This window comes from Euprymna scolopes, chromosome 45 (assembly GCF_053919585.1).
Source record: "Euprymna scolopes isolate OS-2025 chromosome 45, ASM5391958v1, whole genome shotgun sequence".
Classification (NCBI taxonomy): domain Eukaryota; kingdom Metazoa; phylum Mollusca; class Cephalopoda; order Sepiida; family Sepiolidae; genus Euprymna; species Euprymna scolopes.
Window position 1 is genome coordinate 32,411,754 of NC_136526.1, and position 144,179 is coordinate 32,555,932.

Here is a 144,179-nt window from a genome sequence, read left to right on the forward strand (position 1 = left end):
CCACTACTACTACTACTACTACTACTAATAATAATAATGATAATAATAATAATAATAATAATAATAATAATAATAATAATAATAGCAACAATAGTAAAAACAAAGGAGTGGACTTTTTTCTTCTTCCTCCCCTTCTTTTTTTCTTTTTCTTTTGTTCCCCCTTTTTTCTCTCCCTTTTTTCTTTCTTTTTCTCTTCTTCTTTTTCTCCTTCCTTCTCTTTTTTAGCCCTTTTCCCCCTTCTTTTTTCCCCTTCCTTCTCTTTTTTAACCCTTCTTTTCTTGTTTCCTTCTTCTTTTCCTGTTCTCGCCTTTTTTCCTCTTTCCTTTTCCTTTCCTTCGTATTAATGCAAACAGTGAAATCCCAACAAAAGTCCTTCATTTTTCCACGGCGCTGCCGACTGTAACAAGGCACAAATTTACACACTTCTACCAGTAAATAACATGAACAAATCCTTTGCATAAAAAAATAACTTTCCGGAAAAACACATTTCTTGTCTTTCGTATTAGTTCAAACAGTCCCAACAACAACAACAACAACAACAACAATAATAATAATAAAACACATAAAATACTTACAATTTATGGGGGCCTTTGCTAAGTGTTGAAGATGTAAATATAGAAGAAGAAAATCTAAGTAAATATATTTCGGAATATCATAAAATTCTTCCACATGAAGTGAGAAGAGAAAAGATAATAAAACCTGGGGTGAAGAAGAGTCAGAGATTACAAGAGAGAGGGGGAAAATTATTTGGAAAAAAATTAGACATTGTATTCTGTAAGAATACTAAACTTAGAGATACTAACAGATGGAATTGGTTGGTCAAGGGAGATCATAGAAGATGTACTAAGAGCACATTAATGGCAACCCAGGAATAAGCTACTGGCACGAGGTCCATCAAACATTACATCAACAAAACTGCAGAATCACCAATGTGCAGAATGTGCAATGAAATAGAAGATATATTAACGCATATTGTATCAGAATGACCTATGCTAGTTCAACACCAATATAAAAAATGAAGACACAACAGAGTCGCTCAAGTCCTACCCTGGAATATATGCAAACTGTATGCATTAGACCACAATGAGAAGTGGTATGAGCATAAACCAGAAGTGGTTCAGGAAAGCGACGATGTCAAACCTAGGACGAGAAGGATGTTGCAGAAGGGCAAGCGAATGCTTGCATTGGTCAAATATGACCAATGAGATCAAAGACTATGTTTCAAAATAACCCATATACAGAAAATACGAAGTGTTACATGATAAGGGCTGTCCCCTTTTGATGTAAGTATAAAAATAGAGAGATTAGTTAAAATGAAAATGAGAGAAAGCGGGAATCGAACCCTGAATATAAGTTTTAAAGAACAATAGGTTTAAATGGAATGTCCAGTAAATTGTTAATACTGATAAAATAAATAATAAATAAACTATTCAATTGTTAGAAAGAATGTTGATAATAAAATATGGGTTAAATGAATTAGATATGTAGGTTGAATTCCTTTGTGAAAATAACAAAGAAAAAATAGGTTATTGGAAATCAGAATGTTCGGAAACGTGCAGGTCGCGCATGTTGATGGCACGTGAATTGTGGTCACGTTTGCCGGACATGCATGGATTTCTCAATATAGGAAGTGAGAGTTAGTGAGAAACTCAGAGGGAGTTTGAGAACGACTGACGATAGTCTGGAGTTTGGAATTCGAACGTCTAGAAGCGAGACGATCACTTTGAAACTTAATATGTGAAGCTTTGAATTCTTGAACGCAAAGCCCCCAACCGGTCAGGGAAGAATAAATACTCATCATGTGTTTTTATAACTGCCGTCTCCTATGTCCATCATTACATGAAAAAGGTATTGTCTATTTATGTGTACAAACTATTTGAAATTCATCATCTAAACAATATATGTGTTAGAAAGTATATGTGTCTATTTATGTTATACAAACACTCTCATTTATACGAACTGTCAAAGCATAAATGCCAACCTGTCAATCCATCGGCATAAATGCTAACATATCGGTCTGTCTATCTAGATAGCGAATCACCTCTCAAAGTTTATTTATATGTACACTCTCTCTTTATATAATCTCTTGTTAATGTCTCCATATCGCACAACATGATCACACACATGAACCTCAAAGATCTCTTACTTCCGGGAACAGTCTTAAGACGCTTATATTTACAAACAAGAACACTAAATAAGAACTCACGTAACATACGCACACAAGTGATACTTTCGTCTAATAATAACACTCTTATATAACACGAAGTAGCCAATCCAGCCGAACCATTATTGGTACATGAAGTTCCTGACAGACCCTGGGAGAAAGTAGGAGTGGACCTTTTTAAGTTTGCAGATAGAGACTATCTCTGTACTGTTGATTATATGAACAACTTCTGGGAAATTGATCATCTTCAAAATACAGAAGCAAAGACAGTAATAACCAAACTTAAGCACTATTTTGCCCGACATGAAATACCAGATCAGGGTAAAACTGATAATGTTCCTCAGTTTAGAAGCCAGGAATTTTTTATGTTTGCAAAAAAGTAGTGTTTTACACATACACCTGTCAGTCCAAGGTGAATGGAAAGGGAAATCTGCGGTAAAGATGACAAAGAACCTTTCTTGAAAGCGATGGAAGATAAGGCTGATCCATACCTAGCAATGTTCAGTCATGTTGAATACACCAACTAAAAGTCTCTTATCCCCAGCTCAAAAGCTGATGTCGAAAGGACAAAAACACTTCTCCCAAGTAGGGAGGAGTTACTCCAACCAGAAGTGCCCAAAACTGTAAAAACTTTTGTTAAGTGAGACAGCAGGAAACAAGAACACTCCTTTAACCACAAAATAAAACCACTTCAACCGTTACACCCTGGAGATGTCGTACGGATGAAACTGCATATAAAGGGTCAGAGAGAGTGGAAGGAGGCAATTTGTATGGTGGAGACTGGATGAGCAGTCATACTATGGAAAATTGCATGAGGAACTATATCGACCGAATAGGGTGGAGTAGAAAAAAAACTGCTTAAACACCCTCACACACATCATTGATCCACCAGCCATATGAAGTGCAGAGCGAGGTATCCAGAAATGACGGTCAGGGTACAGAAGAGACTTATAACACAGATCGACCTCAATAAACAAAAAACAATAACTTCACTAAACTTATGGTTTCAGTAGTAAAAAACAAAGTGATTTAATTTATCTGTGCTTTTTCTTATGAAAATAAAGCTTCGGAAGTTATAACAATTTAAAAAAAAAAAATTATAGGAACATTACAATAAAGACCCCTATAGTATTTATTAATGAATTTGATATAACTCGAAGAAAAATTAATTTCTCGAACTATCGATATTATCATTGAATTAAGCATTGTTTATTTAATATTTTCACAAAAATTAGGACCAAGTAAAGATAAGATTAGATACCCTGTAGCAGAAGACGAAGGTTGGTGAATATTTTAAGTGACACCGGTTGTTCGACCTTGACATTGTCGTTGGTTGTGTGCAAACATGTCAAATAGCAGACATGGTCGAATGTTTGCGAGCAAGATTTTTAAAAAAATATATTTACAAAACTTTTAAAGATTTAAAAGAAAAAATATATATTTACAAAACATTCTTTAATATTAAATATTTACAAAACTTTTAAGAATTAAAAAAAACTTTTTTTTTCTATTTACACAAAATTTTTAAATATAAGTAACAAAACGAACGAATTTAAACAAAATATATTTAAATAAATGGGTGTCTTTCTGAGTGCTATTTTTTGTAATATATTTACAGAACTTTAATAATAACAATTATAATTATGATAAAAATAAAGAAATAACTAACTAAATAAAAAGAATGAGCTATATCAATCACAGAATATTAAAAGCCGATATTATAACTTAGAATTTCGGACGCTGATCCATTTTCTCTATTAAAAAAATACATATTTTTAAAAACTTTTTAATGAAATTATTTAAAACAAACTTTTTAATGACAGAAAAAAAATATAAAATAATTGATGGTTCAGATTTTTGCGAATGTTTTGCGGGTTTTGGCGACCAAGATTGATTTTTATGTACAGTGTACACACTGTCAGTGTGTGTGTGTGTGTGTGTGTGTGTGTGTGTGTGTGTGTGTGTGTGTGTGTGTGTGTGTGTGTGTGTGTGTAATACAATTAATTTATTGAAAGTGCGATGTATGTCGTTGGTCAGTGAAAGAGAAATCCCTCTAGACCGAGGCAATTTTTATGCATAATAAAATCACAAGTGTAAGCAACAAGTATAAACAATTGAGGTTAAAATAAAAATTATTTTATTCACATATCTTTTATAAGTTTTATTTTTATAAAGATGAAATGTAGTATCACAAGATACATATCTTTTATAACTTTTATTTTTATAAAGATGAAATGTAGTATCACAAGATACAAATCTTTATAACTTTTATTTTTATAAAGATGAAATGTAGTATCACAAGATACAAATCTATATAACTTTTATTTTTATAAAGATGAAATGTAGTATCACAAGATACAAATCTTTATAACTTTTATTTTTATAAAGATGAAATGTAGTATCACAAGATACAAATCTATATAACTTTTATTTTTATAAAGATGAAATGTAGTATCACAAGATACAAATCTTTATAACTTTTATTTTTATAAAGATGAAATGTAGTATCACAAGATACAAATCTTTATAACTTTTATTTTTATAAAGATGAAATGTAGTATCACAAGATACAAATCTTTATAACTTTTATTTTTATAAAGATGAAATGTAGTATCACAAGATACAAATCTTTATAACTTTTATTTTTATAAAGATGAAATGTAGTATCACAAGATACAAATCTTTATAAGTTTTATTTTTATTTAAAAAAAGAAAAACTTGCTATTTGCTTACTTCTCCACAAGGGCAAATTAAATACAATTAAGTTTTAGCATCCGAAATTCTCAGTCAATGTTTTGAATTAATAAAACTCATTCTTTTTATTTATTTATTTATTTTTTATTATAATTATTGTTATTAGTTTAATTTAAAAAGTTCTGTGAATATATTAAGAATTAAAAAAAACTCATGCAGAAAGACACCCATTTAAATATATTTTGTTTAAATACGTTTGTTTTGTTACTTACATTAAAAAGTTTTGTGTAAATAAAAAATATGTTTTTAAAGTTTTGTAAATATATTTTTAAAAATCTTGCTCGCGAACATTCGGCCATGTTTGCTATTTAACATGTTTACAAACAACCACCGGCAATGTAAAGGACGAACAACCGGTGCCACTTGAAATATTCCCCAATCTTCGTCTTATGCTACAGGGTATCTAATCTTTACTTGGTCCTATTTTTTTTTTTATTAAACAACGTAGCATTACATAAAGTGCTACAGTACACCCCATCGTACTTTGACCTTTAAAAGCAAATTCTCACTTTCAGAACATTTACATGCAAAACACGGCGATTAAAAAAACGATGCACCTTCGATATTATAATCTTAGAATGAGTGTTTTCTTGTTTTCCTTCTGGAAAACTGGTCAATGACATTGTCAAAATCTATTTGTCTTGTAAGTTCATTTTCAATGGACAGCACGGCCAGGTCCGACAGTCTCGACTGGCTCATGGTTGACCGAAGGTAATTTTTTCTTTCATTTTGGAGAAACTTCTTTCGCACGATGACACAGAAACACATAGTCAGAAAATAATTTTTTAGAGTCCATGTAAGATATGACAATGACCTCAAAAAGTCACACTTGATGATAAACTGTACGAATTGCAATACAGTCCAGTAGTGCTTGGTAACGGAATTTTGGGTTCGTCACCAAAATCCGTTTTTCTTGGTAACAAAAAGAAAAGAAAAAAAAGGAAAAAAAGCATTTAGAGCAAATTTCTCGGAAAAGAGTAACTAATGGAAATGAGCAAAAGAAATACAGACCCGAATAAGTTTAAAATGATCCAAGTTTATTAAAACAAAAGATTATCGATTGCCTTTAATTCCCAATGCTGGAGTTAAAAAAAAAACCTTTAGAAACATTTAAAAATACATATAAAAAATACAAAAAAGAGGTCAATCATTACTTGCAAGAAAGGCTGAAAGAAAACATACAAAAAACGGAAAACAGTTCTTGTTTTGAATTCAGTCCTTTTAACAAAATATTCAGTCTTTCTTTGACAAAATGTTCTTTTTTTTCTTTTCCGAAAGGACAAACAAAAAGTTTCTTTGACCTAAATTGGGAGAAAGAAGTATTTTTCCTTTGTGAAGTCTCACGTGCCTTTTAATTCAAAGTGGAGAGAGAAACAGAAGACCATAAAGCCGCTTTGGTAGGCTTTATGTATACAAATAAGGGGTAAATTCCTGAATTATGCAAGATTTCCTTTCTGAAGGGAACTTCGGTTGAAAAATCTTTCAAAGAGGGGATTTTCTTTCTAGGGGCGATATTCTGCTCGTCTCGTCGGCGGAATTAAATTTTGTTCTTCTTAGAATAGAAATCCTCAACACACGGTAGTTTCCTTCGTTAGTCCTTTGAGAATAATAATTTACCAGTTGTAAGACTCGTTTGTCTTTTAATAACCGGTATTAATCTTCCAGTCGTAAGACCTAGTTGCCTTATAATGACTGAGAATAAACTAACGTTAACAGTTTAGTACCACCCTATGCAGTTCTAAACAAATGTCTTTTTCCAAAGGAGGAGAGAGAAAAAACGTAGAATTTAACGTCAAGAATCCTTTTTTGACGGAGCCGAATAGCGTCCTTCTTCTTCGCCGGCTAGGTTCAAACTGACGAAAACGGGCAAAAAGCCCATCCTCCTCCTACTCCTCCAGAGGGTAAAAGTGGAGCCGAGTGCTAAAAAGGGAACTATACCTATGCTGCTGATAATGATAATAGAAGTGACCTGTAAGTCAAGGAATGCGTTCCTTGACCCAAATGCGGAGATGTTGAATGGGTATAAATAAAAAAATAAATAAAAATTATTTCTCTATTAAAAATGTCAACATTAGCTCTCTTCAAGTTTATTTCGGCTGCTTGTAGGTGTCGCCGGAATTTCTATACAAAGGTCTTCTTCAGATAGCTCATCATACACACTTGTGAGCTTTGCAACAGACAGCTGTATTTCTTCATAGCCGTCACATGATCTGGCTGAACGGTAGAAAAAATCAACAAAATGTCATTCATTGCCAGTACTCTGGTATCCAACTCGATATGGAAACGGTCCAGACACTCTAACATTGCTTTCTTAGTCTCCTGCTGCAATGACAATCCAGTATCTCTTGCCTCCTCCCCTGCCACCGAAAAATTACGGCAAAATAAAAATACTGAGGTCAGATAATGGTTCTGAGTTCAAATCAAACGATTTCGAAAATACTCTGCTGTAACAACATAAAACACGAAACCTCAGCGCCATACTCGCCTCATCAAACTGGCGAACTCTATTCAAAATGGCAAGATGCCTTATCATAGAAAGCGGCTTACCGAAGACACTGTGGAGCCATGCAGTTATGACATCTGCAGTTATACGGAATAGATGGCCTACTACAAAATGACTAAAACAGATGCCCTACTACAAAATGACTGGGAGAAAACCGGACTTATCAAGGACGCACATTTTCGGTCCGCCTTGCTATGCCTACTCCAACATAAAAAGAAAGCTAGACCCAAGGTGCCAGAGGGGAATCTTCGTCGGATACGATAGAAACAGCTCGGCACATCTTACCTACCACCCAGAAAACGGGAAAATGTGTGAACACAGACTGGTAAAATTCACCAACAACACCAATAACCAGACCAACACACTCAAACACAAACCCACTCATCAAGCGATGATGACACAAAATTCCCCCCAAGAAACTTAATACAAAATTTAAAGTCAAGGGAAAACCCTGAACGGTCCAATACCGACAAACAAACCGAGACTGCAGTAGAAACTAGATGTACGCAAAGATACCCGACGCTCGAGCACGAAATGCCCTAGAAGACCTAGAAGACTATATGACAGTAGTCCAGGATGGGAGCGGCCACGTATTAATCAATACTGGCTACTGCTACAAAGCCACACACGGCATACCCTGCACTTACAGGGAAGCTGTGACTTTCCCAGCGACACACCACTGGATCCAAGCAATGCGGGAAGAAATTGACTCCCTAAAGGAAAACAATGTATACCATCTAAAAATCTTACCCAAGGGCAGAACGGCAGTAAGCGGTAGATGGGTGTATAAAATCAAAGAAAACGCCGACAGGTCCCCTAAATACAAGGCCAGGTTCGTCGCAAAAGGGTATAATCAAACAAAGGAAATGGATCCACACCGAGAACACGCCCACATCAAAATATTCAGAGACAGTCAAAGAGCTGTAGCACTCTCTAATGGCCCCATTCATGGGCAGAGCTGTAAACACATCAACATTAAATACCATTTTATCAGAGAAGCCTTGAATAATAACAAAATACAATTAATTTACTGTCCCACAGCTGACATGATTGCCGACATCATGACAAAACCTCCAACCTGGACAAGTTTAAAAAGGTTTTATTCGGACCCTAAACTGTAGGGACTGTCAAAATTCACCACAGAATTACCTCACCCTACATATAACACGATGTAACTTTATTACAAATTAATATTATCAGTATAACTGTTGTGCCACTTAAAAGAAGAAGGGCAAAATAAACCAGTAATAATTAAAAAAAAAATTTTTTCATCGAACGAAAATAATGAAATTGCGAGACGAAAATCGTGTTTACATAATATGCGCTTTAAAATAACGTTCTCATGTAGTAGACATTCCGAACGTGAAAACATATCCGTGTTTAATAAATCTAGTAAAAATCAACTAATGGTCAGATTTTCGTGAAATTTTCGATACTTATCCATTTTAGAATTAAATTACATATAACATGTAGTTTCCGTAAAATATATGAGGGGAAATATTTTTTTAGTGCGTGTCACCCCCTCCCCCCATATTTATTTTTTCGAAATTCGAACAAAATATATTTAAATCTATCGAAATTTCTATTTATTATGAAACAAGAGTTCAAATAAGTAAAAAACATTTTTTTTTTTAAATTTAAAGACACATATTGAACAAAAATTTACCTTGAAGTTGCAATTAAAAAATTGATATAAACTTAATATTATTATGTTTTTTTTTTAAATAGCGTTTTTTCGAATTAATATATACTATAATCAATTGAATTGCCAAGAAAAAGAAATTTTGTAAACATTCATTAATTTTTAAAAGATTAAAACGATTAAAATTCCATTATTTCAAAATGCTCCGTTACAACATAGATTTTTAATTGTGTTTAATTTTTTTTTAATATTAAATTTTTACATAAACATGGCTTTTGTCAGCTATTTTATCGCAAAATTAAAACAGATTTGAAAATATTATTGCACAAATATTAAGCATTTTGTAGCCCCCCCTCATATTGTGCTCGTCTTTTTTACTGAACAAAATATGGAAGCCCGTAGGTAACCAAAAGAACATTCAGTAAAACCGTGGCTACCGAGAAAGAAGGCCAATGCAATATGCATAACGTCACTTCCTAATTAAGTTGTAGGTATAGACAGCTTCCGGTATTCAACCACGTGGTCATGCTAACAGTCATAATAAAAGATGGCTACCAATATGTGTTACCGATTGTCCATGTATGTTCTAAAAAAAAAAAAGAACAATTCTCCATGCGGAAAAAAATTATTATAATTGCACATTTGGGATAATTTTAATCGAAATATCGTAAGTGAATTTGTGTTTGAACTTTTATTTTTATTGGAGAAAGTCGAATATTTCATTTTATTTATTTTTTTTTTTTTACTGCAAAACAAACATTTTTTGGGTTTGTATTCCTGTACACATGGATTCGAAAAAGTTGTCAAAAAATATAACAAATAAATGTTATCAAAAGCAAGATAAGTTACTTTTCTACCAAACTGGATATATTTTTCGTGTTTTTATTTAATGTAACATGTTTATTCAGCTCGAAAAACATACATTGTTTACTGATGTATTGGAAGATTCAAAATAGCGCCCGACTCTCTCTTTAACACGGTAAGTTCGGGAAAAGGTGTTGTAAATAATAAACTAGACACAATGCTATTAAAACACCGAATATATGTCAACCTATGTTACGGGAATATATATTGAGCGAGTTTCTAACAGTATTTTGTCTAGTTTTATATTTATAGAACCTTTTCCCAAACTTACCGTGTTAAAGAGAGAGTCGGGAGCCATTTTGATTTTTCCAATACATCGGTAAATGCAGTATGTTTTTCGAGCTGAATAAACATGTTACATTAAATAAAAACACTGAAAACATATCCAGTTAGGTAGAAAAGTAACTTATCTTGCCTTTGATAACATGTATTTGTTATATATTTGTTTTTTGACAACTTTTTCGAATCTATGTGTACAGTAATACAAACCCAATTTTTATATAATATTTTTCAGTCCGTTATTTTTATAATAAATAAAACTTTTCGCTGAGTATTTTCAAATATTTTAAAGTAAGCATCTTTCACGGCAGTGTTTTTTTTTTTTTTTTTTTTACGATTGGTGAATTATCAATATTTTAGCACGGGGCGCAATTCATTTCTTTGAAATATATTTTAAACTTTAAGTTTTTGTTTTTTATAACATTTTAACTGTAAATAATTTACATGACGAGTTTGTTTTACTGTACACATAGATTCGAAAAAGTTGTCAAAAAACAAATATATAACAAATAAATGTTCTCAAAGGAAAGATAAGTTTCTTTTTAAAATATATTGATAAACATTGTATGAATTTTGAAGCGATTACACGTTTTAAAGTGAGTAAAAACCACTAAAAACCTTCCCAGATAGGTAGAAGAGTAATTTATCTTGCCTTTGATAACATTTATTTGTGATATATTTGTTTTTTGACAACTTTTTCGAATCTATATGTACAGTAATACAAACCTAAAATTTAATTCAACTTGAAAATAATATTTACAATACACGTTCGTACACTGCACAAGCACCCTTATTATTATCATATTAATAATAGTAATAATAATAAAAAAAAAAACTGGTGTAGATGACATCGACTGGCGCCAAACCACACCAACTAGTTGTGAATGGTCAGGGAGGATGGAAAGACCGAGGTGAGAGAGTACTGACCAAATATCCACTGGAAGTGTGCAGTTCAAATCTGGTACCTTGGGGAAACACCAATGGCTGATGCCAACGAAAAATCAGTGACAACGGCTGTTGCGATAACATGCAATCATCTGCACAAGTGGTCAAAAGGTGGAGAACACTGGAAATCTGGGGAGACTTGTCACTTGGTCTCCAGGGAACACCACAGGTTACTGCCAGTGAGCAATCACTGATGATGGCTTGTGAGACAACTAATACGCTACACATTTTGATGAAAAACATGGGGGGGAAAATGGACATAGAAGAACAGAAAACCAAAACTTTAAATATAATTTCTGCATTTAAAGTAATAGTTATTTAAATATTTCAACATATAATCTTGTGGAGAAAATCCAACTTCCCAATAAGGGGCACTCTGGATAAGAACAAAAATAATCTCAGTCATGAAAGATTTCCCCTCCACCGACCAAGGACAGAAAAGGTAAAGTGTAGCATCAAAACAGATACTACACTGATCTTGCTCCGAAGGTAAAAAAATATTTGTTTAATGTTTCTTTAATTGTTTGTTCCCTAAATTCATAATTCAGTTTTATCTGTATTAAATTGTATATTGCTTTAAAATTACTTAATTTTATATAGATAATGTTTATATTTTATATTGAATAAGTTCAGTTTAAGTATTAATCGAACTGTGTTCTTTTTTTCTTTTTTTAAATTTTTTTTTATTGCTCTTTTTCAAATGGCGCTCATATAGTACTGACAGTCTGACAAATCTTACCTACATTGCCTGCAGACATTTTTCAGTTAACATGCCTTCTTCTTACTCTCGGTGGCCATGGTAAAACCGTATTTCATATTTAATATACAAATGTTTCTAATATTATTAATCATTAAACTGTGTAAATCTTAGTTAAAATCTAACAAAATTATAACAAAGATTAATTATTAATTGCAGTTTGAAGAAGATAAATAAAGGTTTTTAAAAAATCATTAAGTCGCTTCTGCTTTTCCATAGTTCGTATAGTTAACACAAATCTGACGTCACGGGAACATGCGCTCCGTTTTAGCATTATTTTGGGGATACCTACTAAACTGACACTAATCTGCTCTCACATATCTTTGTTTTTGTAAAGAAAATAAATAAATAAATAATATGCTGAGAGCAAAGACGGGTGTTAAAAGTAAGTACGATAACTCTTATCATGGACCCTTTTATGATTACCCCCCTTTTACGTTGTAATCCCATAATCCTTTTTTCACTTCCTCTTCCTGTCTGTAAATAAAATATACTTCTCTTTTCGTGGTCGTATCCTCTATCAAATCTTCGTCCAAGTTCCTTGTCTTTTTCCACTGAAATGCAACTCGCAACAATGAGAAATGCCCTCTACCTCAAATATAAACAAGCGTCGCCGAGAACACAAAAATATATAATAACGAAATAAATAACACAAAACTATAGGAAAAGCGAAACATTTTTCGTATAAAAAATAGGGTTTGTATTACTGAACACATAGATTCAAAAAAGTTGTCAAAAAATAAATATATAACAAATAAATGTTATCAAAGGCAAGATAAGTTACTTTTCTACCAAACTGGATATATTTTTCGTGTTTTTATTCAATGTAACATGTTTATTCAGCTCGAAAACCATACAGTGTTTACCGATGTATTGGAAAATTTAAGATGGCCTGACTCTCTTTAACACGGTAAGTTTGGGAAAAGGTGTTATAAATAATAAAAAATAAAAAAAACTAGACAAAATACTATTAAAAACCCGCCGAATATATGTTAACCTATGTCACAGTAACATATATTGAGCGGGTTTTTAATAGTATTTTGTCTAGTATTTTATTTATAATACCTTTTCCACAACTTACCGTGTTAAAGAGAGAGTCAGACGCCATCTTGAATTTTCCAATAAATCGGTAAACACTATGGTTTTCGAGCTGAATGAACATGTTACATTGAATAAAAACACGAAAAATATATCCAGTTTGGTAGAAAAGTAACTTATCTTGCCTTTGATAAGATTTATTTGTTATATATTTGTTTTTTGACAACTTTTTCGAATCTATGTGTACAGTAATACAAACCCAAAAATATAATTTTAATGTTTTGAATGGTTTCTGCTGCCATATATGTGAGATCCCTCATTTCACCAACTCTCTTTTATATGAGTGAATTATGAGTGAAAATAAAATAAATGTTAAAAACATGAAATATTTATAGATTGTTTTTGTTTTTAGAATTATTTGTTTTTTCCTGTACGATCGTATGAAATGTAGCAACATTTTTTTTTCACAATAAGATTGTATAAAAATATATCAAAATATAATTTTAGCAAAAATGTCGCAAAATATAATTTTAAAAACATGAAATATTTATAGAGGTTTAAGAATGTTTTGTTACACAAAGGTAGCTTTTTTTTTCACAGTAAGAGTGTATAAACATATATCAAAATATAATTTTTGATTTGTCAATAGAGCAAAATATAATTTTAATATAGAGTTTTTTTTTATTTATTTACGAAAATTTAATAAACTTTTATATATATATATATATATATATATATATATATATATATATATATATATATATTTGCTTTTTGTTTTTTCAATGAATGTTAGGATTTATCGGCCGTTCGTGAAACTAAAATACACACATTTGCCTCATGGCACTGTAATGCAGAATTGCTAAGTACGTGCAAAATGAATGCCGATGTTCAAAATGTATAAACATTTTGAGCCCTCCCTTTACTTAAAAATTCACCAATAATCAGGAAATTAACCAATTGTAATTAAATTTTCAGTATTTATTAAATAATGATCGCGGAATATAATGAACTAATTATTTTTATTTACATCTGAGTGGAAATGTGTTATTTTGTTAAAACAAAAAATACCTTCACTAAAGTTATGGTTTTCAGTAGTAAATAAAAAACGCAAGAATTTATTTTTGCTTTTTTTTTTTTTTAAATATATATAAAGCATCGTAATTTGTAACAATAAAAATAAAATAATTTTTATAGGAACATTACGAAAAAAGCCCTAAAGTCCGTATTAATGAATTCGATGTAACCCGATGAAAAATGAATTTCTCGAACTACCAATATTACCATTGAATTAAGCATTGTTTATTTAATATTTTCACACAAACAATTATAATTGCAAAAATATTTCTACTTTTTTTTTTAATTACAGATATCGCATAATTTTTATATGCAAGATTTTAATAATTTCCTTGCTCGCAAAATGTGAAACTTTCGGCGTAACATAATTTTTATATAATCTCGAACAATAATTTAAAAAAAATTAATTTAAAAACAGGAACATAAAAAATAATTAAATTAAAAAAAAATGATAAAAATTGATACAAATGTTCAGAATAGGAGTGTATGGATGCACGCCTGGGTGGGGGGGGGGAGAAATCTGACATCCCTATCTCCTTTTACTATCATGACTTCATTTTGAAACAACGTTTTGATTCGCTGAAATTTTGGCCTTCCGTATATGCGTGTATATTCGGGTTTACAACCTGTTATCGGTTGCATTTTGCCGAACGACATAATTACTTGGTTTTTGAGGGATAATTAAGCTGTATTTTGCACAAACAAGGTGTTTTTTATTTTGTTATTTAATTCAATATCTTAGGACTTTACTTTACTAATTATCTTTGAAATAGACCCAGAAAACTAATATTTATCTTGTAAAGGATTTTTACAATGACTTTTTTAACTTCAAAATTTAGCTGAATTGGTTAGCTCACTGTGAAAACATTTTCATAACTTTTTTTTTTTCATATGTACAAATATGTTTTCCTTTAGGAAACTAACTTCAGTCTCTACTCTTTAAAATAAAATTACAAAGTAGTCGGAAACCTACAAAAAAGTATGATAAATCGGCTTTCAAAACTAGTGTTGGTACGGGTTCTTCCAAGTCCCAAAACTACTGACCAGCTTTAATAATTACTAAACGTACAACAAGTATAAACGACAAGAATTTATTAACAAACATGAAAACATGACAACATTGCAATTCAGAACATTAAGGTAAAAAGATTACTCACTTCAATAGTGGGGTTTACGGGAGGAGTGAGGACTGTATTCTAGAGTTGTACTCTGCCTGTCCAACATTGTCTTTTAGGAGAAGAACTTTTTGCGTCCGTGCCTCATGTGTACGGACTCTCCTCCTTTTTTTTACTCAAGGGACCTCACTCCTTACCCTACACCGGTAATCCGGTGCTCTTATTTATTCCCCTACAGTACTCCCCCCCCCCAAATACGGAGTACCTTTAATAAATGGGCAACATTTTTAATTTTATTTAAACCGTCACAAAATTGTTTAAATGTGCTGGCCATCTGACATGTCTACCTGACCGTGTCTTTTTCTTTTCTACTTTCTGAAGCGTCATATCTACCGGCATAGCGTTTGGGGGTGATACTTTCAGATATGTCTCTTCCAGTACTGTGGGTTTTAACCTGTCTACCGAAATGTTTTGTTCCTCATTCTTGATAAGCACCTTGAAAAACTTATTTTGTCTCTCCACAACCTTAAAGGGGCCACGATACGGCGGTTGCAGGGAATGCCTCCTTTCCGTATCACGGATAAAGACGTGCGTGCAAGTCTCTAAACCCTTAGGTACATATGGGATCATGTTCCTATTCGAGCCTGAGGGAGAATATGCCATCTTGGCCATTTTTGTTGTTAGCCGGTCGACAAACGCTGTCATGTCCATAACTTTTTTTGGTGCTTCAAAAAAATATTGTGCTGGCAACCGCAATGTGGTTCCATATAGAGCCTCCGCTGCTGAGCACTCCATATCTCTTTTCACCATTGTCCGCAGTCCCAACAATATTAATGGCACATGTTCTAACCACCTTGTATTGTCCGTAAGCTGTGCCCGTAAGGAGGCTTTCAGACTGCGATGTAGTCGCTCGACCATGCCGTTTGCCTGGGGGTGATAAGCCGTGGTGTGTATACTCTTGGTGCCCAAAAGTTTTGCAAGTTTATGAAAAAGGTCTGACTCAAACTGTCGACCTCTGTCTGATGTAATATTTTGTGGTACACCGAATCTGGCCACCCAGCCAGCAAGGAATGTCCTGGCAGTTGTGTATGCCATCATGTCTGGCATCGGTAGAGCTTCAAACCATCGTGAGAATTTGTCGATACATGTCAGCAGATAGCACTGACCTTCACATGTCGGAAATGGTCCAGTGATGTCGATATGAATGTGCTGAAATCTCTCATCTGGAACTGGAAACGTTCCTAGAGGAGCCCGCGTGTGACGACCGACCTTGGCTTTTTGACACTCCACACACGTTTTCGCCCACGCTCTTGTATCAGCTTTTATTCGCGGCCAGACATATCGGTCTGTTAGTAGCCTTACAGAGGCATTGGCCCCTGGATGCGATAGACCGTGTACTGCCTTAAATATGTCTTTGCATAGCGATGCTGGAACGTATGGTCGCAGTTTGTTTGTGCTTGTGTCACACACAACTTTTGTGCGGCTGGTAGGGTTGGTAATTGTCACTAGGTTCAATGAAGTTGGATTATTCTGCAGGAGATTTTGTAAATGTTCATCCTTCTGTTGTTCTTTAGACAAGGTGTCGACGTCAATTGCCGGCTGCAACAGGAAGGAATTAATTCCCCGCGATAAGGTGTCTGCTGGGATGTTGTCTGCTCCCTTGATGTGCCGGATATCCGATATCAATTGAAGGATATAATCCATCTGGCGTATCTCTCTGGGAGAATATTTGTCCGAGGAAGACTGTAAAGCGCCTAACAGGGGTTTGTGGTCCGTGAGGATATGGAACTGCTGACCTTCCAAGAGCTGCCGGAAATGGCGTATCGTGGAGAATGCAGCTAACAGCTCTCTGGAAAATGTACTATAGCGTTTCTCAGTCTCTGTTAATTTTTTTGAGAAAAAGGAAATGGGTTTCCAGTCCGCATCACATTTTTGTTGTAGGACCGCTCCAATTCCAATTGCGGATGCATCCACTGCTAGGCACAGCTCCTGGTTGGGTTGGATGTGAGACAATTTTGCAGTCTCCTGCAACATAGCCTTGATCTTGTTGAATGCTTCTACCGCGTGCTCTGAAAATACAATGTCACACTTCCTCACATTTGTCAACAAACTTGTCAATGGTAAAAGTACTTGTGCACAGTGAGGTAAGAACCTACGATAAAAGTTTATCAGCCGCAAGAATTGACGATGCTGCCTCATTGTGGCAGGGATAGGGAAATTTTGAATGGACTTGACCATCTCTGGTGATGGGGATATTCCCCCCTCTGAAATATGGTGTCCTAAAAAAATTACTTCGGATTGACCAAAAGCACATTTTAATGGGTTTAGGACTATCCCATATTGCTTCAAACGTTTGAAGACCTGTTGCACATGACCGATGTGTTCCTTTCTAGTTTGGCTAGCAATGAGTACATCGTCAATATATGCACAGACGAATGGCAAATCTGACAACACCTGGTCTATGAACCGTTGGAATGTTTGTGCTGCATTCCGCAATCCAAAAGAAACTCGCATGAACTCGAACATCCCGAATGGGGTGATGATAGCCGTTTAGGAATGTGTTCGGGCTCCACCGGTATTTGGTGATATGCTCGAATTAAATCCAATTTTGTAAAAAAACGGTTATTTTGAGCCACCGCTGTCACGTCCTGGATATGTGGTACTGGGTATCTATCTGGTTTAGTGACTGCATTCAGTGCTCTGTAGTCCCCACATGCCCGCCATGTGTTAACACCTTTGTTGACAAGATGAAGAGGTAAAGCCCATTCGCTCTTTGAAGGGCGAACTATGCCTAACTTCATCATTTGCTGAAATTCAGTCTTGGCCGCTGTTACCTTTTCTAGTGCTAAGCCCCTAGGTTTGCTATGAACGGGTGGACCCTTTGTTTCGATATAGTGTGTGGTGGAGTGTGGCAAAACGTCCCTTTGGAAAGAAGGCACTGAAATTGAAGGGTATTCCTTCAAGAGACTCAGAAAATCGTTATCCTGGTTTGCATGTGCCACTGCTGGACACAATGGAGTACCAGTCCTAACTACCCCACACGCTGTGAGATGCGTTTCTGGATCTTTCAGACACTGGCCTTTTATATCCACCACCAAACCGAACGCCTGTAAAAAATCGGTACCTAAAATAGCACTGTCTACATCCGCCACTATAAAAATGTGGGTAAATGTTCTATGCAGGCCTAAATTAAGGTCCATACACTTCTCCCCATATGTGTGTATTAACGAGCCATTCACAGCTCGTAGTGTGAATTTACAGGGAGGGGATTTCTTGTCGGCTGCAGTCGCAGGAATGAGAGACACCTGTGCCCCGCTGTCCACCAAAAAGGACGTACCTGAGTTTTTGTCCACCACATACAATAAGCGGCCTGAACGAGATGCACCGACAGTTGATGCCGCATTCTTCTGTCGGTTTAAGCTTTTCCCGAACTCTTGTAACTACACGGTGGGATACAGGAGTTTTCCTTCTCCCCAAATCTCTTGTGCTTCCAGCAAATGGTCCTATCCTGCCTCCGTTCTCTGGAGTGGCTGCGCGCACCCCCCCCCCCCCGCCTTTGCTTATTCTCGAGGGTAAGTCTTGCGATGTCCTCCGCCATTTTGTTCATGCGAGCTTCCAATCTGGTCTGTCCCTCCATTAGTTTGGAGAGTAGCTCGTCTTTCTCCGATGTCTGAACGCCAGCCACCATTGACGACCGTGTCGACATTATATCGGCAATATGGTCGGCTATCTCAGCCACTCGTTCCACTGGCATAGATTCATCTTGTGCAGCTATTACCACCTTATACTCGGTTGGTATGCGCTGTAGGAAGATGTGTTTGACAATATTATTGTCCATTGTCCCTTCAGCCAACTTCTGCAGGCGCTTTAGAAACTGTGACGGCGTGCTATCCCCCATCGTTTCCTGTTCTAATAATTGTGAGATTCGCCTGTGTGCTGAAACTGACACAGCAGTTGTCACTCTTTCTCATAGGGTGTCATATGGTTTCTCCGTGGGAGGAGATATAATTAGGTCTCTCACCTCGACGATAACATCCTGAGGTAATATAGTCGCCACATGGCAAAACTTTTCAGTTTTTCCGGATATCGTTTTCTGCCGAAAATATAAATCTAGCTGTGCGAAAAACAAAGCAGGGTCATTCCGTTCATCCGTTGGAATCAGACTGAATGTGGGCGACGCCATTTCACATTTATGTATGATCTTTATTATTATTATTATTATTTATTTTTATCTTATTTATTTATTTATAGCGTCAGTTAGCTAGATGACACCGTATAATAGTAATAGTAGGGGCAGAGCAAGAGGAAGGCGAAGTGTGACGTAGTGTTCACATCAGCCAATCACGAGACTGGCGCCGCATGCAAATTGAAGAAGACGCGGTCAGCCATATTTGTTGTGCGAGAAAAATGTGAATATCCCGATGAAAGGGTAACGATACTTGTATAAAATAAATCTCGGCACAAAAACGTAACTAGTCATTATTTTTTTATTTTTACTTACGTACGTAAATGTTTTGTTTATTTATTTTTAACTACTCTGACGCCGGGATTCATGTTATGGATTATTTTTATTTAAAAATAAACTTTAATTTTACGCATTTTCCTTTTGTTATTAAAAAAATAAAAAAAAACGTTGCTTTGCGTATTCTATGTTGCTAGTTGGGGTCAGCACTGTTGGTACGGGTTTAGGTTCTTCCAAGTCCCAAAACTACCGACCAGCTTTAATAATTACTAAACGTACAACAAGTATAAACGACAAGAATTTATTAACAAACATGAAAACATGACAACATTGCAATTCAGAACATTAAGGTAAAAAGATTACTCACTTCAATAGTGGGGTTTACGGGAGGAGTGAGAACTGTATTCTAGAGTTGTACTCTGTCTGTCCAACATTGTCTTTTAGGAGAAGAACTTTTTGCGTCCGTGCCTCATGTGTACAGACTCTCCTCTTCTTTTTCTAAGGGACCTCACTCCTTACCCTACACCGGTAATCCGGTGCTCTTATTTATTCCCCTACACTAGGTCTTCCTATTTTTGCCCACCCATTTTTGCCCGTACCTAAGAATTGCCCATGTTTTTCTTTTAAATAAAATAATATGCGATAATATTATGAAATGAATAACGACGTAACAAAAAGTTCCTTTTTCTGGGGGGGGGCAAATACTACGACAAATATGTAATAAACAAGTTTACTAAAAAAAAATGTTAATTCATTTTTTTTATTTTTTCCATGCTTACCTGCTAATCATGTTTTGGGGCAAATAACACTATAAATATGTAATAAACAAGTTGGGGTTTGTATTACTGTACACATAGATTCGAAAAAGTTGCCAAAAAACAAATATATAACAAATAAATCTTATCAAAGGCAAGATAAGTTACTTTTCTACCAAACTGGATATATTTTTCGTGTTTTTATTCAATGTAACATGTTTATTCTGCTCGAAAAACATGTAGTGTTTACCGATGTATTCGAAAATTCAAGATGGCGTCTGATTCTCTCTTTAACACGGTAAGTTTGGGAAAAGGTGTTATAAATAAAAAAAACTATACAAAATACTATAAAAACCCGCCGAATATATGTCAACCTATGTCACGGTAACATATATTGAGCGAGTTTTTAACAGTATTGTTAATAATGTAATAGCAATAACAATAACAAAAACTTATAAATGAGGAAAGGAAATGATGAGGAGAGACGAAGAGAGAAAAAGAAAGAGAGAGAGAGAGAGAGAGAGGGGGGGTACAGTGACGTCGAAGAAATGCTCGTTTGGGTTGATGACGCATGCGCCGACTTCAATCTGACAAACCCTTTGTCCTACTCAGCATCTAAACTCATGAGGTCACAAGGCTAGATTTATAGATTTAAATTTAACAACAATAACAATATCAATAACAATCAACAGAATAAGTAAAAATAAAATGTAACAATTGTGTTTAATAACAAACTTGTTAGGGAGAAGAGACCCCCAGTAGAAAACCTCAGTTTTGACATGCGTTATTGACCTTGACGAGATTCACTTAATTCTGCCCTTTAAAGCGAATAAAAAACATACACAACCCTTAAAACATCAACGAATGTTTTCCATCAAACAAGTCAAGAAAAAGAGGATACAACAAATGTAAGTAAAATATTACTTGAATTATTTCGACTTTTTTGTGAATATGTTTTTTTTTTTTTTTTAAATATCACATTGAGATGGAAAGCACTTTTTGGAAGGGAAATATCGGTAATGAATTGAATCTCTTTAAAAATATTATTAAAAGTGAGATACTTCTACACTTTATTGCCGAAATTGGAGACGCCATTTTATTTCACGAACCTGCTGTCCAAATTTAGAGGAGAAATCATTATATTAAACTATGGCTGAAGAGCGTGAAATAAAAAACAAAAAAATAAATAATGGGTTTGTATTACTGTACACATAGATTCGAAAAAGTTGTCAAAAAACAAATATATAACAAATAAATCTTATCAAAGGCAAGATAAGTTACTTTTCTACCAAACTGAATACAATTTTCGTGTTTTTATTCAATTTAGCATGTTTATTCAGCTCGAAAAACATGCAGTGTTTATCGATGTATTGGAAAATTCAAAATGGCGCCCGACTCTCTCTTTAACAAGGTAAGTTTGGGAAAAGGTGTTATAAATAATAAACTAGACAAAATACTGTTAGAAATTCGCTCAATATATGTTATCGTGACATAAGTTGACATATATTCTGTGTTTTTTTTTAATAGTATTTTGTCTAGTTTATTATTTATAACACCTTTTCCCAAACTTACCTTGTTAAAGAGAGAGTCGGGCGCCATTTTGAATTTTCCAATACATCGGTAAACACTACATGTTTTTCGAGCAGAATAAACATGTTACATGGAATAAAAACACAACTAATATATCTAGTTTGGTAGAAAAGTACCTTATTTTGCCTTTGATAACATTTATTTGTTATATATTTGTTTTTTGACAACTTTTTCGAATCTATGTGTACAGTAATACAAACCCAAAAAATTAAACTTCCTGAAAGAACAATGAAAAAAAGTAAATAAAGAAAGTGAAAGAGAACAAAAATCCGTAATTGTTTAATTGGAAATGTTTCGATTTAATTAATGAGAACGAGAAAGTTTTTCATGGAACATTTTTTTTAATTAAAACTAGAAAATGAAATGACATATTCATAATGGTTTAAACTGGGCGAGCGCCATTTGAAAACCAAATCAAAACCAAAACATTTATTGTATAAAAATTTATCAAAATATGATTTATTGAAACGTTTGCATAAATAATATAATTTTAATAAAACAATTTTGTAATGAAAGCAACATTGGATTTTTATAAAATATTTTTGTTTGTTTATTTATTTATTTATTTTTTTCAAACAAATAAATAATTTTATACATTTTTTTAATTAAAGCAACTTTGAAGGGTCAATGAAATAAATGTTAATTTTAGGTAAATTTATTCTTTCTCTTTCCGGAAGCAATCGTTCATCAGTTTAATTTTTTTTTTTTTTTTTTTATTTATTTCATGCGTTGGGCTTAGTTTATAATATAATGATTTCTCCCCTAGATTTGGACAGCAGGTACGTGAAATAAAATGGCGTCTCCAATTTCGGCAATAAAGTGTAGAAGCACCAAAAGTGAATTTAATCTCTTTGAAGATTTTAGGCGAATTCGGTAAATTATATCGACACTAAATAAACGAAATACGAAAATAATGAAATTGTAAGACGAAAACCTTGTTTACATAATTGACGCTTTAAAATAACGTTCCCATGTAGTAAGGATTCCGAACGTGAAAACATACCCATGTTTAATAAATCTAGCAAAAATCAACTCATGGTCAAATTTTCCCAAAATTTTCGATACTTATTTATTTTAGAATTAAATTATATATAAAATGCAGGGTTATGGAGAATAAAAAGAGATAGGAAGTTTTAAACACACCGAAAGTTGGCACATGCGTCTCTCAATATAACTATGGAAGCACAGAATCGATACGATTTTCAATTCTATTTTATTGTGAGAAAATAAAAAATAAAAAAGAGGATTGCTTATAAGGTGGAACTGGCCTCGGGAGCAGAATTCAAATCTGAGTGTTTAAGATGACGAGTCTTATATAGACTTGGAGAAGTAGTGGGAGCCATGAATCTTTTCTTATAAAAGGAACGTGTCTCTGACTCATGGTCAGTTGTGTTTATGAAGTACTGGCGAACGGGTGGCACAACCTTTGTTACTCGTTGCTCTCTGTGTTACCTTACTTTGTTACTCGATCCCAGTAGGGGGAGGTCACATAGGGCATACTTTGCAACCCCTCGAAGCTTACGCAATCACTTGGTAATCACCTTTACCCTCAGAATAGTTTTTCCCACATTATGTTTATTTTTTTAAAACTTAATTAAACATAGTTATTTAAAAAGATATGGGTACTTGTATAGTTTAGTCAAGACATTAAGAAATGAAAATATCGAAAAAAGGTTATCTTGTACGTATCTGTTATGGAACAAAGTTCTCAAGAAAAATATTTCACTTAATTTCATTAAGTATTTTTTTTTAACGCAAAAAACAATTTGTTATGATACTGAGCAAAAGGTTCGATTTTGAAGAAGAAAAGCTAGGATTAAAGATGGGAGGGAGTGTCGGTGCTTTAAGTTGAGTTATCTCTCTGTGGCATGTCCAAAAAATTAAAAAATAGGAGACTTAAACGTGCACTCATAAAAACGTGTTTTTCCACTGAAAAAAAAAATGTTCTCAAATTAAGTTAATTTTTATTTTCAGAGATCTTCTGTCCGAAACAAAATGTACAATATAACCCCCTTTTTTTTTCGCTATTTTCATTTTTAAATTGCTTGATTATATGTACAAGTACCAAGATATGCAAGGAGGTTTTTTATTTGTTTTTTCAAATATAGTTAGTTATTTTTATTTAAACTTATGTAATCTATTGCAATCTTTTTTATCAATTATTTTTTTAATTTTTTAATCGCATATCTGTTCATAAATTTTTTTATTTTTTAATCGCATCTCTATTACGATCGTTTTTATCAGTTATTTTTTTTAATCGCAGGTCTTTTTATCCAGTTCAAATGTTATATATTTTTTCAAACAATTTCAGTATTTTAAAAATATATTTATTCACAGACATGAAAAAACTATGAATGTGTCACATTTCTTTTTACAGTTTTAGCAGTTTCAAAAGGTGAATGTGCAACAGTTTAAAACAGTTTAAAAATGTGAATATTTCACTTATGATAAAAAGTTAAATTAAAACAATGTAATAAGTACGAATCAAGTAGATGATATTGCCAAAACAGTTATTTTTAAATCGGCGACGCCACAGAAATTCCTGTGGGTGACTGTGGAAATTTTCTAAGCTAGTGCCTCTCATAGCTCTTAGTTTGACCTTACATAGATTGCACGATCCTTCAACTGTATTTGTGTGTACTGTCGGATCATTGTGATCGACCACAAAGTGATTAGGAAGGGCATTATATGATCGCCAGCCATCAGTTATAATGCGTGATCCTGGTTGAACATAAACTTTCTCTCATCAATTTCATTTGTTCGCCGATGACCCCCATTTCCACAGGATTGTCAATTAGGTAAATGCTGTAAATTTCACGCAAGAAACTGTACCAGTCAATGACACTTCAACTGCAAACTCCTGTTCGTTTTAATGCATTGACTTCCGGCTCTTCTATTGACCAACAGTTAACTCAATTATAAAATCGATTTTATTTTTTTAAAACAACAGTAAACAAGTAAAAATATTTTTTTTAAATATTATGGAGGGTATAGTCTCTTTTACAAACAATATCTCATTTAAGAACAGTCATAAAATGTGTTTTCAATTGATATTTATTCAATAAGTCACCCGTTTTCCTACATAGCGAAAAGAGATGAGTTTTCCGGGTACCAGTTTTCCAAGTACGGATTTTCTGGGCACCAGCTTTCCGGGGACGAGTTTTCCTAAATTCATCGTCATCTATCATCGCCAATTTCCTGACGTGGCAATGCCTCAAGTAAATTAATATGTGTGATCGGCAATAATTTTTAACAATGAAAGAATGTTTTGTAATTAAACATAAAACAACCAAATTAAAAAATAATGAAATAAAAAAAACAACAAAAAAGTAAAATAATTTTTAACAATGAAAGAATTGTTTGTAATTTTACATAAAACAACCAATTAAATAAAAATATTGAAATAACAAAAACAACCAAAAATGAAAACGAATTTTTAATACTGAAAAAATGTTTTGTAATTTTATTAACACAACAACCAAATAAAAAATATTGAAATCACAAAAACAAAAAATAAAATTAAAATAATTTTTACAATGAAAGAATGTTTTGCAATTTTACATAGAACAACCAAATTAAAAAAAAAATATTGAAATCACAAAAACAACAAAACATAAAAATAATTTTTAACAATTAAAAAATGTGATGTAATTTTACATAAAACCACCAAGTTAAAAAAAATTTAAATAATTTTTTACAATGAAAGAATGTTTTGTAATTTAACATAAAACAACCAAATTACAAAAATATTGAAATCACAAAAACAGCAAAATAATTTAAATAATTTTTAACTATGAAAAAATGGTTTTTAATTTAACATAAAACAACCAAATTAAAAATAATGAAATAAAAAAAACAACAAAAAAAAAAAAAAAATTTTTAACAATGAAAGAATGGTTTGTAATTTTACATAAAACAACCAAATTAAAAAAAATATTGAAATCACGAAAACAACAACAAATATTTTTTTGCAGTTTTCTCTGATATTGCTTTTCTGGTCGCCATCTTAAAATGTTGACTTCCACCATCGACTCATTTAAATTAATTAATCTTATAATGGTTCCTTTGTTAAAAACATATTGCCAAACACAAAGTAAGTATTTATTTAATTGCTTTTGAAGCTCTTTTTTTATCACATGATAATTCCCTTTGCTTTGCTACAGGAGTGCATTCAAACCATTATGATTGCATTTGTTTTAATAGAGAAATGATTCAACATTCCATGATTGCAGATAAACGAGAAATCACTCTAATGCCGTCTTTATTGTTTCATTTTGTTTTGTTGTTCAAACATTTTTTTTCGACTGCCTTTTAAAAATTTTATTTTAAAGATGTTGCAATTACCTAACATATTATTACATACTCTAACAAAAAAGAAAACAGTTTTCGGTATGATTCGGTTTAAATACAACCTTACTAAACACTACTAAAAACATAAAAAGTTATTTCACATGTTTAAGAAAGTTCAATGTTTATAGGAAATATTTATTTTTTGAATGAAAATTTTGTGGAAAAAAGTGGGTGACAATAATGATAATGACGAGAAAAAACTCAACAGGAAGTGCCAAATAAATTGAGTCCAGGGTGCATGCGTTGATGAGTAAATTTTTAGAAAGTCAACATAGCAGCAATTCGGAAGAATGCCACAGCTACCATGTTCCTTTTATTGTTAACTTGTTCTACTGCAAAAATTACGGTTGTTCGTACCAATGGTTATGTGTAGGTACCTACACATAACCCGAACCCACTAAATTTTAATGAAATTTTCTGCATTTATTTATTTACGATCACAGATTAAAAAATATTTTATCTTAATGAAATATTAATGTTTTATGTACCCTCCCCCACTAAAAAAAAATAAAATCAGGGCTTTATCCTGAGCACAACTATTTTTACTTTCTTTTCCAAGCTTCTGGGTCCGACCTTTATTCCTGATCTGAAATGAAACAGATACATCAAATCCATTGCCGATGTTGCTGGAAAAACGATGGCATCATTCTACCACTTATATAGAAATCTGACTCCTGATGCAATTCTGTACCTGTTTAAGAGACAAGTACGTCCAAAGATGGAGTACTGTTGCCACCTCTGGGCAGGAGCTGCTAGAAGCACCTTATATTGTCTTGCCAATTCAAAATAGACTTTATAGTCTAGTAGAGGATGCCCTTTTTTCTTTTCTGCAAGTTCCTTCCCACATGCTGTGAGCCTATCTCTGCTTTATCATTATTTTTATGGCAAGTGCTCATCTGAGCTTCAATCCATGTCCTCCCCCTTGTCACACTTTTCTGAAAAACACTCATCTAGTTGAAAGCCATATCAATAATTTCGGCCACTCTCCATTTGTGCTTGGACCCTAATGTGTGTTCCATGAAAAAGTTTATTTCTTAGAACTGCACACCTGTTGAACTTTCTTCCATTTCCAGCTGACTACAATATTGTTGTCTTCAAGTCCAACATAAACAAGTTCTTAGTTCTTGATAAGCCGTCCCCTTTAGTAATCCAATTTACCAAATTTTCAATACTAATGATTACTACAGTCACATTGACTTCCATACACTCTGTAACGCTTATCCTTTAGAGGCCTGAGGGTCTCGACAAGTGGTGACTCCTATGTAAAAAAAAATTTGAAAGTAAATATAAAAGTTGTCACCACCTTAAAACCGAGCCTTAACAACCAGCTTACCACTGCATTCATTTCAGTGGCCTACAAATACATGTAATGTAGTGCATACATGCATATGTCAGCCATATGTAAATGACTGAGCCATTTTTCTCTCTGTACAAGATGTGACGCTGGCTAGTCCACTTTGATATTACTAATCGCCTTTTGGCAATCAATATTCACTTCCAGCACCCTCGTTGTTATCTTATCACTTGGTGTTCAAATGACAGTTACATTGCTAATCAGATAAATTATATCTTGGTACATGCACGTTGGATGAGCTGTCTTTTACTCCCACACTTTATGAGGCATCATTACTTCCCAAGTGTGTAATACATGTGTGACAGGTGATCTGCAGCGCTGTGTTACTCAGTGTATCTTTTTTTCTAGAAACATGTACTGACAATTGTTTCGAGAAGAAACTTAGCATGCAGCAACCTGTGTTGGCTTCTATCAGTTAAACAATTTGTTTACATGACTGCACTATTATTATAAATGACTGAACATTTTTCTCTTGGTACAAGATGTAATACTGGCTAGTCCACTTTGAAATTACTAGTCGCCTTGTAATCTTATTATCACTTGGTGTTCAAATGACAGTTACATTGCTAATCAGATAAATTTGTTGACTGCACTATTATTATAAAATGGAGTGAATGATTGCAGTGTTCAAAAGAAAACTTTGACAGATTGTTTTATCACCTTGCTGTTGTGGTGAATATGCGTGTGAGTCGAGCTGAGGAATATGACTACATGCAAAACAACAAGGCCTCTTGTGAGGATGGGATTCAGTTAAAGAATTTGTTCCCATGATTGCACTATTATTACTAAATGGGGTGAATGATTGCAGTGTTCAAAAAAGTACTCTGACAAATTGCTTTATCACATTGCTCCTGCGGCGAATGTACATGTGAATCAAGCTGCGGAATATGACTATGGTCACACTGAATGAAGAATACCAGTAGAAATCTACAATGCTATGTCTAGAGTGCTAACCCCTGTGTGTTCTACGAGTCTATGAGGCAATTTTACACACTGAAACATTCTCATCTGACTGGAACGAGGCATTGCTTTTCTTATTCTTCAAAAAGGGGAAAGAAAAATCTATTCAAATTATTGGGGAATAAGGCATATTGATGTTGTGTTGATTCCAAAGTGTCTGTGAGTTCCATACATCCATTTTCAAGGAGTATTTCAATGAGGCAAGGGTTATAGCAATCAAATCTTCAACTTTGTATGTTAGCAAAATCCTTGTTGATTGTTAAAGGGTGTATGTTGCTGTTAATGATTTCCAGAAACTATTTTGAATTAGAGCTCATAACATCCTGCATTCTTCATCTGTGGCTGTCGTCTCAACAATCCTTTTTTATGTAATATCGAATCAGTTTCATATATCAAAATTAAGGTGGATTTGACTGCAGTGTTTATTATTTGATAACGATTTTTCTGATGGGATACTTTCTGGCTATCCAGATATGTTTTTTTCTGGAATCTGTACATCATTAGCCTTTCTTTGGAATTTAACAGGTGCAAATTTTAATATTTTACAACGTCTGGTTTAAAAACATTTTTATTATTATCACTGCCACCAGTCGTATCTGACAGAGAGGGTACTCCTCTGTTGCAGAGTTGAGCCTCTTTGACTGTACGAGTTCAAAGAGTAGCCTGTTTGTTTCCAGCATGCAAGATGTCTTTTCACATAAGATTTAAACTGTTAAATGTTAGTAAAAGTCAAGAAAGCAAAAAGATTCACTCTAAACAAGACATCTTCTGGCAAGTAAGATTCTGCTGCCTATTTGGTTTGCTAGGGTATTTAGGTCGAGGGGCACAAGTGCTATGAGTTCCTCAAAGGATATTTCACTAGAATAATTATAAAACAGGTACATGGATACAACATTATGACGATGGAATAAAGTCTACAGCTAGGTTGATAGTATGCAACTTATTTGATTGGATAATCTTTGTAGGATTCTTTCTATATGGAAAAGACGAGTGGTAAATGCACCAAACCAGATGTAACAAAACTCCATGCATTGGCCAATCGTATCTCTATAGAGATATAGGATTCTGACAAGTGTGAGTAGATTTCTAGCACAGTAGTTGAAGCCCACCTTTGCAGCAATGTACTTTTTCAATTCATGTTGCCTGTTGATATTATTCCATTACAGACTGAAAGTAATTCTCTAAAGGTTTTACATTGTGTGAAAATATGTAAATTAGTAGTCCTCTGTTATCTATAAACATAAGGGTTCCATGAGAAAATATACCCATCTCGCACGCCATTTTATTAAATTCTTTATAAATATCAGGAATAATAAAGGTCAAGCTGTCTGACTCTGAGACACACTTGCATTTATTTCATGCTCTTTTCTTTTGTCTAAGAATAATCATTATATTAATTGTTACGATTTAATTTTCATGAGAAAACCTTCATGCCAGATTCCACGAAGACTTTAGATATATCAAGGCCTACTGCCCTTCCTTCCATTACCTTGTTCTTTGCATGGTATATGCATTCAGAGATGACTATTAGAATAACTGCAGTAGAATGAGTTTGTCTAAATTTACAGTTTTTCAAAAGTATTTAATATTAACCAATGTTAACCTCTTCTTATTTATTCTGATTCTTTTGCTACGTGCCTGATATTCAATAACACAATGTCATCTTCAAGAAGCAGTCCATATTCCACAGCCTTGTCTAGTTGTTAAAATAGATTCACATCCTTTACAGACAATAAAAAACATTATCAGATTCAGTATTGTCAAAGCTGTCAACAGATGTTATAAGGAATCATTGATTCTAGAAAATTATTAGCTTGGCCTTTACTCTGACAAGTATTCATCGAACTCTAACATTAGTGTAAAGAACAAAATTTTCCATATGGAACATTGCAAAACTGATATTAAAAAAAAGTGGTTGTACTTCTTAAGCCCTGGTTTCCCGTCATGCAAAAGATTAAGTTTATTGAGGACAATTTTATCTGTCCTATCAATTTGTGCTAAATGCAGTTCATCAACATCAACTTTCAGTATTTATAGGGAATATTTGTGTTTTATTATTAAAGTCTGTTGTGAAAAAGATATGACAGCAAAACAAGAAAAATTAAGTAATCCTTCAAATCAGCATTGCACTCCAGATGTCAATTCATCGTCATCAATTTTGTCAGTCTCATACATTTGTTCCAAATGCAATTTGTCAATAGCAAATCACTGTCTTGTGACTAGATAAAAAAAATGATGAATATCTTTGTATTCACTGGTTCTTTTTGGTAAATCTGCTGTTTCACTTCCTTACTTATAAATTCTTTGAAATGTGATAACAAATCATCTTGTTGTAAACTGTTCTAAATTTCCACCAGAAAAAGTTCATCTCCTCTTGTTTTGCCAATGATTTTTGACATTGGTCTGAAAATAGTTTGATATTAAAAGTTTTCTTAAACAGAAACTCATAATGATGACTAGAAAGAAATAGTTTAGCTGACAAACATAGGAAGTAACTCCATTTTTCAAATTCAATCTTATTTTTAAAGGTAATTTGTAGCATTTTTTCTAGCTTTTTTAGGTAATTTGCAACACTTTTTTCTTTATTAAATATCCACTTTTTCCTTCTCTTATAAATAAAAAATACATAAAAATGTGAATTTATTTACCATCTAATACATTCCATTAGTTGCTCATTTTTTTTGTTTTGAAAACATTTTATTTTTTTTGTTTTGAAAACATTTTATTTTTTTTGTTTTGAAAACATTCATTTTTTTTGTTTTGAAAACATTCATTTTTTTTGTTTTGAAAACATTCATTTTATTTTGTTTTGAAAACATTCATTTTCTTTGTTTTGAAAACATTCATTTTTTTTGTTTTGAAAAAATTCATTTTATTTGTTTTGAAAACATTCATTTTTTTTTGTTTTGAAAGCATTCATTTTATTTTGTTTTGAAAACATTCATTTTTTTTGTTTTGAAAACATTCATTTTTTTTTAAAACATTTCATTTTTTTGTTTTGAAAACATTCATTTTTTTTTGTTTTGAAAGCATTCATTTTTTTTGTTTTGAAAACATTCATTTTTTTTGTTTTGAAAACATTCATTTTATTTTGTTTTGAAAACATTCATTTTATTTGTTTTGAAAACATTCATTTTATTTGTTTTGAAAACATTCATTTTTTTTGTTTTAAAAACATTCATTTTTTTTGTTTTGAAAACATTCATTTTTTTGTTTTGAAAACATTCATTTTTTTGTTTTGAAAACATTCATTTTATTTGTTTTGAAAACATTCATTTTATTTGTTTTGAAAACATTCATTTTTTTTTGTTTTGAAAACATTAATTTTATTTGTTTTGAAAACATTAATTTTATTTGTTTTGAAAACATTCATTTTATTTGTTTTGAAAACATTCATTTTATTTGTTTTGAAAAGATTTATTTTTTTTGTTTTGAAAACATTCATTTTATTTTTTTGGAAACATTCATTTTATTTGTTTTGAAAACATTCATTTTTTTTTTGTTTTGAAAACATTCATTTTTTTTTGTTTTGAAAACATTCATTTTATTTGTTTTGAAAACATTCATTTTATTTGTTTTGAAAACATTCATTTCATTTTTGGATCTTTTGATTTTTTTACCTTCAGATTTGTATTAAATTCTTAACTTCATGATGTTTCATTGTCTTATTTTTTGGCGTTAAAAATATATTACAAATTTATAATTTTATGAATACATTTTTAAACAACAAATCATAATACTTCACGTCTTCTATTGTGCTGAGCCAAACTAAATTGATTTGATCTGTTTGTCAGACTTTTTCTGGAATAATTTACTGAATTTTTTTCTTCTCTCACAAATCATTAAAAACTTAAATGAGTAAATCTGAACTTGCGATTTTATTTTTGATGTTAAAATATACTATGAAATTATAATTCTATGTATATATTTTTACATAATTCCTCACACCTGTTATAAAATTAAAATGATTTTATTTATTATTCCAAACTTATACAAATAAATCTGAACTGAATATACATTTAGCCAAAATGCTTAAAGGTATTTTCATAACTTTTACAGAAAAACAGTCTGCTCAATATTAAATTAGTTTTTGAATGACTATTAATTATTTTTATTTGTAAAAATGTTTAGTATTCCATATTTTTGAATGATTATTTAAGTTGTGTTTTTATTTCATTTTTTGATTTGTAGATTTTTGTAACGTCAGTTTTGCTGTAACATCAATTTATTTGAACACCACAACTTTCATGAATGTTCTGATTAGTTGCAACATCAGATGTAATATTTATTTTTGCTGTTTAAAATATAAGTAAAAAATGAACATTTTATGTATACATTTTTACCACTGAGAAAGCAGGATACTTCATGTTTTTTTATTGTATTTAAGCATTTTTTTATTTATTGTTACAAACTTATTCCAGAAAATTTTGACTACCCATATCTATTGTTAAAATCCTCAAGCAAAGCTTTGTAACCTTTAAAGAAAACATACTGCTTAACGTTCAAATATTATTTTAATAAGAGTTAATTATTTCTATTTGTAAAAAATGTTATATTTTCATGATTTCTTTAATGATTATTTTAATTTTGTGAGTTTTATTTTTTTAGAATTGTTAATCTTTCTTAGGTCTGTAAATTTTACACTTTATGAATATTCTTCTCAGAAATTAATATTTACGTAATATTTGCAAAAAGAAAAATATGATTATTTAAGTTGTTTTTATTTTATTTGTTTGATTTGTAGATTTTTGTAACGTCAGTTTTGCTGTAACATCAATTTATTTGAACACCACAACTTTCATGAATGTTCTGATCAGTTGCAACATCACAAATGTAAGATTTATTTTTGCTGTTTAAAATATAAGTAAAAAAATGAACATTTTATGAATACATTTTTGCCAATGAGAAAGCAGAATACTTCATGTTTTTTATTGTATTTAAGCATTTTTTTTTATTTATTGTTACAAACTTATTCCAGAAAATTTTGACTACCCATATCTATTGTTAAAATCCTCAAGCAAAGCTTCGTAACCTTTAAAGAAAACATACTGCTTAACGTTCAAATATTATTTTAATAAGAGTTAATTATTTCTATTTGTAAAAAATGTTATATTTTCATGATTTCTTTAATGATTATTTTAATTTTGTGAGTTTTATTTTTTTGGAATTGTTAATCTTTCTTAGGTCTGTAAATTTTACACTTTATGAATATTCTTCTCAGAAATTAATATTTACGTAATATTTGCGAAAAGAAAAATATGAAAGTTTTAAAAAGATAAACTAAGAAAATAATTGTGTTCTAGATTATTGAGATAGTGATTGATACTTTATACTTATTTCTATTTTTAGAAATACTTGTCTCATTTGGAGTATTTTCACAACGTTTATAAGATCTTACTTTTAACCTTCTTTAAGTGTTTCTTGAACTTGAGAATTTTCCTGTTGAATTTGGAAATCTCTACTGAATTTCATGAAATCTCTATAGTTCATTCTATAGAATAAAAAATCAGTAAAAAACAATTGACAATAAGTGGCCCTATTTAGATAGTCTTAATCTCTGCAAAGCACAGTGTTGCATTAACAGGCCATAAAATCTATAAATCTTCAGTGTATTTTTTTATAATATAAAATCATTAAATCGTCAATGTTTATTCCAGAATCATATATATTTATAATATGAAATCATTCAATGTTTATTTTATAATTATGAAATCTGTAGTGTTTTCCACGAAATGAAAATTAGAAAAACAACCATTATTTTACAATTAAACTATGATCATCTTAAATGCATTAGCTAGTGGCTGTGACAATAAACTGGCCATGTGACAATATACAGCATGTCTTACAGTGCCTTCCTTGTTAACGACAATTAGTTATTGATTCATCTGTGAATAATTCAACAATGACTACCCTGACATTTTGTATGCATACCTGAAATGCAATCAGATACAGGGTGTGCAATAAGTAATGCCCCTGACCCTCTTTCAGTTGTTTGATCTAGCTAAAATTTTGCATGTGCAATGATTTTTATCTCTACGAGTTATGTGACAAATTACAGCTCTGAACTTATTGTGGTTTCTGATTTACAGGTGTTTGAACTGAGTCAGGTGTGAAATGGAGCATGTTGAATATCGAGCAGTGATCCGGTTTTTGTATTTGAAAGGACGCTCACCACAGGAGACTTTTGATGAAATGAAAGAAACTTATGGTGATAATGCCCCATCATATGACCTTGTAAAACGCTGACATCATGAATTCAAACATGGCCGGAAGTCTGCGGAAACAGCTCCCACAGATCTGGTCCCCCCCCCTTCTGCCATTGATGAGGCATCTGTCCGTCAAGTTGAGGCTGCCATTTTGGAAGATCGGCACATGACTATTCGATAAATAGCCCAAGATGTCAAGATTAGTACAGGGACTGTGGAAACTATCATTCCTAACCATTTACATATGCATAAGGTGTCTGCCAGATGGATTCCCAGGTTGCTCACATCATTCCAGAAGCGAGAACGCGTCGAGTACTCGAGGATGAATTTGGAGATGTGCCAAGAAGATGAGTCAAAGTTTTTCAAAAGACTGATTACACAGGATGAAACCTGGTCTATCACTATGATCCAGAGACCAAAGCCCAGTCAATGCAGTGGAAGTACTTGGACTCACCACCTCCAAAGAAGGCAATGGTGCAGCCGTCCGCTAGCAAGGTCATGCTCACAGTCTTCTGGAACCAGGACGGAGGAGTGATGACAGATTTCCAGGCAAAGGGTACCACAATTACAGGAGCCTTTTATGCTTCACGTTTGAGGAAATTAAGGGAAGCTATCAAAATCAAGAGGCGAGGCAAGATCAGCAAAGGTACCCTCCTTCTGCAGAACAACGCTCTGGTTCACAACTCGCATGTCGCCAGATCAGAAGCATGGGCGTGTGGTTATGAAATCCTTCCCCATCCACCCTATTCTCCTGACCTTGCACCCTCTGACTTTCACCTTTTCCCAGCTATGAAGTTGTTTTTGAAAGGAAAGCGTTTCCCAGATGATGCAGCCTTGATTTCTGAAGTCACGTCATGGTTGGAGGACCAGCCTGAAGTGTTCTACAAAAACGGTCTCCAGAGCTGCATCAAACGATGGTAGAAATGCATAACTCTGGGTGGTTCCTATGTAGAGAAAGACTAATAACTGTGCCAAGATTCGTTGCTCTACTGCTATGGGAAGTGGGTCAGGGGCATTACTTATTGCATGCCACTCATACACAAGCTTTCAGTAATACTTTGGAAGTTCATGTTGTTTAATGCTAACGCTAATAAGTAATACCTATTGCCAAGATAAACCTTGAAATGGTAAGTCCAAATTTATCTTTGATGGGTTCATTAAGTTAGGCAGATCAAAGATCGGGAGCCACGATATTTGATCAACATCGGCTGCTTTTTGTAATTTTTTACTTTATTTGCTTTATTACCACAAGGTTTTCCCTTTTCATTCCACTGAGTTACATTAATGAGTTTTGTAAATATAACGTTTTTCGAGGTAAAACTCCATTATTCCTCATTTTACTATTTTCAAACCTATTAGTCAATAACACAGCCAACGTTTGCTTTATTAGTACAAGTTTTTCCCTTTTCATTCAACTGAGTTACATTAATGAGTTTTGTAACAATATAAAAACCATGAACATGTATGGAGACAATCAGTCCATTTTCTTCATAAAGCAAAACTAACACATGTGCTCAGCAACCTTTATCCATTTGCTAACAGATTGTTATCTGTACTCATTACTTAACTATATTATAAGTTTTAAATTACAATTGTTTTTATAGAGGCAATACATTCTATATTTCATACTGATAGCCTAGCTATTATACATGATGCAAATGAACCTATGCCAATAGGTTTTTTTCTCTTACAAGTAATTGCACTGTATAAACTATCAGCATTAAATTTATGTTATATTTATGAATAAAACTGTTACATTCATCTTCATTTTTGGATTTAATTGAAAATCATGTTCAAAGGAGAAACCGTATTTAATTGAAAATCATGTTCGAAGGAGAAACCGTATTTAATTGCAAATCATGTTCGAAGGAGAAACCGTATTTAATTGCAAATCATGTTCGAAGGAGAAACCGTATTTAATTGAAAATCATGTTCAAAGGAGAAAACATTTACATTACTGCATTGTCAAGCATAACTAACATGCTTAGCAACCTTTATCCATTTGATAACAGATTGATATCTGTACTATACTATGCTATAAGTTTTAAATTGCAGTTGTTTTTATAGAGGCAATGCATTCTATATTCCATACTGATAGCCTAGCTATTGTACATGACACAAATGAAGCGAGCACTGTATAAACTTGCAGCATTAAATTTATACTTTTATAATTAAAAAACCGAGTCCTCATCAATAATGACGTTTTTTTACATTTTTGACATTCCACTTCACGTTATGTTTATACGGATAAAACTTACATTCATATTATTTTTGGATTTAATTGAAAATCATATTCAAAGTAAAAAAACGGGTAAATATATGAAAAGAATTAATTACATGCATATTTGATATTTCACTTTTTTTCTGTGAATCATTTTTTGGTTATTGTTTTAGGGAAATTATGGTGATTTATATATTCTTCAATTTCTAACAAGTTTCAGACATTTATTTGCATTGTTGTACTAAAAGCATTGGAAAGTGCAAGATTTATTTCGTGCATCAAGAAACATTAGTCCAAATATGTTGCAAAATAAAGATCATAAATGCTATATTTTTGCTTCTCCAAAAGAATCATTTATTTTTATAAACTATAAAACTTTGTAAATTAAAAAACACTAAATACTTAAATTTTGAAAATCAGTAAGGAAGATTTTGTAGATATTCAGTTTTATATCTATAAAAACAGAATTACTTTTCTGAATAGATACGTAGTTCAACAAATATCCTGATTATATTTTTACTTTAATTGACAACTATCCATTTATCCATTTTGAAAGAAAATGTGTATATGCATAAACATCTTAGTATTTTGTAAAAGAACATGTATAAAATTATTTAATGAAATTTGTTTTTTTTTTAATTTGCAGAATATCCAGCAATCAATACCGTGCAAACTGTTCAAAATCTAAAACTGGAAAACAAGAAAAATCATATCATATTTAGAATTATAAAAGTTTTTTATAAAGTCTAATTTTAAGACAAAAATCCTGACAACTGATTATGTATTTCTCCTATTCTTAAACTTTTTTTCATAAATGCAGTGAATAGTAGAATTATAAAAACTTATACAATACTTTAATAATGAAAAATGGTGTGTTCCTAAGAACTATTCAGTAAAATACAATGTATAAATATTATCTTAGACAATGCATAAATATTCACTTGATCTATCATATATGTATTAATCAATCCATATTAAATATTGAGATTAAAACATGCGGGATTCCTAAGCACTTTTCATTAAAACACAGAAAATGATTTATATATAACAGACTTGTGCGAATATATATATATATATATATATATATATATATATATATATATATATATATATATACTTCCGAATAGATTTATCCAACAATCAGCTGGTAGGAAAACCTGTGATTATAAGATTTACAAAATATTACTGGTCGTAATATTCTATGCATGTATATGGTACTAGTTGAAATAATTATCGCAAGTGCATATGAGTAATGAACTCATTGACACTTTTATAAATGCAGTGAATAGTAGAATAATAAAAACTTATATAAGACTTTAATAATGAAAAATGGTGTATTTTTTAGAACTATTCATTAAATTACACAGAAAATGATTTATATTTAATCGAATTTGGAGAATCTATATATATTATATTAATACATAACATGGAATTATCATCTTTGAAACTGCATAATCATTCACTGATTCTATGATACATTTAGTATTCATCAATACACATCGAATATTGATTTGATGTGGATGTATAGTAAGCTTGCTCATAGAGGAGCATATATATCTATAAAAGTGAACCTGTCTGTCTGTCTGTCTGTGTGTCTGTGTACATTTCCCTACGCAATAACTCTGTCAATTTTGAGTCTATAGACTCGAAATTTGAAATACCGGGTACTGAGATTTGGGAAAATCGATGTGACGGGTGTTAGCCAGAAATTTGGCTGTTAAGGGGTCAAATCTCAACGATTTGACCTTTAAGAACTCTACCAAACTCCTCCGACAATTTTGGGTCTAGACACTTGAAAGTTTAGATATAGGTTCCGTGAACCTGGATCTAACTTAATAAAGTGATTTGAGCCCGAAACTATAAATTTTAAGGGGTCATAATAGGGGTCAAAGTTTTAAAAAATTAACCATTTCTTTTTGTGTTTTTGCTTTTTTTGCACAGCATACACCTCCAAACACCCGAGCAACGCCGGGCACCCCAGCTAGTATATATATATATATATATATATATATATATATATATATATATATATATACATGTCTACATTGAAATATAATTAAATATAAAAATATACTGAATATACACTATTCATCAATCTGTATTGATTTGAAATGTAACATTGTAAAACGTTTCGATGGAAATGTATTTTACAAAGATGTAAAAACTGACATTTTACTAACAACTGTTTATGTATTTCTCAAACTCTTAAGCTTATTAATGAAACACTTGTATGAATAATTGTCTCAAATACATACATACTTTTGGCTGCATATGATTAATACATTCATCAGCCTTTTAATAAATGCACTATTAAAGGCATACAAATTATTGAAAAGAAACATACTGCTAATAGGACAAACTTAAGGTACCCTGATTATGGATTGCAGAAATGGTCGTTTTTTATAAATTATAATACAAAGAAAGTTAAATTTAACTGAAGTTTTAGATATCTATATACATTACGTTATTTACATAAGGTGTAAATATCGTCTTAAAAATGTTTGGTCGATCTGTAATGTGAAATAATACACCTCATCATCTGTGCACACAATTAGTAGTAATTATATTTAAATGTTTACATGAAAATATATACATTTCTAACGATCTACGAAATTTTCAATCTATAAAACTGAAGCAGAACACTTTCGTATTCTGTTCATACTAAAATAAGAAAAATAACAAAACTTATTCAACTAAAAAATCGTAAATATATCAACTATGAAAAGAAGCAAAAAAACAGATACTAAAGAAAAACCTTATTCTTGTGGAGTATGTAGCTCTTCTTTTAAAAGTAAACAATATTTGCCCATTCATATGCGAATACATACTGGAGAGAAACCATATTCTTGTGAAATATGTGGCGTTTCTTTTATAAATAAAAATGGTTTAAGAGTTCATATGCGAACACATACGGGCGAGAAACCATATTTTTGTGAAGTATGTGGCTCTTCTTTTACAAATAAACACAATTTAGTTCTTCATATGCGAACACATACTGGAGAGAAACCATATTCTTGTGAAGTATGTGACCTTTCTTTTATAAATAAAAATAGTTTAATAGGTCATATGCAAACACATACCAGAGAGAAGCCATATTCTTGTGAAGTATGTGGCTCTTCTTTTACACAGAAACAAAATATGTTGCAACATATGCGAACACATACTGGAGAGAAACCTTATTCTTGTGAAGTATGTGGCTCTTCTTTTACACAGAAAGAAAGTATGTTGCAACATATGCGAACCCATACTGGAGAAAAACCTTATTCTTGTGAAGTATGTGGGTTTTCTTTTACAAAGAAACAAAGTATGTTGGTACATATGCGAATACATACTGGAGAGAAACCATATTCTTGTGAAGTATGTGGCTCTTCTTTTAGGCAGAAACAGTATATGTTGGTACATATGCGAATACATACTGGAGAGAAACCATATTCTTGTGAAGTATGTGGCTCTTCTTTTAGACATAAACAGTATATGTTGGTACATATGCGAATACATACGGGAGAGAAACCATATCCATGTGAAATATGCGGCTCTTCGTTTACTAATAAAAAAGATTTTACAATTCATATGCGAACACATACTGGAGAGAAACCATTTTCTTGTGAAATATGTAGCTCTTCTTTTACTAATAAAAGAGATTTGACAATTCATATGAGAATACATACTGGAGAGAAACCATATTCTTGTGAAGTATGTGGCTCTTTTTTTAGAATTAAACAGACTATGTTAATACATATGCGAACACATACTGGAGAGAAACCATATTCTTGTGAAGTGTGTGGCTCCTCTTTTACACAGAAGCAACAGGTAGTACAACATATGCGAACACATACTGGAGAGAAACCATATACTTGTGATGTATGTGATTCATCTTTTGCACAGAAACATAATATGTTGAAACATAGGCGAACACATACTATGAATCTTTAAAGATAACTTGAGGGGAACGTATAAAATAGCAATGAATTCTTCGCATTTAGCTTAAAAAAAATGATAAAAAGAGAGAAACCATATTCGTGTGAAATATGTTAATCTTTTGTTACACAAACAAAATATGTTGAAACATAACACAAAAAATCATATTCTTACAAACATATGCAACTCTTCTTTTTCAAGTAAAACGAAATATGCAAATACATACTAAAATGAAACCATATTCTCGATAATTGAGTGTGTTACTGGCTTACATATTATTAGCATAAAAACAATGTTTATACTATTGATATTGCAGGGAAAACTTATAGTTATATTTCGTTTTATTTATATTGAGTTACATAAATAATCAGTTTATTCTCTTTGATAAAAGAAAATACTTTCCCATACAAAATCAATTGGAAAATAATGTCATTATAATAATTTGAAACAATTTGTTGGCGCATATGTTTAAACACATTCTATAAAAATTACATCAATAGGCAGCCTAATAATGTGAAAGAAATAAAAATCGTATGTTTTATAACAGAAAATACAATAATTTGGACATTTTATAATATTTATGGCTGAACATTCCGATTTATCAGAAATCAGTTTTTATTTAATGCGGAAAAATATGTTTTTTAAAATTATATTTCTTATGATACTTTAACAGAACAATAAAATATCACATTAATTGCATGCAAATTTTGTACATTTTTAGTATTTGTATATAAATGTATCTATTTTCTTTCGGATATATTAATGTTTCCAAACTGTGTAGTTTTTATGTATTTGTATGTGAATTTTTCTATTTTATTTAAAATGCTAATAAACTTACAACAATGAATCGATTTTTATAGTATAGCGTTTATTTCATTTTTATATAAGGTTGTGTTTAATATAGAAAATAAATCCGTGTTTCATGTTCTTATCAAAAAATATTAAGAAAAATATAAAACTATTAAATTTTTTTTTTTTTGCTTTTCTATAAAAATTTTATTCTATATTCTCGTTTTATACCATCAAACAAAATTAAACTAAAGTTTAATTGAAATAAAAATGATTTAAAGGTACAACTGGAGTAGGAGAAATAGGAAACGCAAGAAATAAAAGTCATTTTTTTAACCACGGAATTTGATTTCGGTTTTTACATGTCATTGAACAAAATTATATGGAAGTATATTGTCTGAAGCTAAATGTCTTGATTCTATTATGCAGTGAAAAGCAATTGCTGTTCAAATGTGATCGTGTGTTTCATTTGTTTGCCGATCCTCGTATTGTAAATTTGTGGCATCAAACCTTATCTAAGCTAGTTTGTTCCTTCTCTCTTTTTTGTAACATTTACAAATGTTTAAAATCCACAGAGTATCCTAACACCCTTTTCTTGTTACTTATTAAATTGGGCGAAACATGTAATAATAAATTGTTCACTATGAAGTAACATAAAATTAACAATAAGCATGTATCGTTGGTTCATGCAATTTAATGGGTGAAACTGATAGGGACAAGGATACGACAGCTGGCTTAAAATATTTTGTAGGTTTTCAATTACTTTTTGATTGTCTTTGAAAGATTAAAGCCTAAAGCTAATATTTTTACATGTGAAAAAGTAATTATGAGGAATGTTTTCACGATGACAAGTTTAGCTAAATTTTGAAGTTAAATAGATTCTTTGTATAAACTAGCTGGATTACTCCCCTCAATGGAGAGTGTATTAACAGGGCCGATTCACACAAATATAATAAATGAAAAGGTTCTGTTCCTGTGTCATCCAATCTTATCTAAGCTTGTTTGTTCTCTCTTTTTTGTAACATTTACAAATATGTAAAATCCAGGAAGTATCCTAACACCCTCATCTTGTTACTTACTAAATTGGGCGAAACGTAATAATAACTTATTCCTATGAAGTAATATAAATTTAACAATAAGCGTATATAGTTGGTACGTGCAATTTAATGGGGGAAACAGATAGGGAGCAAGGGTCTGACAGCTGTAAATATTTTTGATTATCTTTGAAATATTAAAGCCTAAAGCTAATATTTTCACACGTGAAAAAGTAATTATGAAGAATGTTTAGCTCAATTTTGAAGTCAAATTGATTGTTTGTATAAAATAGCTTGATTACCCCATACTATAGGGAGTTTATTAACAGGGCCGGTTCACAAAAATATAACAAATGAAAAAGCTATGTTCTATGAAATCCCTTTGGTATTTAAAAATGTAGTTTTAAATCTGGGAAATATTTGAACACCCTCTTCTTGCTACCTGTTTAATTGGCCAAAATATGTATATTATAATTGTTCACTATGAAGAAACAGAAAACAATACTTGGTACATGTCATTTATTTGAAAGATTAAAGCCTAGAGATTATTTTTTGATTATCTTTGAAATATTAAAGCCTAAAGCTAATATTTTCACACGTGAAAAAGTAATTATGAAGAATGTTTTCACAACGACATTGGAAACTGACAAGTGTAACTAAATTTTGAAGTTAAATAGATTCTTTGTATAAACTAGCTTGATTACTCTCCTTCCATGGAGAGTGTATTAACAGGGCCGGTTCACACAAATATAACAAATGAAAAGGCTCTGCTCTATAAAAGCCCATTTGTATTTAAAAATGTAGTTTTAAATCTGGGAAATATTTGAACACCCTCTTCTTGCTACTTATAAAATTGGCCAAAATATGTATATTATAACTTGTTTGCTATGAAGAAACATAAAAAATCAACAATAAGCGTATATACTTGGTACATGCAATTTTTTTTTGAAAGATGAAAGCCTAATGATCTAAAAAAATTAATATTTTCATACATAAAAAATTGTTATAATGAAAAATGTTTTCACAGCCACATCGGAAACAGTTATGCTAAATTTTTAAGTCAAATAAATTCATTGTTAAAAAAGCTTGATTCCCCCCTCCCAAGAGTTTATTACCAGGTCTGGTTCACACACATAAAACAAATGTTCTATAAAAGACAAGAATGTCAGATAGTCAATTATATTTTAAACTTTATAGAGGAATTGAAACATTGTTATACACTTATGCTTTATTTTTGAAGATTATAAAAATATTCATTAATTTAGGGAATCCTGTTTCTTATAATAAAATAAAATGGTCATGTAATTTGAATACATATTTTTACTTGACTCGATTTATTTTCAACGTTGTGTTGTAATTATAAATTCAATTAATCCTTTTAAAAATAAAGTAATGGTGTATTTTAAGTATGAAAATGTCAGTTAAAATGCCATGACATGCATAGAAAAAAGCCAAACAATAATTTATTAATAATTCAAGAGAGTATTGCAAATAGGAAGTAAATTCTCGTGTTTGTTTGTTTTTTTTGTTAAAATTTGTTTGAATTAATTGTTATTTAAAATAATACCATTTTTAAAATCATTTTTCTTATTTCCCTGTTAATCTCCCTTTTTTTCGTTGTTTTTAATTTTTATTATGAAGATAAGATTTATGTTTACATTATGAAGATAAGATTCATGTTTACATTATGAAGATAAGATTCATGTTTACATTATGAAGATAAGATTCATGTTTACATTATGAAGATAAGATTCATGTTTACATTATGAAGATAAGATTCATGTTTACATTATGAAGATAAGATTCATGTTTACATTATGAAGATAAGATTCATGTTTACATTATGAAGATAAGATTCATGTTTACATTATGAAGATAAGATTCATGTTTACATTATGAAGATAAGATTCATGTTTACATTATGAAGATAAGATTCATGTTTACATTATGAAGATAAGATTCATGTTTACATTATGAAGATAAGATTCATGTTTACATTATGAAGATAAGATTCATGTTTACATTATGAAGATAAGATTCATGTTTACATTATGAAGATAAGATTCATGTTTACATTATGAAGATAAGATTCATGTTTACATTATGAAGATAAGATTCATGTTTACATTATGAAGATAAGATTCATGTTTACATTATGAAGATAAGATTCATGTTTACATTATGAAGATAAGATTCATGTTTACATTATGAAGATAAGATTCATGTTTACATTATGAAGATAAGATTCATGTTTACATTATGAAGATAAGATTCATGTTTACATTATGAAGATAAGATTCATGTTTACATTATGAAGATAAGATTCATGTTTACATTATGAAGATAAGATTCATGTTTACATTATGAAGATAAGATTCATGTTTACATTATGAAGATAAGATTCATGTTTACATTATGAAGATAAGATTCATGTTTACATTATGAAGATAAGATTCATGTTTACATTATGAAGATAAGATTCATGTTTACATTATGAAGATAAGATTCATGTTTACATTATGAAGATAAGATTCATGTTTACATTATGAAGATAAGATTCATGTTTACATTATGAAGGTAAGATTCATGTTTACATTATGAAGATAAGATTCATGTTTACATTATGAAGATAAGATTCATGTTTACATTATGAAGATAAGATTCATGTTTACATTATGAAGATAAGATTCATGTTTACATTATGAAGATAAGATTCATGTTTACATTATGAAGATAAGATTCATGTTTACAAGAAATATTTTATTACATTTGACCTTTTTGTGAGGATTGTTATCATTAACCTCATTATTTTTTTTTAAATTTTCAGTTAAAGTATTGAAATCCAGTGATAATATCGATAGTTTGAGAAATTATTTTTTTCTTCAGATTATAATGATTTTATTTACATGGACTTTAGTGACTTTTTCATGACAGTCCTGTAAAATTAAACACTTTTTTAAAAAAAATTCCTAACATCTACAATCTTTTTATATATGTGTCATTTCTTAGAACGGCCACGGATTAAAACCAATACAGCGACCGATATGTTTCCACATGTGTGCATTTTTATTCTCCACGGTAAACATAAGTCATCCCAAGGGGCTTAACTTCAAAAGGCGAAAACCCTGGTTAGTTCCTCATGCAACATCCTCCCTCTTTAAGACAAGAGAAAAAACAAAAATATGAAGTATGGTAAAAATTAAAATATATACATATATATATAAAAAGTTACCTGTGCATTCATTGGGCTGACTGACCTCGTGCCTAACAGAGTCTGTACCCTGACCTTTGTTCGTGGATACCTCGCTCTGTACTTCATATGGCTGGTAGATCAATGACATAAGTGGGGGTGCTTCTGCAGTTTTTTCAACTCCACCCTATTCAGTCGATATATGTAATTTTATATGGTATGACTGCTCATCCAGTCTCCGCCATACTTCCACTCTCTCTGACCCTTTATGTGTGGTTTTTCCATACTACATCTCCAAGGTGTAATGGTTGAAGTGGTTTTATTTTGTGGTTAAAGGAGTGTTCTTGTTTCCTGCTGTCTCACTTAACAAAAGTTTTTACAGTTTTGGGCACTTCTGGCTGGAGTAACTCCTCCCTACTTGGGAGAAGTGTTTTTGTCCTTCTTGACATCAGCTTCTGAGCTGGTGATAAGAGACTTTAGCTGGTGTATTCAACATGATACAACATTGCTAGGTATGGACCAGCCTTATCTTCCATCGCTTTCAAGAAAGGTTCTTTGCCATCTTTACTGCAGATTCCACTTTGCCATTCGCCTTGCTATTGTATGGACTGAGAGGTGTATGTGTAAAACACCACTATTTTGCAAACAGAAAATTCCCGGCTACTAAACTGAAGCTCATTATCAGTTTTACCCTGATCTGGTATTTAATGTCATGCAAAATAGTGCTTAAGTTTGGTTATTCTTTGCTTCTGTATTTTGAAGATGATCAATTTCCCAGAAGTAGCTCATATAATACACAGTACAGAGATAGTCTCTATCTGCAAACTTTAAAAGGTCCACTCACACTTTTGCTCAGGAACTTCATGTATCATTAATGGTTCGGCTGGATTAGCTACTTCGTATTTTCTGTATGTGAGGCATTTCGAAACTTAGTCTCTGATCTCACTGTTCATATTTGGTCAATACAAGTACTCTCTTCCTCTTCTGCAACATCCTTCTTGTCCTAGGTGTGTGGAGTGAAGTTTTTCTTTTAGCACGGTCTGCTAGGACATCCGAACCACAACACGGTTACCTCTGAAAATTATCCATCTTGTACCATCATGTCATTTCGTATACTAAAAAAGGATCAAGATGTATTTTGTCTTCTGGCCATCCTTCCAAAATTGCTTGCTGCAACTGCTTCCTGCTTCAGTTTTCCTTTGTGGCTGAGCACAGTTCAAGCAGTCTTCTCTCTGTTACAGGAATATATTCAGCTTCCTTGACATCATCTTCATTGTCCATGTATTTGCTGTTCATTCCCTGGATGTATGCTCTTGACAGTGTGTCTGAAAGGAACATCTTCTTGCCCGGATGGTACAGAACGGTGGCATCATAAGCCTGTAGTCGCACCAACATGTCTTGCAATCGTTTTTCCCAGTTCTTTTTACATGATCGCTTCTAATGGCCTATGATCGGTCAGTACTGTTATCCGTCAACCAAAAATATGCTGATTAAACCTCTTACTAACAGACTACTACTAGCAGTTTTTTTTTAATTTGTGTATCTCGGGTTTCTGTTTCAGTCAGCGCACGGTTGATATAGACTAGGGATTGACCTTCTTACTGTAGTGCAGCCCCCATACCCTTCTCACTTGCATCACATTGAATTATCAAAGATTTGTTGGGGTCATACTGGTACCTGACTTACTAACTTTTAAATTTTCCAAAAAGCCTCTTTCATGAATTTGGGACCACGTCCATGGCACATTTGCCTTCACTAAATTTCAAATTGGGACCATCACATCAGATACATGTGGCAGAAATTTTGCCAGGTAATTTATGAATCACATCAGATACATGTGGCAGAAATTTTGCCAGGTAATTTATGAATAACATCAGATACATGTGGCAGAAATTTTGCCAGGTAATGTATGAATCACATCAGATACATGTGGCAGAAATTTTGCCAGGTAATTTATGAATCACATCAGATACATGTGGCAGAAATTTTGCCAGGTAATTTATGAATCACATCAGATACATGTTGCAGAAATTTTGCCAGGTAATTTATGAATCACATCAGATACATGTGGCAGAAATTTTGCCAGGTAATTTATGAATCATATCAGATGCATGTTGCAGAAATTTTGCCAGGTAATTTATGAATCACATCAGATACATGTGGCAGAAATTTTGCCAGGTAATTTATGAATCATATCAGATACATGTGGCAGAAATTTTGCCAGGTAATTTATGAATCACATCAGATACATGTTGCAGAAATTTTGCCAGGTAATTTATGAATCCAACCAATCGTTGCACTCCTTTAACATCTGTCGGGCATGGCATCTCTTTTATGGCTTTTACGTTCCCAGGATCAGAAAGTAAACCCTCGCGTTATCAAGTAACCTAGGAAAGATATAGATGTTTGTCGTAACTTCAATTTATATAACATTTAATCGCATCCCACGATCACATCTCTGCAACTGTTTCCTTTCCTAAGTTTTATGTCATAATCAACTGTTGCTTCCTCTATTGTTTTACCTTTCCCAATCACCAGAAGATCATCTGCTTTGTTTATCATCCCCTCTAAATCCCATACATTGTTAAAGTGTGCCTTTTGAAATATCTCCGGAGCTGGAGTAATCCCAAATGGTAAAACTTTCCACCCAAACCGACCAAATGGTGTAGTTAATGTTGTTAAGCAACTGTTGGATTCATCCAATTTTACATGCCAAAATCCATCTCGTAAATACAGGGTGGAAAATACCTTGCTCTCAGCCAATTCTGACAGTAAATAATCTAGTGTAGGTAGCTGGAAATGTTCTCTTTTCGGAGGTTAGTTAGTGATCTTGCGTCTATACAAATCCTTAGGTTTCTGTTTTTCTTCATGACCAGTGCTAATGCACTTGCACTTGCCCACGGAGTCGGCTCACTAACTGGCCCAATAACGTTCTTTTTAACCAGTTTTTCTAATTCGACTTTTAATTTCTCTTTAAGTGCTATTGGTACTCTTCGTGCTGCTACTACATTTGGTGTTACTCCTGGACCCATCTCCAAATGTACCTCTCCTGGTAATTGACCCAATTCCTCCTCAAATACCTCTTTGAACTCGTTTATAATGCCGTCCGAGTTCTGGCTGCTTAATTCATTCACTTAAACTTTAGCGACTATTTTAAACTGGTCCTGGTTGATTGTGATGAGTGTCATCTCCTGAATTGCATTTGCCTCAAGTAAGGGATGGAAATCCTCTTTCACAGTGACAAACATGACTGCATATTTTTGATCAGTTTTGAGGGTTATCATTTTGACTCAACACTCTCATAATGGCTTCACTTCTGCTCCATTCCGAATGACAAGCGTCTTATTTAAAGGCTCCAGTATTCTCCCCATCACTCGCTTCTCATTCAGTATGTTTACTGATGCTCCACTATCAAGCTGAAAAATAATTCGCTTTCTTTTAACCATCATTTCCGCTGTTATCACCTCCTGACTCAAGTGTCGTTTGATATTGTACTGATTGTCTCGTCAAATACGTAATAATTGCATAGTTATGCTATTTTATTTTGAATAACTTCCAGTTCGCTGACAAATTTTCCTCCATACAATGGGGGGGGGGGTGGAGTGGTGGTCTTATGCCAGCTACGGGTCTGTTTATTTAATCCATGTCCATGTCCGACATTTTTCTCTTTTTTCCTCCCTACGGCGTACGTACAAATTTAAACAAGAACTTAAACGTTACTTATGTGTTTCTTTCTTTCTTTTTTTCTTATTATTGGGCATCGTTTTACCCCACCGCTATCACCATGTGTCATTTTTTAGGATGCCCACGGATTAAATACAACACAACGACCGATATATTTCTACATGTGTGCGTCTTTATTCTCCACAGTAAACATTAGTTGTCCCAAGGGACTTAACTCTAAACGGTGAAAACGCTGGTTAGTTCCTCATACAACAATATATACAAACAGATATACATGCGTCCCTTTTTAATACTTAAAACTTTAATTTCAGCAAACGTGTTTTTGTTTACCAAAAATATTACATTTTCACTAAATTAAAAAAAAAATGTTCATTATATTTTTGTTGTTGCTGTTAGTTTATAAATACTGAAAATATCATGTAAATAGGTTGATTTCACGAATTTTGGTGAATTTGTAAATGAAAGATGAATCACATTTTTTTTTTTTGGGGGGGGTAGGGATTTGCCATTCACTAGGAGTGTCAGAAAACGCCATTAAAAATGCGTGATAAAAATTGAATAATTCGACTTCCTATCTTTCGAAGCTTATAACTACTTGAAAAATGTAATTCAAACCCTATTTTTTTTCAGTTAAAGGAGCAAATACCAACTTTTAAAGAAATAACGGGGTTAATAGCAAATTATGTAATATTTATTTTTAAAATCGGTTTTAGTTAAAAAGATTTAAAGAAAATCAACGAATTTTACTTACTTCGATAAAATAAATGTATATATAAATTCCAAAAAATTACTTATCTATAAAAATACTATTGAATGTGTACTTCCATTCTTCATTGTTAAGAATTTATCCGTATTTATATTTCATATTCCATGTCCTTTTTAAATAAAATACTTTTTTAATCGAGTATTAAAAAATATCGCAACTTCAGCTCGTAACAATGGAAAACAGAGGAGATAACCGTCTTCCTTTCTCAGGGTTATAGACTATGGTTGCCTGTAAGCGACAGAATTAATGTCTCTTTCTATTGCTGGCTGTAAAAAAAAGTTAGTAAATATTGGCCACTGTAGTAAAAAAAAAATCCCATTTCATTTATCAGATTTTGCGGATAAAATAAACAGTCGACGAAATTTAGATTTTTTTTTTACTCTCTTAAAGAAATACATGAGTTTTTGATTTAATATATTTTATTACTTCTTTATGAAGTGAATTGTTTTTAAATATCTTAAAAAACATTGAATGAAATATAAATAATTGTTGTAATTAAGCGAAACTTTCTGTGCAATATAACTAGATTTTAAGGTTTCACTTAAAAAAATTCAACGTGGTTTAAAAAAGAATGTTTTAAACTTTGGACTTTACAGATAAATTTGCTAACAAGTGTTCTTTTTTGTTGTTTTAAATTTATTTTATTTATTCATCTTTTATCTTCCATTTGTGATATATAAATTTGAGGTGAGAAAATTAATTATTTTCATTTTAATAGACATTTCAAAATGGTGAGATGAGTTTTTTAAAAAACTTTGCTAGAATATTATATTCAGTTTACTGGAAAGAGCATAAAATTTCACATTGAACCTGAAAATATTGTAAAAATTGAACCAATAGAAACATTTTGATAGATTTTTAAGTGAAAAAACTGAAAAAAAATTTAACTCGTAGAATTCAGTTGATTACATAAAAAAATGGCTACATGAACGCGCGCAGCAATTTTGTAAACATTGTTTTTTAAAAAATAAAAAATAATATTTCTATTATTTTTAAACGCGTAATAGTTTATTTTGGAAGAATATTCCATAAAGAAAATAAACAACCCACTTTAAAAAGAGAAATTACGATTTTTTTCTTTATTTTATTCGCAGTTTTCCGTTAGGAGTGTCAAAAATTCCCCACAAATTCTGACACACCAAGCCATTCACCTTTGCCCCAACCTGCTACGTATAACCACTGCCCTATCTAACCCTCTATTATTTCTACATAAATTTTCTATGAAAAGAGGAGGACTTCTTATTGTAAGATGTCTGCTCAATCAAACTGCGATTATACTCAGGTCTTCATTTTGATACTAACTCATGAACATAACATGGTGGCAGTGCGTTTACGGAATTTGTACCATTTAAGAAGAATGACAGGTCGCCAAATAACGTGTCAGTGGTATTCCTTTCGGTTTTACATTCTGTTATGATTTTTTATCGCTCGGTCGCTCCTACATCGATATATTAATGACGGCCCTTACCTTATGGTCCTTGCTGATTTCTACAGTCTCTTATTATTATTATTATTATTATTATTATTATTATTATTATTATTATTATTATTATTATTATTATTATTATTATTGTTGTTGTTGTTATTGTTAGCCAATTAAATTAAAGTTAGCAGATGCTAAAAAAATTAAATGAATTATTTTTATTTAATTATTTTTGTCAAAGTTCACACTTTAATAAAGTTCTTTTTTGGCAAAGTTTCCAGATAATTAGGATAATGAATTTATAAACTTTGTTGACCCTACTACACAAGTGACAACAAACAACGTCAAGAGTACGTAGGGAAGCAATGCAACGAAACAAAATCGAATGTGGGGACCAACCGGGAACTATTAGAAAGCTACCTGACAGATTTCATGTGTAGTCAGAAATTCCAAGATCCTTTTGCCTGCATAATGAACCAGGTAGCTCAATATTACTCTCCTTCCACTTTCTATTCTCTATCTTCACGGTTATCGTCAGCTCTTGCATCAAAGAAAATTTGTTAACCACCCGACCTCTACATTAAAAAATCATAAAAAAAAAGAAAAACAAAACAAACCAAAAAAAACACATAAACATGATGTTAGGTGGAAATAGGTAACCAACCCGGAACATTCTACATAAGGAACCGAGTCACCGGTTTTCACCGGACCTTACGCTGGATTTCTCTCTATGTAAATACGTAAATGAACTTCTCTTTCAGGATTCAAACCACAGTGCATATTTATTTATTCCTTTCACGAAATACTTTATCTTTGATTATCTGAATAATAGGCCACCTCATGACATATTATATGACCACTAATCATCTGCAAAAAATAATTAACAAGAAAAATATTCATAACAATGTCCCCACCAGAGAAAAAACAATTGCCACAAACAACAATAAATCAATTTTTTAGATTAAAACTAAAAAGACGTCTACAATTTTTTTTTACAATTTTTTTTTTCATATCTTGTTGGAATTCTTTTACTTCGTTTTCGTGTTCTTGATAAAAATAAAAGTTTTACATTACAAATGGTGTTTGTCCGATTATGTTTGCTTCATTATATGATACGGGATGAACCTGATTAAAAAAGACAACAGAAGACAAGATACATTTAAGCGTGATAAGCCATGGAGCAAGTCCATGTATTTATTTTTACTCACCACAAGGGACGCAACTCTTGTATTGTTTTGTATTAAAGAGTTGACCGAAGGGGACATAACTCATAATATGACATCCCTCTTTTCCAAAGAAAAATAAAACAAAAACAATAAAAATTACATAAGGAATGAACCTTGACACTAGTACAATAGTGTGAGTGTCCAACTAAGGGCTGTCTGTTCTCATGATAAGAAAATATTTTGGGTGGTCTTATTATACGACCGGATCTGGATACTTTCTGAGTTCCAGGGTGAGTGTTCAGTGTTTTGTGGAGTGTATTTGTACCGGGTCTGTCATTGGTGGTGTTGGAGCTGGTATGGTCCATGGGTATAAAATCCGTTGACGAATCGTACGATTCTTGGGTCATCATGGGTGTGGCTGCATACGTTTTGGAGTTCAGCCTTGTTGCAGACTTATCTGTTCTCAGATGTCTGCGGTTCCTGTGAAGTGACTTTCCCGATGGAGTCTGCACCGCATATGATCTTGGTTCAACACATCTCTGTGTGACGACTGCTGGACACCATTTGCTGGAGTCTGGATCATATACGCGGACGTGTTGTCCTTCTTGTGTCTCTGGTAACTTTCGGGTGTTTTGGTCATAGTGAGACTTTTAGTAGGATTGCCTTTGATAGAGGCGAGTTGCTGTTTTTTCTTTTTGGGTCGAATTGTTGGGGCATTTCACTGGTAAGTTTCCCACCAGCTTTCGGTTCCATAGCAATTCACCCGGTGACGGAATTGCATGGTCGATTGGGGTTGACTCTAAACACAGCAATACAATGTCTACATTACGACTACTTGAGGCAGCCTTTTGCATCGCTGATTTTATGGTTTGTATACAGCGCTCGGCCAGACCGTTTGATTGGGGGTATCTAGGTGATGATGTAACGTGTTCAAATCCCCATTTGCTTGCAAATTGTTTGAAAAGACTGGAGCTATAGTGAGGACCATTGTCGCTGATGACTCTTTCTGGGATCCATTGTTCACCGAATATCTGCTTTATTAGTTTGACTACTTCCTGACTGGAAAATTCCTTTAATTTCCTCACAAATGGAAACTTTGAGTAATAGTCCACCATCAGCATGTAATTGTGACCTTCACTGTGGAACAGGTCAGTGGCCCCTACTTGCCAGGGCCTTACAGGAATCTCATGTGGCATCAGAGGTTCTGCACTCTGGGTTTTTTGGTGCTGTTGACATATGGTAAATTGTTGTGTGATGCTGTCTATATCTTTATTAATGTTGTGCCAAAAGACAACTTTTTCCCCGCAGTTTTCATTTTTTCATACCCTGATGACCATAATGGATTTTTTGTAGGATTTCCTGCTGCATCACTTTGGGTATAATTATCCCAAGTTGTCCATTCTTCTTTCGAACATATACTATGCTGCTGCCCATTCAGTCGGTTCGGTGACCTTTCTGATGATGCCTTCGGCTTCCATGGATTTCAACTCCTCTTCTATTTCTTCTCTAAGATGGATAGGGCATTTCCTCGGTGCATGTATTACTGGAGGATGATCAGACTTTAGGACGATGTGGTAGTCACTTTTAAAATGTCCTATGCGATCGAACTGACTTCCATATGCATTTTTTAATTCACTGACGGGGTTAATCGGATCTTTCTTTTGTTGAATGGTGCAGTACTGCAGTGGTAGGTGTATCAGAATTTTTGTAGGAATTTTTGACACTCCTAACACGAAACTGCAAATAAAATATAAAAAACTAGTAATTTCTCCTTTAAAGGTGGGTTATTTTTTTTTATGGAATATACTTCCAAAATAAACTATTAAAGTTGTATAAAAAGTAATAGAAATATTTTTTAAAAAATAGTAATGAAATTAATTGAATGTTACAAGTTCAGTATTTTTCAATTTTTAAACTTTAAAAATCTATCAAAATATTTCTATTTTTACGATATTTTCAGGGTCAATGTGAAATCTTATGCTTTTTCCAATAAACCGAATATAATATTTTAGACAAACGTTTTTTTTTTAAATTCACGCCCCCCCCCATTTTCAAATGTCTATAAAAAAGTAAGTAATTCATGTACCAAAGTTTTATATACCACAGATTGAAGATAAAAGATCAATAAATAATATATTCAAATTTAAAACAAAAAAGTAGTGTTTTTTTTTTAGAAATTTACCTGTAAAGTCCAAAGTTTAAAACCTTTTTAAAAAAACAAAAAAAAAACACGTTGTTTGTTTTTGTTGTTGTTTTTTTTTAATGAAACCTTGGTCCTTGCTCCTTTAATTGAAAAAAATTAGGGCTTGAATTACATTTTTCGAGGAGTTATAAGCTTCGAGATAGCGGGTGGAATTATTTAATAGTTTCACGAAATTTCTGGCTTATCAGCTCCAAGTCTCTGAGAGAAGGTAATCCTATGATTGTAGGCCCTTCTGTTGTGAAAACAAAGAATTTTAAAGTTTTCCACTTGTCTTTGTGTCCGCATTGTATGTAGATCGATCCATGCTGTATTATGTTTGAGCCGTTGTATGCCGTCAGAATCGTGTGCTCTTTCTTTGTGGAGCCTGGAATGGGTTGTCCTAAGTCATCAACTCTGTTGGGAAACATGTTTCGAAAAGTTCGTAGAGGAAGCGTATTCCCTTCTGCACCTATGTCCACCTTTGCTTTGAGTATATGAGTGCCTGGTCTATTGGGAAGCTTTATTTTAAGTTCCGTTATTATTTCAGTATGCTCGTCTTTTGGCTGATGAATCGCATTAAAGTTTAACTGCTCAAATTCTCTATACATCTCTTTGGGCTCAGATTTTACTGAGCAGATTTTACTGTTCCGCTTTCTGTATCTGTTTTCTTGCGGCTGCTTTTGGTTGTTCGTCGTTTTTGTTTGCCTGTATTTTCTTGTGCCCTCCTTTTTGTTAGTGCAGACTTTCGCCCAGTGGTTCTTTTTGCCACACGCTGAGCATGTGGTGCCCCAGGCTGGACATTTTTCTTTTTCATGTTTATTTCCACAACGTCGACACTGGCTTGTTTTTATTGCACTAATTTCCTGACAATTGCCTCGAATTTCAGCCATTTGCCGCATGTGGTTAAGGGACGCTTCGTGCGTTCTACCACTATTTAAGGCCTCTTGGAGTGTAAGCTCCATGCCTTTCGAAAGTAGAAGTTTTTGTAACTCCGGGTGTCTGATGCCGGTAATCATTTGTTCAATGAGACGTTCTTCAGTCTCTTGGTTATCCCTAAACCTGCATTTTTTTGCCTGTAGTTTACATCTCGCCATGAAGTCGATGCTTTCCGTATTCTTCTGTTTATATTCACGCAGATAGAAACGTGCAATACGAAAATTGGTTTGGGGCTCTAGACGCTCCTCAAATTTACGCCAAATTGCCTCCGGGTTCGTCCGGTCAGCATCATCGTCAAATGTCCAGACGTTATATCGCCGTAAACCTTCCTCACCAGACAGCAGATAAATGTGGTCGACCTGCTTCTCGACGGGAATGTTTTTTACTGAGAAATATAATGTGCACCGTTGCTTGAAGAATCTGAACGATTCAAATAGATTCTCAGACCCACAGTGGCACAGTGCATAACGGGGTCGCTTGCATTAGAACTCATTTTACTTTAACTTAATTATTGTTTTTTTAATATTATTATTTTACTAATACCCTTTTTTTTTAAATAAAAAAACAAAGAAAAAAACAATGACATGACTGAATGAAATTGGCGAACTTACTTTGTACATCGATTTTTTTTTGTTAAGGTGGCGCTTCTTGTCGTCGTCATCACATGTGTTTACGCGGAACACGAAGACTGATGTTTTCTTTTGCGTTCATTCTATTTGCGGATGGATTTCTTCTTCTTTTTTTTTTTTTTTTTTAAGAAAATCCCCGTAGCTGCCACCATGTCCGATTATGTTTGTTTCATTATATGATACGGGATGAACCTTATTAAAAAAGACACCAGAAGACAAGATACATTTAAGCGTGATAAGCCATGGAGCAAGTCCATGTATTTATTTTTACTAACCACAAGGGACGCAACTCTTGTATTGTTTTATATTAAAGAGTTGACCGAAGGGGACATAACTCATAATATGACATCCCTCTTTTCCAAAGAAAAATAAAACAAAAACAATAAAAATTACATAACTCATAATATGACAGTGTTTTAATTATTTTCTCCTTAAGATATAATCGCAACTATTTTGCGTTATTTGGGTCTTCATCATATTTCTGCATCGGCATGTCGCGATTCTTTCCTATATTTTCCAGAAAACGCTCGTGAAATATCGGAAAAATAACAGTAACAAAACTGCATAAGTACTGAAAAGACTTTTATGCTATTTTTACAGTATTTTGTACAGAGAAGTCATCCTTTTTTGACCAAAGAAATCACCACTTTTTATACAAAGGAATCACCACTTTTTTATACAAAGGAATCACCACTTTTTGTACAAAGGAATCACCACTTTTTATACAAAGGAATCACCACTTTTTTATACAAAGGAATCACCACTTTTTATACAAAGGAATCACCACTTTTTATACAAAGGAATCACCACTTTTTATACAAAGGAATCACCACTTTTTATACAAAGAAATCGCCACTTTTTTATACAAAGGAATCACCACTTTTTTATACAAAGGAATCACCACTTTTTATACAAAGGAATCACCACTTTTTATACAAAGGAATCACCACTTTTTATACAAAGGAATCACCACTTTTTATACAAAGGAATCACCACTTTTTTATACAAAGGAATCACCACTTTTTATACAAAGGAATCACCACTTTTTATACAAAGGAATCACCACTTTTTATACAAAGGAATCACCACTTTTTATACAAAGGAATCACCACTTTTTTATACAAAGGAATCACCACTTTTTGTACAAAGAAATCGCCACTTTTTTATACAAAGGAATCACCACTTTTTTATACAAAGAAATCGCCACTGTTTTATACAAAGGAATCACCACTTTTTTATACAAAGGAATCACCACTTTTTTATACAAAGGAATCACCACTTTTTTATACAAAGGAATCACCACTTTTTCACAAAGAAATCACCACTTCTTTGTACAAAGAAATCACTACTTTTTGTAAAAAAGAAATCACATCTTTTCTTACGAAGGAATCACCAAATTATTTTTTACAAAGAAATCACTTTTTTCACAAAGAAATCACCACTTTTTCTGAACAAAAGAATCACTCCTTTTTTCAAAGGAATCACTACTTTGTTCTACAAATGGGTCACCATTTTCTTGTACAAAGGAAAACTACATTTTTGTACAAAGAAATCCCCGCTCTTTTAAATAAGACACTCTATCAAATCTCCAATACTAATGATTACTACAATACTATCTCATTGATTACTGTACACGCAATAACCCTTATCCCTGAGTGGCCTTCGGGTCTTGATAAGTGGTGACCTCCATGTAAAAAAAACAGTTTGAACTAAAGAAATGCTGGTAGCAATCTCAGATCGCTCAGTAATCTCAGAACGGCACTTGATGTAGGAATAGGAATATCATTGCCAATATTATATAGGTTAGACTTGTGAAATCATAAGAAACAAATGTCTTCTGTAAATATTGGTAACTCGTTCGTAATTCTGAACTTAAATATATGTCTATAGGGTGTAGGGTACTAAAAATTAGAGAACACCGAGGATGAGTAATCTGCCCCTTATATATTCCTTGTGTCTTTTACTTTTGGTCACGGGCAGACGTGTTGATTTTCCCTCTCAAGAAGAGGAGAACCTTTTTCCACCACGAGGTGAGCGCTAAGCACTTATTCCACCAGCCGGTGAGTCTTATTGAACTGTCTCCATTGTACTATGTTGTGTTGTTCTTTAAATGTTTGTCTGTACAATAAATGTGTAAATCTAATCGGGCTATTGTGTTTTATTTGTATTTTTCTATTTAGTTTAAACTAACAATGGTAACATATAAGTACTATAATAGAAACAATAACATTGAGAAGATGAAGTTTTTGCATCTTTAGTTTTTGTGCTATTTGTGGTTCTGTATGGACTATTCTCGCCGCAAATGGAATTAGTTTGTCAAAAATGTCTTCTTTATTTATTTTTTTACATAGGCATCACCACAGTATCAAGGCCAAGAGGCCACTCAAATATAAGGGTTAAAGAGTGTACAGTAGAAATTGGACAATATAGTAATCGTTAGTAACCAAAATTTGGTAAATTTGATAACTTATATGGAACGGCTCATCAAGAACTTATTTACGTTAGACTTGAACACAACCATATTGTAGTCAGCCGGAAAGCAGGAAAACGGAAGACATTTCCACAGGCGTGCAGTTCTAAGAAAGAAGCTTTGTTCATGGAATCTACGTTTAGGTTTAGGCACAGATAAAGAGTGGGGGAATTATCGATAGTGTTTACAGCTAGACGAGTGTTTCTTGTGAAAGTTTGGCGAGCGGGGACCATAGATTGAAGCTCAGTCGAACACTTTCCATGAAAATAACGATACATCAGAAACAAACTCACAACATCTCTTCTGTGAGATGTTGCAAGGAAGAGAAAAGGACATCTCCTACGAGGCTACGAAGTCTATTTTGAACTCTATCAAGGCAAGCCAAGTCCTTTCTAGCAGCTCCTGCCCAGATGTGGCAACAGTATTCCATCCTTGGACGTACCTGGCTCTTATATAGATAGAGAATAGCATCAGCAGTGAGATATCTACCGGATCGATAGAAAGATCCCACCATTTTCCGGGCCTTGATAAGTGGTGACCTCCCTGTATAAAAAAAAGAAGATTGTTCAGTTTGAACTAAAGAAATGCTGGTAGCAATCTCAGATTGTTCAGTAATCTCAGAACGGCACCTGATGTAGGAATAGGAATATCATTGCCAATATTATATAGGTTAGACTTGTGAAATCATAAGAAACAAATGTCTTCTGTAAATATTGGTAACTCGTTCGTAATTCTGAACTTAAATATATGTCTACAGGGTGTAGGGGACTAAAAATTAGAAAACACCGAAGAGGAGTAATCTGCCCCTTATATATTCCTTGTGTCTTTTACTTTTGGTCACGGGCAGACGTGTTGATTTTCCCTCTCAAGGAGAGGAGAACCTTTTTCCACCACGAGGTGAGCGCTAAGGACTTATTCCACCATTGTACTATGTTGTGTTGTTCTTTAAATGTCAGTGTACAATAAATGTGTAAATGTAATTGGGCAATTGTGTTTTATTTGTATTCTGTTTAGTTTAAACTAACAAATTGGTAACTTATAAGTATTGTAAAAAGAATAACATTGAGAAGATGAAGTTTTTGCATGTTTAGTTTTTGCATTTTGTCCTTGTGCTATTTGTGGTTCTGTATGGACTATTCTCGCCGCAAATGGAATAAGTTTGTCAAAAATGTCTTTAGCCTTATTTATCTTCACTGTATTTCAATAATACTTTATGGACTCAGGCAGACTTTTTTATCAATATTTAAAAATAACTTAATTTTCTGGTGGTATGACTCGGTATAGTTGGTGGTGTTAACTCCAAATGTAATTAAAGCTTCACTCTTAGAAAATGCCCTTAACTCTGGTTTTGACCACCAATTTTTTTTTTCAAAGTATTGTCTTCCTGAATCAGGCATCAAATTTGAAATTGATGTTTTCAAACTCTCATATTCTTCCTCATTAATTGTTGTTCTTTGTTTCATAGATTGTGCACTGTATATTGGCATACTTTATTTGAGATGTATTTAGTTAAGGCTTTTTTGACAGCTGAGTTTGCATGGAATGCACAGATATGAATCGGCTGGAAATGTTATTCTTAAGGCATTTATTTAAGAAAAATCTTTGTCCACCACAAAAAGAACCGTTTGATCATATCATTCCTTGAATTTTTACATAATTAGAATTATACATTCTGCAGTTTCATTTCTTGTAGAGGAATGTAAAAATGAGATGCCTCGATTGTTCAAATCAATAACATGAATTGTTAATAAAGGCATTAAGTGACGATTTGTCTTTTAAATGATGTTCATGACAATAATTTCAGGATATTTTTGTAGTAATGACAATTGCTCTTTCGCTTGAAATTATAAAGATAACAAAAAAAAACATCTTTTGAATGTTGTACATACGACCATTATTTTTTTATTGGCATCATTATCGATTGTATTTCTTCATTGTTAGAACCAACAACAGGCTTTTTAACTTTTTTAACTTTTTGCTTCAAGTTGTACACGTTACGTGGTGGGACATTTTTATTATATTTTTGCTGTAAATAATCTTTAATTTCAACAGGTCTTACAGTTTGGAACATCAAAATATTTGCATCATTTTCATCCAATTTTATTTGGCGATTTTCTGGATAAAAGGATTGTACGAGCCCTTTCTAGGGTCACAAAAAAACATGCGTTCACATCTCAAGCCATTTTTCTTGTCATACATTTGCGCACACACAAACATATGCATGCACATACACACACATAGATATATTCACATTTACGTACATACACTCACATTCACGTGCATACACACACACGTACGCACACATACACGCACATGGGCAAAGTCACTTCCCCTTTCAAGGAAATCCACACATGCACAAAAAACCACCGGAAACAATTATAAAAATAAGAGACCTGAGCTGTTTCCCCCTTTTTGACTTGGCTTCTGACCTAAGCGGTCGATGGACCAATGGCTCCCTTGTGGGGCGCGCGCGCCCGTGCGCCTCACGCCACCTGCTACTATGTGCGGGGCATGAGTCAACAGACAGTACATACACCTTACACGCTTTCTATCTCCATAAACTGGATTGACTTTTCTCTCTGTCTCTCTCTACAACAATAGACTTTCCTTCTCACCAGTTAACAGCGAGAGACGCACACCAAACTAAACATGTGCTGTACCCTTTTCTTTCATTTGTTTCTTCACGAAATAAATTCTAGTTCGTTTAATTCAAATAAACGCGTTGTTCGTTCCTTCCTCAATTCAATTCATTTTTCCTTTCACAATACAATTCATTTTTCCTATTTTATACGACTGGGGAATATATATAATATATTCACCAGTCCACCACAAATTGGTGACCCGACGTGAGATGAACACGCATTTCCTTCTATACCACCAGTCAACTACAGGATGCAATTTCCTTGCTGACTGGATGGTTGTGTGCATCTCTGAATACAGAAATATTCATACATACGGTACCTTTTCTTTGCAATCGTACACACAAACCTGCTGTACATCCTTGATTGTATGATGACTGATTAGTGCGCAGTCCTCTACTTGTACTGGGCCTAATCTTACCTTGTTTGCATTCTTATCTTATGCTTTCATATGGAAACTTAGTATTTGTAGTTATAGCGTGATTCTTGTCACTCCCTGCAATCACAAAGAGTACGCCTCTTGTTGTTTCATACTCTTTCATAGCTTTAAGAAATGCTTCAAACGCGGGGAATGCATCACCTTTTGCCAATCTTATTTTAAGATATTTCAAAAAAGGAATAAACTATGTGAAAAGACAATTTTCCGGTGATAAGACAAAAATAAATGTATCTCTTCGAAACGGTGAAATTTGTTGAGTGGAATGCCAGATTATTAAAAGAAATTGAAACCAATTGAAATGTTAAATAAAAATTTCACATTGCAATATTTTTCGATAAAAAAAATTAATTATTAACAGAACATTTACATTGACAGATTTCAATATTTTAATTATAAAAAAAAAAAAAACAATTAATTACTAAGAAAAATACATTGTATGTCCCCTCGAAACGGTGAAATTTGTTGAGTGGAATGCCAGTTTATTAAAAGTAACTGAAACCAATTAAAACTAATTGAAATGCTAAGTAAAAATTTTACATTGCAATATTTTTCAATAAAAAAAATATTTTTCGATAATTTCAATATTTTAATAATGAAAAAAAAATTCGATAATATTTTAATTGTAAAAACAAAAAATTAATTATTTAAAAAAATATCACTGATTGAAACATCGCCATTTGAAACTGGGTCGATTCCAACAAAGACAGAATCGTTATCCGCTAGATCAAGTTCAATTAATTAGAAATTCTATTGAAAAAGACTATTTTAATTTCGAAATTTTAAAGGGACATAACCTATTTTTCGGTTGCAGATAAATGTTTCCATGTTGTCAAAATTATCTGAAACCGGTTACAGGTATCCACTTCCTTATATAAAGGGAGGTGTCACAATGCACTGTTTTTTACCCACGCTCATATTTAAAAAGTTTTGGGTTTGTTTTCGAAAAAGTTATCAAAAAAAAAATATATATATATATATATATATATATATATATATATATATATATAACAAATAAATGTTATCAAATGCAAGATAAGTTACTTTTCTACCAAACTGGATATATTTTTCGTGTTTTTATTCAATGTAACATGTTTATTCATCTCGAAAAGCATACAGTGTTTACCGATGTAAAATGAAAATTCAAAATGGCGCCCGATTTTCTCTTAAACACGGTAAGTTTGAGAAAAGGTGTTATAAATAATAAACTAGACAAAATACTGTTAAAAACTCGCTCAATATATGTTACCGTGACATAGGTTGACTAATATTCGTTGGGTTTTTAATAGTATTTTGTCTAATTTTTTTTTTCTTTATAACACCTTTTCCCAAACTTACTGTGTTAAAGAGAGTCGGGCGCCATTTTGAATTTTCCAATACATCGGTAAACACTGTATGTCTTTCGAGCTAAATAAACACGTTATATTGAATAAAAACACAAAAAATATATCCAGTTTAGTAGAAAAGTAACTTATCTTTCCTTTGATAACATTTATTTGTTATATATTTGTTTTTTTGCAACTTTTTCGAATCTATGTGTACAGTAATACAAACCCATTTTTTTTTTTTAACATTAAAACGGTTATATTTCACATTTTAGTCATTTTTTAAATATCAAAACATGCTTTGGCACTTCTGCATACCAGTGCCATGAGGCGACTGAAACAAGTTATCGACCCCTGTTCTTTGAATGAGAAATGCCCTCTACCAGACGTTCTGTGAACCTCAAATATAAACAAGCGTCTCCGAGAACGCAAAAATTTTCGAAATTAAATTCATGGGACACCAACCATCACAGGCTAAAATTAAAAGCCGTGTTAAAAAAGGAAGATGATGAAATATAAACAAGCGTCTCCGAGAACGCAAAAATATATAACGAAATAAATAACACAAAAATATATAACAAAATAAATAACACAAAAATATATAACAAAATAAATAACACAAAAATATATAACGAAATAAATAACGCAAAAATATATAACGAAATAAATAACACAAAAATATATAACGAAATAAATAACACAAAAATATAAGAAAAGCAAAGCATTTTTTGTATAAAAAATATAATTTTAATCTTTTGATATTTATTTTAAATAAAAAACTGTTAAAATGAAGTGAATAGAGAAACAGACAGAAATAACCTTGAAAATGGAAGGCTTTAATACCCGATAAAATATATACAGAACTGTTTTCTTTAGAATATAGTTCTCTACTGAAGAGCGTATAGACAAGGGGGAGATAATACACGCTAAGTCAACATGATTAAAGTTATTGGTGAAGGGGGAATAACTCCGTATCACCATATATTACATTCTCCCATCCTTAAAAGATTTAGAGTTTGTCGTATCGTACTGGTTTGCGATGCTCTCGTGTAGACCGTCTCAACTTTTCAGGTTCCTGGGTTAATGCAGGATCCTCATCCTCTGCTGACGGGCGTATTCTCTCACCATCCGTCATACTCGTCTTGCCGGGTCATCTTCCATGCTTGGTCCTTCAGTTGGTGTCGGTGTCGGTGTGATTTCCTCATTTCTGGTGGTGGTTGTCTCTTTTCTTAAGGATAAGTCACCAACTGGAGCCAAGTTACTCATGGAAACTGTCAATTCCTTCCGTCAGGAAAATGCACATGTGCATATTGTGGGTTCGCTTCTACTAAATGCACCTCTTCTACAAGGGGTTCATACTTACTGGTACGAACATGACGACGTAAAAGTACCGGGCCCGGTGTAGTGAGCCAGGAAGGTAGAGAATGTCCACTTGGTGAGCATCGTTGATAAGAAAATAGTCTCTCATGAGGGGTTACGTTAGTTGCAGTGCAGAGCAAAGATCTGATTGTGTGTAGTACTTCTGGGAGTACGGTTTCCCATTGAGCTTCTGGGAAGTTTCTAGAAGCTAGCGCCAGTTGTACGTGTTTCCAGACAATGCCATTGTAGCGTTCACATTGTCCATTCCCTTGAGGGTTATATGGAGTCGTTCGACTGGTTGCTATGCCTAAACCGGTAAGGTATTCCCGGAGTTTCTTTGACGCAAATGAAGACCTGCGATCAGTGTGGATATATGAGGGCATTCAAAAAATGGCGAATAACTGGTTTATACACTTAATCACCACATCTGTTGTCATATTTGGACAAGCGAAGGCGAATGGGAAGCGCGAATATTCGGCGATCACTACCAACATATATCGATTTTTGGAGTTGGAAGGTAAGGGTCCTTTGAAGTCCATACTGAGTTGTTCCATTGGTTGTATGGCCTTAATTAGTTTTGCTGCGTCTCGTGTGTGGAAACGAGGTTTCCAACGGGCACATACAGGACACTCAGCACATACCTTTTTAACGTCTTCTATCGAGTATGGCAGGTTTCTAATTTTTATGAAGTGAGTTAGTCTGGTGATGCCTGGATGACAGAGTCGAGTATGGAGGTCGAATAGTTTTTCTCTGCTAACGACAACTCCAAAATGTGCTCTTGATAGTGTGTCAGCAGGGATGTTATTCTTGCCTGGGCGGTACATTATGTCATAGTCATAACACCCCAGCTCCATCCTCCATCTTTGGATCTTATTGTTTTTAATTTTACCTAGTCTCACTGAGTGGAACATGTAATGCACTGCTTGTTGGTCGGTGACAATTGTAAAATGTTGAGTAGATAAATAGTGGGACCATTTTTTGACAGCTTCGACTATGGCGCAAGCCTCTTTCTCGACTGAGACGTGTTTACGCTCAGTGGGTGTTAGTGTACGTGAGAAGAAAGCCACAGGATGGACGGCTTGGTTCAAAGTAGCCGCAACAGCTGTATCAGAGGCGTCTGTTTCCACTACCAGTGGGATATTCTCATCGATGGAGTGTAGTAAGGCACCCTTGATCTCTTCTTTGAGGTCCTTGAATGCCTTCACGGCATTTTGCTTCAGGGGGAAGGAGTCGACTATATTCAAGGGTCTGATCTTGTCTGAAAATTTGGGAATCCACTGAGAGTAGTATGAAAACAACCCGACAACTCGCCATAGTGCCGCTTTATCTCTTGGGGTTGGCAGTTCCTTCAGTGGCCGTAGTCTTTCTGCGTCGGGTTTTATTTTACCCTGAGATATAGTGTAGCCCAAAAAATCAATAGATTCTGTTGATATAACAGATTTATTTTCATTGAAGGTCAGGTTGTGTAGCCGAGCTACCTCCCTGAATTTCGTGAGGTTCTTATCATGTTCCTGCTGGGTCATTCCTACCACTACTATGTTGTCTACGTACACACAAGGAGGCCATTTTGTTTTACTAGATTATCTATGGTTCTTTGGAAGCAGGCCACTCCATTCGTGACTCCAAATGGTACTCTACAAAATTTGTATAATTTCCCGTTAGCTTCAAAAGCCGTATATGGTTTTTCTTCCTCCCGAATAGGTATCTGGTGATAGGCGCTTTTTAAGTCTAGTGATTTGTATAGTTTATATCGGGAGATTTCCCACGCCAAGTCATCCATTCTAGGTAAGGGGTAAGCATCTAGTTTTGTAAATCTATTGATTGTTTGGCTGTAATCAACCACCAGTCTTTTTCTTTGTCATTCATTCGAGACAATAAGAACTTGAGCTCTCCACGGAGATGTACTCTCTTCAATTACTCCCTCCTGAAGCATCGTATTTATTTCGGATTCAATAAAGTTTCTTTCATTGCCTCCGAATCTCCTAGATCTCGTAGCAATGGGTTTGCAGTTGCGTGCAAGGTTTAAAAAAAGTGGGAGACTGTCTACTGAAGCTGATGGTACGCTGCATGCAGTAGGGTTAGACATGACAAGATCTTTCCTAGGACCACTGAAAGCAAACAAGACTCCAGAATGTTGTCTCATGAAATCCTGACCAAAAATGACATCACTGCAAAGATTTGGTAGTACAGAGAGAGGAGGATTTGGGTAAGACTCACCTAGCAAGTTGAGGTTGACTGAGCAAAGTCCTTTTCCTGGAGCATTCAGTGGCGAGGAGGCCATGGAGACGGATCCTGAAGTGGGTTTTATTTTTAATTTATTTCTTTTTGCGTAGTCGAGCGAAATGAAAGATCCAGAGCTCCCAGTCTCCATTAATGCCGCAGCTTCATTTTTTTTCATTCATTATGTATACAGTGGCTTGCCTTAGTATCGATGAAGAGGAACAAAGAGAAAAAGCTGCCGTTGAATCTGAAGCTACTGTTACGGGTGCGGACTTATTGTTGTTTGTAATAGTAGCAAGTCTGCGTGTTTCAGTTGACGAATGTATTGAAGCTGAAGTAGTTGTATTTGGCCTGAACAGACAGATCTTAGCTGGGCAGAATTGGCGATCGTGACGTGGTCCGTTGCAGAAATAACACCGTGATTTTGTGTTGAGGAGTGCGGCACAATTTTCCATCGTTGAAATGTTCCCATTCTCGGTTGTAGAAGCACTGACTGGTGGAAAATAGCGCAAATAAGATTCGCAGTTTTTCTGAGCTGTGTCGAGTGCCCTAGCTTGGTCAATGGCGGTATCTAGGTCGAGAGTCCTGTTTTCCAATAACCGTTGCCTGATGGTGTTCGATCGTAAAAGCATCTCTTACACTATCATCCCGGTTTTGTGCCGCGTCAACTGCTTTAAAATTACATTCTTTTGATAGAAGTCGTAATTCTTGTACGTACTCGTCAATGGTTTATCCCTCTTTTTGTGCGCGAGTTGACAGCACATGTCTGGCGAAAATTTCGTTGATGGCTTTAACGTATAATTCCCTGAGTTGATTGATTGCTGCCTCGTAGGTTTGTTGCTCCGCTACGTATTCAAAGACATCCGAGGAAATGTACGTAATCAGCAGGTCTAGTTTATCGATATCATCCCGTATTTCAGTTCTCCTCATCAAAGCCGAAAAAGTCCGATACCATTGGTTGAATATTTTCGTAGAGGAAGCGCTGTTAGGAAGTGTATCCAGTTTATCAGGTTTTAAGAATTTGTCCATCTTCGTGCTTTCGTAGTTATATATATTTAATATTTTATCGTGTATTAAATTGAAGTGAGTAGAGAAAAAGACAGAAATAACCCTAAAAATGGAAGGCTTTAATACACGATAAAATATATACAGGACTGTTTTCTTTAGAATATAGTTCTCTACTGAAGAGCGTATAGACAAGGGGGAGATAATACACGCTAAGTCAATACGATTAAAGTTATTGGTGAAGGGGGAATAACTCCGTATCGTCATATATTACAATCATTAAACATTTATAGATTGTTTTTTGTTTTTTTTTGTCTTTTTTTTTTATAGAATTATTTGGGGTTTTTTCCTGTACGATTGTATACAATACCTCCCCACGGGATAGAGTTAGACACCAGGGTCGTTTTTTAACGTGGAGAAAAGGTACAAAAATAAAATATTAAAAATGTCTCAGTCGTGAAGGACTGCTTCTTCACTGAAAGAGAACAAGAAATGGAAGTACAGACTACAGCATTTGGAGAAAAGATACTACACTTTGATAGCAAAATTTTTTATTTCACATTTTTTATTTTTACTAAAAAAGATGACTTTCTCTGTTATTATTTTAGTAAGAACGAATTACTATTTCGTTATTTTTATTACTAAAATGTTTCGCTATGCTTCTTACTAAAATAAAATTGTTCATTCTTTGTTTTTTTTCCATGCTTACCTGCTAATTACGTTGTTTTTTTTTCATTACTACGAATTACTACTGTGCGTTATCTTTTTTACTAAAATAAAATATAATTATTAATTCGGTAAATGTTTCGTTTAGGTCTACCTCCACAATTTTCTTTAAAATGACGACATTTATAGGTTTTCGACTATGCTGAATACGAAAATCACATTGAAATGTTGCAGAGATAAGTAGTTATCAAGATAGAAAAAAAAATGCATTATGCACGGTAATTTTGGCGGCCATTTTTTTACGCGCATGCGCGCGCGCCCTAAGCAATCAGAATTTTACATGAAGGAAAAAAAAACAAAATGGCCGCCAAAATTATCGTGCATAATGCATTTTTTCTATCTTGATAACTACTTATCTCTGCAACATTTCAATGCGATTTTCGTATTCAGCATAGTCGAAAACCTATAAATGTCGTCATTTTAAAGAAAATTGTGGAGGTGGACCTAAACGAAACATATACCATTAATTCTTTTATTAATTTTTTTTCACTGAAAATGAATTAAATAAATAACGACATTAAAAAAACATCCATTTTTTTTTTCTTTGTCAAATAACAATATAAATATGTAATAAACATTTTCTTTTTCCGAACAGAAAAAAATATTTGAAAACCAAAACATTTGTTGTATAAAAATGTATCAATATATAATTGTAAAAACATTATTTAAAAATACGCATGAGAAAATATAATTTTAATAAAACAATTTTGTAATGAAAACAGCATTGAATTTTTAGTAAGTAATTTTTTTTTCGAACAAATTAATAATTTAAATAAAACATTCTTCGAATTAAAGCAACTTCGAAGGGTCAACAACAAATTAATAATTTTAATGGAACATAAAATTTGTTTCATTTAGTTTTCTAGTTTCTGATTCGATATTTAAAGGTTTTTTTTTTCTTAACAAAGAGAGAGGTAGGGGGGCACAGTGACGTTGAAGAAATGCTCGTTTGGGTTGATGACGCATGCGCCGACTTCAATCTGACGAACCCTTTGTCCTACTCAGCATCTAAGCTCTCGAGATTACAAGGCTAGACTTATAGATTTAAATTTAACAACGATAACAATATCAATAATAATCAACATAAGTAAAAATATAATGTAACAATTGTGTTTAATAACAAACTTATTAGGGAAAGGAGAAGAGAAACCCAGTAGAAAACCTCAGTTTTGACATGAAGTACCTATTTACTATGCCTCCCCACGCCCACGGGACAGAGTTAGACACCGGGGTCGTTTTTTAACGTGGAGAAAAGGTACAAAAATAAAAATTGTCTCAGTCGTGAAGGATTTCTCCTCCACCGAAAGAGAACAAGAAATAGAAGTGCAGCTGCAGCATTAACAGATACTACACTTTGATCTTGTCCCGAGGGCCAACGTTATTCGACCTTGACGAGATTCACTTAATTCTGCCCTTTAAAGCGAATAAAAACAACCGCAACCCTTAAAAGATCAACATATGTTTTCCATCAAACAAGTCAAGAAAAAGAGGATTCAATAAATGTAAGTATAATATTACTTGAATTATTTCAACCTTTTGTAAATATGTTTTTTTTTTAATTTTCAAAAAATATCGCATTGAGGTGTAAAGCAATTTTTGGAAGGGAAATGTTGGTAATTGGGATTAAATAAATTTAATCTCTTTAAAAATATCATTAAAAATGAATTTAATCTCTTTGAAAATTTTAGGCGATTTAAAAGAAGAAAGGCGAAATAAACTATTAATTTTAATTATTTTTTTCATCGTACGAAAATAATGAAACTGCGAGACGAAAACCTTGTTTACATAATTGACGCTTTACAATAACGTTCCCATGTAGTAAGGATTCCGAACGTGAAAACATACCCGTGTTTAATAAATCTAGCAAAAAAAAATAAAATGGTCATATTTTCGATACTTATCTATTTTAGAATGAAATTACATATAAAATGCAGGGTTATGGTGAATAAAAGGAGACAGGAAGTTTTAAACACACCGAAGTTGGCACATGCGTCTCTCAATGTAACTATGGAAGCACAGAATAATCGATACGATTTTCAATTCTATTTTATTGTGAGAAAATAAAAAAGAGGATTGCTTACGTGGTGGCAATATTTTAATTTGTAAATTTCTTGATTAAACTGTACAAGTACCAAGATATGCAATCGCATATCTTGGTACTTGTACAGTTTAATCAAGAAAGGTCTTTTTTTTTTGTTTTGTTTTTCAAATATACTTTTTTTTTTCAAATATAGTTACTTTTTTATTTAAACCTTTGTAATCTATTACGATCTTTTTATCTATTATTTTTTAATAGCAGATCTTTTTATCAATTATTTTTAAAAATTTTTTAATCACATACCTTATCAAATGTTATATATTTGTTCAAACAATTTCAGTATTTTAAAAATATATTTATTTACAGACAGGAAAAAACTATGAATGTGTCACATTTTTTTAGTTTTAGCAGTTTCAAAAGGTGAATATGCAACAGTTTAAAAATGTGAATATTTCACATATGTTAAAAACGGCTAAATTCAAACAATGTAATGAGTACAAATCCAGAAGATGATATTTTTTAATCGGTGCCACAGAAATTCCTGTAGGTGGCTGTGGAAATTTTCTGAGCTAGTGCCTCTTGTAGCTCTTAGTTTCACCTTACATAGACTCCACGACCCTTCAACTGTATTTGTGTGACTGTCGGATCATTCGGGTCCACTAAATTTTACTTGTGATCGACCAAAAAGTGATTAGCTTAAAGCATTATATGATCGCCAGCCATCAGTTATAATGCATGATCCTGGTTGAACATAAATTTACTCTCACCAATTTCAGTTGTTCGCCTAGGAGCCCCCCCCCCATTTTGACAGGATTGTCAATTAGGTACATGCTGTAAATTTCACGCAAGAAACTGTACTTCACCTTTTTACTCCTGTTCGTTTTGCTGCATTGACTTGCGGCTCTTCTATTAACCACCAGAAAATCAACTCAATTAGAAACTAGATTTTATTTTTTAAAAACAACGGTAAAGAAGTAAATTTTTTTTTTTTTAAATATTAATGAGGGCATAGTCTCTTTTAAAAAAAATATCTCCTTCAAGAACGGTCATAAAATGTGTTTTCAATAGTTATTCAATAAGGAAGCAGTTTTCCTACCTAGAAAAAAGAGATGAGTTTTCTGGGTATCAGTTTTCCAGGTATGGGTTTTCTAGGTACAAGCTTCCGGGGACAAGTTTTCCTAAATTCGTAATTGACTATCATTATCAATTTCCTATGACGTGGCAATGCCTCGAGTAAGTTAATATGCGTGATCGCCAATCATTTGTAACAATGAAAGAATGTTTTGTAATTAAACATAAAACAACCAAATTAAAAAGAATACTGAAATCACAAAAACAACAAAATAATTAAAATAATTTTTAACAATGAAAGAATGTTTTCTAATTAAACATAAAACAACCAAATTAAAAAAAATATTGAAATCACAAAAACAACAAAATAATTAAAATCATTTTTAACAATGAAAGAATGTTTTGTAATTAAACATAAAACAACGAAATTTAAAAAAATATTAAAATCATAAAAACAACAAAAAATTAAAATAATTTTTAACAATGAAAGAATGGTTTGTAATTTTACATAAAACAACCAAGTAAATAAAAATATTGAAATCACAAAAACAACAAAAATTAAAAAGAATTTTTAATACTGAAAAAATGTTTTGTAATTTTATTAACACAACAACCAAATAAAAAATATTGAAATCACAAAAACACAAAAAAAAATTAAAATAATTTTTACAATGAAAGAATGTTTGCAATTTTACATAGACCAACCAAATTAAAAAAATATTGAAATCACAAAAACAACAAAACATAAAAATAATTTTTAACAATGAAAAAATGTGTTGTAATTTTACATAAAACCACCAAGTTAAAAAAATAAAATAATTTTTAACAATGAAAAAATGTGTTGTAATTTTACATAAAACCACCAAGTTAAAAAAAATAAAATAATTTTTAACAATGAAAGAATTTTTTGTAATTTTACATAAAACAACCAAATTTAAAAAATAATGAAATAAAAAAACAACAAAAAATTAAAATAATTTTTAACAATGAAAGAATGGTTTTTAATTTAACATAAAACAACCAAATTAAAAAAATGAAATCACAAAAACAACAAAAAATTAAAATAATTTTTAACAATGAAAGAATGGTTTTTAATTTAACATAAAACAACCAAATTAAAAAAATGAAATCACAAAAACAACAAAATAAATTAAAATACATTTTAACAATGAATGAATGTTTTGTAATTTAACATAAAACAACCAAATAAAAAAAATAATTAAATCACAAAAACAGAAAAAAATTAAAATAATCTTTGTAATTTTCTGTGATATTTCTTTTCTGGTCGCCATCTTAAAATGTTGACTTCCACCCGTCAAACTCGACTCATTTTAATTAAGTCATCTAATAATCGTTTCTTTGTTAAAAAAAAATTTCCAAACAAAAATGAAGTATTATTGATTTTGAAGCTCTTTTTTATTACATGATAATTCCCTTTCTTTTACTACAGGGGTGCATTCAAACCATTATGATTGCTTTTGTTTTAATAGAGATATGAGTTAACATTCCATGGTTGCATATAAACGTAGAGTGATAATATAGAAATCACTCCAATAGGGTCTTTATTGTTTCGTTTTGTTTTAGAGTTTTTTATTTATTTATTATTTAAAACAAGAAATCACTTCGTTCATTTCGTTTTGTTGTTCAAAAATTTTTTTTTTCGACTGACTTTAAAAAATTTTATTTTAAAGATGTTGCAATTACCTAACATATTATTACATACTCTAACAAAAGAAGACAGTTTTCGGTATGATTCGGTTTAAATAAAACCTTACTAAACACTACTAAAAACATAACAAAAAGTTATTTCACATGTTTAAGAAAGTTAAATGTTTATAGGAAATATTTATTTTTGGAATGAAAAGTTGGTTTAAAAAAGTGGGTGACAATACTGATAATGATGAGAAAAAACTCAACAGGAAGTGCTGAATAAATTGAGTCCAAGGTGCATATGTTGATGAGTAAATTTTTAGAAAGTCAACGTAGCAGCAACTCGGAAAGAATGCCACAGATACCATGTTCCTTTTATTTTAACTTGTTCTCCTGCAAAAATCAGGTTGTCTGTCCACAATGATTATTTGTAGGTACCTGCAAAATAAAGTATCAAAATAACTTAAATTCACAAAAATTCCACGAAATTTTAATGAAATTTTCTGCATTTATTTACAATCACTGAATAAACATTTTATCTTAATGAGATAGTATTATTTTATGTAAAAAACAAAATTTTAATGAAATTTTCTGCCTTTATTTACAATCACTGAATAAACATTTTATCTTAATGAGATAGTATTATTTTATGTAAAAAAACAAAATTTCATGAAATTTTCTGCATTTATTTACAATCACAGAATTAACATTTTATCTTAATGAGATAATATTATTTTATGTAAAAAAAACAAAATTTTAATAAAATTTTCTGCATTTATTTACAATCACTGAATAAACATTTTATCTTAATGAGATAGTATTATTTTATGTAAAAAAAAACAAAATTTTAATAAAATTTTCTGCATTTATTTACAATCACTGAATAAACATTTTATCTTAATGAGATAGTATTATTTTATGTAAAAAAACAAAATTTTAATAAAATTTTCTGCATTTATTTACAATCACAGAATTAACATTTTATCTTAATGAGATAGTATTATTTTATGTAAAAAAACAAAATTTCATGAAATTTTCTGGATTTATTTATTTATGATCACAGATCAAGAAAAACATTTTATCTTAATGAAATATTAATGGTTTATATAACCCCCTCCCACCAAAAAAACTCAGGGTTTTACCCTGAGCACAATTCTCTTTTTTTTCTTTCTTTACCAAGCTTCTTGACCTGACCTTTATTCCTGATCTGAAATGGAACATTTACATCACATCCATTGCCGATGTTGCTGGAAAAATGGTGGCACCATTCTACCACTTCAGTAGATATCTCAATTCTGTACCTGTATAAGAGCCAAGTACCTAAAGTAAATATAAAAGTTGTCAGCACCTTAAAATAGCCTTAACAACCAGCTTACCACTGCATTCATTTCAGTGGCCTACAAATACATGTAATGGAGTGCATGTGTGCATATATCAGCCATATGTAAATGACTGGGCCATTTTTCTCTCTGTACAAGATGTGACGCTGGCTAGACCACTTTGCAATTACTAGTCGCCTTTTGGCAATCAACATTCACTTCTAGCACCCTCATTGTTATCTTACCACTTGGTGTTCAAATGACAATTACATTGCTAATCAGATAAATTATACCTTGGTACCTGCAGGTTGGATGAGCTGTTTTTTACTCCCACACTTTATGAGGCATCATTACTTCCCAAGTGTGTAATGCATGCGTGACAGGTGATCTGCAGCGCTGTGTTACTCAGTGTAATTTTTTTCTAGAAACATGTACTGACAATTGTTTTGAGAAGAAACTTAGCATGCAGCAACCTGTGTTGGCTCCCATCAGTTAAACAATTTGTTTACATGACTGCACTATTATCAGGTCTGATACTATAGAGGACATATCCTTTTTAAACATGGAATGCGGAGGTAGATCAGATATAAATATATGGAAGCTATCCCAGTCTGCCATATAGTATTGATATACAGTACGATGGAGGGGTACGCCTGAAGACTTATTACATTTCATTTTTATCTTAACTGATACAACCAAGTGGTCAGAGGAGATAGAACAGAACATGAACATAGCTCAGGGGAAGTTGTAAAAAAAAGGTCTAGAAGGCTTGCAAACTGACTGGTAATATCGGGCACACGGGTTGGTACGTGAACAATCTGAGTGAGGTCATAGGCAATGGCAAAATTATGACAGAACCTCCCCTCATCGTCTGTTTTCTTCGAGTGGGTCAGCCATTCCACATTGTGGACGTTGAAGTCACTAAAAATGTAAATGTTAGCTGCAGGATGAGCAGACAGGATGTGGTCAATTTTCTCAGATATACTCTTAAAGATAGTAACTATGCTGTTGTGTGGGTGATAGAGGGCAAATATAACTACTGTGGTGTAAGCAAGTGCAACCTGAAAGCACATATAAGGTAAATTAGAGTCTTCTCTGAAGATATCCTTACCACACAGAAAGCCATCTTTAATCTAGGTACATATTCCATGACCATGGCGATCTTGGGGATCAGATTTAGATGTTAAGTTAGAGTATCCTTATATTATGAACTAATTTAGGGAAGTGGTCGGCTCTATGCAAGTCTTGCTTACGAAGAATATGTTCGTTTTTTTTCTCCTGTAATCGGTTGAAACGTAAACCCCCTGATGTTGGAGAAGGAGATATTGTAGTAGGAGTCTATGTTGAAGGATTGGGTTCTAGGGTTATTCATGTTTTCTTTCTGGAGATATTTCATGTTGTGGTTTTGGGATTTGTGGAACCGGTCAACAGACTTGGTTAGAGCAGGACAGAAAGGGAAAGTAAGAGAGAAAAAGACAGGATTTTTTTTGTAGCACATGATAAGGTAAAGCCGTTACAATTACCCACTAGTATGGCATTGAGAGGTCCCACCGGAAACTACTGCATGATCAAGAATCTACTCACCAAATGGCAATACAGCAGCCTAAGTACTTTGGACCTGCTCATAGGACAGCCTCCTTGGTGGTTAATCCAAGGTTCGGATCCCTGACTATCAGGCGGGAAATGTCAGCCCAGATGAAACGTTTACCTCCAGCCAAAATGTTTAGTGTTCCATATTTTTAAATGATTATTTGTGTTTTTATTTTATTTTTTTTTATTTATAGATTTTTGTAACGTCAGTTTTGCTGTAACATCAATTTATTTGAACACCACAACTTTCATGAATGTTCTGATCAGTTTCAACATCACAAATGTAAGATTTATTTTTGCTGTTTAAAATATAAGTAAAAAATGAAAATTTTATCAATACATTTTTGCCAATGAGAAAGCAGAATACTTCATGTTTTTTTATTGTATTTAAGCATTTTTTAAATTTATTGTTACAAACTTATTCCAGAAAATTTTAACTATCCATATCTATTGTTAAAATCCTCAAGCAAAGCTTCGTAACCTTTAAAGAAAACATACTGCTTAATGTTCAAATATTATTTTAATAAGAGTTAATTATTTCTATTTGTAAAAAATATTATATTTTCATTATTTCTTGAATGATTATTTTAATTATGTGTTTTTTTTTTTTTGGAATTGTTAATCTTTGTTAAGTCTGTAAATTTTAACAACAGAAACTTTATCAATATTCTTTTCAGAAATTGATATTTGCGAAAAGAAAAATATGGAAGTTTTAATAAGATAAAATGAGAAAATAATTGTGTTCTGGATTATTGAGATAGTGATTGATATTTTATATTTATTTGTATTTTTAGAAATACTCGTCTCATTTTGAGTATTTTTCCAACGTTTATAAGATCTTACTTTTAACCTTCTTTAAGTGAAACTTGAACTTGGAAATCTCTACTGAATTTCATACAATCTCTGTAGTTCATTCTATAGAATAAAAAATCAGTAAAAAATAATTGACAATAAGTGGCCATATTGAGATAGGTTTAACCCCTGCAGAGCAAGGTCAATGTGCTATAATGCTGCAATAAAATCTGTAAATCTTCAGTGTATGTTTTATAATATAAAATCATTAAATCGTCAATGTTTATTTTATAATCATGAAATCTCTTGTGTTTTTCACGAAATGAAAATTAGAAAAACAACCATTATTTTACAATTAAGCTGATCAGCTTAAATGCATTACTTAGTGGCTGTGACAATAAACTGTCCATGTGACAATATAAAGCATGTCATACAGTGCCTACCTTGTTGTTGACAATTAGTTATTGATTCATCTGTGAATAATTCAACAATGACTACCCCGACATTTAGTATGCATACTGGAAACACAGTCAGATACACAAGCTTTCAGTAATACTTTGGAATTTCATGTTGCTTAATGCTAACGCTAATAAGTAATACCTATTGCCAAGATAAACCTTGAAATGATAAGTCCAAATTTATCTTTGATGGGTTCATTAAGGTAGGCAGATCAAAGATCGGGAGCCACGATATTTGATCAACATCGGCTGGTTTTTGTAATTTTTTGGTGCTAAATTCAGTATCCAAATTTTCCACATCAACAGTAAGGATGAGTCCCTATTAGTCAATAACGTTTGCTTTATTACTACAAGGTTTTCCATTTTCATTCCACTGAGTTTTGGCTACTTGGCCTTTTGGCCAAGATCAAAGTGTAGTATCTGGCCGGCAGATGCTGCACTTAAGACAATTTGTACCAGTCAATGGAGGGGAAACCCTCTATACTGGGACAATTATTATTTTTGGTAACCAGAGTGCCCCCTTTTTGTCTACTTTTAGGGGAGCTGGTTTTTACCTCACATTAAAAACGGCCTTGTGCCTAATTTGCTCAGTGGGGGAGCAAATAAATACCATCTGTTCTTCAGATGCTGCAAGCAAAGACCATATGTGTGGGCACCCTCACATATAAGACCTTGGTCAATGTAGGGGCAACCCTTCATACCAATTGTCACTATCCAACTCCCCTACTCCCCGGGGAGTTGGTCCCCATTTCCCCTTCACTCCTCACATTAAAAATCGGCCTTGTGCCTAATTTGCTCGGTGGGGGAGCAAATAAATACCATCTGTTCTTCAGATGCTGCACTTCTATTTCTTGTTCTCTTTCAGTGGAGGAGAAATCCTTCACGACTGAGACTATTTTTATTTTTGTACCTTTTCTCCACGTTAAAAAACGACCCTGGTGTCTAACTCTGTCCCATGGGGAGGCATAGTAAATAGGTACATTAATGAGTTTTGTCAAGCATAACTAACACACATGCTTAGCAACCTTTATCCATTTGATAACAGATTGATATCTGTACTATACTATATTTCCCTTTTCATTCCACTGAGTGGCATTAATAAATTTTGTAAATATAACTTCGAGGTAAAACTCCATTATTCCTCACTTTACTATTTTCAAACCATGAACATATGTATGGAGACAATCAGTCCATTTTCTTCATAAAGCATAACGAACACACGACTTAGCTACCTTAATCCCTTTGCTAACAGATTGATATCTGTACTCATTACTAAACTATATTATAAATTTTAAATTACAATTGTTTTTATAGAACTAATGCATTCTATATTTCATACTGATAGCCTACCTATTATACATGATGCAAATGACCCTATGCCAATAGGTTTTTTCTCTTACAAGTAATTGCACTGTATAAACTATCAGCATGAAATTTATGTTATGTTATATTTATGAATAAAACTGTTACATTCATCTTCATTTTTGGATTTAATTGAAAATCATGTTCAAAGGAGAAACCGTATTTAATTTACAGATAAATATATGAAAAGAACTGCCAGATTTATTACATGTGTATTCGATATTTCAATTTTTTTCTGTGAAAAAGATGAATAATTTTTTGGTTTTGTTTTAGGGCATATCAGGGAACTTACTGAAGCTGTTAACTGAAAGCGTATCAAGGGTTCACAAATATTGGTTTCATATGTGACAAATGCATATATGTTGTGGATGCATTACAATATTGCTTTCTTGATTTGGCTTATTATAAACTATGTCCAGAATACTTCTCATAATTTGCAGAATCAGGTTCACAGCATATCTTACTCTAGATAAGTAATACTTATTGCAAAGATAAACTATGAGATGATAAGTCCAAATTTATCTTTGACAGGCTCATTAAGGTAGGCAGCTCAAAGATCTAGAATCACAATATTTGTTATTTTTGGTGCTAAAATCAGTATCCAAATTTTCCACATCAACAGTAAGGATGATTCCCTATTAGTCAATAACACAGCCAACGTTTGCTTTATTACTACAAGTGTTCCCCTTTTCATTCCACTGTAAATATAACTTTTTTAGAGGTAAAACTCCATTATTTCTCTCTGTACTACTTGCAGACCATGAACATATGTATGGAGACAATCCGTCAATGTATGAATATAATCAGTCCATTTTCTTCATCAGGAATAACTAACACGTGCTTAGCTACCTCAATCCATTTGATAAAAGATTGATATCTGTACTCATTACTAAACTATTATAAGCTTTAAATTACAGTTGTTTTTATATAAGCAATACATTCTATATTTCATACTGATAGTCGAGCTATTATACCTGACACAAAAGACCCTATGCCAATTAAATTTATACTTTCATAATAAAAAAAAAAACGAGTCCTCATGCGTATTTGATATTTCAAATTTTATGTGTGAAAAAGATGAATAATTTTTTGGTTTTGTTTTAGGGCATATCAGGGAAATTATGGTGATTTATATATTCTTCAATTTCTTACAAGTTTCAGACATTTATTTACATTGTTGAACTAAAAGCATTGGAAAATGCAAGATTTATTTTGTGCATCAAGAAACATTAGTCAAAATATTTTGAAAAATAAAGATCATAAATGCTATAATTTGGCTTCTCCAAAAGAATCATTTATTTTTATAAACTATGAAACTATAAAACTTTGTAAATTAAAAGACACTAAATTCTTAAATTTTGAAAATCATTAAGGAAGATTTTGTAGATATTCAGTTCGATATCTATAAAAAGAGAATTCATTTTCTGAATAGATAAGTAACTCAACAAATATCCTGATTATATGTTTTACTTTAATTAAAAATTAATTTGGAAATTCTTTAAAAATTGAGCATGATTATTTAATTGTGCAGACATCTATTTCTAGTTTATCCATTTTGAAAGAAACAGTGTATATGCATAAACATCTTAGTATTTTGTAAAGAGCATGTATAAAATTAAATTATTTCATGAAACTTGTTTTTTTTTAATTTTGCAGATTATCCAGCAATCATTACCATGCAATACTGCTCAAAGTTTAAAACTGGAAAACAAGAAAAATCATATTATATTTAAAATTATACGAGTTTTTCTTTTATAAAATGTAATTTTATGAAAATATTTTTAAAAAAGTCTTACTACTGCTTAAGTATTTCTCCTAATTTTAAGCTTTTAAAATATGGTACTAGTTGAAATAATTATAGCAAGTGCATAGGAGTAATGAGCCCTTTCATAAATGCAGTGAATAACAGAATAATAAAAACTTATGTAACACTTAATAATGAAAAATGGTGTATTTGGTGGAAGTATCTATTAAAATACACAGAAAATGACTTATATTTAACCAAATTTAGAAAATCTATATATATTATATTAATATGTAACATGGAATTATCATTTTTGGAAATGCATAACCATTCACTGAGTCTATTTTACATTTAGTATTCATCAATTAACATTGAATATTTGTTCAGTTGTATAGTGAGCTTGCACATAAGAGAGTATATATATATATATATATATATATATATATATATATATATATATATATACGTGTTATCGCATGTCTTCATTGAAATATAATTAAATGCAAAAAATACTGAATATACAATATTCATCAATCTGTACTGATTTGAATGCAACATTGTCAAACGTTTTCGATGGACAACATTTTACTAACAACTGTTTTTTTATTTCTCAAACTCTTAGGCTTACTAAATGAAAATAGTTGTTTCAAATGCATACATTCTTTTGGCTGCATATGATAAATTCATGAGCCTTTCAATAAATGCACTATTTAATGCATACAAATTATTGAAAAGAAACATACTGCTAATAGGGATAACTTATACTACCCTGATTATGGATTGTAGAAATGTTTTTTATCAAGTATAATACAGAGAAAGTTATATTTTACTGAAGTTTTAGATATCTATATACATTATGTTATTTACAGGTGTAAATATCATCTTAAAAATGGATAAACAGTCACTGTTTTGGGTCGATCTTTTAATGTGAATTCATGGACCTAATCGCCAGTGCACACAATTGGTAGTAATTACATTTTAAATCATATATATTATATGTAAACATGAAAAAATATAAATTGCAAATGATTTATTAAATTTTAAATCCATAAAACTTAAACTGAAATCTTTCGTATTCTAAAATAAAAAATTGAAATATAACGAAACTTATTCAGCTAAAAAACTGTAAATACATCAACTATGAAAAAAAGCACAAAAACAGATACTAAAGAAAAACCTTATTCTTGCGAAGTATGTGGCTCTTCTTTTAAAAGTAAAAAAAATTTGGCCATTCATATGCGCATACATACTGGAGAAAAACCATATTCTTGTGAAATATGTGGCGTTTCTTTTACACAGAAACCACACCTGTTACAACATATGCGAACACATACTGGAGAGAAACCATATTCTTGTGAAGTATGTGACTTTTCTTTTATCAATAAAAATAAATTAATAGTTCATATGCGAACACATACGGGTGAGAAACCATATTCTTGTGAAGTATGTGGCTCTTCTTTTGCAATAAAATCCAATTTGGTTAGTCATATGCGCACACATACTGGAGAGAAACCATATTCTTGTGAAGTATGCAGCTCTTCTTTTGCAAGAAAAAACTATTTGGTTAATCATATGCGAACACATACTGGAGAGAAACCATATTCCTGTGAAGTATGTGGCTCTTCTTTTAGAGAGAAATACTATGTGTTTGTACATATGCGAATACATACTGGAGAGAAACCATATTCGTGTGAAGTATGTGGTTCTTCTTTTAGACATAAACAGTATATGTTGGTTCATATGCGTATACATACTGGAGAAAAACCATATTCTTGTGAAATATGTGGCTCTTCATTTTCTAATAGAAAAGATTTTACAATTCATATGCGAACACATACTGGAGAGAAACCATATTCTTGTGAAGTATGTGGGTCTTCTTTCACAAATAAAACAGATTTGAGAATTCATTTAAGAACACATACTGGAGAGAAACCATATTCTTGTGAAATATGTGGCTCTTCTTTTACACAGAAACAACACATAGTACAACATATGCGAACGCATACTGGAGAGAAACCATATACTTGTGATGTATGTGACTCCTCTTTTACACAGAAACAACACATGGTACAACATATGCGAAAACATACTCGAGAGAAACCATATATTTGTGATGTATGTGACTCTTCTTTTACACTTAAAAAGACTATGTTGAAACATATGCAAACACATACTTTGACTCTTTAGAAGATTTCTTGATTGTAATGTATAAATAGTGATTAATTCTTGGCATTTGGCTTGAACAAAATGTTAAAAATAAAAATGAGAAACTAAATTCTTGTGAAGCATGTGGCTATTTAAAAAAAAAAAGATCTGGTAATTTATACTGCCTCTTCTTTTACCAGGAAAACACGTATGTCATTCATATGCAAACATATATTAGAAAGAAACCATATTCGTGTGAAATATGTTACTCTTCTGTTACACAGAAACAAAATAAAACAATACAAAAATCATATTCTTGCAAAGTATCCAACTCTTTTACAAGTAAAGAACTTATAGCATTATGCTGAATACGAATACTTATTGTAAAACATTTACATTTTACAGACATACATTATGTTGTTATTTCTATTATATGAATCTTATATTCTGAGGCTACAAAGTAATGATATGTTTCAGTAACTTTTTGCAATAAAGTTGAATAGATTTTGCAGTGTGTTACTGCCTTACATATTAGAATGAAAGCAATGTTCATACTATTGATATTGCAGGGAAAACTTATAGTTATATTTCGTTTTATTTATTGTGTGTTACATAAATAATCGGTTTATTCAATTTGATAAAAGAAAATACTTTCCAAGACAAAATCAATTGAAAATAATGTCATTGTTATAATTTGGAATAATTTGTTGGTGCATATGTTTAAGCATACTTTGTAGAAATTACATCAATACGAAGCTAAATAATGTAAATGAAATGAAAATATCGTATGTTTTATAACAGAAAAATACCATAATTTGAACATTTTATAAAAATTATGGCTGAACATTTGGATTTATCAGAAATAAATTTTTATTTCATCCAAAAACTATGATTTTTAAAATGATATTTCTTATGATACTTTAACAGAATAAAATATCTTAATTACATACAAATTTGTACATTTTTTGTATTTGTATATAAATGCATCTATTTTCTTTCAGATATAATGTTATAAAAATTTGTGTAGTTTTTATGTATTTTTATGTGAATTTTTCGATTTTATTTAAAATGTTAATAAAGTTACCAAAATGAAACAATTTTTCGTAAGATAGGCTCTGAAATATTTTCCAGCACAAAACGATTTTAAACAGTATCTTAATTTGTGTAGGAAATATTATATTTCATTAGTTTTTATTAAGATTACGTCAGTGATAATCAGAAAGAATTTCCTATTTAATAGATTTTGTAAAAGTAACTTTCATTTAAAAACATAGCATGTTTTTCATTTTTATATAAGGTTGTGTTTAATCTAGAAAATAAATCCGTGTTTCATGTTCTTTTCAAAAATATTAAGAAAAATATAAAACTATTAAAAATATTGCTTTTCTATAAAAATTCTATCTTATATTCTTGTTTTATTCAATCAAACGAAATTAAACTAAAATTAAATTGAAATAAAAATGATTGAAAGGAACAACTGGAGAAGGAGAAAAAGTAAACGCAAGAAATAAAAGTCATTTTTTTAACCACGGAATTTGATTTCGATTTTTACATGTCATTGAACAAAATTATATGAAGTTAAATGTCTTGATTCTATTGCGCAGTGAAAATCAATGCAAGAAACAAAAGTCTTAAATATTTTCTAGGTTTTCGATTAGTTTTTGATTATCTTTGAAATATTAAAGCTTAAAGCTAATATTTTTACATATGAAAAGGTTATAATGAAGAATGTTTTCACAACAACATTTAAAACTGGCAAGTTAAATAGATTCTTTGTATAATTTAGCTTGAGTACTCCCCTTCCATGGAGAGTTTATTAACAAGGCCGGTTCACACAAATAAAACAATTGAAAAGGTTCTTTTCTATAAAAGCCAATTTGTATTTACAAATGTGGTTTTAAATCTGGGAAATATTCGAACCCCCTCTTCTTGCTACTTAGCCAAAATATGTATATTATAACTTGTTTGCTATAAAGAAACATATAAACCTAACAATAAGCGTATATACTTGGTACTTGTAATTTATTTGAAAGATTAAAGCCTAAAGATAATCTAAATAAAAATATTTTTACACGTAAAAAATATTATAATGGAAAATGTTTTCACATCGACATCGGAAACTGACAAGTTAAACTAAATGTTGATGTTAAATAAATTCATTGTATAAATAAGTTTGATTACCCCCCATATCAAGAGGTTATTAACAGGTCCGGTTCACACAGTTAAAACAAGTGACATGTATAAGTTTTATGAAAGCCAAGAATGTCAGAAGGTAATTTTATTGAAACACTATTAAAGACTTCTGCTTTATTTTCGAAGATGATAAAAATATCTTCATTAATTTAGTCGATCCTGTTTCTTGTAATAAAATGAAGTGGTCATTTAATCAAAATATATGTTTTTACATGATTCGATATATTTTCAACGTTGTGTTGTAACGATAAATTCAATTAAGCCTTTTAAAAATAAAGTAAAGATGCATTTTAAGTATGAAAATCTCAATGAAAATTACATTGACATGCATAGAAAAAAGCCAAACAATTTATTAATCATTCAAGAGAGTACGGCAGGTATGATGTAAATCCTTTTTTTTTTCGTGTGTGTGTGTGTTTTTTTTGTTTTGTTTTTTTTTTTGTTAAAATTTGTTTGAATTAATTGTTATTAAAAATAATACAATTTTTAATTTTTTGTGAGAATTGTTATCATTTAAACTCATGAAATTTTATTTTGGGTTAAAATATTGAAATTCAGTGATAATATAGATAGATTGAGAAATTAATTTTTTCTGCAGTTTATAATGATTTTATTAACATGGACTTTGGTGACTTTTTCATGATATTCCTGTAAAATGAAACACTTTTTAAAAATTCTGTGATAGACATAGAGAGGACCTACCTCAGAAACGGACGTGAATCTGTCTCGGAAGCAGGGTGAAAGACAGAAAAAGAAAAAAAAGAGGCCAAGATGGCAGCTGTTGTCTTTTAAAGCCTCTGGTCACACGTAGATCTCGAGCAGTTTCATGTGGTAGATGCAAATTGGGTGTGCCCGAAACATTATAAAAGGTGAGATGCTGGGAGGAGTGGGAGAATCGTTTAAGACATGCGAATAGGAAACGTCGACATGTATTTCGTGTTGTGAACAACGAACATTACTCAACTCAACTTGTGACTAGCGAACCTCTGCTTGACGCTTTAGCCAAAAAGTTTTGTTGCTTTGCGTTAGAGAAAGACATACAAATTCCTAACATCTACATTCCTTTTATATATGTGTCATTTCTTAGGATGACCACAGATTAAACACAACACAACGATTAATATTTTTCCACATATGTACGTCTTTATTTTCTGCTGTAAACATAAGTTGTCCTTAGGAGCTTAACTCCAAACGGTGAAAACTCTGGTTAGTTCCTCATGCAACATCCTCCCTCTTGTCAAAGAAAACAAAAAACAAAAAAAGGAAATATAAGAATTAAAATAAAATATATAAAAAAGTGACCTGGGTATTCATTGGGCTGATTACCCTCCTGCCTAACAGAGATTATTCTGCCCTTTTCATTTTATTTTGTGAAATCCTAAAATCTCACCGGATCTTTTACTATTCTTCCCGACTATGTTGTTTGCACTCTTTTTGGGCTTGGGTTTATTCTTTCCAGGCTTGGTGTTATCGGGGTTTGTGTCGGGTTTAGTCTTTCTCTTATTTCACCTTTATATTAAGGTCGATCTGTGTTATATGTCTCTTCTCTACCCTGACCTTCATTCCTGGATACCTTGCTCTGCACTTCATATGGCTGGTGGATCAATGATGTAAGTGGGGGTGCTTCTGCAGTTTTTTCAACTCCACCCTATTCCGTCGATATAATTCCCCATGCACTTTTACATGGTATGACAGTTCACCCAGTCTCCGCCAAACAATTGCCTTCTTCGACTCTCTCTGCCCCTTTATGTGTAGATTAATCCGTACGACATTTCCAGGGTGTAACGGTTGAAGTGTTTTTATTTTGTGGGTAAAGGACTGTTCTTGTTTCCTTCTGTCTCACTTAACAAACTTGTTTATATTTTTGGGCAATTCTGGCTTGAGTAACTCCTCTCTAGTTGGGAGAAGTGTTTTTGTTCTTCTTGACATCAGCTTCTGATGGTGATAAGAGATCTTTAGCTGGTGTATTTCTGTGATCCAACATTGCTAAGTATGGATCAGCCTTATCTTCCATCGTTTTCCAGAAACGTTTTTTGCCATCTTTACTGCAGATTCCACTCTGCCATTCGCCTTCCTATTGCATAGACTGACAGGTGTATGTGAAAAACACCACTTGTTTGCAAACATAGAAAATTCCTGGCTACTAAACTGAGGCCCATTATCAGATTTACCCTGATCTGGTATTTCATGTCGTGCAAAATAGTGCTTAAGTTTGGTTATTACTGTCTTTGCTTCTGTATTTTGAAGATGATCAATTTTCCAGAAGTTGCTCATGTAATCAACAGTATAGAGGTAGTCTCTATCTGCAAACTTAAAAAGGTCCACTTCCACTTTTGCTCAGGGTCTGTAAGGAACTTTATGTTTCATTAATGGTTCATCTGGATTAGCTACTTTATATTTTCTGTATGTGGGGCATTTCAAGATATAGTCTTTGATCTCACTGTTCATATTAAGCCAATACAAGCATTCTCTTGCCCTTCTGCAACATCCTTCTATTCCTAGGTGTGTGGAATGCCGCTTTTCTTTTAGCACAGCCCGCTAGGTCATCGAAATCATGACTCGTTGCCTCTGAAATGAACGCATCTTGTACCGTCATTTCATTTCGCATACCAAAGAATGGTCTCACCTCTGGATCAAGATGTATTTTGTCTTCTGGTCATCTTTCGACAATTACTTGCTGCAACTGCTTCATGCTTCTGTTTTCCTTTGTGGCTGAGCGCAGTTCAAGCATCCTTCTCTTTAATACAGGAATATATTCAGCTTCCTTGACATCATTTTCATTGTCCATATATTTGTTGTTCACTCCCTGGATGTATGCTCTTGACAGTGCGTCTGAAAGGAACATCTTCTTACCTGGATTGTATAGAACTGTAGCATCATAAACCTGTAGCTACATCAGCGTGTTTTTCAGTCATTATTTTTGCATTTTCCCAATTCTTTTTTTTCAATATCGATTCTAATTTCCTATGATCGGTCAGTACTGTTATCCGTCGACCAAAAATATACTGATTAAACCTCTCACTATCATAAACTATTGATACCAGTTCTTTTTCAATTTGTACATCTCGGATTTCTGTGTCGGTCAGTGCACGGCTGATATAGGCTAGGAGTTGACCTTCTCACAGTAGTGCAGCCCCATACCCTTCTCACATGCATCACATTGGATTATTAAAGATTTGTTGGGTCATAGTATCTCAACACTGGTGCCTGACTCACTAACTTTTTAATTAACATCTGTCGCGCATGACATCTCTTTTATAGCTTTTACCTTCCCAGGATCAGATCACTGGTTATCATGTGACCTATGAAAGATATAGATGTTTGTTGTAGGTTCAATTTTCCAGCATTCAATCGAATCCCACGATCACGGCATCTCTGCGACAGTTTTCTCAGTTATTTGTCATGATCAGCTGTTGCTTCCTCCATTGTTTTACCTTTCCCAATCACCAGAAGATCATCTGCTTTGTTGATCACACCCTCTAAATTCCATACATTGTTAAAGAGGGCCTTTTGAAATATCTCTGGAGCTGGAGTAATCCCAAATGGTAAAACCTTCCACCGAAACCGACCAAATGGCGTGGTAAATGTAGTCAAACGACTGCTGACTTCATCCAATTTCAAATGCCAAAATCCATCTCGTAAATCCAGGATGGAAAATACTTTGCTGTCAGCCAGTTCTGGCAGCAAATCATCCAATGTAGGTAGTTGGAAATGTTCCCTTTTCAAAGCCTTATCTAGTGGTCTTTGGTCTATGCAAATCCTTAGATTTCCATTTTTCTTCATCACCAATGCCAATGCACTTACCCATGGAGTTGGCTCACTTACTGGTTCAATAACTTTCTTTTTAACCAGAATCTTATCGCATTCCACTATCACGACATCTCTGCAACAGTTTCCTGAGTTTTATGTCATGATCACCTGTTGCCTTCTTGATTGTTTTACCCTTCCCAATCACCAGAAGATCATCTGCTTTGTTTATCATCCTCTCTAAATCAGATACATTGTTAAAGAGGGCCTTTTGAAATATCTCCGGGGCTGTAAAACTTTCCACCGAAACAGACCAGATGGCGTAATAAATTTTGTCAACCGACTGCTGGCTTCATCCAATTTTACATGCCAAAATCTATCTCGCAAATCTAGGGTTGATAATACCTTGCTGTCAGCCAGTTCTGGTAGTAAATCATCCAATGTAGGTATCTGGAAATTTTCTTATTTCAGAGTTTTATTTAGTGGTCTTGGGTCTATGCAAATCCTTAGATTTCCGTTTTTCTTCACAACCAGTGCTAATGCACTTACCCACGGAGTCGGCTCACTAACTGGCCCAATAACTTTCTTTTAAAACCAGTTTTCTAATTCGACTTTTAATTTCTCTTTAAGTGCCACTGGTACTCTTCGTGCTGCTGCTACATTTGATGTTACTCCTGGATCAACCTCCAAATGTATCTCTTCCGGTAATTGACCCAATTCCTCCTTAAATATCTCTTTGAACTCGTTTATAATGCCCTCCGATTCCTGTCTGCTTAATTCATTCACTTGTTAAACTTTAGCGACCATTTTAAACTGGTCCTGGTTTAATGTGATGAGTGTCATCTTCTGAATTGCATCTGCCTCAAGTAAGGGATGGAAATTCTCTTTCACAGTGACAAACATGACCGGATATTTTTGTTCAATTTTGACGTTTATCATTTTGACTCGGCACTCTCCCAATGACTTCACTTCTGCGCCACTCCATATGAAAGCGTCTTATTTGAAGGCTCCAGTGTTTTCCCCATCACGTGCTTCTTATTCAGTATGCTTACTGATACTCCACTATCAAGCTGAAAAATAATAGGCTTTCCTTTCACCATCATCATTTCCGCATTTATCACAGCATTAACTTTTTCTTTAATTGTTACACTGTTTACCTGTCATTTTCCTGGTTATATTGTTGTGTTTTGAAAATCTGCACCTTCTTTTTTCTTGATTATTAGCATTTCGTAGCAAAGTGTTTTTTCTATTACAGTTATAGCATGTCTTGCCAAATGCAAGGCATAACTATTTACTCGGTCCATGTCACAGGGCACATGCCCCGCTCTCTCTCTCTCTCTCTCTCTCTCTCTCTCTCTCAGTTACTTTCTTGGCTTTTAAATCCACTCTGTTCACTCCCTCTGGTCTTAGCATTTTAGATTGTAACGTAGCATTTTCAGACAGCTTACAAATGTCAATGCATCTTTGCAAATTTAACTTATTTTTAATAGCTTCTATCTGGTGAGTGTATTCCCAGCACTACTTTACTGAGGGAACGCAATTATCACAAAAATTGCACATTCTTACCAATGTTCAAATTGCTGTAATAAAGGATTCCGCGGTCCCCGATTCTCCTTGCTTCCTCATGTGAAAAACATACCGCTCGTAGGTTCCATTTGCTTCCCCTATAGAATATTTATCAAACGCCTGAATAATTTTGGTGGGCATTCTTACATATTCGTGTGTTGAAAATTGAAACTCGTAGTACACTTTCAAAGCTTTGTCCCCCAACGTGTGAAGCAAAAGTGTCGTTTGATATTGTACTGATTGCCTCGTCAAATATGTAATAATTGGATAGTTATGCCATTTTATTTTGAATAATTTCCAGTACGTTGAAAAATCCTCCTCCATACATAGGGGTGGTGTGGTCTTATACGTCAGCTACTGATCTGTTTATTTCATCCATGCCCACTTCCGACGTTTTTCTCTTTTTTTGTTGTTCTCTTTTTCTCCGTAGAGCGCACGTACAAATTTAAACAAAAATTAAACATTACTTATCTGTTTTTCTTCCTTTTTTACTCTTTATTGGACATCGTTTTATTACACCACTATCACCATGTGATATTCCTTAGGATGCCCACGGATTAAACACAACACAATGACCGATATGTTTCCACATGCGTACGTCTTTATTCTCCACGGTAAACATAAGTCGTCCCAAGGGGCTCAACTCCAAACGGTGAAAACCCTGGGTAGTTACTCATGCAACAATATATACAAACAAACAGACATACGTGCGTCCCTTTTTAATACTTAAAACTTTAACTTCAGCAAACGTGCTTTTGCTTACAAAAAATAATACATTGATTTTAAAAAAATAGCTTCATTATATTTTGTTGTTGTTGTCAGTTTATTGTAACCCCTCTCCTAATGAAGCTCGCTAGGACCCTGTTGTCTGGAAACTTCGGCTCGGATCGTCTAGTCCTTCTCTGATGGTTGTTACATTGAATCCTGTATGCTGAAAGCGAATATCGAAGCCACAGGCAGAAAGAAAAACAGACACGAGAATTCTATTGAATGTTTTTACAAATATCGTTCAGTTCTTAGTAAGTTTTTCAAAGTCTCAAATCTTCTTCACAGACAGCGTCAGACGGGTGGAGGAAGGGTCACATCTTCAGGGAACGGCGGGTCTCCACACGATCTGTGCTCGTTGAAATCAAAAAGTAATCTAACTAATTTTCGAGCGTATCGACCCGATGTGGTTGGGGTGGAAAGGTCACCATCCATCACTCACTCAGTACAATATATTATTCTAACATTCTCACATTTCCTGTTGAGTTTTTCAAATAACAAAATATCTCAGGTTTTCCAACCAAAAAGCAAAATATCTATTTTGACAATGGAATAAAATGTATATTTATATTCTGTATTTTAAATCCTCAGGATATTTGCCGTTACCCGGGATCGGTTAAAGCTATCTTAGCATAGTTATTCAGCCCTTCTCAGGCACCTGGGGGGATCTACAGCTCCCCAATAAGGGGCAAATTGCTCCCTCAGGTTGATTACATGCTTTTGCTTACAAAAAAACAATACATTGATTTAAAAGAATAGCTTCATTATATTTTGTTGTTGTTGTTATTTTATAAATACTGCAAATGTCATGAAAATTGGGTGATTTTATGAATTTTGGTGAATTTGTAATTATTATTATTATTATTATTATTATTATTATTATTAATATTATTATTATTATTATTATTATCGTCATGATTATTGTTATCGAGCTGCCGTCACAAGTTATTCTTGCCTAAACTTTTTTCCTATCTGCATTAATTATTTTCCAAAACAGAACACGTCTGTCTCACGTCGATATCTGCTGAAGAGAAATAATATTGTATCCTTGACTTGAGATAGGTCTGCAGAACGACTCATATTTGGTGGGAATAAGGCAAACTCCTGGAAAATACAAATAGTCTATCTATAGCAATTTTTACAGTAGAATATTTGTAAGTTGTCAAGGAAGATAATGCTAAGCAAATAGAGGAGGATTTAATTCTCAGCAAATCATGTCCTCGAAAAGAACTATTGTCATCTGGAGATATATCACAATTTTGCAATGGTATTAAGTTATCTTTTTCTGATAACAGATATACATTAATAATAGAGACATAAGTCGGGATAGGTTTTAAATACATCCATGTGTATAACTTTTTATTGACGAGCAGGTGGGGGGGGTGCCAATATTATCTTTTTATTAGAGAGACAGCATCTAATGGGAATCCAGTGGCGTATCTAGAGTAAAAGTCACCTGGGGCGATCCGCTCAAATGTTATTCCACTCACCCCCTCTTTACACTTGTGCCAGTTGACACGGTTAAGATTCGGATTAAAAATTGTTATAAAAATAAATACAATTTAGGCGCGCAGTATGATTATGATTATGTTGGCGCTTGAAAAATAAAAAATAACTCCCACGCAAATTCCGGCGTGGCCTTATATATTAAATCAACTCAAAACGAGCGGGACGTAGTTCAGAGCACTCCACATGATGTTTCTGTCCAATGGAATTTCTCCAAGAATATTTTCCTAAACTTTTCTTCTTAAGCTCGCTGGAGCTGGTCCAAATAGTATTTAAGCACACAAAAACATCAAATCTCTCTCTCAACTGCATTCTCATTCGGACGTTCCACGCGTGTTACTATCACTCTTCCATTTTCACCGCTCTGCGCGCTTCATACAATTTCACAGAGGAACATTACCTATTGCCTCTCTTACCATGTTTTAACATATGAACAGTTCAACAAAAAAAGACATTCTCCTTTTTTTATATACGAACACTTAAAAAGGACTTCTGAACTCATTATTAATAGAATCATATTTTATTTGTTAATGCTTGGTTTCTGTGAATAAACCTCCGTTTGTTTTGCATGTAAGTCTTCTTCTTTTTATTTTTATTTATTTGTGGAGGAAGTTAGTTCCTTAAAAGGCCTGACGACCCCCACAAGTTGGTGACCCGTCTTAGAACATTACATGCACAACGGAATCTCCTTACAAGCTACACGCGGTTTCCTAAACTACTTGCTATATCATGCGTGCGGTAACACTCAAAGGAAGTAAAAAGACGACGCGAATCTTAAGGGATGATACAAGCTGTCAAACGAAGCGTGGATCTCAGTACAATATAGCAACAAATTAGCGAGTTTTGCTGATAGTCACTATAAAATCGAAAATTAAACAAATCATGACTCAGCGTCAAAACAGCACTTTTGCTCATCAGGCACCTCCCAACAACGAGTTGGTGATAAATAACGTGTAATGAACACACACGGCTACAATTCAGCCGATCCAAACGTGAACACGAGCGTGTAAAACCCCTCGGAAAATGATCTACCACAATCTCGAACTTCACTCGGCAGTTTAACAGACCTCAGAAACACAGACCCTAGCAAAAGCAACATTTTTTTTTTCGATCACGATTTCAAGCTTTGCGTACTCGACAGTTTAAAGGCTTTAAAATCACTTTCAAACGAAAAACAGAAAAATGGAACCTCCCCGTGCTGAAACGCCTCTGGCTACAATTAACGCTAAATATACCAGCTTTTAATCCCACCAATATAAAGACGTGGTTTATCCAGAGTCAGGCCCTTTTCGACGCAAAACGGATTATGTCTAAGCGAACCAAGTATTTTTATTTGGTTGAAAAACTCCCGGCAGACGTCATCAAAGAGGTGACTGATTTATTGGAGAACGTGCCAGAAAATAATCGATACAATAAACTTAAGGAGGCTATTTTGAGACGGACTGGCTTATCAAACGAGACAATGTTACGCAATCTCTTCACCCAAGTGGAATTAGGAGATCGCACACTGTCGCAACTTTTACGATATATGCGATCATTGCTAGGGGACAACAAAATGTCCAAAAATATAGTGAGAAGTTTGTGGCTGGATAAACTCCCAGACACAACAATACAAATTCTGGCACCCACAATGGAAGAGACAAGCACTGAAAAGCTCGCCGACATGGCAGACCGATTTCATGAAAATCTGAGGAACTGCAAAGTAAACTCAGCACAAACACAGCAACAATAAACAGACGTTATGAGAGACTCGCACACTCGAACCTGGCACATATGAATTTTAGCGGCTTATCGTTTCCCTTGGCACGTTTCAACTTCAGACTTTCGTAAGAAATAACAACACTGGTCTCTCAAAATTACTGATTTTTTGCGATTAATCGCTCCACGATCGAAGATTAAACAACGTGATTTTCTGCGAAGCAAACGCCGAATGACAGCCAATTAGCGCCAAAAAAAATACATGGACCTCCTAACACGTCGAACAACCGCGCAACTGACAATTCTACCTACATTGCGAGCAGTCATTCAACATTTTCAGAACAAACTCATCATTACTTGCACCTCGGATGCGTAAACAATCCTGATACACTTTCACGCATGCATAAGCCCGACTACATCGCATTTCTCCCACAATGCCGATAACCTACACGCATGCTTACACAATGCCATTCAAGCCATCTCATACCGCCGATCTCATTTTTTATACGAACACTTAAAAAGGACTTCTGAACTCATTATAAAGAGAATCATATTTTATTTGTTAATGGCTGGTTTCTATGAATAAACCTCCGTTTGTTTTGCATGTAAGTCTTCTTCCTTCTATTTTTATTTTTTTGTGGAGGAAGTTAGTTCCTAAAAAGGCCTGACGACCCCCACACACTATATTAAATAGTTAGTGTTCTAGCATAAGCACTAAAAGTCTAGCTAGCCCTCCTCCCACTCCTTCCCCATATCCCCTCTTCCTGTTTTGGGCTCACCGTCAGCAGTTCCAGTTTGTATACCTCCGTAAATTAACGTGTTTCATTTCAGTCCTCTTGCATCCTCGTTAATCTATAAAAATCCATCCATACCTATATCACAACATGGTATCAGAAGTGGTGGCAAATAGGTTATAGACATCTATAGTTAAGGCAGAAAATATAAAAAAAAAAGAAAAGAAAAGGAATAAACAAAAAACAATCGAGTTATCAGTCTACATGTGGTGACGTGGGTGTGTCAGAAATTTCGTGAAAAATAGTGAATAATTCCACCCCGTCTTTCCAAGCTTATTACTCCTCGAAAAATGTAATTCAAGCTCTAATTTTTTTTTCAATTAAAGGAGCAAGAACCAAGGTTTCATTAAAAAACGCAAAAAAAACAAACAACGTGTTTTTTTTGTTTTTTTTTTAGAAAAAAAAGGTTTTAAACTTCGGACTGTACAGGTAAATTTCTAAAAAACACTACTTTTTTTGTTTTAAATTTGAATATATTATTTATTGACCTTTTCTCTTCAATTTTTGATATACAGTAGCGTCCAAAAGTTAAGGAACGATCGATCATTTTTTTTTTAATGGCTTCTAATTTATCTATGAAAAAGAAAAAAAGAATTTTGGTGAATTTCCAATGTTTAATAATGGTAGTTAAAGAAAAGAAAAAAAATGTATTTTGATTTTAATACATATTAGTTTTTTTTACATATAAATAAATTTAATTAAATTACAGGCGTCCAAAAGTTAACGAACGAGGGAAATTCATTATGAAAAAATAAAGAATCCTTTCAGTATTTAGTGAAAAGCCCCTTGTTTTCAATCACACTATGGCATCTTTTGCTGCAAGGCAGAACCAATCGTTCACATGTTATAGGTGAAATATTATTCCAGGATGTTTTTATACATTCCCATAAATCATCAAGATTTTTTTTTTTGGGGGGGGGGTTCTGTGATCTTATCACCAATAATTTTCCAAACATTTTCAATTGGATTCAGGTCTGGGCTCTGAGCTGGCCAATCCATAACGCAAATATTGGGATGAAGTAAAGAATAGATACCCCGTAGCAGACGACGCCGCCTGGCGGTGCCAGGCGCACAATTCAACTAACACCGGTGATTCGACCTTGACATTGGCACAAGCACATGGCGTCGGTTGTTTTTAAACACGTCAAATAGCAAACATGCTCGAATATTCACCAGCATTTTTTTAAAAAATATATTTACAAAACCTTTGAAGATTTAAAAGAAAAAGTATATATTTACAAAACATTTTAAGACAATTAAATAATTATTCTTTAAAACATTAACTTCAGAGACAATTAATATATTTTCAAAATAATATTTTTAAATATTACATTTTTACGAATATTTGCGAGCAAGATTTTTTTTAAAATAAAAGATATTTCAATAAATGGGTGTCTTTCTGAGTGCGTGTTTAATATATTTACAGAACTTTTTAATAACTATTTTATTCTTTTTATTAAACAAAAATAGAACTTTTATAATGACATAGATATTATGGACTGTTTCGAAATTTTTAAATTGAAGTTAGTTTTATTAAAAAAAAAAAAGACGAGGTGGGTTTTTTTTTTCAATTAAATTATAAACTTTATTTGAACTTTCAACAAACTTTTAGACATAAAAATAGACTTAAAAGATATTTTATAATAATTTAAAAAAAATATATTTAACGAAAAGTTTTTTTTTATCATTTCATTGTTGAATAAAATTTCAAAGTAATAAATGGTGAAAAAAAATATCTCGAAAAGAAAAAACACCTCGTCTTTTTTTTTTGTTTTAAATAAAACTTTAATTTCAAAATTTCGATGTTTGAAAAACAGTACATAATATATATTTCATTATAAAAGTTCTATTCTTGTTTGATAAAAAGAATAAAACAATAAATAATAATAAAAAAAACAACAGTCCATTAAGTTCAAATAAAGACTGTTTGAATAAAACTTATAAAAAAAGGTTCATTCTATACGGTTTGGGCCATTTCTTTTTTGTGCGTTTTCAATATTTATTTACAGTGCGATGTATGTCGGTGATCAGTGAAGGAGAACTCCTTTTAGGCCGAGGCAATTTTTTATGCATAATAAAATCACAAGTATAAACAATCGAGATAAAAAAATATATTATCTTATTCACATATCTTTTTATAACTTTTATTTTTATAAAGATGAAATGTAGTATCACAAGATAGAAATCTTTTTATAATTTTTTAAACACGCACTCAGAAAGACACCCATTTATTGAAATATCTTTTATTTTAAAAAAAAAATCGGTAAATTTATACAAATACCGTGACAGCGAATTAGTAGAAAAAAATCTACCCTAACCCTAACCCTAACCCAGTTTTCAGATTCGTGTTCAGCACACCGAAACGTAACAGAATACTACGTAAAAGATTTTACTAATTCGCTGTCACGGTGTTTGTATAATCTTGCTCGCGAATATTCGTAAAAATGTAATATTTAAAAATATTATTTTGAAAATATATTAATTGTCGCTGAAGTTAATGTTTTAAAGAATAAATATTTAATTGTCTTAAAATGTTTTGTAAATATATACTTTTTCTTTTAAATCTTCAAAGGTTTTGTAAATATATTTTTTAAAAAAATGCTGGTGAATATTCGAGCATGTTTGCTATTTGACGTGTTTAAAAACAACCGACGCCATGTGCTTGTGCCAATGTCAAGGTCGAATCACCGGTGTTAGTTGAATTGTGCGCTTGTCACCGCCAGGCGGCGTCGTCTGCTACGGGATATCTATTCTTTACTTCATCCAAATATTGGATCTATTTAGCTCTTCTAAAACTATTTTTGCTTTATGGCACGGTGCGTTGTCTTGCATAAAGATATCAGAATTAGAAAGATTAGGTACCACATGTTCTCTAATCAATTCTCTGTACATTCGGGCATTAACTTTTCCATGAATTCTCACAAGGGGGTCAGTTCCTTTTGAAGATATCATGCCCCATACCATTATACTACCGACTCCAAATTTTACTGTACTTTTAATGCACTTAGGGGACAGTCTTTCTCCATTTTTTCTTCTGATATGTGGTCTTTTGTCTGATCCGAAAAGATTAAACTTAGATTCATCAGTAAAATGAACCTTTTCCCATTTTTTTTCTTCCCAAAACAAATGTTTTTCGGCGAATAACAATCTGGCCTTTTTATTCTTAATAGAAATTAAAGGCTTTGAGCATGGACTTCTTGAAAATAATCCAACTTCGTTTAATCTTCGTGAGATCGTTTGTCGGGAAATCTTGTGTCCAGTTTCGGATGTAAAATCCCGGGATATCGAAGCCGCAGTTTTAAAGCGATCAGAACGAGATGATCGGGTGATTTTTCTATCCTCCCTTTTAGTTGTTATTCGGGGTCGGCCCGATTTTTTCTTTTCAGTCAATGGTAAACTTTTTTTTCTATTTTCAATAATCCGAAAAACAACGCTTTTAGACCTTTTCAATATTTTAGCAATCTCCCCCATGGACTTTTTTTCATCATAATGGTCACAAATAAGCTGCTTTTCTTGTACAGATAGCCTTTTTCGAATATTCGGAGTCGACATTTTGTTATTGTTAATAAAATTGTTAACGTTTGTATTAATTCGTTCCTAAACTCTTGGATGCCTGTAGTTTAATTAAATTTATTTATATGTAAAAAAACTAATATGTATTAAAGATAAAAAAAAAATATGTTTTATTTAACTACCATTATTAAACATTGGAAAATTCACCCAATTTTTTTTTTTTTTCCTTTTTTATAGATAAAGTTAGAAGCCATTCAAAAAAAGTGGAAAGAAAAAAAATGGGAAAAGAACCAGAATAAAAAGATAATAAGTGTATAAACAGAGGGGTACATATTTTTTCTCGTAATCTCCAAAAATACCGTTAGGGCTTACAACATGGCCGCCAGAAGAGTCACGTGATCCGGTTGATCCAAAACATGAATCGCCGTATTACGAAACCGGAAAACGCAAATTCAAAGCAAACTTTGACAAACAAGCATAATAATTAAGTACAAAAACAGTTTTTCAATATCATAATAATAAATAATTTATTTAGAACGGTCATTTAATTTTTTGTTGAGAAACAATCACAGTTTGTTTGTTTTTTAAAACAGTGTTTATAAAAAATATTTTATTCAGAGTTTTTCATAAAAATGGTATTTAAAACAAGGTGTTCATTTTTTTAAAGATGTAATGTTATAAAAATATAATGTAAAAAAAACATTTTGTAAACATTGTTTTTAAAAAATAAAAAAATAATACTTCTATTATGTTTTAAACGACTGTAATAGTTTATTTTGGAAGTATATTTCATAAAGAAAATTGACAACCCACTTTAAAAACAGAAATTACGAGTTTTATATATTTTATTCGCAGTTTTTTGTTGGGGGTGTCAAAAATTCCGCCTAAAATTCTGATATACCTAGTCGACCACTTGTTTGTTCTGAATAAAATACTTTTTATAAACACTGTTTTAACTAAAAACAACCTAAGATTGTTTCTCAAAGTTTGCCTATTTTTATAACAACATTATATCAACAAAAAATTAAATACAAACAAATTGTGATTGTTTGTCAAAGTTTGCCTTCAAGGCTGCGTTTTCCATTTGCACGATTCATGTTTTGGATCAACCGGATCACGTGACTCTTCTGGCGGCCATGTTGTAAGCCCTAACGGTATTTTTGGAGATTACCTTTTTTGGGTTTGTATTACTGTACACATAGATTCGAAAAAGTTGTCAAAAACAAATATAGAACAAATAAATGTTATCAAAGGCAAGATAAGTTACTTTTCTACCTAACTGGATATAATTCACATGTTTTTATTCAGTGTAACATGTTTATTCAGCTCGAAAAACATGCAATGTTTACCGATGTATTGGAAAATTCAAAATGGCAGCCGACTGTCTCTCGGAGAGGGTACGTTTGGGAAAAGGTATTATAAATAATAAACTAGACAACATACTGTTAGAAATTCGCTCAATATATGTTACCGTGACATAAGTTGACATGTATTCGGTTGTTTTCTAACAGTATTTTGTCTAGTTTATTATTTATAATACCTTTTCCCAAACGTACCCTCTCCGAGAGACAGTCGGCTGCCATTTTGAATTTTCCAATACATCGGTAAACATTGCATGTTTTTCGAGCTGAATAAACATGTTACACTGAATAAAAACACGTGAATTATATCCAGTTAGGTAGAAAAGTAACTTATCTTGCCTTTGATAACATTTATTTGTTCTATATTTGTTTTTTGACAACTTTTTCGAATCTATGTGTACAGTAATACAAACCCCCTTTTTTCTTTATCGAAAGATGAAAACAGACAAAGAAATCGAAAAAACCTTTTAGCCAATAAGCACTAAAAAATGCCCCCTCTCTCAGGTGGCCAAAAACTGGGTGAGCATTTTAAGTTAAATTTACATGAAAAAGCGATCACCCACTTTTCGAAAAAGTAATTTCTTCATATCATGGAAACTATTTTATTTTTTCTTTTTGCGACGGAAACGGTTTGCAGATTTGTTTTCACACCGATATCTACAAAAAAAAAATAAATAAATAAAAAATACGTGAGACGGGCCTTAATATAAAAAATTACCAAAATATATATGTACGTATCAGATGTGATCCGGGAATCAGTTTACTTTCAATCTATTTTCGCGTATTTATTTATTTTTTTTTATTATTATGCTTGTTGTTGTCATCGTTGTCGTTATTAACAACAATAACAAAAACTTATAAATGAGGGAAGGAAATGATGAGAAGAGGCGAAGAGAGAAAAAGAGAGAGAGAGAGAGGTGGGGCATAGTGACGTTGAAGAAATGATCGTTTGGGTTGATGACGCATGCGCCGACTTCAATCTGACAAACCCTTTGTCTTCCTACTCAGCATCTAAACTCATGAGGTCACAAGGCTAGATTTATAGATTTAAATTTAACAACGATAACAATATCAATAATAATCAACAGAATAAGTAAAAATAAAATGTAACAATTGCGTTTAATAACAAACTTGTTAGGGAGAGGAGAAACCCAGTAGAAAACCTCAGTTTTGACATGAAGTAATGCGTTATTCGACCTTGACGAGATTCACTTAATTCTGCCCTTTAAAGCGAATAAAAAACATACGCAACCCTTAAAACATCAACGAATGTTTTCCATCAAACAAGTCAAGAAAAAGAGGATTCAATAAATGTAAGTATAATATTACTTGAATTATTTCAACCTTTTGTAAATATGTTTTTATTAATTTTCAAAAAATATCACATTGAAGTGGAAAGCAATTTTTGGAAGGGGAATGTGGGTAATCGGGATTAAAGGTACTAGTGCAGAGAGTCAGAGAGTGATCGGGACGTAAATAATAACGTTATTATTTAAAAATTCATTCTTAACATGGGGATGGGAGGGTGTTTTTTACCTATTCTATACTTCAACCTTACAATTGAATAAAAAAAAGCATATCATAAAACTTTAATTAAACTTGGAAATACGATTTTAAAAATAGCGCGGATCCACTCTCTGCACTAGCACCTAAATAAAGTTATTCTCTTAAAAAATATAATTAAAAATGAATTTAATCTCTTTGAAGATTTTCCGCGAATTTGGTTGATTCTAGCGACACTTTTCCCTCTGTATTGAAAGTTTATTTATTTTCAAATAAGTGAATACCAGATATCAAGGCACTGCCAAAATTCACTACAGAATTACCCACACCCTCTATGTGTAAAAAGATGTAACTTAGATTAATATTATCAATATAACTCTTATACCATTTAAAAAACGAAGGGCAAAATAAACCAGTAATAATTAAAGATGTTTTTCATCGTACGAAAATAATGAAATTGCGAGACGAAAACCTTGTTTACATAATTGACGTTCCCATGTAGTAAGGATTCCGACCCGTGTTTAATAAATCTAGCAAAAAACAATTAATGATCACATTTTTGCGAAATTTTCGATACTTATCTATTTTAGAATAAAATTACATATAAAATGCAGAGTTATGGTGAATAAAAGGAGACAGAAAGTTTTAAACACACTGAAAGTTGGCACATGCGTCTCTCAATGTAACTATGGAAGCACAGAATCGATACGATTTTCAATTCTATTTTATTGTGAGAAAATAAAAAATAGTATTGCTTACAAGGTGGCACCGGCCTCGGGGGGCAGAATTCCAATCTGAGTGTTTAAGATGACGAGTCTTATATAGATTTGGAGAAGTAGTGGGAGGCTAGCAGTATCAGAATTTTTGTAGGAATTTTTGACACCCCTAACACGAAACTGCGAATACAATATAAAAATCTCGGAATTTCTCTGTTAAAAGTGGGTTATTTATTTTCTTTATGGATTATACTTCCAAAATAAACTATTACAATTGTTTTAAAAGTAATAGAAATATTTTTTTTTTTAAACAGTAATGAATTTTCCGAACTCAATATTTTTCAATTTTTAAACTCAATATTTTTCAATTTTTAAATTTTAAAAATCTATCAAAATTTTTCTATTGATTCTATTTTTACGATATTTTCAGGGTCAATGTGAAATTTTATGTTCTTTCCAATAAATCGAATATAATATTTTAGACAAACGTTTTTTTTTTTAAATTCACGAACCCCCCCATACCAATTTTTAAGTGTCTATTAAAAAGTAAATACTTAATTTAGTAACCCGATGAGTACATAATTATTTACTCACAAATTGAAGAGAAAAGGTCAATACATAATATATTCAAATTTAAAAAAAAAAAAACATAGTGTTCTTTTAGAATTTTACCTGTAAAGTTTGAAGTTTAAAACCGTTTTTATTAAACCACGTTATTTGTTTTTTCTTTCTTTTTTTTTTTTAATGGAACCTTGGTCATTGCTCCTTTAATTGAAAAAAAAAAATTAGGGCTTGAATTACATTTTTCGAGGAGTTATAAGCTTGGAAAGACAGGGGGTCGAATAATTCACGCCTCCCATTTTGTAAATGTCTAATAATAATTAATTTAGAACCCGATGAGTACATAATTATTTACTCACAAATTGAAGAGAAAAGGTCAATACATAATATATTTAAATTTAAAACAAAAAAAACATAGTGTTCTTATAGAATTTTACCTGTAAAGTCCGAAGTTTAAAACCTTTTTAAAAAAAAAACACGTTTTTTTTTTGTTTTTTTTTTATGAAATCTTGGTCCTTGCTCCTTTAATTGAAAAAAGAAATTAGGGCTTGAATTGCATTTTTCGAGGAGTTATAAGCTTGGAAAGATGGGGTGGAAGGCACGAATCTTTTGTTATAAAAGAAACGTATCTCTGACTAGTGGTCAGTTGTGTTTATGAAGTATTGGCGAACGGGTGGCACAACCTTTGTTACTCGTTGCTCTCCGTGTTACCTTACTTTGTTACTTGACCCCCAGTAGGGGTGGGGTCGCATAGGGCATACTTTGCAACCCCTCGAAGCTTACGCAATCACTTGGCAATCACCTTTACCCACATAATATTTTTCCCCACATTATGTTTTTTTTTTTAAAACTTAATTAAACATAATTATTTCAAAAGATATGGGTAAAGGTTATGTTGTACGTATTCGTTGTGGAATTAAGTTCTCAAAAAACAAAATTACCTTATTTCATCAAGTAGTTTTTATTTTATTTTTTTATTTTTTTACAACGAAAAAACAATTTGTTATGATACCGAGCAAAAGGTTCGATTTTTAAAAAGAAAAGCTAGGATGAAAGATGGGGAGGGAGTGTCGGTGCTTTAAGTTGAGTTATCTCCCCGTGATATGTCCAAAAAAATTAAAAATTATTCACCATAACCCTGCATTTTATATGTAATTTCATTCTAAAATAGATAAGTATCGAAAATTTCGCAAAAATGTGACCATTAATTGATTTTTGCTAGCTTTATTAAACACGGGTATGTTTTCACGTTCGGAATCCTTACTACATGGGAACGTCAATTATGTAAACAAGGTTTTCGTCTCGCAATTTCATTATTTTCGTACGATGAAAAAGATCTTTAATTATTACTGGTTTATTTTGCCCTTCGTTTTTTAAATGGTATAAGAGTTATATTGATAATATTAATCTAAGTTACATCTTTTTACAAATAGAGGGTGTGGGTAATTCTGTAGTGAATTTTGGCAGTGCCTTGATATCTGGTATTCACTTATTTGAAAATAAATAAACTTTCAATACAGAGGGAAAAGTGTCGCTAGAATCAACCAAATTCGCGGAAAATCTTCAAAGAGATTAAATTCATTTTTAATTATATTTTTTAAGAGAATAACTTTATTTAGGTGCTAGTGCAGCGAGTGGATCCGCGCTATTTTTAAAATCGTATTTCCAAGTTTAATTAAAGTTTTATGATATGCTTTTTTTTATTCAATTGTAAAGTTGAAGTATAGAATAGTTAAGAATGAATTTTTAAATAATAACGTTATTATTTACGTCCCGATCACTCTCTGCACTAGTACCTTTCCGCTGAGAAAAAAAAAAGGTGAAATGTTTTTTCAGAGATCTTCTGTCCAAAACGGAAATGTACAATATAATTGGGTTTTTTTCTCGATATTTTCATTTTTAAATTTCTTGATTAAACTGTACAAGTACCAAGATATGCGAGGAGTTTTTTTTTGTTTTTTTTTTTCAAATATGGTTAGTTTGGTATTTTTTTAGTTTACCGACCCCTCGGCATTCACCTTTAATTTGTCGACTTTTACCATTTTTCGGGTACGTTGAGAAGGAATATCGCATTTATTTTTTGCGCAAACACGCAGTTATCCATATTTGAAGCATTCTGTATCCACTATTGTTTTTGCTGGCGGCCATCTTGTTTCCCATTTAAGAAAAACGCTAAAAAGAGCCAAACGGAGTTAAAACATGACCCCTAAAACATTTTTCGGCTTCAATGCTGAAACGACTCCCCCCCTCTTCCGGATATTTTTCCGCTTCTCGATAACGAAACGGACAATCTTTTTTCAGCTTCTTAATTACATTAATTTTTTCACTTTCTTACTAAAATGCGCGCACGCGCATAGTCATTTGACGTTTCACAAGGTGCATGAATACATGGCGGACATTTTAAATGACAAGAAATATTTTTCATAAAATAAAGTTTTCACAAGAGTAAAAATATTGTTGTCAGTAAGTTTTCACGAGCGTTTTACAAAAGCATATTTTATGTTTTTCATTCTTTTTTTTTGGGGGGGGGGGTTAGTCAATTGTAAAACTTGTGTCGTTTACCAAGCGCTTATGCAGTTTAATTAACCGTTTTTCCATGGAGGGGCGGGGACGGGTGTATTGTGGCCGCTCGTGAAAACTTTTTATTTTATTAATTTTTTTTTTTTAGATCAATTAAAAGGGGTTAATACCATGCAAACCATAAATTTGCGACGGATTTGATTATCAGATTTGTGGCCAGCAACATCGAATATCCCTAAGCAACAATCAATTAGTGGTTGGTGTTCTGTTGTAGCAAAAGGTAATATTTACCTTTTAATTTATTTTAATAAATATTACTCTAAATACTGTTTTTAATTTGTGGTTTTGTCTTTATGTTCTTTCCTTTAGCTCATGATTTCTTGGAATTACCCCTTCCGCCTTCCAATAAACATTTTTTCCGCCAATGCCAGTGGTGGGGAGGGGGAATTCCAGTTACATGTGGCATATTTAGCTTCTTTTGGAGTTTTTTTATTAATGGAAAACAAGATGGCCGCCAGCAAAAACAATAGCGATTACGTTGGATACTGAATGTCTTCAAATATGGATAAGTGCGTGTTTGCACAAAAATAAATGTGATATTCGTTCTCAGCGTATCCGAAAACCTATTCAAGTCGACAAATTAAAGGTAAATGCCGAGGGGTCGGTAAACTAAAAATTTACCATAAGATTTTTTTATTTAACCTTATGTAATCTATTACGATCTGTTTTTATCAATTATTATTTTATTTTTTAATCACATATCTTTTTATCAATTTTAAAAATTTTTACTCGCATACCTTTTCAAATGTTATATATGTTTTCAAACTATTTAAATATTTTAAAAATATTTATTTACAGACATAAAAAAAACTGTGAATTTGTCACTTTTTTCTTTTTTAACATATGTTAAAAATGTGAATATTTCACATATGTTAAAAATGTGAATATTTCACATATGTTAAAAATGTGAATATTTCACATATGTTAAAAACGGCTAAATTCAAACAACATAATTACGGATCCAGTAGATGATATTGCCAAAACAGTTATTTTTAAATCAGCGATGCCACAGAAATTCCTGTAGGTGGCTGTGGAAATTTTCTGAGCTAGTGCCTCTCATAGCTCTTAGGTTCACCTTACATATTAGACTCCACGATCTTTCAACTGAATTTGTGTGTACTTTCGGATCATTCAGGTCCACAAAATTGTACTTGTGATCGACCACAAAGTGATTAAGTAGGGCATTATATGATCGCCAGCTATCAGTTATAATGCGTGATTCTGGTTGAACATAAACTTACTCTCATCAATTTCAATTGTTCGCCTAGGACCCCCACCCCCATTTTGACACGATTGTCAATTAGGTACATGCTGTAAATTTCATGCAAGAAACTGTACCAGTCAATGATACTTCACCTACAAACTCCTGTTCGTTTTGCTGCATTGACTTGCGGCTCTTCTACTGACCACTAGTAAATCAACTCAATTAGAAAATAGATTTATTTTTTTAAAAAACAACAGTAAACAAGTAAAAATATTTAAAAAAAATATTATGGAGGGTATAGTCTCTTTTACAAACAATATCTCATTCAAGAACAGTCATAAAATGTGTTTCCGATTGATATTTATTCAATAAGGGACCAGTTTTCCTACCTAGCAAAAAAGGATGTTTTTAGGGGGGGCAACAGCTTTCCAGGGACTAGTTTTCCTAAATTCATAATTGACTATCATCGTCAATTTCCTATGCCGTGGCAATGCCTCGAGTAATGTGTGCTCCCCAATAATTTTTAACAATGAAAGAATGTTTTGTAGTTTAACATAAAACAACCAAATTAAATCAAATTAAAACATACAACAACCAAATTAAATCAAATTAAATATTGAAATCACAAAAACAACAAAAAAATTAAAATAATTTTTGCAATTTTCTGCGAAATTGCTTTTCCGGTCGCCATCTTAAAATGTTGACTTCCATCGACTCGTTTAACTTAACTCATCTTATAATCGTTTCTTTGTTAAAAACAGATTGCCAAACAAAAAGGCAGTATTTATGAATTTAATTGCTTTTAAATCTCTTTTTTATTAGGTACATTATAATTCCCTTTGTTTTACTACAATGCCTTTAAAAAAAATTTAGGTGCTTCCAACTTTATTGCCGAAATTGGAGACGCCATTTTATTTCATGCACCTGTTGTCCAAATCCAGGGAAGAAATCATTATATTATAAACTATGGCCGAAGCAGTAATTAAATAACAAAAAAATTAAACTGGTGAAGGATTGCTTCCAGAAAGGGAAAGAAAAAACTTACCTAAAATAACATTTATTACTTCCGGAAACGTATTGCTCCCGGAAAGAATTAAAAAAAAACAAACTATTTTATAAAAATCCAATGTTGCTTTCATTACAAAATTGTTTTAATAAACTTATATTTTCTTATGCAAACTTTTTAATAAATGTTTTTACAATTATATATTGATTATATTTTTATTCCCAGTTAAAAATAAAAAAACAACCCACTTCCCCGTTAAAAAAGAAAAAAAAAACAATCATTTAAATTAATTTGTTGTTGAGCCTTCAAAGTTGCTTTAATTCAAAAAAATGTATAAAATTATTTATTTGTTCGAAAAAAAACAAACGAAAATAAAACAAAAAAACACAAACAAAAAATAAACGAACAAAAAAACTATTTTATAAAAATCCAATGTTGCTTTTCTTACAAAATTGTTTCATTAAAATTATATTTTCTTACGCAAACTTTTCAATAAATGTTTTTTCCAATCATATTTTGATAAATTTTTATGCAATAAATGTTTTGGTTTTGATTTGGTTTTCAAATGGCGCTTGCCCAGTTTAAACTATTATGAATATGTCATTTCATTTTCTGTTTTTAATTTAAAAAAATGTTCCATGAAGAACTTTCCCGTTCTCATTAATTAAATCGAAACATTTCCAATCAAACAATTACGGATATATGTTCTCTTTCACTTTCTTTCTTTACTTTTTTTCATAGTTCGTTCCGGAAGTTTAATTTTTTTGTTATTTATTGCATGCTTCCGCCATAGTTTGAGATAATGATTTCTTCTTTAAATTTGGACAATAGGTGCGTGAAATAAAATGGCGGCTCCAATTTCGGCAATAAAGTGTAGAAGCACCAAATTTTATTTTGGAAACGTTGCAATTACCTAACATAATATTACATACTCTAACAAAAAAGAAAACAGTTTTGTGTATGATTCAGCTTAAATAAAACCTTACTAAACACTCCTAAAAACATAACAAAAAATTATTTCACATGTTTAGGAAATTTCAATATTTATAGGAAATATATATTTTTTGAATGAAAATTTGGTGGAAAAAAGTGGGTTACAATACTGATAATGACGAAAAAAAACTCAACAGGAAGTGCTGAATAAATTGAGTCCGAGGTGCATGCGTTGATGAGTAAATTTTTAGAAAGTCAACGTAGCAGCAATTCGGGAAGAATGCCACTGCTACCATGTTGCTTTTATTGTTAACTTGTTCTCCTGCAAAAATTACAGGTGTCCATCCGCAATGATTATTTGTAAGTACCTGCAAAACAAAGTATAAAAATAACTTAAAATCACAAAAATTCCACGGAATTTTAATGAAATTTTCTGCATTTATTTACAATCACAGAATAAACATTTTATCTTAATGTTTTATGTACCCCCCCCCCAAAAAAAAAAAAATAACTCAGTGTTTTGCCCTGAGCTCAATTCTCTTTTTTCTTTCTTTTCCAAGCTTCTGGGTCTGACCTTTATTCCTGATCTGAAATGTTGTTGGAGAAATGGTGGCATCATTCTACCACTTCAGTAGAAAACTCAATTCTGTACCTGTTTAAGAGCCAAGTACATCCAAAGATGGAGTACTGTTGCCACCTCTGGGCAGAAGCTGCTAGAAGCACCTCATATTGTCTTGACAGAATTCAAAATAGACTTTGTAGTCTAGTGGAGGACGCCCTTTTCTCTTCCCTGCGAGCTCTTTCTCACATGCTGTAACTGTCTCTGCTTTATCATTATTTTTGGCAAGTGCTCGTCTGAGCTTCAATCTATGCCCCCCCTGTCACACTTTTCCGAAAAAACACTCCTCTAATTGAAATCCCTATCAATAATTTCCGCCACTCTCCATCTGTGCTTGAACCCTAATGTGTATTCCATGAACACAATTTCATGTATGCAACTTATTTGATGTTCATTTTAAGATTCTTTCTATATGGAAAAGACGAGTGGTAAATGCACCAAACCAGATGTGATAACAAAACTCCATGCATTGGCCAATCGTGTCTCTATAGAGATATAGGATTCTTACAAGTGTGAGTAGATTTCTAGCACAGTAGTTGGAGCCCACCTTTGCAGCAATGTACTTTTTTCAATTCATGTTGCCTGTTGATATTCCATTACAGACTGAAAGTAATTCTCTAAGGTTTTACATTGTGTGAAAATATGTAAATTAGTAGTCCTCTGTTATCTATAAACATTAGAGTTCCATGAGAAAATATACCCATCTCGCACACAATTTTATTAAATTCTTTATAAATATCAAGAATAATAAAGGTCAAGGTATCAGACTCTGAGACACACTTGCATTTATTTCATGCTCTTTTGTCTAAGAATAATCATTATATAAATTGTTACGATTTAATTTTCATGAGAAAACCTTCATGTCAGACTTTGTGAAGTCTGGCATGACTTTAGATATATCAATGCCTACTGCCCTTCCTTCCATTACCTTGTTCACAGCATGGTATATGCATTCAGAGATGACTATTAGAATAACTTCAGTAGAATGAGTTTGCCTAAATTTACAGTTTTTCAAAAGTATTTAATATTAACAAATTTTAACTGCCTTTTATTTATTGTGATTCTTTTGCTACGTGCCTGATATTCAATAACACAATGTCTTCTTCCACAAGCTATCCATATTCCATAGCATTGTCTAGTTGTTCAAATAGATCCATATCTTTTACATATCAACAAAATATGTAATCACATTCAGTATTTTCAAAGCTGTCAACTTAAACAGATGTTATAAAGAATCATTGATTCCAGAAAATTTTTAGCTTGGCCTTTACTCTAACAAGTATTCATCAAACTCTAACATTAGCGTAAAGAACAAAATTTTTCATATGGAACATTGCAAAACTAATATTAAAAATGTTTTTGTACTTCTAAAGCCCCAGTTTCACGTTTAAGTGTTAATAGGGAATATTTGCGTTTTATTATTAAAGTCTGTTGTGGAAAAGATGTTCTGATCAAACGAGAAAAATTTAGCGATCTTTTACAAGCATTCAAATCAGCATTGCACTCCATCTGTCAGATACGCAGCATGAATAATATTTAATCATCTCTGCCAAAATGAATTATATCTTCTGAATATTCAAACAAATTGAAATGATGTCTCCATTTTCATTTTTCTTTTTCATTCCCTTTAAATAACATAAACATGACAAGATGAACAACTTTAAATACTGCAGCGATTGAATGAGATTTTTGTTCCTCATTTTCTACTAACGATCTTTTAATAACTTGTCAGTAAGATGTTATATTGCTGCTTCAATGTCTCTTTGTTACTCTTCCTTAGATTTGGCTTTTACTTTTCTGCCATAAAAAAGATCACTGAAAACATCTGATTCTCTTACAAAGGTGTTACTACCTTGCTCTGTCTTACAGAATTAAACATTGCAAAAGTATTCCTCAAGTTGACAGTAAAAAAAGTCTCACTTCTTATCAAGTTCCGGTTTTTCCACCAGGCAAAAGACCAAGTTCATCGACATCAATTTTGTCAGTCTCATATATTTGTTCCAAATGCAATTTGTCAACAGCAAATCACTATCTTGTGAATAGATCCAAGAAAATGATGGTTCTTTTAAGGAAATCTGCTGTTTCACTTCCTTACTTTTAAATTCTTTTGAAATGTCATAACAACAAACCATCTTGCTATAAACTGTTCTTAATTTCCACCAGAAAAAGTTCATCTCTTGTTTTGCCAATGATTTTAGACAAGAAAACTAAGGCGAACTTGAACCAGCCAAGCATCTTGTAGATTCATTTTTGTTGTCTACTTAAGCCTATGCTAAGTTAACATATCTTTTCCCTTGTTTTGAATCCTTGGAAAAAAGTTTATAATACTGACATTGACAGCAAAACAACAAAGCAAATCATCATTGTTTATTTATTCTGCTATTATTACTTTATGCTTTTGTCAAGAACACAGCTATACCATTCAAATGATATCCATTCATTTAGAAAAATACAGTTAATCTGCTTTTCCTATTGTAATTTTATTTCTCTCTCCTGTTCACGGCTAACCTTAAGGATTTTTATTCCCCTTGGAAACCACTGTTATCGTTCCTCTTCATTTCACTCCAAACAGATTTTAATTAATTCTCAGTTTTATCAGAGTTGCAGACTTAAAGTCTTTTGACAATACAACAACCTTCAAGTATTTACTATCACAAATTTTCCGTTAGTTTCAAGTTTCCCTTTTGTAACAGTCAAAATATTTTTTGTAAACTGGATTTTTATTTTACTATTCATACTACAACACAATTTACTTTTTCCTTGGGAGAAAAAGCAAAAATCAAGTAATACACATTAATTTTGGTTAAAAAAACTTCTGCAAATTGTGAAAATAGTTTGATATTAAAAGTTACCTTAAACAGGAATCTCATAATGATGACTAGAAAGAAATAGGGCATAAAATTATAAGTTTTTCTAATACATTCCATTAGTTGTTCATCTTTTTTTGTTTTGATCTTTTGATTTTTTATTTGTATTAAATTCTTAACTTCATGATTTTTCATTGTTTTACTTTTTGGTGTTAAAAATATATAAAAAATTTATAATTTTATGAATACATTTTTAAACAAGAAATCATAATACTTCACGTCTTCTTATTGTGATGAACCAAACTAAAGTGATTTGATATGTTTAGCAGATTTTTTTTTGGAATAATTTACGGAATTTTTTAATCTTATTTTTTGATTTGTAGATTTTTGTAACGTCAGTTGTGCTGTAACATCAATTTATTTGAACACTACAACTTTCATGAATGTTCTGATCAGTTGCAACATCACAAATGTAAGGTTTATTTTTTGCTGTTTAAAATATAAGTAAAAAATAAACATTTTATTAATACATTTTTGCCAATGAGAAAGCAGAATACTTTACGGTTTTTATTGTATTAAAGCAATTTTTTTTTATTTATTACTACAAACTTATTCCAGAAAATTTTAACTGACTATATCTATTGATAAAATCCTCAGGCAAAGCTTCATCACCTTTAAAGAAAAAATACTGCTTAAGGTTCAAATATTAATTTAATAACAGGTAATTCTATAGAATAAAAACTCAGTAGAAAACAATTGACAATAAGTGGCCCTATTGAGATAGTTTTAACCTCTGCAAAGCACAGTGCTGCATTAACAGGACATAAAATATGTAAATCTTTAGTGTATTTTTTATGATATAAAATCATTAAATCATTCAATGTTTATTTTATAATTATGAAATCTCTAGTGTTTTCCACAAAATGAAAATTAGAAAAACAACCATTATTTTACAATTAAATTATGATCAGCTTAAATGCATTAGTTAGTGGCTGTGACAATAAACTGGCCATGTGACAATATACAGCATGTCTTACAGTGCCTTCCTTGTTAACGACAATTAGTTATTGATTCATCTGTGAATAATTCAACAATGACTACCCCGACGTTTTGTATGCATACCGGAAATGCAGTCAGATACACAATCTTTCAATAATACTTTGGAATTTCATGTTGTTTAATGCTAACACTGTTAGAGTTCTTCAGTGTAATTGTCGTTTGTGTAGATACTTGGAGAGTAGTGGATTATATATATTGAGTGTTTCAAAAAAGTACCTTCATTCTCGGAATAATGTTTGGGGTATTTTATTTAAGAATAGAAAACCATCCAATCTCCAAACTTATTGAAGCAGTAAACTGAAAGCGTATCAAGCGTTCACAAATATTGGTTTCATATGTGACAAATGCATATATGTTGTGGATGCATTACTATATTACTTTCTTGATTTGGCTTATTATAAACTATGTCCAGAATAGTTCTCATAATTTGCAGAATCAGATTCACAGCATATCGCACTCAAGATAAGTAATACTTAATGCCAAGATAAATTATGAGATGATAAGTCCAAATTTATCTTTGACAGACTCATTAAGGTAGGCAGCTCAAAGATCTAGAATCACAATATTTGTTATTTTTGGTGCTAAAATCAGTATCCACATTTTCCACATCAACAGTAAGGATGATTCCCTATTAGTCAATAACACAGCCAACGTGTGCTTTATTACTACAAGTGTTCCCCTTTTCATTCCACTGAGTGGCATTAATAAATTTTGTAAATATAACTTTTTTAAATCCAAAACCCCATTATTCCTCATTTTACTACTTGCAGTTCATGAACATATGTATGGAGACAATACGTCAATTTTCTTAAGCATAACGAACACACGACTTAGCTACCTTAATCTATTTGATAACAGATGGATATCTGTACTCATTACTCAACTATATTATAAGTTTTAAATTACCGTTGTTTTATAGAAGGAATGCATTCTATATTTCATAATGAGTGCCTAGCTATTATACATGACACAAATGCCCCTATGCCAATTACATTTATACCTTCATAATTAAAAAACCGAGTCCTCACCAATAATAGGCTTTGTCTCTTACAATTTATTACAGCTTTTAATTAAGCAGGTCATCATCAATAATGACGTTTTTTTTACAATTTACAGTCAAATGTGTTGCAAAATAAAGATCATAAATGCTATGTTTTTGCTTCTCCAAAAGAATCATTCATTTTTATTAACTATAAAACTTTTGTAAATTTAAAAACCACTAAATTCTTAAATTTTGAAAATCAGTAAGGAAGATTTTGTAGATATTCAGTTTGATATCTATAAAAACAATTTATTTTCTAAATAGATAAGTAATTCAACAAATATCCTGATTATATTTTTACTTTAATTAAAAATTAATTTGGAAATTCTTTAAAAATTGAGCATGATTATTTAGTTGTGCAGACATTTATCTCTAGTTTATCGATTTTGAAAGAAACAGTGTATATGCATAAACATCTTAGTATTTTGTAAAGAGCATGTATAAAATTCAATTATTTCATGAAACTTGTTTTTTTTTTTAATTTTGCAGATTATCCAGCAATCATTACCATGCAATACTGCTCAAAGTTTAAAACTGGAAAACAAGAAAAATCATATTATATTTAAAATTATACGAGTTTTTCTTTTATAAAATGTAATTTTATGAAAATATTTTTAAAAAAGTCTTACTACTGCTTAAGTATTTCTCCTAATTTTAAGCTTTTAAAATATGGTACTAGTTGAAATAATTATAGCAAGTGCATAGGAGTAATGAGCCCTTTCATAAATGCAGTGAATAACAGAATAATAAAAACTTATGTAACACTTAATAATGAAAAATGGTGTATTTGGTGGAAGTATCTATTAAAATACACAGAAAATGACTTATATTTAACCAAATTTAGAAAATCTATATATATTATATTAATATGTAACATGGAATTATCATTTTTGAAAATGCATAACCATTCACTGATTCTATTTTACATTTAGTATTCATCAATTAACATTGAATATTTGTTCAGTTGTATAGTGAGCTTGCACATAAGAGAGTATATATATATATATATATATATATATACGTGTTATCGCATGTCTTCATTGAAATATAATTAAATGCAAAAAATACTGAATATACAATATTCATCAATCTGTCCTGTGCAAACATCTGTCTCTTGTTTATCCATTTTAAAAGAAAACCTGCATATGAATAAACATCTTAGTATTTTGTAAAGAAATTATTTCATGAAATCTGTTTTTCTTTTGCAGAATATCAAGCAATCAATACCAGGCAAACTGCACAAATTTAAAACTGGAAAACAAGACGAATCATATCAAATTTAGAACTATACGAGATTTTCTTTTATAAAATGTAATTTTATGAAAATATATTTTAAAAAATCCTGACAACTGAATATGTATTTCTTCTGACAACATTTTACTAATAACAGTTTATGTATTTCTCCTATTCTTAGGCTTATTAAATGAAACATGAATAATTGTCTCAAAGGCATACATACTTTTGGCTGCATAATATTAATACATTCATGAGCCTTTTAATAAATGGACTATTTAATGCATACAAATCATTGAAAAGAATCATACTGCTAATAGGGCAAATTTATGCTACCCTGATTATGGATTGTAAAAATGGTCGTTTTTATCAATTATAATACACAGAAAGTTATATTTAACTGAAGTTTTCGATATCTATATACATTACCTTATTTACATAAGGTCTAAATATCATCTTAAACATGGATAAACAGTCACTGTTTGTAAATGTGAACTCATTGACCTAATCGTCTCTGCACACAATTGGTAATAATTACATTTAAAAGCGTACATATTTTCATGTGAACATAAAAAATATAAATTGCTAATGATCGACGAAATTTTCAATCAATAAAACTTGGTCAGAACACGTTCGTATTCTGTTCATACTAAAATAAAACAATACAAAAAATAACAAAACTTTTTCAACTAAAAAATCGTAAATATATCAACTATGAAAATAAGCAAAAAAACAGATACTAAAGAAAAACCTTATTCTTGTGTAGTATGTAGCTCTTCTTTTAAAAGTAAACAATATTTGGCCATTAATATGCGCATACATACTGGAGAGAAACCGTATTCTTGTGAAGTATGTTTATCTGCTTTTAAAAGTAAACAATATTTAGCTGTTCATATGCGAATACATACTGGAGAAAGACCATATTCTTGTGAAGTATGTGGGGTTTCTTTTATAAATAAAACTGGTTTAATAGTTCATGTGCGAACACATACGGGTAAGAAACCGTATTCTTGTGAAGTATGTGGCACTTCTTTTACAAAAAAACACAGTTTAGTTCTTCATACGCGAACACATACTGGAGATAAACCATATTCTTGTGAAGTATGTGGCCTTTCTTTTATAAATAAAAATAGTTTAATAGGTCATATGCAAACACATACGGGCGAGAAACCATATTCTTGTGAAGTATGTGGCTCTTCTTTTACAAGAAAACACAGTTTAGTTCTTCATATGCGAACACATACTGGAGAGAAACCATATTCTTGTGAAGTATGTGGTTCTTCTTTTGCACAGAAACAAAATATGTTGCAACATATGCGGACACATACTGGAGAGAAACCATATTCTTGTGAAGTATGTGGCGCTTCTTTTAGACATAAACAGTATATGTTGATACATATGCGAATACATACTGGAGAGAAACCATATGCTTGTGAAATATGCGGCTCTTCTTTTACTAATAAAAAAGATTTTACAATTCATATGCGAACACATACTGGAGAGAAACCATTTTCTTGTGAAATATGTAACTTTTCTTTTACTAATAAAAGCAATTTGACAATTCATATGCGAACACATACTGGAGAGAAACCATATTCTTGTGAAGTATGTGGCTCTTCTTTTAGAATTAAACAGACTATGTTAATACATATGCGAACACATACTGGAGAGAAACCATATTCTTGTGAAGTATGTGGCTCTTCTTTTACACAGAAACAACACATAGTACAGCATATGCGAACACACACTGGAGAGAAACCATATTCTTGTGAAGTATGTAGTTCTTCTTTTACACTTAAACAGACTATGTTGAAACATATGCGAACACATACTTTGAATCTTTAAAAGATATCTTGAGTTTAATGTATAAAATAGCGATGAATTCTTGGCATTTGGCTTAAACAAAATGATAAAAAGAGAGAAACTATATTCTTGTGGAGCATGTGGCTATTTTATAAATAAAAAAATCTGGTTATTTAAGTGTTAATATCTTCCTCTTTTACAAGGAAAAACACTTAGGTCATTCATATGCAAAATCATAATGGAGAGAAATATATCCATGTGAAATATGTTACTCTTCTGTTACACAAACAAAATATGTTGAAAAAACACAAAATAAAATCATATTACAAGGAAAGAACTTATGGCACAACATATGCAAATGCATACTAAAATTAAATCATATGATATTAATTGAGGTACTGCCTTACATATTAGCATGAAAACAATGTTCATACTATTGATATTGCAGGGAAAACTTGTTCTATATATATATATAGTTATATTTCGTTTTATTCATTTTGTCTTACATAAATAATCGGTTTATTCAATTTGATAAAAGAAAATACTTTCCAAGACAAAATCAATTGGAAGATTATGTCATTGTAATAATTTGTAGAAATTACATCAATACGAAGCTAAATAATGTGAATGAAATAAGAAAAATCGTATGTTTTATAACAGAAAAATACCATAATTTTAACATTGTATAAAAATGTATGGATTAACATTCCGATTTATCAGACATCAATTTTTATTTAATGCGGAAAATTATGATTTTTAAAATTATATTTCTCATGATACTTTAACAGAACAATAAAATATCGCATTAATTAGATACAAATTTGTACATTTTTCTGTATTTGTATATAAATGTATCTATTTTCTTTCAGATATTTATGTTACCTAAGTTTGTGCAGTTTTTATGTATTTGTATATGTATTTGTTTATTTTATTTCAAATGCTAATAAAGTTACCAAAATGAAACGTTTTTTAATGCGAAATATTTTTAACGCTGAAATACTTTCTAACACAAAGGCAATTTGAAATAATATCTGAATTTGTGTATGAAATATTGTATTTCATTAGTTTTTACTAAGATTACGTCAGTGGTAATCAAAAGAATTTCTTTTTTAACAGATTTTGTAAAAGTAAATTTCATTTAAAACAGCATTTGTTTCATTTTTATATAAGGTTGTGTTTAATATAGAAAATAAATCCGTGTTTCGTGTTCTTTTCAAAAATATTAAGAAAAATATAAAACTATTAAAATAGTTTTTGCTTTTCTAAAAAAATTTCATCCTATATTTTTGTTTTATTCAAAGAAAATTAAACTAAAATTAAATTGAAATAAAAATGATTGAAAGGAACAACTGGAGAAGAAGAAATAGTAAATGCAAGAAACATTTGTTTGCTTATTCTCTCGTTGTAAATTTGTGAGAGTTGATTTCCTATGACATCCAACCTTCATTCTCGGATTGGTTGTTCCTCCTCTCTTTTTTGTAACATTTGTATTTACAAATGTCGTTTAAAATCCGGAGAGCATCCTGATTAAAATAAATGATTTAGATGAACAACTGGAGAAGGAAAAATAGTAAATGCAAGAAATAAAAGTCATTTTTTTTTTAAACCACGGAATTTAATTTCGATTGTTACATGTCATTGAACAAAATTGTAGGAAGTTAAATGTCTTGATTCTATTACGCAGTGAAAATCAATCGCCGTACAAAAGTGGTCATGTGTTTCATTTCTTTGTCGATCTTCATGTTTTAAATTTGTGAAAGTTGATTTCCTGTGACACCTTATCTAAGCTTGTTTGTTCCTTCTCTCTTTTTTTGTAACATTTACAAATATGTAAAATCCAGAGAGTATCCTAACACCCTTTTCTTGCTACTTATTTAATTGGGCGAAACATGTAATAATAAATTGTTCACTATGAAGTAACATAAAATTAACAATAAGCATTTATAGTTGGTTCATGCAATTTAATGGGTGAAACTGATAGGGGCAAGGATTCGACAGCTGGCTTAAAATATTTTGTAGGTTTTCGATTACTTTTTGATTGGCTTTGAAAGATTAAAGCCTAAAGCTAATATTTTTACATGTAAAAAAGTAATTATGAGGAATGTTTTCACGATGACAAGTTTAGCTAAATTTGGAAGTTAAATAGATTCTTTGTATAAACTAGCTGGATTTCTCCCCTTCAATGGAGAGTGTATTAACAGGGCCGATTCACACAAATAAAACAAATGAAAAGGCTCTGTTCTATAAAAGCGCATTTGTATTTACAAATGTAGTTTTAAATCTGGGAAATATTCGAACCCCCCTCTTCTTGCTGCTTAGCCAAAATATGTATATTATAACTTGTTTGCTATGAAGAAACATAAAATTTATAATAAGTGTATATACTTGGTACATGCAATTTATTTGAAAGCCTAAAGATAATCTACAAAATAAATATTTTTACTCGTAAAAAATGTTATAATGAAAAATTTTCCACAGCGACATCGGAAGTTAAGCTAAATTTTGAAGTTAAATAAATTCATTGTATAAAAAGCTTGATTACTCCCCCCATCAAGAGTTTATTAATCGACCTGGTTCACACAGTTAAAACAAATGAAATGTATGAGTTCTATAAAAGCCAAGAATGGCAGAAAGTTTTTTTTTTCATAATATTCTTGTAACATTAAACACTTTTCAAATTCCTAACATCTACAATCCTTTCATATATGTGTAATTTCTTAGAATAGCCACTGATTAAACACAACACAACGACCGATATGTTTCCACATGTGTGCGTTTTTATTCTCCACAGTAAACATAAGTCGTCCCAAGGGGCTTAACTTCAAACGGCGAAAACCCTGGTTAGTTCCTCATGCAACATTCTCCCTCTTCTCAAAGATAAGAAAAAAAGGAAATATGATAAGAATTAAAATAAAATATATAAAAAAGTGACCTGTGCATTAATTGGGCTGACTACCCTCCTGCCTAACAGAGATTATTCTGCACTTTTCATTTTATTTTTGTGAAATCATCAAATCTCACAGGATCTTTTACTAATCTTCCCGAGTATGTTATTTGCACTCTTTTCGGGCTTGGGTTTATTCTTTCCGGGCTTGGTGTTAGTGGGGTTTGTGTCTTTCTCTTATTTCACTTTTATATTGAGGTCTATCTGTGTTATATGTCTCTGAAGTGCAGAGCGAGGTACCAAGGAATGAAGGTCAGGGTACATTCCTTGGTACCTCGCTCTGCACTTCATATAGCTGGTGGGTCAATGATGTAAGACGGGGTGCTTCTGCAGTTTGTTCAACTCCGCACTATTCGGTCAATATAATTCCCCATGCACCTTTACATGGTATGACTGCTCATCCAGTCTCCGCCAAACAATTGCCTTCTTCCACTCTCTCTCTCTACCCCTTTATGTGTAGTTTCAACCGTTTGACATCTCCAGGGTGTAACGGTTGAAGTGTTTTATTTTGTGGTTAAAGAACTGTTCTTGTTTCCTGCTGTGTCGCTTAACCACCTTTTTTTAGCTGGTGTATTCAACATGATGTTAGGTGTGAATCAGACTTATCTTCCATCGCTTTCCAGAAAGGTTCTTTGCCATCTTTAATGCAGATTCCACTCTGCCATTCGCCTTCCTATTGCATGGACTGACAGAAGTATGTGTAAAACACCACTTTTTTGCAAACATAGAAAATTCCTGGCTACTAAACTGAGGCCCATTATCAGTTTTACCCTGATCTGGTATTTCATGTCGTGCAAAATAGTGCTTAAGTTTGGTTATTACTGTCTTTGCTTCTGTATTTTGAAGATGATCAATTTTCCAGAAGTTGTTCATATAATCAACAGTACAGAGATAGTCTCTATCTGCAAACTTAAAAAGGTCCACTCCCACTTTCTCCCAGGGTCTGTACGGAACTTCATGTAACATTAATGGTTCGGCTGGATTTGCTACTTCGTATTTTCTGTATGTGGGGCATTTTGAGACATCGTCTCTGATCTCACTGTTCATATTTGGCAAATACAAGCACTCTCTTGCCCTTCTGCAACATCCTTCTTATCATAGGTGTGTGGAATGCAACTTATCTTTTAGCACAGCCCGCTGGGTCATCGAAACCATGACCTGGTTACCTCTGAAATGAACGCATCTTGTACCGTCATTTCATTTCGCTAAAGAATGGTCTTACCTCTTGGTCAAGATGTATTTTGTCTTCTGGTCATCTTTCGACAATTACTTGCTGCAACTGCTGCGTGCTTCTGTTTTCCTTTGTGGCTGAGCGCAGTTCAATCAGCCTTCTCTGTTACAGGAATATATTCAGCTTCCTTGACATCATTTTCATTGTCCATATATTTGCTGTTCACTCCCTGGATGTATGCTCTTGATAGTGTGTCTGAAAGGAACATCTTCTTGCCCGGATGGTACAGAACTGTAGCAATCATAAGCCTGTAGTCGCATCAGCATGTTTTGCAGTCGTTTTAGGCATTTTTCCAATTCTTTTTACATGATCGCTTCTTATGGCCTTTTATCAGTCACTAGGTGTATCAGATTTTGGGGGGAATTTTTGATACCCCTAACACGCAACTGCGAATAAAATATGAAAAAACTCGTAATTTCTCCTTTAAAACTGGATTGTTTATTTTCTTTATGGATTATACTTCCAAAATAAACTATTCAAATTGTATAAAAAGTAATAGAAATATTATTTTTGTATTTAAAAAAAAACTATGAAATTAATTGAATTTTACGAGTTCAATATTTTTTAATTTTTAAAGTTTAAAAATCTATCAAAATTTCTCTATTGATTCTGTTTTTACGATATTTTCAGGGTCAATGTGAAATTTTATGCTCTTTCCAATAAACCGAATATAATATTTTAGACAAACGTTTTTTTTTAATTTACGCCCCCCCATTTTGAAATGTCTATTAAAAAGTTAATAATTAATTTACTCACCAAAGTTTTATATATCACAAATTGAAGTTAAAAAATCAATAAATAATATATTCAAATTTAAATTCTAAAAAATTGTTTACTGTAAAGTCCGAAGTGTAAAACCTTTTTTTTAAACCACGTTGTTTTTTTTTTTTTTTTTTTTTTTTGTTTTTTTAATGAAACTTTGGTCCTTGCTCCTTTACTTGAAAAAAAAAAATGATTATTATATTTTCGCCCCAAAGAAGGCACATTCCCACTTTTGTGTAGGGGCTACTATCAGGGTCAACAGCTACTGGGGTACTATGAAGGGAGTTGGGCAGCAAGATGTCGGTTCACGTTGAACGTCTGCATGTCAGTACAGTTAGGGAAGCAGGGACCTGCAATGGAATTCCATAGTCTAGCGGTTCTAGGGAAGAAATTACTGGAGTAGAAAGATCTTTTACATCTAAGGATCTCTACTGTGTAGCGATAGGATTTAGCTGCCTGTTGGGTTTGTACAAGGTGTTTACATCATGGGAGCACAAGTGCTTACAGTTCGTCAGAGCATTCACCATCAAAATACTTGGAGAACAGGAAGAGGGATGCAACATTTCGTCGAAGGGACAGAGGCTGAAGCTTAGATGACAGTTCAGGACCTATCAGATTGGTGACTCTGTTTTGAAGCTTGTCTAGGGCGAGAAACTAGTAGCAGTAGCCTAAATATAACAAAAATACTCCATACATGGGCGGATGGTGGCCTTATAGAGGTACAGGATATTTTCGGGTGTTAGTAGTTTTCTAGCATGGTAGAGAGAACCTACCTTCTTCGCCGCGATCCTGGCAATGCTTTCAATGTAATTGTTCCAACTCATGTTTCCTGTGAACGTTAGGCCAAGGAGTTTAAAAGATGTACTTTCAGATAAAGAGTCTTTGGCCATTGCTGTTGGTGGTAGAAAAGGTTTGCTTTTAATTATTGAAGGAAACAAGTTTAGTCTTGGCAGCATTGAATGTGACCATCCATTTTTTTGCCCCATTCCACTACAGATTGAAGGTCATCCTCTAGTGTTTCTGCCATTTTTTTAGATATGTGTTTATTTGTTTTCCTGTCGTACCTGTAGTGTGGTGCCATCAGCATATATACATCTCAGAGACAATTTTGTCGGGGAGGTCATTTATGAATATTAGGAATAATAGAGGTCCAAGGATACACCCTTGAGGCACTCCCGCGTTTATATCATATTGTTTAGATGTACGACCGTCGAGAACAATCTAAGAATAATTTACTTATGTTAAGTATTATTCGAGTATGATCTAATTTTCCTGAGGAGACCCTCATGCCATACGGTCAAAAGCCTTAGATATATCTAGAGCTACTGCTCTACTTTCTCCTGCTTTGTCCAGTGGATGGTATATACGCTCTGAGATTACAGTTAGGGTGTCTGCTATGGAACGGGCTTGCTGGTTAGTCAGAAGTTTAGCATCTGTAAGATGATGGACTAGAGCTTGGTTACTTATGGTCTCAAATATTTTGGCGAAGAGTGGGAGGAGGCTTATAAGCGATAAATTACTGGGTCAATTCTTTCGCCAGAATTCTTGAAAACTGGTTCCACAGAAACAGTTTTCCAGCAGTCCGCAAGCAAGATTCACTAAGGCATTTGTTGTAGAGTTTGGAGAGAACTGGAGCTACTTCGGCTGAGCACTTTTTTAATAGCACAATCGGGATGATATACGGTTCACATGCTTTTGAAGTTTCAAGGTTTTTATGATAGCATGCACTTGAGCAGGGGTGATTTTCAGATCGTCTTGCATGGCGTATGTCTGCAAAGGAAAATCAGGGAGGGGGTGGTTGGAAGGGTCCAGTGTGGACCCAGCCAGCCTGAATGATCGGCCCATCATCGGCCCATTACATAACCGACGATCAGCCGACAAACACTGTAATGGGCCGATGATTGGCCGATTATTCAGGCTGGCTAGGTAGTTTGAGGCAAACCGACTGGCAAACATGTTAGCCTTCTCGGTTGTTGTGCAAACAACCTCATGATTGTTGGATAGTGGGGAAATTGTTTATTGCCCATTATTTACTACACTGTTGTAAATTTTCCAGAAATCATGGGTTCCTAATTTCTGTGCTTCGTGGCGTTTTCGGGTGGTTTCAGTAAATTCTCTCTTAGCTATCGCTATTTCTTTCTTAACGTTACTTCAAGCTTCTATATACTTCTGTCTGTTTGAACTGAATTTATGTCGGTTAAATCTGTGGTACGCATGCTGCCTTTGAGCAATGGCAGTCGAAGTAAACCATTGAGGAAAGTGGGGCTTGCTATAAAATTTCCACATGGGAACATGGGCTTCAATTGCCATTTTGAACCATGCAGTGGTCTCATTTGTGCAGGAAGAGAAAAATATTTCCCCATGTGGCATCTCTGATAAGATTCCTGATGGCTTCCCAGTCAGCCTTTTTATAATATCTCGTTGTTCTTCAGGGTTGGTTTTAGAGTTTAGGGCGATTGCGACCATTATCACTGCATGATCAGCGTTCCCAAGCGCGCTGTTTACATTCGTTATGCAATCATCGGGAACTGTTGTCAGAAACAGATCTAGAAGTGATGCTTGTTGTTCTTGCTGGTCTGGGAAATGGGTTGGAAACGTAACTATGTGTTGCGATGCTTGCTACGCCTGTGTAAGTAGAGAATCCAAGTAGGTTCTTTGGTGGGCATTAAAGTGACCAAATTCATGTACATGTGCACTAGTGTCTCACATAGTGCTAAGATATCCGGAGTATTTGTTAGGAGAAATGCTTCAACATCAGCTAAATTAGTTCTAAGCCCACAGATGTTCGTGAATGCAAGCCTCAAGGGAGGAGGCAAGTTGGATTTGTTTGAACCTATGCTTGGTTTAAGTTTAATTTTTTATTGCACTCGAGTGACCCGTCCACTCATTCTCTGATGTGGAGCCTCCCGTCCGTTACCTTTTGATTTGCCCTCGGGTGAAGGTCGTTGCTCTGGTCGAGCATATCGGCCAACTCCTAAGTGATGGTCACCTGCATTGCTGCATAATTTACATTCATGCCCGTGTTTATTACACTTGCGGCAGTAAGGCTGCAGATCCCAAGGATTACCTCCCCATCGGGTCAGACATTTTGCCATCTGATGACCCTTATATTCGGGCCTAAAGCATACCAGTCCCATTCTCCCAGGCACGGGTTTATAGTGGCCATAACGAATGTCCTACTCCAAATAATTTGGATCAACTTCCTTATCCCAGTCTTCCTACACTATCTCCCGGGTGGGGTAGCTTCCGTTGCCGGTCTTGACCTCGTTTTTCTCACATGGGAGGGGTTTTCCCTGACTTCATCTCCCGCCTCACTTAGCTTAACGGGGTTACCCTTCAACACGTCTGCTCTTTTATCTCGATCAAGAAGAGCCTCACCTAACACATCAGCCAGCAAGAGCTGTATCGGCTCGCCCTCTTGGACTGACTGGTCCGGAAAAGCTCTTATCGCCAGTTCGGACACTCTCACAACTAAACCGTTATTTTCTTCCCCGACTCACTGTCAGAGCCTAAATAATTCTTGGGCGGAGTCAATGGTCGTCCTTTCACTGCTAAATTCCTTAATTAAGGCTGACCTTAGCTGCTGCCAGGTCAGCTGGGAGTCCTCTTGGAACTGACTACCGATAAATCTGAATATTGGCCCAGAGGCAGCTTCGTAAGCAAGAAGAACCATCTTCACATCTCCCAATCCATACACGATTTGTTTCTTTCCGACCGCCTGTAGCCAGTCATCAAGTTCACATGCTTCTCCACGGAAGCTCGGAATTCTCAAATGCCCCAGCAAGGCTCGAAATGGCTCTGTGACCCTGTACGACCCCAGACTCTATTCTACCCTATTTGTGAGCTCCCCATTGATCTCATCAATCCACCGCCTAGGATTATCCGTATCTGTGTTCGCCCCATAACCATCCACACCTTCGCCCAATACCACGTGACCTTTTTAATATCCACGTCCGCTATCCTTGCTCCTTATTCAGTTATCTTCCTACGCCCCAATAATACTCAAAACAGTCAAATATACACAATATAATCAATGAAAGCAAGAAGAGAAAAAATCACAAACAATTGAAACAAAAAAAAAATCAACACAATTTCACCACTCAGAAAATTATACAATTATCTCTCTTAAAAGCCACTTTCTCTCTTTTTTTCAAGCTCTCTCTTCCTTCAATATAAGCCAAAACACGACATTATAATGCAATCCCAACCATATGTCAAAGCGACAACTGAATTATGATAAACGATTTGTTCCAAATTTTAAAACAACGCCCTCTTCTTCCTCTCTGACTTTACTGATATTACTACTATGGCAGTTTGACACACACACACACACACACACACACACCTCCCTTACTATTTATCCAGCCAACTCGCTGATACAGGCACGATTATTACATTAAACGTCATAGCTCTCTCTCTTTCTCACTCTCTACCTCTCTCTCTCTCTCTCTCTCTCTCTCTCTCTCGCTATCACTGAGGACAGGCTCACAGATGAACAAGCAATGAGACAAAAAATGTGCCTTTCTCTCTCTTCGTCACTGTAGGTCGTGCGTGCGCGTGTGTTTTCAAAAGAAGAGGGGAAGAAGTTCTTTTTATTCTTTTTTTTCCTTTCCTCCTCCCTACCTTTCGCTGTCTCTGTGTTTTACAATTTCACGTATCAGTCTCTGCGTTTTTCCCTTCTTTTTCTGTCTAAGATTTTGTTTTTCATTTTTTTTCTGTCTTTTCTCTTTTTTTTTCCAACGTTTTCCTTTGTCTGTCTGTCTGTCGGTCGGTCGGTATGTCTCTTTCTATAATTAGTTTTTGGGTTCGTCATGGACAAATTCTTTTTTCTTTTCCGTGGCAATCAATATAAGAAATTTTAAGTCAATTTCACCTTTTAGGGTCAATCAAGGTCACGGCAACCACTTGTAGCATGGTTTCCCGTAATTCTCAGGTCCTGCAACTGACGTCTAACTTCTTTGGAAACTGTGGCTCATGATGTCGAGTATACCGGGAAACCTCTACATTAAACTCTTGGCGTCTCTGTGTAGAATTCTGCTTAAAAGCAAAAAGCAAAGCTTTGCATGCGCCGGAAAGATAGAAAAAATCAGGGTTTCTATCTACTAAAGGTTAATTTCAAAAAAGTTACAGATCTTTTTTTTTTACATATGTACAACGTTCAGTTACTAAAACATTTCAAGTTTCACAAATCTCTCTTCTTCGTCACTGGATGCTGATCAGGATGGCAGAGAGGGGATCGTCATGTGTAAGGAACTTCTTCCTTCTTGAGATTTTGGCGCAAAATCTGTCGAATCCGAGCGGGTATTGGCTTTTTATACTAACATCACAGGTTAGGGTCTGGCGATCTGCTAGATCAATCAAAACCAGCCACGTATCTAGGGAAAACCCAGATACATTTGCGTGTGTGCATTTCCCCAATATTACCAGATTTTTTGCAATCTAAGACCAACAATGACATCAGTTTCCCACGATCCCAGGATCAAAACCTATCATTCAGAGAGTCCTCATCTGAAAACAGGTGTCCTTGAGGCCACGATAGGTCTGGCCCCATCTCCACATTATTCTGACAGTTTCCGGTCTCTTCATTCTCAAACAACAAAACACATGTCTGGTTTTAACAACAACAAATATATATCTAATATATCTATATATATATATATAAACATCGTTAAACTCACTACTCGTTCAAGCAGCCGCCAATAGCGTAATGGTTAGAAGCCTTGACTGCCGTATAAACGGTCGGGTTTCAATCCTGGCTTGAGGTAGTTGCCTGTCTAGCCGCACTGATGAGCTGTGAAACAGCGAAACAGTACTGTATGTGGATGACTATATATATATATATATATATATATATATATATATCTGTTTTAATTCAAGTATTTTTTATACCTGCCGTTGTCCAGGATTCAATTAGACAGTCTTAACATATTTTCCCGGTCTTCTTCAGGTCCCAGGGGGTCTCAACCTCTCCATTGGGGAGTAAATCGCTCCCTCAAGTCGATCAGGTTACACAAGATAGTGTGTGTGTGTGTGTGTGTGTGTGTGAGAGAGAGAGAGAGAGAGAGAGAGAGAGAGGGAGAGAGAGAGAGAGAGAGAGAGAGAGAGAATGCTGGGCATATGCACTGCAACATGACCAGAGTAAAGAGTTATGTTCTGCATTCGGCAAGCCATGCTATAACTGCAATAGAAAAAACACTTTGCTACGAAATGCAAATTATCAAAAAAAAGGTACAGATTGTCAAAACACAACAATATTACCAGGAAAACGGCAGTAGTAGTTGTTCAGACTATGGACAGGTAGACTGTATAACAATTTAAGAAAAGGTTAATGCTATGAGTTAGGAGGTGATAAAAGCGGAAATGATGGTGAAAGTTGATCATGACATAAAACTCAGGAAACTGTTGCAGAGATGTCGTGATCATGGGATGCGATTAAATGCTGGAAAATTGAAGCTACGACAAACATCTATATCTTTACTAAGTGAAATGATAACCAGTGAGGGTTTACTCCCTGATCCTGGGAAGGTAAAAGCTATAAAAGAGATGTCATGCCCGACAGGTGTTAAAGGAGTACAACGATTGGTTGGATTCGTGAACTACCTGGCAAAATTTCTGTCATAATTATCTGGCATGATATCCCCAATTCGAAATTTAGTGAAGGCAGATGTGCCACGGACGTGGTACCATATTCATGAAGAGGCTTTTGGGATAATTAAAGTTAGTGGGTGAGACAGCAGTATTGAGATACTATGACCCCAACAAATCTTAGATAATTCAATGTGATGACATATATACTCCAATTAAATGACCACTTCATTTTATTACAAGAAACACGATTGCCTCAATTAATGAATATTTTTATAATCTTCGAAATTAAAGCATAAGTGTATAATATTGTTTCAATAAAATTAACTTTCTGACATTCTTGGCTTTTATAGAACTTATGCATTTCACTTGTTTTAACTGTGTGAACCGGACCTGTTAATAAACTCTTGATGTGTGTGTGTATGGGGGGGGGTAATCAAACTTTTTTATACAATGAATTTATTTAACTTATCTTGCCAGTTTCCGCTACTGCTGTGAAACATTTTTCATTATAACATTTTTTACTTGTAAAAATATTATTGCTTTTAGATATCTCTAGGCTTTAATCTTTCAAATAAATGACATGTACCAAGTATTGTTTTCTGTTTCTTCATAGTGAACAATTATAATATACATATTTTGGCCAATTAAACAGGTAGCAAGAAGAGGGTGTTCAAATATTTCCCAGATTTAAAACTACATTTTTAAATACCAAAGGGATTTCATAGAACATAGCTTTTTCATTTGTTATATTTTTGTGAACCGGCCCTGTTAATAAACTCCCTATAGTATGGGGTAATCAAGCTATTTTATACAAACAATCAATTTGACTTCAAAATTGAGCTAAACTTGTCAGTTTCCAATGTCGTTGTGAAAACATTCTTCATAATTACTCTTTCACGTGTGAAAATATTAGCTTTAGGCTTTAATATTTCAAAGATAATCAAAAATATTTACAGCTGTCAGACCCTTGCTCCCTATCTGTTTCCCCCATTAAATTGCACGTACCAACTATATACGCTTATTGTTAAATTTATATTACTTCATAGGAATAAGTTATTATTACGTTTCGACCAATTTAGTAAGTAACAAGATGAGGGTGTTAGGATACTCTGTGGATTTTAAACATTTGTAAATGTTACAAAAAAGAGAGAAGGAACAAACTAGCTTAGATAAGGTTTGATGTCACAAATTTACAATACGAGGATCGGCAAACAAATGAAACACACGATCACATTTGAACAGCGATTGCTTTTCACTGCATAATAGAATCAAGACATTTAGCTTCAGACAATATACTTCCATATAATTTTGTTCAATGACATGTAAAAACCGAAATCAAATTCCGTGGTTAAAAAAATGACTTTTATTTCTTGCGTTTCCTATTTCTCCTACTCCAGTTGTTCCTTTAAATCATTTTTATTTCAATTAAATTTTAGTTTAATTTTGTTAGATGGTATAAAACGAGAATATAGAATGTTACAAAAAAAGAGAGAAGGAACAAATGAGCTTAGATAAGGTTGGGTGTCACAGGAAATCGACTTTCACAAATTTAAAACATGAGGATCGACAAAGAAATGAAACACGACCACTTTTGCACGGCGATCGATTTTCACTGCATAATAGAATCAAGACATTTAACTTCATACAATTTTATTCAATGACATGTAAAAACCGAAATCAAATTCCGTGGTTTAAAAAATGACTTTTGTTTCTTGCTTTAATATTTTTCCTTCGTCAGTTGTTCCTTTAAATCATTTTTATTTCAATTTAATTTTCGTTTAATTTTGTTTGAATAAAACAAGAATATAGGATAGAATTTTTATAGAAAAGCAATAAAAAATTACAATAGTTTATTATTTTTCTTAATATTTTTGAAAAGAACATGAAACACGGATTTATTTTCTATATTAAACACAACCTTATATAAAAATGAAAAGAAATGCTGTTTTTATATGAAATTTACTTTTACAAAATCTGTTTAATAGGAAATTCTTTTTGATTATCACTGACATAATCTTAGTAAAAAATAATGAAATACAATATTTCATATACAAATTCAGATACTGTTTCAAATCGGCTTTGTTAGAAAGTATTTCAGAGTCTATCGAATACAAAAATAGTTTCATTTTTGTAAATTCAATAACATTTGACATAAATAGACCAATTCATATACAAATTCTGGTAACATTATATATATCTGAAAGAAAATAGATGCATTTATATACAAATACAGAAAAATGTACAAATTTGTATGCTATTTGGGTAATATTTTATTGTTCTGTTAAAGCATAATAGGAAATATAATTTTTAAAATCATAGTTTTTTCGCATTGATTTCTGATAAATCCAAATGTTCAGCCATGAATTTTATAAAATGTTCAAATTATGGTATTTTTCTGTTATAAAACATACGATATTTTTATTCCATTCACATTATTTAGCTTCGTATTGATGTAATTTCTACAAAATATGTTTAAACATATGCACAAAAAAATTGTTCCAAATTATTGCAGTGACATTATTCTCTAATTGATTTTGTCTTGGAAAGTATTTTCTTTTATTAAACAGAATAAACCGATTGTTTATGTAACACAAAATAAATAAAACGAAATATAACCATAAGTTTTCCCTGCAATATCAATAGTATGAACATTGCTCCCGTGCTAATATGTAAGGCAGTAACACACTGCAAAATCTGTTCGACTGTATTGCAACAAAGTTACTGAAACATATGATTGCTTTGTAGCATCAGAATATAAGATTCATATAATAGAAATAACAACATAATGTATGTCTGTAAAATGGAAACGTTTTACAAAAGTATATGATTTAATTTACAATAAGTATTTGTATTGATTTCTAATTAAAGAGAGTACAAAACAACAAGAATGTGGTGCTATAAGTTCTTTACTTGTAAAAGAAGAGTTGCATACTTTGCAAGAATATGTTTTTATTCGTGTTATGTTTCAACATATTTTGTTTCCGTGTTACAGAAAAGTTACATATTTCATACGAATATTGTTTCTCTCTAACATGTGTTCGCATATGAAGTGTTTTCCTTGTAAAAAAAGAGGCAGATATAAACATATAAAAAAACGGAAATTTTTTTATTCATAAAATAACCACATCGTTCATAAGAATGATGTTTTTCACTTTATTTTTATCATTATGTTTAAGCCAAATGCCAAGAATTCATCACTATTTCACACATTCCAATCAAGAGATCTTTTAAAGATTCAAAGCATGTGTTCGCATATGTTTCAACATAGTCCGTCTAAATGTAAAAGAAGAGTCACATACATCACAAGAATATGGTTTCTCTCCAGTATGTGTTCGCATGTGTCGTACTAAGTGTGTTTTCTGTGTAAAAGAAGTACCACATACTTCACAAGAATATGGTTTCTCTCCAGTATGTGTTCGCATATGGTCTACTATGTGGTGTTTCTGTGAAAAAGAAGAGCCACACTCTTTACAAGAATATGGTTTCTCTCCAGTATGTGTTCGCATATGCATTAACATAGTCTGTTTTATTCTAAAACAAGAGCCACATACTTCACAGGAATATGGTTTCTCTCCAGTATGTCTTCTCATATGCATTGCTAAACCTGTTTTAGTAAAACAAGACCCACATATTTCACAAGAATATGGTTTCTCTCCAGGGTGTGTTCGCATATGAATTTTAAAATCTTTTTCATTAGTAAATGAAGAGTCACATATTGCACAAGAATATCGTTTATTTCCGGTATGTGCTCTCATATGAATTGTCAAATCGCTTTTATAAGTAAAAACAGACCCACATACTTCACAAGAATATAGTTTTTCTCCCGTATGTGTTCGCAGATGAATTGTAACATCCTTTTTACTAGTAAAAGAAGAGCCGCATATTTCACAATAATATGGTTTCCCTCCAGTATGTATTCGCATATGTACCAACAAATACTGTTTATGTATAAAAGAAGAGCCACATACTTCACAAGAATATGGTTTTTCTCCAGTATGTGATCGCATATGTACCAATATATAGTATTTCGTTCTAAAAGAAGAGCCACATACTTCACAAGAATATGGCTTCTCTCCAGTATGTGTTCGCATATGTTTAACCAAAGTGTGTTTTCTTGCAAATGACGAGCTACATACTTCACAAGAATATGGTTTCTCTCCAGTATGTGTTCGCATATGCCCGGCCAAATTGCTTTTTGATGCAAAACAAGAGCCACATATTTCACAAGAATATGGTTTATCTCCAGTGTGTATTCGCATATGATTGGCCAAATTGCTTTTTATTGAAAAAGAAGAGCCACATACTTCACAAGAATATTGTTTCTCTCCAGTATGTTTTTGCCTATGAATAGCCAAATTGCTTTTTGATGAAAAAAAAGAGCCACATACTTCGCAAGAATATGGTTTCTCTCCAGTATGTGTTCGCATATGTTGTATCATGTTTTCGTTCCGTGTAAAAGAAGCACCACATATTTCACAGGAATATGGTTTTTCTCCAGTATGTATTCGCATATGGACGGCCAGGTTTTGTTTACTTTTTAAAGAAGAGCCACATACTTCACAAGAATAACGTTTTGTTTTAGTATCTGTTTTTTTGCTTTTTTTCATAGTTGATATATTTACGATTTTTTTAGCTGAATAAGTTTCGTTATTTTTCATATATTTTTATTTTAGTATGACAAGAATAAGAAAGAGTTCTGTTTATGTATTATGGATTCAAAATTTAATAAATCATTTGCAATTTATATTTTTACATGAAAATATATGTTTTTAAATGTAATTACTACCAATTGTGTGCACAGGCGATTAGGTCTATGAATGTGACCCAAACAGAGACTTTATCTATTTTTAAGATGATTTTTACACCGTATGTAAATAACGTAATGTATATAGATATCTAAAACTTCAGTTAAATATAACTTTCTTTGTATTATAATTTAATAAAAACAACCATTTTTGCAATCTAAATCAGGGTAGCATAAATTTGCCCTATTAGCAGAATTTTTCTTTTCAATAATTTATTAAAAGGCTAATGAATGTATTAATTAGATGCAGCTAAAACTATGTATGTATTTGAGACAATTATTCATACAAGTGTTTTATTTGAGAGGCCCAAGAGTTGGAAAAATACATAAACAGTTGTTAGTAAAATGTTGTTAGTTTTTACATGTTTATAAAATACATTTCCATTGAAAACGTTTCACAATGTTACACTTCAAATAAATAGATTGATGAATATTGTATATTCAGTATTTCTACATTTAATTATATTTCAATGAAGACATGCGATAACACGTATATATATATATATATATATATGTGCTACTCTATGTGCAAGCTCACTATACAACCGAACAAATCCACATCAAATCAATATTCGATGTGTATTGATGAATAATAAATGTATGATAGAATCAGTGAATGGTTATGCATTTTCTAAGATGATAATTCCATGTTACATATTAATATAATATATATAGATTCTCCAAATTCGATTAAATTAACAAATACACATTTGTCATTATAAAAGTCTCATATAAGTTTTTCTTATTCTACTATTCACTCTATTTATGAAAGTGTCAATGAGTCGATTAGTCATATGCACTTACGATAATTATTTTAACTAGTACCACAGTTAATAAGCGTAAGAATAGAAGAAATACATAATCAGTTGTCAGGATTTTTTCAATATATTTTCATAAAATTCTATTCATGAAAGCAAAACAGTTGTCAGGATTTTTTAAAAATATATTTTCATACATTTTATAAAAGAAAAACTTGTATAATTCTAAATATAATATTTTTCTTGTCTTCCAGTTTTAAACTTTGAGCAGTTTGCATGGTATTGATTGCTGGATAATCTGTAAAATTAAAAAAAAATTCATGAAATAATTTAATTTTATACATGTTCTTTACAAAATACTAAGATGTTTATGCATATACACTGTTTCTTTCAAAATCGATAAACTAGAGATAAATGTCTGCACAACTAAATAATCATGCTCAATTTTTAAAGAATTTCCAAATTAATTTTTAATTAAAGTAAAACATATAATCAGGATATTTGTTAAATTACTTATCTATTTAGAAAATGAATTCTGTTTTTATAGATATCGAACTGAATATCTACAAAATCTTCCTTACTGATTTTCAAAATTTAAGAAATTAGTGTTTTTTAATTTACAAAGTTTTATAGTTTATAAAAATAAATGATTCTTTTGGAGAAGCAAAAATATAGCATTTATGATCTTTATTTTGCAACACATTTTGACTAATGTTTCTTGATGCACGAAATAAATCTTGCATTTTCCAATGCTTTTAGTTCAACAATGTAAATAAATGTCTGAAACTTGTAAGAAATTGAAGAATATATAAATCACCATAATTTCCCTGATATGCCCTAAAACAAAACCAAAAAATTATTCATCTTTTTCACAGAAAAAAATTGAAATATAAAATACGCATGAGGACTCGTTTTTTTTAATTATGAAGGTATAAATTTAATTGGCATAGGGTCTTTTGTGTCAGGTATAATAGCTCGACTATCAGTATGAAATATAGAATGTATTGCTTCTATAAAAACAACTGTAATTTAAAGCTTATAATAGTTTAGTAATGAGTACAGATATCAATCTTTTATCAAATGGATTAAGGTAGCTAAGCACGTGTTAGTTATTCCTGATGAAGAAAATGGACTGATTATATTCATACATTGACGGATTGTCTCCATACATATGTTCATGGTCTGCAAGTAGTACAGAGAGAAATAATGGAGTTTTACGTCTAAAAAAGTTATATTTACAGTGGAATGAAAAGGGGAACACTTGTAGTAATAAAGCAAACGTTGGCTGTGTTATTGACTAATAGGGAATCATCCTTACTGTTGATGTGGAAAATTTGGATACCTATTTTAGCACCAAAAATAACAAATATTGTGATTCTAGATCTTTGATCTGCCTACCTTAATGAGCCTGTCAAAGATAAATTTGGATTTATCATCTCATAGTTTATCTTGGCAATAAGTATTACTTATCTAGAGTGCGATATGCTGTGAACCTGATTCTGCAAATTATGAGAACTATTCTGGACATAGTTTATAATAAGCCAAATCAAGAAAGCAATATTGTAATGCATCCACAACATATATGCATTTGTCACATATGAAACCAATATTTGTGAACCCTTGATACGCTTTCAGTTAACAGCTTCAATAAGTTTTGAGATTTGATGGTTTTCTATTCTTAAATAAAATACCCCAAACATGATTGAGAATGAAGGTATATTTTATTTGAAACACTCAATATATATCATCCACTACTCTCCAAGTATCTACACAAATGACAATTACAACTGTGAAGAACTCTAACAGTGTTAGCATTAAACAACATCCAAAAAAAACTTGTGTATCTGATTGTATTTCTGGTATGCATACAAAATGTCGGGGTAGTCATTGTTGAATTACTCACAGATGAATCAATAACTAATTGTCGTTAACAAGGTAGGCACTGTATGACATGCTGTATATTGTCACATGGCCAGTTTATTGTCACAGCCACTAACTAATGCATTTAAGCTGATCAATTTAATTGTAAAATAATGGTTGTTTTTCTAATTTTCATTTTGTGGAAAACACTCGAGATTTCATGATTCTGGAATAAACATTGAATGATTTAATGATTTTATATTATAAAAAAAATGCACTAAAGATTTACATATTTTATGTCCTGTTAATGCAGAGATTAAAACTATCTCAATAGGGCCACTTATTGTCAATTGTTTTCTACTGAGTTTTTATTCTATAGAATTACCTGTTATTAAATTAATATTAACGATTTAATGATTTTATATTATAAAATATACACTGAAGATTTATAGACTTTTTAGCCTGTTAATGCAGCATTATAGTAGACTGACTCAATAGGGCCACTTACTGTTAATTGTTTTTTTACTGATTTTTTTATTCTATAGAATGAACTATAAAGATTTCATGAAATTCAGTAGAGATTTCCAAATTCAACTGGAGAATTTTCAAGTTCAAGATACACTAAAAGAAGGTTAAAAGTAAGATCTTATAAACGTTGGAAAATTAAATGAGACAAGTATTTCTAAAAATAGAAATAAATATAAAGTATCAATCACTATCTCAGTAATCCAGAACACAATTATTTTCTTACTTTATCTTTTTAAAACTTTCATATTTTTTTTTTCGCAAATATTACGGACATATTAATTTCTGAGCAAAATATTCATAAAGTTTCTAGTGTTAAAAGTAGAAGACCTAACAAAGATTAACAATTCCAAAAAAATAAAACTCACACAATTAAAATAATCATTAAAGAAATAATGAAAATATAACATTTTTTACAAATAGAAATAATTACCTGTTATTAAAATAATATTTGAACGTAAAGCAGTATTTTTTCTTTAAAGGTTACGAAGCTTTGCTTGAGGATTTTAACAATAGATATGCGTAGTTTAAATTTTCTGGAATAAGTTGGTAGTAATAAATAAAAAAAATGGCTTTAATACAATAAAAAACGTAAATCATTCTTCTTTCTCATTGGTAAAAATGTATTAATAAAATTTTCATTTTTTACTTATATTTTAAACAGCAAAAATAAATCTTACATTTGTGATGTTGAAACTGATCAGAACATTCATGAAAGTTGTGGTGTTCAAATAAATAGATGTTACAGCAAAACTTGTGTTACAAAAATCTACAAATCAAAAAAGTAAAATAAAAACAACTTAAATAATCATTCAAAAATATGGAATACTAAACATTTTTACAAATAAAAATAATAGTCATTCAAAAATTAATTTAATATTGAGCAGACTGTTTTCTTTAAAAGTTATGAAAATATGTTTAAGCACTTTGGCTAAATGTATATGCAGTTAGATTTATTTGTATAAGTTTGGATTTGTTTTGGAAATCGTTTTAATTTAATAACAGATGTGAGGAAATATGTCAAAAATATATACATAGGATTATAATTTTATAGTATATTTTACTACCAAAAGAAAAAATCTTAAGTCTTTTTACAAGAATTCAACCACTTAATATCTCCAAAATTAAAAATAAAACAACTGAATGTCTTCAAAACAAATAGTGAGCAGATAATGAAAATATTAGATGGAGATTATACTTACATTTTGATTTATGAGAGAAGAAAAAAATTCAGTAAATTATTCCAGAAAAAGTCTGTAAAACAGAACAAATCAATTTAGTTTGGTTCAGCACAATAAGACGTGAAGTATTACGATTTGTTGTTCAAAAATGTATTCATAAAATTATAATTTTTTAATATATTTTTAACACCAAAAAATAAAACAATGAATCTGAAGATAAAAAATAAAAAAAAAATGAACAACTAATGGAATGTATTATGTTATATTGGTAGAGAGGCTGGTTGATATCGGTTGATAAATTGGTAAATAATCATAACGGAATAAGAAATATCTTTTTTATCTCTTAGGGAACGCTTACGGCAAGCGGTGAATTCAAATTCAAATAAATATTAAAGCATGCGCTCCCCCCTTGCCTACAGCGAACGGTGAATTTAAATTAAAAATAAATAAATAAATAAGATAAACAAAAAAATAAATAAAAAATAATAACAAACAAATGAACGCACTAGCATTTGAGGCGTACACACACATCCCTCCCTCCCTCCCTCTGAAAATGCAATGCGCAAGAGAGCCCACTATCAGCGAAGTTGATGAAAAGGGAAGAGAGAGAAAGAAAAAGTGAAATCAACGCAGACGAAAAAAAAATGCAGTTTGGAACTGAGCGTTCTTTTTAACAGTGATAAAGGATAGCATTCGTATAAAAATATTGAGAGGCAAGAAAAAAATAGAAAGGAAAAAGAGACTGTGGAGAGCAGTGAACATTGTCAAATGGTTATTTTGTTTACGTTCGAACGAATAATGAATAAAAAAGAAAAATAACAAAAATTTGCTATGAGCCGGTGGTGCTCAGGAATGCCCAAAGTGCAACGTAAACAGATTTCCCTAAAATAAACAATGGTTGAATTCTTTCGGCCGAGAATGGACATCATGAAAAGTTCACGGCAAAAATATTAAAGATGAATAAGAAGAGAGTTGCGATGAACAAAAATATCGTCATGTCGATGGACGTCCCCATCCAAGAAGTAACCAAACAGGAAAAATCTCGCGAATGGTGAATTTTGCGAAGACATTATGAAACACGAAAGTCCAATTGGATAAAGTCAAGTGACTATTATGATTTCCCCATCCCGATATCCCCGCTCCTTGTCCGAACTGTCATACCATAATGGAAATGGTATATACATTTTCTCTTGTATTATTTTTTTTTTGTTTGTCACCTTGTTTTTTTTTTCTTTCTTTTATGATGTTTCCTTTTTATCATCCGACCTCACCCCAACCTATTGCGGTGAGTTATTAAATTTAAGAATGCTGAATAAAATTTGTGTTTTAAGATTTCAGCGTTGTGTCATACTTGCTTTGAGTTTGAATCGTTCGGAACAAAATGTGCTAATGGGAACGTCAGACGTGTCAAATAGGTCACAAATCGTGGACGACACTTGTCATTATTTTATTTTTATTTTTATATTGTGTTACAACGTAGGGTGAAGCGCTGTCCTAGAGTCATAAGATTCTTACCAGAGGATATCCACCCCGACTCAGCTTCATGCAGGTCTGTAAGAATTATAAAAACTTATAATTTTATGCCCTATTTCTTTCTAGTCATCATTATGAGGTTCCTGTTTAAGGTAACTTTTAATATTAAACAATTTTCACAATTTGCAGAAGTTTTTTAACCAAAATTAATGTGTATTACTTGATTTTTGCTTTTTCTCCCAATGAAAAAGTTAATTGTGTTGTAGTATGAACAGTAAAATAAAAATCAGGTTTACTAATTAATGTAAAAAATCTTTTGACTGTTACAAAACGGAAACTTGAAACTGACGGAAAATTTGTGATAGTAAATACTTGAAGGTGGTTGTATTGTCAAAAGACTTTAAGTCTGCAACTCTGATGAAACTGAGAATTAATTAAAATCTGTTTGGAGTGAAATGAAGAGGAACGATAACAGTGGTTTCCAAGGGAAATAAAAATCCTTAAGGTTAGCCATGAACAGGAGAGAGAAATAAAATTACAATAGGAAAAGCAGGTTAGCTGTATTTTTCTAAATGAATGGATATACTTTGAATGGGATATCTGTGTCCGTGACAAAAGTAGAACTAATTAGCAATGATTAACAAGAGAAAAAATAAGGTGAAATAGGATGTTGTTTTATGCCATATGTCAGACTTGGGATAGGTTTAAGTAGACAACAAAAATGAATCTGCAAGAAGTTTGGTGGGTTCAAGTTCTCTTTAGATTTCTTGTCTAAAATCATTGGCAGTGAAACATCAGGTTTACCCCAAAGAACCAGTTAATACAAAGATATTCTTCATAATTTTTTGGATCTATTCATAAGATAGTGATTTGCTCTTGACAAATTGCTTTTGGAACAACTGTATGAGACTGACAAAATTGATGTCAATGAACTTGCATTAAAGTAAACGTTTCTATGGCATGTGATTTTGCACACGTTCCTTTTCCTTTTTAAAAGGGCTGAGTTAATTTTCTTGTCAAGAATCATTGGCAAAACAAGAGGAAATGAACTTTTTCCGGTGGAAATTTAGAACAGTTTACAGCAAGATGGTTTGTTGTTATCACATTTTCAAAGAATTTAAAAGTAAGGAAGTGAAACAGCAGATTTCCTTAAAAGTACCATAGTTTTCTTGGATCTATTCACAAGATAGTGATTTGCTGTTGACAAATTGCATTTGGAACAAATGTATGAGACTGACAAAACTGATGTCGATGAACTTGGTCTTTTGCCTGGTGGAAAAACCGGAACTTGATAAGTGAGAGTTTTTTTTACTGTCAACTTGAGGAATACTTTTGCAATGTTTAATTATGTAAGACAGAGCAAGGTAGTAACACCTTTGTAAGAGAATCAGTTGTTTTCAGTGATCTTTTTTTATGGCAGAAAAGTAAACTAAGGAAGAGTAACAAAGAGACATGGAAGCAGCAATAGAACATCTTACTGACAAGTTATTAAAAGATCGCTAGTAGAAAATGAGGAACAAAAATCTCATTCAATCACTTCAGTATTTAAAGTTGTTCATCTTGCCATGTTTCTGTTATTTAAAGAGTATGAAAAAGAAAAATGAAAATGGAGACATCATTTCAATTTGTTTGAATATGCAGAAGATATAATTCATTTTGGCAGAGATGATTAAATATTATTCATGCTGCATATCTGACAGATGGAGTGCAATGCTGATTTGAATGCTTGTCAAAAATTGCTCAGTTTGTCTCATTTTCCACTTTGTTCTTTATACTAATGTAAGAGTTTGATTAATAATTGTTAGCATAAGCAAAGAACGTTCAGGAATAAATGATTCTTTATAACATTAGATTAAAGCATAAGCAAATAATGTTCTGGAATCAATGATTATAACATCTGTTTAAGTTGACAGCTTTGACAATACTGAATGTGATTATATATTTTTGTGATATATAAAGGATTTCGATCTATTTATTCAATGAGTCAGTGCTGTGGAATATGGATTGCTTGTAGCAGAAGACATTTTTTTTTAATATCAGGCACGTAGCAAAAGAATCACAATAAATAAAAGGAGGTTAACATTGGTTAATAAATGTTAAATACTTTTGACAAACTGTAAATTTAGGCAAACTCATTCTACTGCAGTTATTCTAATAGTCATCTCTGAATGCATATATGCCCCTCAACCTAAATACCCTAACAAATCAAATAGGCAGCAGAATCTTACTTGCTTACATCTAAGTGGCAATGTTTTGTTTGGAGTGGATAAAATTTTAAAAAGTGAATGAATTATGTAGATTATAATTTGATGGCAAGGAAATAAATGAACAATATCAGAAAAGAAATGCTTCACAAACATTGTATCATGTTGTGACTTAAAAACCAGAATGACCCGTGACAAAATTAAATACCACAAACGGCAATGAACAAGGCTATATAAAGATTGGAAGATCCAGGCACAATCTGGAATTAAATACAGGAGACCTGCATGCTAGAAACAAACAGGCTACTCTTTTAACTGGTACAGTCAAAGAGATTCAACACTGCAACAGAGGAGTACCTTTTATGTCAGATACGACTGGTGGCAGTGATAGCATTACTAATAAAAATGTTTTTCAACCAGACGTTATAAAATATTAAAATTTGCACCTGTTAAATTCCAAAGAAAGGCCAATAATGTACAGATTCGAGAAAAAACATATCTGGATACCCAGAAAGTATCCCATCAGAAAAAAACCCTTATCAAATAATCAACACTGCAGTCAAATCCACCTTAATGTGAATGTTGATATATGAAACTGAATCTCCAATTCTCTCTCCTCTGATCTTGAGCACGTAGTACAATGGGGAAAGGAGTGGCTGGTTACTTTTAATGCATCTAAAACCAAGCTTCTCTCTTTACATCATCAACATTCTAATCCACATTTGTCATCAATTGAAATGAATGGCTCTCGTCTTCAGGAGGCCTCAAGTTTTGACAAGCTTCTGGGCTTGACCATTACTCCTGATCTTAAATGGAACACGTATATCAAATCTGTTGCCAAGGCCGCTGGAAAAATGGTGGGATCTTTCTATCGATCCAGTAGATATCTCACTGCTGATGCTATTCTCTACCTATATAAGAGCCAGGTACGTCCAAGGATGGAATACTGTTGCCACATATGGGCAGGAGCTGCTAGAAAAGACTTGTCCTGCCTTGATAGAGTTCAAAATAGACTTCGTAGCCTCGTAGGAGATGTCCTTTTCTCCTCCTTGCAACCTCTATCTCACAGAAGAGATGTTGCGAGTTTGTCTCTGATGTATCGTTATTTTCATGGAAAGTGTTCAACTGAGCTTCAATCTTTGGTCCCCCCTCGCCAAACTTTCACAAGAAACACTCGTCTAGCTGTAAACACTATCAATAATTTCCCCCACTCTTTATCTGTGGCTAAACCTAAACGTAGATTCCATGAACAAAGCTTCTTTCTTAGAACTGCACGCCTGTGGAATTGTCTTCCGTTTTCCTGCTTTCCGGCTGACTACAATATGGTTGTGTTCAAGTCTAAAGTAAATAAGTTCTTGATGAGCCGTTCCATATAAGTTATTAAATTTACCAAATTTTCATTACTAATGATTACTATATTGACCAATTTCTACTGTACACTCTTTAACCCTTATCCTTGAGTGGCCTCTGGGCCTTGATAATGTGGTGATGCCTTTGTAAAAAAAAAAAAAAAAAAAAAAAAATATTACATAAAAAAAGATTGTTGAGACGACAGCCACAGATGAAGAATGCAGGATGTTATGAGCTCTAATTCAAAATAGTTTCTGGAAATCATTAACAGCAACATACACCCTTTAACAATCAACAAGGATTTTGCTAACATACAAAGTTGAAGATTTGATTGCTATAACCCTTGCCTCAGTGAAAGCCTCCTCGAGTCACACACATTTGCTACAAGAGCAAGGTGATAAAGCAATGTGTCAAAGTTTTCTTTTGAACACTGCAATCATTCACTCCATTTTATAATATTAGTGCAGTCATGTAAACAAATGACTCCTATGTAAAAAAAATTGAAAGTAAATACCAAAGGCCCTTAAAACCAAGCCTAAACAGCACTAATATTATAAAATTGAGTGACTTCAAGCCTCTCAAGGATAAGTGCTAAAGAGTGTATAGTAGTCAATGAGATAATATTGTAGTAATCATTAGTAGAGAAAATTTGGTAAATTGGATTACTTAAGGGGACGGCTTATCAAGAACTAAGAACTTGTTTACGTTAAACTTGAAGACAACAATATTGAAATGGAAGAAAGTTCCACAGGCATGCAGTTCTAAGAAACAAACTTCCTTCATGGAATACATGCTAGGGTTCAAGCACAGATGGAGATTGGCGGAAATTATTGATATGGGTTTCAACTAGATGAGTGTTTTTCGTGAAAACGTGATAAGGAGGGAGGCCATGGATTGAAGCTCAGACGAGCACTTGCCATAAAAATAATGATAAATCAGATTAGGAACAAAGGTCAGACCGAGAAGCTTGGAAAAGAAAGAAAGAAAGAGAATTGAGCTCAGGCTAAAACCCTGAAGTTTTTTTTTTGGGGGGGGGGTAGATAAAACATTAATATTTCATTAAGATAAAATGTTGTTTGTTTTAAATCTGTAATCGTAAATAAATAAATACAGAAAATTTCATTAAAATTTTGTCAGTTTCTGAATTTTTGTGAAATTTTAATTTATTTTTATACTTTATTTTAAAGTTAC

The 144,179-nt window shown here is 32.4% G+C and overlaps 2 protein-coding genes and 1 long non-coding RNA gene across 5 annotated transcripts in view; 2 read left to right on the plus strand and 1 right to left on the minus strand.

The window, feature by feature from the left end:
- Window positions 1-20,902: 20,902 nt before the first annotated feature.
- Window positions 20,903-84,024, plus strand: LOC145269380 (uncharacterized). 2 transcript variants are annotated; one of them, XM_080125067.1, is made up of 4 exons: window positions 20,903-21,260; window positions 33,351-33,439; window positions 76,793-76,881; window positions 80,867-84,024. In XM_080125067.1, the coding sequence occupies exon 4, from the start codon at window positions 82,095-82,097 to the stop codon at window positions 83,139-83,141; it is 1,047 nt and encodes a 348-aa protein (XP_079981193.1). In that variant the 5' UTR covers window positions 20,903-21,260; window positions 33,351-33,439; window positions 76,793-76,881; window positions 80,867-82,094; the 3' UTR covers window positions 83,142-84,024. The 2 variants fall into 2 exon arrangements, with proteins under 2 accessions (XP_079981193.1, XP_079981192.1); XM_080125066.1 differs by lacking the exons at window positions 20,903-21,260; window positions 33,351-33,439 and adding an exon at window positions 69,712-70,432.
- Window positions 84,025-100,573: 16,549 nt separating this feature from the next.
- LOC145269379 (uncharacterized) lies at window positions 100,574-118,259 on the plus strand. 2 transcript variants are annotated; one of them, XM_080125063.1, is made up of 3 exons: window positions 100,574-101,555; window positions 112,555-112,643; window positions 115,481-118,259. In XM_080125063.1, the coding sequence occupies exon 3, from the start codon at window positions 116,220-116,222 to the stop codon at window positions 117,348-117,350; it is 1,131 nt and encodes a 376-aa protein (XP_079981189.1). In that variant the 5' UTR covers window positions 100,574-101,555; window positions 112,555-112,643; window positions 115,481-116,219; the 3' UTR covers window positions 117,351-118,259. The 2 variants fall into 2 exon arrangements, with proteins under 2 accessions (XP_079981189.1, XP_079981191.1); XM_080125065.1 differs by lacking the exon at window positions 112,555-112,643.
- Window positions 118,260-134,559: 16,300 nt separating this feature from the next.
- The window catches only part of LOC145269382 (uncharacterized), a 23,019-nt gene continuing 13,399 nt past the window's right edge, over window positions 134,560-144,179 (minus strand). The window contains exons 2-4 of the long non-coding RNA XR_013865020.1: window positions 137,983-138,034; window positions 137,461-137,549; window positions 134,560-134,693 (exon numbers count right to left, since the gene is read on the minus strand). This is a non-coding gene — a long non-coding RNA (uncharacterized LOC145269382). The remainder of the gene's footprint in view (window positions 134,694-137,460; window positions 137,550-137,982; window positions 138,035-144,179) is intronic.

What these genes read in the sequence shown, in the direction of transcription:
- LOC145269379 (XM_080125063.1), top strand. Translation starts at nt 116,220, where the DNA reads ATGAAAATAAGCAAAAAAACAGATACTAAAGAAAAACCTTATTCTTGT.
- LOC145269380 (XM_080125067.1), top strand. Translation starts at nt 82,095, where the DNA reads ATGAAAAAAAGCACAAAAACAGATACTAAAGAAAAACCTTATTCTTGC.